The following is a 144,179-nucleotide window of genomic DNA, read 5'->3' as shown; positions in this document are numbered from 1 at the left end:
ATTTCCTCTTTTCTCGAATTTTTTTCAAAGGCTTCCTCATTCATACCACCTCACCATCGAAACCACCACCATCTCTAACAAGTCGTGAAACCTTTAAATTGTTTTTCAGATCCACGAGCTGAGAATTAATTTATTTTTTAAATAGACATTGCGAGTAATTAAACTTATTTTTTCTTTCTCTCTTTCTCTCTTTCGCGGATTAGTTTCTTCGATAGCAATTAAGTTAAGTTTCGTTTAATTAAAACAATTCATTTATTCATAAGTTTATTCATGTATGTATACTAATGATAAATTGATGTTTAATAAAAGTTTGATTTGTAATATTTAATTTGTAAATAAAATAATCAATTTTTGATATTTTAAGGTTTAATAATAAATAAAATAACTATTATAGACGTATTAATACTAATATAATAATAGACAAATATTTGTAATTATAATTTATTTTTAGAATAGAGTTAAACTTTTTGTCAAATAAATGGAAATAATAGTGCAATAATTTATTAAACCTTTTCAAATAACGATAAAACAATGCTGGTGTAATAAAAATAATCTAAAAGTCGATTGAGAAAGAAAGAAAAAAGAAAAAGATAAAACTGCAGAATTCGTATTCAAACTGCATACCCGGTTTCCTAATTTTTGATAGTAAAAAGAAACGACAAGAAAACTTGGAAATAGTGTTTTTACGAAGGAATTGTAAAAGCATAAAACGTGGTCTAGGTATAACGAACGATACATAATATAAAAAGAGAGAGAGAGAGAGAAAGATAGAAAGATATAGGAAAAAGAGTAGTGGATGGTGCGAATAACGAGGGTAAAAAAGGTTGACGATCACAGTACCGCAGTACCATGATGCCCACCATACGCTACGGTAGGTTACGGTACGGAAATATCCGGGTAAGCTTGGAAAGGTGGCAAACGTGGACATTTGACGCAGCCCAGCCCAGCCCTCCCCCCGTTCCCTCGCGTTATGGAATTTTTGTGGAACGGCCCTTTTTTAATTGATGCAATTCAAAGCAGGCATTCTGGGTGCGTCTGGTTCGCTCGTAAAACTTTTCGAGGTTCTTTCCATGACTTTTCCTAGCGCGTATCAACTCTAACTTTTCATCCTTTCCTTTTTTTTTCTTTTTTCTTTTTTTTTTTTTTTACGTTTGCCGTAGTTTTAAAGTTGTTTCTGCTGCGTTTTTGTACGGATTTTTTCTTTTTTACGATTAATTTGTTTAATTATTTGTCGAATTACTTTTTTACTTCAATATATTTTGTTTCTACCTATAATATTCTTAATAATTTATGGTATAAAAAGTAATAGAAAATATAAATTGTATTTTATTTGATTTTCATTTAAATTTGATGTATTATTTATATTTAATATAAATTGAAATATAATTATTTTTTTTTTCTCAAGCAACGTGTATAGTCCGAAATGAAATGAAAGAGAAATGGAAATGGAAATGGAAATGAAATGAAATGAAATGATGTTAAACGAATGAGATACATAAAAAGATAGGAATGGAAAAGAAGGTGCGTTTTCGATAATAACGACGAGCTTTTGCAAGTTCGTAAACGAGAGAGAAGGAGAAAAGTATTTTCCTCCTTTCCGACACTCTGGCATAATGAAAAGCTTAGCAGTTGGTTTAACTTGGGCGAGGATTAAGTTTACCTCGTTTCAAGAGTGCCGGAGAGAGCTGTGTGGAATTTCTCCTCTTATTTTTCCACCTCTTCGCCCCCGTAGCAGGGAAAAGAGCGGGCGGCAGGTATTTCTTAATTAGTAGCAAGTATCTCGTCCAACGGAGGTTGCCTTATTAATTAATATTACGAGAAAAAGGAAGATATATATATATATATAGAGAGAGAGAGAGAGAGAAAGAGAATGAGATTCCTACGGTGTCGTGATTTTCCTATCCGAGTGAATTTTAGTTATCTATTATTTAACGTATTATTTAATTTATGATTAATTATTTTTCGAATTAAATATTACCATAGCGTGCTATTGACACTTTATTCATAATTAAATTCTAAATATGAGAAATTTAAGATAAGAGATAGAAAAAGAAACAAAGTATTATATATTATATCAGAATTATTAGGAAAGCATATAATAATACATAATAATTTATCGATGAAGTTGTTAACTGCTGTAATGTAGATCAATTATATTATCAAAATTATAATATAAAGAATATTAAAACAATAACATATACGTAATAATATGAAAAAAGATATGTACGTAAATAAAAGAAAGTTTTAAAGTGTGCCTTCAGAAATGCCATTATACATGTAATAAAACAATTTCACAGAAACTCAAATAGAAAAAGATTTCAAAGGTGTTGTTGTTAAATCCAACGATGATCACCTGTAACAAAAAGAAAACTATATTAGTTATAGAATCAAGTGATATATAGTAGCCTGACATATGAATCGTCCAATTCTCAGATGCACTTTTCAAATTGAATTTTCTATTTATTTTTATCAAATCTCTATTTACTGTTTGCAATAAAATTGAATTTAAATGTGTGATTTTACATTTACAAAAAATAAAAAAATAAAAAAATACAAGTACAAGTATTAAGTAACTAGAGAATACTTTTAAACTGCATTATATAGAAAAGAGAAAATTACAAATTTAATAAAATACGATAACAGCTAAAAATCTTAAAAACAAAAAAAGGAAAAGAGAGATTACTTTAATATTCAAAAGATAAAAATTAGATTTAAAAATGTAATAAAAGGAAAATTTAAATATTTTGACTCGAACTAACTAAACACATATGCATCTTTTTGACGATTAGACACGAACTTGGTGTCTCAAGGAGATGGAATGGTCCATCATCTCCAATTACAACTAGAAATTAATGACGAGCAAAAAAGTAAAACAATAAAATATAAAATATGACTAGAGAGCCATTCTCTAAAGGTTCAAACTTGCTGTTGAACCTTTGAAAATAACTCAATAGTCTCAGTAGTTGCCCTCTTGAGCCACAATTAAGTGGGGGCCTCTTCGGCATTAAGCCTCTTCTTTCTTCATTCCCTGAAAACTGCATTTGGACATTTCCTATGTGCAAGCAAGATAAGATCTTTCATACTAATTTTGCAAATAAACTCGTATTTTGTTATGATTCTAATTCTCAATTATTACAAAATTAATTTACATTTCGCGATCACTTTTCTACCTCGTGGACCACCAATGAACTTAGAGTTCATTGACCATACACGAGAACATTTAATCGAATGTCCAAGCAGATAATAATTTCCCTCGATGACCTAATAACACTTCGCACTTTTAACGTCGAGTAATAAAATCGAATTGAAATAAATAGTGCAATAAATGTAATGCACTTTCTTGCAATACTTTTATTTCATTAATTAGTTATATTTAATTATATCACATATTTCTAGTTGTAAGAGGAAATCGCGATGGTGCGTAGTGCTAATCCTGAAATACTTAAAACTAAGTATCAAATGCATCAAAGAATTTGCGAATTTGATTCGACTCTATCTCGTTCGAGGTAAAATCGAAGTAGAAATAAATCTTTCAAATGGTTGCAAATACCTTTGAATCATGATACATAATAAAGATCACAGAATAGTCACAAAATAAATGAACAAATCAAGCATATTAGAATGAGATGATAAAATTTTGTAACAATTCTGTATAAACCAGGAGGCGGAATTTCCACTCCGGAGTGGAAGTAAGAAGTCTAATGCCTTTCCTGGATCCTACCTACTTAAAATTAAAGTTTTCACATTCATTCAGAGAAGTATGCTACCTGCCTGCCTATTATCCATATTTTTACCCATTTTAAGAAAAACCATACATACCCACCCACTCACTCCACGGTTCTCACACATACCACCAGGGTGCAAAAGCCTAAACTAGAGAGCATGCCCCGGGGCACCTCCGACACCCTAGCTCAACCACGTTTTCTAAACTTATATGCTAATGGGCATACGTACGTTTTGCTGTAATCGACTGCCAAGGCTAATGATTATTGCAAATATGACTAATTCAAAAATACTGGTATATACTAGTATATAATAGCATACTAGTAACATACAAGTATATCAAAGTTTCCACAAATAAATGCAGTAACTATACTATGCAAACGAGATTATCAAACAAATTAGAAATATTTAATATAAATATAAGAATACAGAAACGTGATATGAGGAAGTAGTGCTTTGAGTATTTAATGATGTATTAAATGAATAAAAAATATCGCGAAACGATGTACAATACACACTACCTAATACGTACACACAGGTGTAAAGTACATCGTGCAATCACTAGCACAATAACAGCCGCCAATAGGGGAAAAAACTAAAACTAAACCCACGCTAACTGTTTCTCACCCATACGTGTAACACCTGGGCACATGCATAGATGAGAACGCAGAAAGTATGGGGGGAGAAACGGGAGATTAGTATATTAGAAGCTGAAAATCCTGATCTAAAAAATATGATTAAAACATATATAAATATATCAAAAGATTTTAATAAAAATTCATCTAAGCGACTAAGGACTCTACAAGTCATTTGGTGAATAATGACTTAAACAAGCGAATGAAAAAAAAAAGTTACCCCATATGAAACAATTATAGTTTCGAGGTAAGGATGTATTAAAAGACTCTACAATGATGATGGATATTTTTTGCAAACCTCGGACGACTTTTTCATTAAATGGCTGTTCTAATTAAAGAACTGGGCTTTGAGCCGCCACTTAACTGCCAAAGTCTATCCGTCGCGAATGAGTTTGTCTTCTTGCTCATTTATTTAAAATATCACAATATTGATATATCAAAATTAATCTCGATTAGATAAACTATGTACGAAGTAATGCATGTAAGACATTTATTACATGCTTTTAACACGTAATAAAAAAGAGAGTGCATTTATTAATTGCATTATTAATTAAATGAATTTAACCGATGAGACAAGAAAACCTATCCTGAACTAATAATAAAACATACAATACAATATACAATTTTCATGAGTAACTCCTAAAAAGGAATTACTCATGTGCTCGTCAATAATTTATTTAAATAATTACAACCAGTAACTCGTGCTGATTTGGACCTTTCATCCTCGGCATGATTGAGCACTGGAGGGACTTTAAATAAAAACTCACAGTTTAAGATGTTCTGCGATGGCTCCAAAACACTCCTACTTCGTAGCAAGTATTATAGTCTGACGATGGAAGATGATACTCGATTTGCCATTGAAGAAGATCCATCGAAGATCCATCGAAGAATTCATCCAACATCTTTGGTACAAAGAGAATCCATGGTTATATCTGTAATATAAAATAGAACAAAACGATAAGTTATCTAGAATATTATCCAAAATCATATAAAATAAAATCGAATAAAATGTAAATAAAAATGAATACTTACAATGCATTTCAATGAGATGCAGCTCTATTGCACCATGGTAATGCACCTCGCGTGAATCTAACAACGCGGTATAAACGAAAATAAGAAACTATAGATGAGTTTCTTATCGCGAAACCGAAATTTTATTATACGACGAACAACACTGATTCTAACTCGCGTTTGATTTTAACTTATTACTCGCCCGATCACTGATTCTAGACTGCACTAATTCAAAGACTGCATTGCTCGCAGTCAAATGCAAGAACAAAAATTTCACTCCCGGTCACTTCACATGGGCCATTCGTGCACGATTGCAATCTGAAACTGAAATAAAAAGCAATACTATTAATATCATTACTATTACAGAAAATCATTAAAATTTTTAAGGAATTATTTAATAAAAAAATATACTCACTTTAAATCTTTATTAATGAATGCACAATTGGTCTCCTATCCTTAGGATGACGATGGCAATGCACAAATAATGACTATAAAACTGCATTACATTCAATTAATTCAATTAACACTAGATTTATGGACTGAGCAAATTTGATTCATTTCAAACTTTTTTGTTACATATATATAAAATAGAAATATTTTAAATTAATTGTAATTTAATAAAATTTAAATTTAATTAACTTTAAAGTAGAATATTTTTTTAAATTATATGATAATTTTTAATGCTGTAATGAAATATACATAAATATTAATTCCTTTCCTCTATCCACTTTTTCATTTAAACAACGTTTGTAAATTTTTAAATAATAGTGAACAAATCTAGTGTTAAACGAATTTCTAAATGAACTTAATAAATAACATGTGAATATATATACCATTCCAACGATGATCTGAAACACAAATAAAAACAATATTATATAAATCGTTGTTATATAAAAATTTCTATAGTTATTGAGAAAATGTTTAATAGAAAAATATACTCACTTTGATGGAAGCAGGATGAATGCAGGATGGGTATCCTACCCTTAGGATGACGATGAGCACAAGTTTAAACCGAATAAAAGAAACTTGCGAGTTTCTTAACCGAGCAAACGAAACTTTAACATACGACGATCAACACTGAATTTACTTGTCGACTTTTTTATATTTTATTTTAACACGATGCAACACACGAGAACCTCATTGCCTACGCGCTCGATTGCAATGATTTTCTGAAACATAACAAGAAAAAGAACAATTAATATCATTGTTGTAATAAAAATCAATTGAAATTATCATAGAAATGTTTGATAGTAAAATATACTTACTTTTAGTCTTCATTGATGATTGCAGGATGGGTATCCTACCCTTAGGATGACGATGTATAAAATAAAATTAAATAAAAAGTCTGAAAAGAGCTGAAACATACTAAAGACTATATTACAATATTTCCTGTAAATCATTTCTGAAGGCAAGGCACACATTAAAACCATTGAATATTTTTGATAGAATGGTATTCAAGTTATTAAATATTTGTGAAATTTATCAAAGTATGCAACTATTTGCCTGCTAAATTACATACAAAGTATGTAATGCTAGTAAAAATATTAATTAAAAATCTTTAAAGTTGTCTAAATAAAACAGTAATTGTATCAGCAAACTCAATAAAGAGTAACATAAAAAATAAACCAGATTTTATACCATTCTATGCAATGAAAAGCTTTTTAAACTATTAAAATCAAAACGATAACGTTAGAAATAAAATTATTAAATAATTTAATACGATTTATTTTCGTAGATGTTGTCTCGTTGAAAGATAGAAGACGAATACGAGGTACGTTACTACATAACCTTGGTAGAGGAGATCTCGGGAGTGTCGAACGTTCGGCTATTATACCTATGTTATCGGCTGTTTACGTTTTGTTGTCGGAAATTCGACGAAGAAAATTCCTCGAGAAATTCCTGGAAATAAAAATACACATTTATAATAACTTATTTGTCGAGTGTATTGTTTTCTTATTCTTCCTCTCTGTCTCTCTCACTCCTTCTCTCTCACTCTTTCTGTAGTATTTCTATATGCTTATATGCTTATATTTAAAAATAATAATGCTCACCTCGCCGTACATGGAGAAGATAAAAAAAGTTGCCACAAGGTTAAAATATTAGTGAATTCGTGTTATAACTCTTCCCATGTTAAGAAAGCTAAAAGAAAGTAAAATATGAAAACACATATAAAAATTATGCATGTAGTATGCATTTGATATATAACATTCGTTATATATCATTTAATATATAACAGGAAGGTGTACATTAAAATATTATATGAAACAATTACCTGAAATTAACGGGATAAAAAAATCCGCTGCAACACGTATACAGATGACAGAATACAAAAATTCGAAAGATTCGCCATATTGATGTGCATAAAACAGGCGCATAAGACTGGCGCGAAAATACTGCATGCGCGAAAATGATGCGCAGTAGATCTTCTTTCCACTTATATTAAAGAAAAATTTCGAAAGATTAAAAATACGATATAGAAGCATAAAAATTGTCAAAATATACTCAAAAAATCAAAATCGATCCTTTTATCCTTTATATATTGTAATAGAAAGGTGTGAACCTTACAAAATATCTTTTAATTACCTGATTTTAACGAGACGATTACACACCGATGTGTTCTCCACGAAAGACGCCATGAAACTGAAGAATTCGGACGAAAGCTTGGCTGTGATTGGCTAATTCATTTTTTTGACCATGAACAGGGTCCTAACAGCTTCTTACACGGACAGAATCTGACCTTCTTTATGACCACGCTGGTCAAACTACATATGATAATTTATTTATTAAATAAATTAAAAATCATTTCTATTTTTCTAATAAATGTACACAACACTTATAAATATTCTAAAAATAATGAATTGAATAAAGACAATGTAGACATTACGAAAACTTTGTCGTTTTGCACAAAAGAACAAAATCGTATAGAAGAGAATTGTCGATAGAAAAATATCTAATATGAAATGCAGCATATAAAAGAATAAATTCCCAAAATCTATATCGATAAAGAATCCTGACAATTGAAATACTTTCAGAGATGCATAATTGTTTTAAAAATATTAACACTAACGTTTATACACGATTCACACGAAGATCATTCTACATGATTTTCTATGCTATAAGATCCTACATTCTCTTTATTCTATTCATCATTTTTTGAATAATTATAAGCATTAAGTGTTAATTTTATTTGTAATCCAAAATAGAAACATACTTTTATAACATATCAAAATTATTTTCTATTTAATGTACCTTAAATCCTATGAAATATTTAAACCAATGTATATGCATAGAAACAATCTGAAATGTAATTATAGAATATTAGAATGATAAAATAATTGTTAAATAATTAATATAAGTGCATATTGTTATCTAATAACTTATTACATATGATCAATGTACCTTTCTCTTCAAGATTCACCTTTTAACTGAGGCATTATCCTCTATAAATATAATTTTATTTTAATGTTGTTTAGGTTATTTTCCAAATTTGCCCATGTATGCAACGTAAATAACATTCGAAATAAACAGAATTTCAGATTATAATTCTCTTATTTTTACACTTTTTTCACTCTATACAATACTTTACACACTTTGCTTGTGAACATTATAAAAATAATGAATAAAATAAGAAAAGAATACATAATAAGAACATTCTCATTGCATACGAGAAAATAATCATGTAGATGAGAAACTTTTCAAAGAAATTTGTAAAACAATTGACAATCTATCGCTTGCCAACAGTATAAAACTCCCTATTATCCATACCGATAATGTAAAAACGCGCCTTTATGATGAGGATTTATTTTTATAAGGATGGCAAGCGAAATATTGTCAATTGTTTTATTAAATTCTTTGAAAAAGTTTCTCATCTACATGATTATTTTCTCGTATGCAATGAGATAATGTTCTTATTATATATTCTTTTTTTATTTTATTCATTATTTTTATAATGTTTACAATTAAAGTGTGTAAAGTATTGTGTAGAGTGAAAAGAATGTAAAAATAAGTAAATTATAATCTGAAATTCTGTTTATTTCGAATTTTATTTGCGTTGCATACATGGGCAAAGTTGGAAAATAACCTAAACAACATTAAAATAAAAGTATTTTTATAGAGGATAATGCCTCAGTTAAAAGGTGAATCTTGAAGAGAAAGGTACATAGATCATATGTAATAAGTTATTAGATAACAATATGCACTTATAATTATTATTTAACAATTATTTTATCATTCTAATATTCTCTAATTACATTTCAGATTGTTTCTATGCATATACATTGGTTTAAATATTTCATAGGATTTAAGGTACATTAAATAGAAAATAATTGTGATATATTATAAATTTATGTTTCTTTTTTCGATTAGAAATTAAACGTACACGTTATTCATAATTATTCTAAACATAATGAATAGAATAAAGAGAATGTAGGATCTTATAGCATAGAAAATCATGTAGAATGATCTTCGTGTGAATCGTGTATAAACGTTATTGTAAATTTATTTAAAACAATTATGTATATCTGAAAGTATTTAAATTGTAAAGATTCCTTATCGATACAGATTTTGGCAATTTATTCCTTCATATGCTACATTTTATATTAGACATTTTTATATCGACAATTCTCATCTATATGATTGTATTCTTTTATGCGAAACGACAAAGTTTTCGTAATGTCTACATTGTCTTTATTCAATTCATTATTTTTAGAATATTTATAAGTGTTGTGTACATTTATTAGAAAAATAGAAATGATTTTTAATTTATTTAATAAATAAATTATCATATGTAGTTTGACCAGCGTGGTCATAAAGAAGGTCAGATTCTGTCCGTGTAAGAAGCTGTGAGGACCCTTTTCATGTTAAAAAAAATGAATTAGCCAATCACAGCCAAGCTTTTGTCCGAAATAAACAGAATTTCAGATTATAATTCTCTTATTTTTACACTCTTTTCACTCTACACAATACTTTACACACTGTAATTGTAAACATTATAAAAATAATGAATAAAATAAAAAAAGAATACATAATAAGAACATTATCTCATTGCATACGAGAAAATAATCGTGTAGATGAGAAACTTTTTCAAAGAATTTACTAAAACATTTGACAATATTTCGCTTGCCATCCTTATAAAAATAAATCCTCATCATAAAGGCGCATTTTTACGTTATCGATATGGATAATAGGGAATTTTATAATGTTGGCAAGCAATAGATACCCTCAACGATCTCGACGTAATTCATCTTCCAAATCGAAGGGATATCGAGCTCACCGACAAAACCATTCGAAGGACTGACGACGAGAACGAAGAAGAAGACGGGGACGAACGTTGCACCTAACATCTTCTGGATTTTCTTTTGCTGTTAGAATAATCATAACAAAAATTTTCTACGTGTTTTTTTTGTTTAATAGAATACACCATGATCTTTTTAAGATTCTAGTGATGGGTTTAAACGTGTCGAGTTTTTAGATTATTATCAATCAGTTTTTATTGTTCATTATTGTTAATGTATATTTGGAAAACCTTTTTTTTTAATTTTCATATTATTATAATTTGGTTGTTTAAATCATTGTTTTATTTGTTTTAAAAATTTATTTCTTAATTATTTCTTTTTAAGTATTGTTATTGTAATTCTATCATAATTAATCTAATTGTTTTATTATACGCTTTATTTATCTAAACAATTTATTTCGTATGAGATCGATATTTCAAAAAATCGATATATATCGAAGTTCGATATATCGATATTTCAAAAAATCGATATATATCGAAGTTCGATATATCGATAGTTCGATAATCGATATATCAAAGTTCGATATATCGATAGTTCGATAATCGATATATATCAAAGTTCGATATATCGATAGTTCGATAATCGATATATATCGAAGTTCGATATATCGATAATTAGATAATTCGATATATATCGAAGTTCGATATATCGATAGTTCGATAATCGATATATATCGAAGTTCGATATATCGATAGTTCGATAATCGATATATATCGAAGTTCGATATATCGATAGTTCAAAAATCGATATATATCGAAGTTCGATATATCGATAGTTCAAAAATCGATATATATCGAAGTTCGATAATCGATATATATCGAAGTTCGATATATCGATAGTTCAAAAATCGATATATATCAAAGTTCGATAATCGATATATATCGAAGTTCGATAATCGATATATATCGACGTTCGATATATCGATAGTTCAAAAATCGATATATATCGAAGCTCGATATATCGATAGTTCGATAATCGATATATATCGAAGTTCGATAAACGATATATATCGAAGTTCGATATATCGATAATTTGATAAATCGATATATATCGAAGTTCGATATATCGATAGTTCGATAATCGATATATATCGAAGTTCGATATATCGATAGTTCGATAATCGATATATATCGAAGTTCGATAATCGATATATATATCGAAATTCGATATATATCGATTTTTGAACTATCGATATATATCGAAGTTCGATATATCGATAGTTCGATAATCGATATATATCGAAGTTCGATAATCGATATATATCGAAGTTCGATATATCGATAGTTCAAAAATCGATATATATCGAAGTTTGATATATCGATAGTTCGATAATCGATATATATCGAAGTTCGATAATCGATATATATCGAAGTTCGATATATCGATAGTTCAAAAATCGATATATATCAAAGTTCGAAAATCGATATATATCGAAGTTCGATATATCAATAGTTCAAAAATCGATATATATCGAAGTTCGATATATCGATAGTTCAAAAATCGATATATATCGAAGTTCGATATATATCGATTATCGAACTATCGATATATCGAACTTCGATATATATCGATTTATCAAATTATCGATATATCGAACTTCGATATATATCGTTTATCGAACTTCGATATATATCGATTATCGAACTATCGATATATCGAGCTTCGATATATATCGATTTTTGAACTATCGATATATCGAACGTCGATATATATCGATTATCGAACTTCGATATATATCGATTATCGAACTTTGATATATATCGATTTTTGAACTATCGATATATCGAACTTCGATATATATCGATTATCGAACTTCGATATATATCGATTTTTGAACTATCGATATATCGAACTTCGATATATATCGATTTTTGAACTATCGATATATCGAACTTCGATATATATCGATTATCGAACTATCGATATATCGAACTTCGATATATATCGATTATCGAACTATCGATATATCGAACTTCGATATATATCGAATTATCTAATTATCGATATATCGAACTTCGATATATATCGATTATCGAACTATCGATATATCGAACTTTGATATATATCGATTATCGAACTATCGATATATCGAACTTTGATATATCGATTATCGAACTATCGATATATCGAACTTCGATATATATCGATTTTTTGAAATATCGATATATCGAACTTCGATATATATCGATTTTTTGAAATATCGATCTCATACGAAATAAATTGTTTAGATAAATAAAGCGTATAATAAAACAATTAGATTAATTATGATAGAATTACAATAACAATACTTAAAAAGAAATAATTAAGAAATAAATTTTTAAAACAAATAAAACAATGATTTAAACAACCAAATTATAATAATATGAAAATTAAAAAAAAAGGTTTTCCAAATATACATTAACAATAATGAACAATAAAAACTGATTGATAATAATCTAAAAACTCGACACGTTTAAACCCATCACTAGAATCTTAAAAAGATCATGGTGTATTCTATTAAACAAAAAAAACACGTAGAAAATTTTTGTTATGATTATTCTAACAGCAAAAGAAAATCCAGAAGATGTTAGGTGCAACGTTCGTCCCCGTCTTCTTCTTCGTTCTCGTCGTCAGTCCTTCGAATGGTTTTGTCGGTGAGCTCGATATCCCTTCGATTTGGAAGATGAATTACGTCGAGATCGTTGAGGTATCTATTGCTTGCCAACATTATAAAATTCCCTATTATCCATATCGATAACGTAAAAATGCGCCTTTATGATGAGGATTTATTTTTATAAGGATGGCAAGCGAAATATTGTCAAATGTTTTAGTAAATTCTTTGAAAAAGTTTCTCATCTACACGATTATTTTCTCGTATGCAATGAGATAATGTTCTTATTATGTATTCTTTTTTATTTTATTCATTATTTTTATAATGTTTACAATTACAGTGTGTAAAGTATTGTGTAGAGTGAAAAGAGTGTAAAAATAAGAGAATTATAATCTGAAATTCTGTTTATTTCGGACAAAAGCTTGGCTGTGATTGGCTAATTCATTTTTTTTAACATGAAAAGGGTCCTCACAGCTTCTTACACGGACAGAATCTGACCTTCTTTATGACCACGCTGGTCAAACTACATATGATAATTTATTTATTAAATAAATTAAAAATCATTTCTATTTTTCTAATAAATGTACACAACACTTATAAATATTCTAAAAATAATGAATTGAATAAAGACAATGTAGACATTACGAAAACTTTGTCGTTTCGCATAAAAGAATACAATCATATAGATGAGAATTGTCGATATAAAAATGTCTAATATAAAATGTAGCATATGAAGGAATAAATTGCCAAAATCTGTATCGATAAGGAATCTTTACAATTTAAATACTTTCAGATATACATAATTGTTTTAAATAAATTTACAATAACGTTTATACACGATTCACACGAAGATCATTCTACATGATTTTCTATGCTATAAGATCCTACATTCTCTTTATTCTATTCATTATGTTTAGAATAATTATGAATAACGTGTACGTTTAATTTCTAATCGAAAAAAGAAACATAAATTTATAATATATCACAATTATTTTCTATTTAATGTACCTTAAATCCTATGAAATATTTAAACCAATGTATATGCATAGAAACAATCTGAAATGTAATTAGAGAATATTAGAATGATAAAATAATTGTTAAATAATAATTATAAGTGCATATTGTTATCTAATAACTTATTACATATGATCTATGTACCTTTCTCTTCAAGATTCACCTTTTAACTGAGGCATTATCCTCTATAAAAATACTTTTATTTTAATGTTGTTTAGGTTATTTTCCAACTTTGCCCATGTATGCAACGCAAATAAAATTCGAAATAAACAGAATTTCAGATTATAATTTACTTATTTTTACATTCTTTTCACTCTACACAATACTTTACACACTTTAATTGTAAACATTATAAAAATAATGAATAAAATAAAAAAAGAATATATAATAAGAACATTATCTCATTGCATACGAGAAAATAATCATGTAGATGAGAAACTTTTTCAAAGAATTTAATAAAACAATTGACAATATTTCGCTTGCCATCCTTATAAAAATAAATCCTCATCATAAAGGCGCGTTTTTACATTATCGGTATGGATAATAGGGAGTTTTATACTGTTGGCAAGCGATAGATTGTCAATTGTTTTACAAATTTCTTTGAAAAAGTTTCTCATCTACATGATTATTTTCTCGTATGCAATGAGAATGTTCTTATTATGTATTCTTTTCTTATTTTATTCATTATTTTTATAATGTTCACAAGCAAAGTGTGTAAAGTATTGTATAGAGTGAAAAAAGTGTAAAAATAAGAGAATTATAATCTGAAATTCTGTTTATTTCGAATGTTATTTACGTTGCATACATGGGCAAATTTGGAAAATAACCTAAACAACATTAAAATAAAATTATATTTATAGAGGATAATGCCTCAGTTAAAAGGTGAATCTTGAAGAGAAAGGTACATTGATCATATGTAATAAGTTATTAGATAACAATATGCACTTATATTAATTATTTAACAATTATTTTATCATTCTAATATTCTATAATTACATTTCAGATTGTTTCTATGCATATACATTGGTTTAAATATTTCATAGGATTTAAGGTACATTAAATAGAAAATAATTTTGATATGTTATAAAAGTATGTTTCTATTTTGGATTACAAATAAAATTAACACTTAATGCTTATAATTATTCAAAAAATGATGAATAGAATAAAGAGAATGTAGGATCTTATAGCATAGAAAATCATGTAGAATGATCTTCGTGTGAATCGTGTATAAACGTTAGTGTTAATATTTTTAAAACAATTATGCATCTCTGAAAGTATTTCAATTGTCAGGATTCTTTATCGATATAGATTTTGGGAATTTATTCTTTTATATGCTGCATTTCATATTAGATATTTTTCTATCGACAATTCTCTTCTATACGATTTTGTTCTTTTGTGCAAAACGACAAAGTTTTCGTAATGTCTACATTGTCTTTATTCAATTCATTATTTTTAGAATATTTATAAGTGTTGTGTACATTTATTAGAAAAATAGAAATGATTTTTAATTTATTTAATAAATAAATTATCATATGTAGTTTGACCAGCGTGGTCATAAAGAAGGTCAGATTCTGTCCGTGTAAGAAGCTGTTAGGACCCTGTTCATGGTCAAAAAAATGAATTAGCCAATCACAGCCAAGCTTTCGTCCGAATTCTTCAGTTTCATGGCGTCTTTCGTGGAGAACACATCGGTGTGTAATCGTCTCGTTAAAATCAGGTAATTAAAAGATATTTTGTAAGGTTCACACCTTTCTATTACAATATATAAAGGATAAAAGGATCGATTTTGATTTTTTGAGTATATTTTGACAATTTTTATGCTTCTATATCGTATTTTTAATCTTTCGAAATTTTTCTTTAATATAAGTGGAAAGAAGATCTACTGCGCATCATTTTCGCGCATGCAGTATTTTCGCGCCAGTCTTATGCGCCTGTTTTATGCACATCAATATGGCGAATCTTTCGAATTTTTGTATTCTGTCATCTGTATACGTGTTGCAGCGGATTTTTTTATCCCGTTAATTTCAGGTAATTGTTTCATATAATATTTTAATGTACACCTTCCTGTTATATATTAAATGATATATAACGAATGTTATATATCAAATGCATACTACATGCATAATTTTTATATGTGTTTTCATATTTTACTTTCTTTTAGCTTTCTTAACATGGGAAGAGTTATAACACGAATTCACTAATATTTTAACCTTGTGGCAACTTTTTTTATCTTCTCCATGTACGGCGAGGTGAGCATTATTATTTTTAAATATAAGCATATAAGCATATAGAAATACTACAGAAAGAGTGAGAGAGAAGGAGTGAGAGAGACAGAGAGGAAGAATAAGAAAACAATACACTCGACAAATAAGTTATTATAAATGTGTATTTTTATTTCCAGGAATTTCTCGAGGAATTTTCTTCGTCGAATTTCCGACAACAAAACGTAAACAGCCGATAACATAGGTATAATAGCCGAACGTTCGACACTCCCGAGATCTCCTCTACCAAGGTTATGTAGTAACGTACCTCGTATTCGTCTTCTATCTTTCAACGAGACAACATCTACGAAAATAAATCGTATTAAATTATTTAATAATTTTATTTCTAACGTTATCGTTTTGATTTTAATAGTTTAAAAAGCTTTTCATTGCATAGAATGGTATAAAATCTGGTTTATTTTTTATGTTACTCTTTATTGAGTTTGCTGATACAATTACTGTTTTATTTAGACAACTTTAAAGATTTTTAATTAATATTTTTACTAGCATTACATACTTTGTATGTAATTTAGCAGGCAAATAGTTGCATACTTTGATAAATTTCACAAATATTTAATAACTTGAATACCATTCTATCAAAAATATTCAATGGTTTTAATGTGTGCCTTGCCTTCAGAAATGATTTACAGGAAATATTGTAATATAGTCTTTAGTATGTTTCAGCTCTTTTCAGACTTTTTATTTAATTTTATTTTATACATCGTCATCCTAAGGGTAGGATACCCATCCTGCAATCATCAATGAAGACTAAAAGTAAGTATATTTTACTATCAAACATTTCTATGATAATTTCAATTGATTTTTATTACAACAATGATATTAATTGTTCTTTTTCTTGTTATGTTTCAGAAAATCATTGCAATCGAGCGCGTAGGCAATGAGGTTCTCGTGTGTTGCATCGTGTTAAAATAAAATATAAAAAAGTCGACAAGTAAATTCAGTGTTGATCGTCGTATGTTAAAGTTTCGTTTGCTCGGTTAAGAAACTCGCAAGTTTCTTTTATTCGGTTTAAACTTGTGCTCATCGTCATCCTAAGGGTAGGATACCCATCCTGCATTCATCCTGCTTCCATCAAAGTGAGTATATTTTTCTATTAAACATTTTCTCAATAACTATAGAAATTTTTATATAACAACGATTTATATAATATTGTTTTTATTTGTGTTTCAGATCATCGTTGGAATGGTATATATATTCACATGTTATTTATTAAGTTCATTTAGAAATTCGTTTAACACTAGATTTGTTCACTATTATTTAAAAATTTACAAACGTTGTTTAAATGAAAAAGTGGATAGAGGAAAGGAATTAATATTTATGTATATTTCATTACAGCATTAAAAATTATCATATAATTTAAAAAAATATTCTACTTTAAAGTTAATTAAATTTAAATTTTATTAAATTACAATTAATTTAAAATATTTCTATTTTATATATATGTAACAAAAAAGTTTGAAATGAATCAAATTTGCTCAGTCCATAAATCTAGTGTTAATTGAATTAATTGAATGTAATGCAGTTTTATAGTCATTATTTGTGCATTGCCATCGTCATCCTAAGGATAGGAGACCAATTGTGCATTCATTAATAAAGATTTAAAGTGAGTATATTTTTTTATTAAATAATTCCTTAAAAATTTTAATGATTTTCTGTAATAGTAATGATATTAATAGTATTGCTTTTTATTTCAGTTTCAGATTGCAATCGTGCACGAATGGCCCATGTGAAGTGACCGGGAGTGAAATTTTTGTTCTTGCATTTGACTGCGAGCAATGCAGTCTTTGAATTAGTGCAGTCTAGAATCAGTGATCGGGCGAGTAATAAGTTAAAATCAAACGCGAGTTAGAATCAGTGTTGTTCGTCGTATAATAAAATTTCGGTTTCGCGATAAGAAACTCATCTATAGTTTCTTATTTTCGTTTATACCGCGTTGTTAGATTCACGCGAGGTGCATTACCATGGTGCAATAGAGCTGCATCTCATTGAAATGCATTGTAAGTATTCATTTTTATTTACATTTTATTCGATTTTATTTTATATGATTTTGGATAATATTCTAGATAACTTATCGTTTTGTTCTATTTTATATTACAGATATAACCATGGATTCTCTTTGTACCAAAGATGTTGGATGAATTCTTCGATGGATCTTCGATGGATCTTCTTCAATGGCAAATCGAGTATCATCTTCCATCGTCAGACTATAATACTTGCTACGAAGTAGGAGTGTTTTGGAGCCATCGCAGAACATCTTAAACTGTGAGTTTTTATTTAAAGTCCCTCCAGTGCTCAATCATGCCGAGGATGAAAGGTCCAAATCAGCACGAGTTACTGGTTGTAATTATTTAAATAAATTATTGACGAGCACATGAGTAATTCCTTTTTAGGAGTTACTCATGAAAATTGTATATTGTATTGTATGTTTTATTATTAGTTCAGGATAGGTTTTCTTGTCTCATCGGTTAAATTCATTTAATTAATAATGCAATTAATAAATGCACTCTCTTTTTTATTACGTGTTAAAAGCATGTAATAAATGTCTTACATGCATTACTTCGTACATAGTTTATCTAATCGAGATTAATTTTGATATATCAATATTGTGATATTTTAAATAAATGAGCAAGAAGACAAACTCATTCGCGACGGATAGACTTTGGCAGTTAAGTGGCGGCTCAAAGCCCAGTTCTTTAATTAGAACAGCCATTTAATGAAAAAGTCGTCCGAGGTTTGCAAAAAATATCCATCATCATTGTAGAGTCTTTTAATACATCCTTACCTCGAAACTATAATTGTTTCATATGGGGTAACTTTTTTTTTCATTCGCTTGTTTAAGTCATTATTCACCAAATGACTTGTAGAGTCCTTAGTCGCTTAGATGAATTTTTATTAAAATCTTTTGATATATTTATATATGTTTTAATCATATTTTTTAGATCAGGATTTTCAGCTTCTAATATACTAATCTCCCGTTTCTCCCCCCCATACTTTCTGCGTTCTCATCTATGCATGTGCCCAGGTGTTACACGTATGGGTGAGAAACAGTTAGCGTGGGTTTAGTTTTAGTTTTTTCCCCTATTGGCGGCTGTTATTGTGCTAGTGATTGCACGATGTACTTTACACCTGTGTGTACGTATTAGGTAGTGTGTATTGTACATCGTTTCGCGATATTTTTTATTCATTTAATACATCATTAAATACTCAAAGCACTACTTCCTCATATCACGTTTCTGTATTCTTATATTTATATTAAATATTTCTAATTTGTTTGATAATCTCGTTTGCATAGTATAGTTACTGCATTTATTTGTGGAAACTTTGATATACTTGTATGTTACTAGTATGCTATTATATACTAGTATATACCAGTATTTTTGAATTAGTCATATTTGCAATAATCATTAGCCTTGGCAGTCGATTACAGCAAAACGTACGTATGCCCATTAGCATATAAGTTTAGAAAACGTGGTTGAGCTAGGGTGTCGGAGGTGCCCCGGGGCATGCTCTCTAGTTTAGGCTTTTGCACCCTGGTGGTATGTGTGAGAACCGTGGAGTGAGTGGGTGGGTATGTATGGTTTTTCTTAAAATGGGTAAAAATATGGATAATAGGCAGGCAGGTAGCATACTTCTCTGAATGAATGTGAAAACTTTAATTTTAAGTAGGTAGGATCCAGGAAAGGCATTAGACTTCTTACTTCCACTCCGGAGTGGAAATTCCGCCTCCTGGTTTATACAGAATTGTTACAAAATTTTATCATCTCATTCTAATATGCTTGATTTGTTCATTTATTTTGTGACTATTCTGTGATCTTTATTATGTATCATGATTCAAAGGTATTTGCAACCATTTGAAAGATTTATTTCTACTTCGATTTTACCTCGAACGAGATAGAGTCGAATCAAATTCGCAAATTCTTTGATGCATTTGATACTTAGTTTTAAGTATTTCAGGATTAGCACTACGCACCATCGCGATTTCCTCTTACAACTAGAAATATGTGATATAATTAAATATAACTAATTAATGAAATAAAAGTATTGCAAGAAAGTGCATTACATTTATTGCACTATTTATTTCAATTCGATTTTATTACTCGACGTTAAAAGTGCGAAGTGTTATTAGGTCATCGAGGGAAATTATTATCTGCTTGGACATTCGATTAAATGTTCTCGTGTATGGTCAATGAACTCTAAGTTCATTGGTGGTCCACGAGGTAGAAAAGTGATCGCGAAATGTAAATTAATTTTGTAATAATTGAGAATTAGAATCATAACAAAATACGAGTTTATTTGCAAAATTAGTATGAAAGATCTTATCTTGCTTGCACATAGGAAATGTCCAAATGCAGTTTTCAGGGAATGAAGAAAGAAGAGGCTTAATGCCGAAGAGGCCCCCACTTAATTGTGGCTCAAGAGGGCAACTACTGAGACTATTGAGTTATTTTCAAAGGTTCAACAGCAAGTTTGAACCTTTAGAGAATGGCTCTCTAGTCATATTTTATATTTTATTGTTTTACTTTTTTGCTCGTCATTAATTTCTAGTTGTAATTGGAGATGATGGACCATTCCATCTCCTTGAGACACCAAGTTCGTGTCTAATCGTCAAAAAGATGCATATGTGTTTAGTTAGTTCGAGTCAAAATATTTAAATTTTCCTTTTATTACATTTTTAAATCTAATTTTTATCTTTTGAATATTAAAGTAATCTCTCTTTTCCTTTTTTTGTTTTTAAGATTTTTAGCTGTTATCGTATTTTATTAAATTTGTAATTTTCTCTTTTCTATATAATGCAGTTTAAAAGTATTCTCTAGTTACTTAATACTTGTACTTGTATTTTTTTATTTTTTTTATTTTTTGTAAATGTAAAATCACACATTTAAATTCAATTTTATTGCAAACAGTAAATAGAGATTTGATAAAAATAAATAGAAAATTCAATTTGAAAAGTGCATCTGAGAATTGGACGATTCATATGTCAGGCTACTATATATCACTTGATTCTATAACTAATATAGTTTTCTTTTTGTTACAGGTGATCATCGTTGGATTTAACAACAACACCTTTGAAATCTTTTTCTATTTGAGTTTCTGTGAAATTGTTTTATTACATGTATAATGGCATTTCTGAAGGCACACACAGAATATAAACATTCCATATATGTGTTTATATTAAAAATTTTTTTTTTAGTTATTCTAAGTTCTACGACTTATAATGTGCATGCAAATTTATCACGCATTATCAAATATCCACATACAATTTTATGTATAAATAATTTTAAAAGTTATGATTTATACTTTTGCCTTTTTTTGTCATAAGAAAACACGATTAATCGTTTCATTTTATCATAATTTATTATTAAATCTTGATTATTATTCGATGTTACAAGATCTATAGGTAATATAGTTTTGAAAAGTTTTCTTCATCGTGAATCGTTAAGTGAACGTACCGAAGATAAATTTTCACGTTAAGCCAACAAAGACACGTTGATACGTTCAACCTGTTGGGATTGCTAGAACTACCCTTTTCTCTTCTTCTTCTTCTTCTTCTTCTTCTTCTTCTTCTTCGAACTTTCTTTTCTCGGCCTATAAATTTTCCCTCGAGTTGAGTGTCGTTAAAATGAAAAGGGTTGAAAAGTATTCGAGACGTGTATTAACGATACGGAATGATAGTGACACGGACGAGTCGGCATTTTATTTAAGAAAAAAAAGAACAAGTAAATAAAAAAAAAAAAAAGAAAGAAAAAAGGAATTTTATACATTTGTGAAAAGAAAAATAGGAAGAGTAAGGACTAGGGACGGTGGTGATGGTTGTGGTGATGGGAGGGTTGATTGTAGGGAAAAAAAAGTATACTAATGCAATATTGCACAAAGCGTTTTAATAAACAGAGTTGAGCAATCAAGCCAACGGATTTAAGTAACTTTCTTGTTTTTTAACGATCCTTTTTACGTCCCGTTTAAATCATCTTATGAGAAAATATCAAGGAATTTGGGATAAAAAAGTCCACGAAAGAGAAAAGGAAACGTGAACACTAACACAAATAAAATAAAGAAGAAGAAAACATTCTTCAACAATATGAACTTATGGAAATATTTTTACGAGTTTTTACCTCTCTCATCCTATCACCAAACTTTTCTTAATAACATACATACACACACATACACATTTACGCGTATTTACGTTTAACCGTCGTAATTATCCTTTTTTTTTGCTCTCTTTATTATATATATATATATTTTTTTGTTTTCTTGTCTTGTTTTATTTTTTTTTCAAATATAATATAAATGTTATAAAATTCTTGACATCATTCTGTGAGATATTCGCTTTTGTGTGTCCAGTCGACGACTCACGAGGACGTTTTTCATTGGAATCATAGCTTTGCTTTGAAAATGTGTGTCCATCCTCTCTCTCTCTCTCTCTCTTTTTCTTTTTGAGTGTGTGCGTATGTGTGTATCTCTCACGCATACAAGGAAACACATACGAGCACATCAAGCCGGATATTATTTCAGTCGGCGCATATTTCCGCAAATGAATTTTATGAAAACAGTTTTTGTTCTTTTAATTAATCGCTCTTCCCTAGGATACGTTTCTCTCTCTCTCTCTTTCTCTCTCTCTCACCCCCCCTCCCTCCTTCCGTGCCCCCTCACACTTTTATTCTTTCTCTCTTTCTCTTTCTCTTTTTCCTTTTTATTTCTCTTTTACGTTATACCATCTCGTTTCAACTTGAAGCAACCTCGTTGCTCGTCTTTCGTCGAGTTCGCGAGGAAATATTCGGTCTTCTGCTTTTGCTATTGCTTCTACCGTCGAGTTTTTAATAACAATATTGTTTCAAAGGACACACCGTTTACTAACGAGAATGCTATCACCACCGTTCGTTGAAATCTGACATTTTGTTTCTTTTCCCATTTTATTTTTATACTCAACAATCAGACAATTCATATCATCGTGAGTAATAAAATATTGAATTTTATGGGAGAAACGTTTGAACCGATTTTTTTTTAATTATATTCGATATTCATATACACATGTATATAAATTTTTACGTATCTATAAAATTGTATAAATATTTCATTTGATTTTTATAATATGTATATAAATAAACTGTAGATCTAAATTAAATAAAATTGGAATTAAATAAAAGTATTATAAAGTGATAATTATTTTATTACTTGCAATTTTATCTAAGGGGCTTATTCTTTCGGCTAAAATTTATTTTTTAAGCTTTTCAGTAAAGAATGATTATTAATAATACTTAATAGTCCTAATAATCAAGTGAATTTATTAAAAAATAATTAAAATATTTATTTCATTAAAATGTGTATTGAATTTTATTTCAATAAATAAATTAATAGGAATTTTTGCAAGTATCTTAATAGTTATAATCGAAAGTAAATATATTATCAAAATCATATTATTAAAATTTATATACATGTTATTTTAATTTAATAAAACGAATATAATGTATCACACGTATGATCCATACGTAAGATTCGATTAGTTCGCCAATTTTGATTCTCTTCGAGTTTTGGTTTTTTTCTTTCTGCTTTTTTTCGGCCATATTATTTTCTCGTTTATTTTTTGTTGTCCTTCTCTACTTTTTATTTTTTGTATTTTTATTCGTCGATTTTCCTTTCCTTCCGTCAGAGAGTTCCGCACTCGAGTGATATACAATTTCACGCGGAAAATTCATTGGAATGCGTAGAGTATGAGGAGGTAACGTGTGACAAGGGGACGACGAATTAACGCGAAAAGCAGCAGGGTGACTCTTTGCTATTGTCGTTCTTGTTTTATTATCATTATTATCATTATCATTATTATTATTATTTTTTTGCAATTTCTTTTTCGTTTTGCTCCTCTACCATTTTTATTCCCATTTGTTGTTAAATATTTTTTTATTTTGAAATGAAATTTTGCGAAAACGAGTCAGTCTCCGTGCGCAAAAGGGCTAATTCTTCCTTTTGCAATTCGCAAATGGCTTTTGTAAATAAAAACTGCTAACGGGGTGGGAAGGGTAGGATGATGGAATGGTCGGTGGTGTATAGTGGCTGCTGGCATGGTTTTAATTAATTATTTTCTCGAATAGGTACGTCACCTTTCGTGAGATAATCCTAAAGGTTTCCCCAATAATTTACGCATCGATCGTCCGCGCATTAAATTACGATTTTCGCTTTGTGTCCCTTTGACAATACAACACTTGTTTTTTTTTCGTCAGGCAGGTTTTTTTTTCTTTTTTCTTTTTTTTTGTTTTTAACCAACGTAACGTTGCTATACCCAACGACCAATCTCATTCGTTCTTTTTAGTTTAGTTTCGTTTCGTTTCGTTTCGTCTCGTTTCGTTCGTTTGTTAAACGAGAAAGAGGTGGAAAAAATAAGCTTCTTACGAAAAAAAAATTAAATAAATAACCGTACACTCGCGTACGAGTTAAAATAACGCGTTTTCCAACCCCCCATTATCCTCAATCCTTTACCCTCTAAAGTAGTTGGCTCGTTTTTTACATGAATTACTTATACTTTCTATTTTTAAAAACAATAATGATAATAATACTGAACAAAAAATATAATGTTTCATAAAATAAGATTCGAATATAATCTGGATATTATTATCAAAATATTTCTGACACAAAGAACTATTGGTAAACTCGTTGAAATGTTGAAAATTATTCCACCGTTCTCTTGTTCAAACAACCTTTTGACATCGCCGATTCATTTTTTTTTTTAATGGGAATTATTATTTTTATTCTCTTTTTATTTGTTTTATTTTTTTATTTTTCCTACGTAAAAAAATGTTTATAACGAAAAGGGTGCTATAATCTGGTTATTATTGTAGAAATATTAAAAAAAAAAAAAAAAAAAAAAATACTAGTACATACATGGTCGTTTTCACGCAAAGTCGGCTTAATATTTTTATTATGAATTATTTTATTTCGTTTTATTTGTTTGAATTAAGATTCGAATATAATCTGGATATTATTGTAAAAATAATATTTATTTATATATAACATAAAACAAACAAAAATGCATGCAGGAAAATTTTTTGCGCTATAAATCCATCCGTTTCGATCGAGGCGTTGACAATGGGCTTATTTCTTCTTTTCTTTTTTTTTTTTTTTAAATACGCATATTTGTGCGCATTTTTTAAAAATATTCCAAATAAGGTTTCAATATGTAAAAAAAATTATTTCGATGAATCGATTAATATTTTCCACCAATACATTTTACCGTTTCGTAGATAATTATTCTAAACAAATTAAAAAAAGAAAAGAAAGAGAGAAAGCGTAAAAAAATGCAAGGGATTAAAAATTCTTTTTTGAAGGATAATAAAATATAATATCATGACGCGTGAGAGGGGTTGAAAAGAAACCAAAAAGGGGGGTTATAAGTCGTAGACGATCGTACGACTGTTCGAGGTTGGCACGAAAGGGTGAAAATAATTCACGAAAATGGTTGGGCACTTGCCCCTTCCTTCTCTCTCATTCCTTTTATCCTTACCTTTCCTCGTTTTAATCCTGTCTAACGTTACGACAAAGTCAATCTCTCTCTCTCTTTCTCTCTTTCTCTTTTAGTTTGAACATACATGGGCGTTTTGTACATACAAACAGGAGTAATTGTCGGCCAATTAAGGTGGTCGCGCAAGCAGCTACCGTTACTACGTTTTACGTATATATATATAACATACTTGGGTTTGAACGTGTTCATGGGCCACTAGAAAGAGAAGGATAATAGATAGAATGAGAAAGAGTTAGGTGTGCCGTCGTTGTTAATCGTGCTCATAAATAACATTTATTGGTGGGCCCTGGGTTCTAATTGCCAATGATTACCTTACCTACGCCACTGAGAAAAATTGCCAATTTGCATCGAATGCCTCCTTTACTCCTATTTTCTCCTTCTTTCACCCTTCACCCCTACCCATTTCAACGGAGGCTAAAACTCATTCGATCGCTTATCCTAACTCTCTTTTCATACCAACGTAAGGAGTTCACGAGAAGAATTATACACCGTGGACGATAATCGATTTTGATATCGGTCCTATTATTTCTTAAGTTTTCTTACTTTGTTAAGTAACTGCCTTGCGATTATCTACACGCGAATTATTTCTCATTTGCATTAATAGGTGATTATTTTTTCCTTTTTTTTTTTTTTTTCTTCAACACGCGTATTATTACCCTTCTTCGTAACAACTATTTTTAACGTTTTTCTTTTTTTTTTTTTTGTAATATTCATTTTATGTATTTGAATTTTTATAATATCTTATATTTATTTAATTAATATTTAAATTCTTGTGCAAAAAGGTTTAAGAATTAATAAAAAGATTAACAGGTATATAGTTAATTTATTGATTGAAGAAAATAGACATTGTCAAACTCGTATAAATTCGCGATGTTCAGTCAAATTTCGATTCGGTTGATTCAACTTTCAAATAGTTACCTTATTCCTGTGCATTTTCTTCTTCCCCTTATCATCTGTTTCTCATTCTCTAACACGCCTATTTCCGTTTCTTCGTTTTTTGGGAAACGGATGCAGAAAGAGAGGAGGAGGAGGAGGAGGAGGTGGTGTAGGTTGTGTAGAAGGAAGAAGAGATGGGTGGAGGTTCGCGTTCACACCCGAATAGAGTTGGATTTCGCTCTCCTGAATACACAATGGGATTTATTTGAAACGTGGCGTATAAAACACAAAGGACTCTGTATGATTGGTAAATTATTGAGGCAAGCAGGATTTGTCGGCCAATCACGTAGCGCCTTTAAATAATTCAAAGGAAGTTCGAAAGCAGAAAGATCCGACTTGAAATCACATAGAAGATAAAGAAAAAATGTTATCTGTAGTCGATATACATAGCTATAGAATCATTATACGTTTAGAAAAGTATGTGTTTATCTTTTTTCTTTTCCGTTTTCGTTTTTTTTTTTTTTTATATTTCTAGTGTATTATTTATAGATTATGAGATTGTTTCATGCATAGGAATGATACTTAAAGGAATAGTTTCATATTCTGAAAGGTGTATCATATTTTAAACTTATTTTCAAAGGAATATTATTTAGATATTTTATTGCATATAATTTTTTCTTTTGTATGTAGCAGCAGTTGGTGTTCAATTTATTTGACGGAAAATACACCTGATTTGCATATTTTATTTGATTGCATAATTAAATTGCTTTTTAATTTTATTAATCGTAATTTGAACAAGTGGTCCAATTGTGTTAGTCGAAAATTTGATTATCGGTTGGAAATCTCTCGCTAAGGGTAAACTATACTGGTAGTATATTTTATTAGTTACAACTTTTACTGATCGCAAATTCAACTGGTTGGAAATGTGACCTTGTCGCAAATGCCACTAATTGCAAATTTTATTGGTCCCAAAATCTCTCTCTCTCTCAATCGGTTTCGAATGAAACCATTTTCAAATCCATCTAATTGTAAATGAATAATACTATTTATAACACACCCACATACACACACAGATAAATAAATCAAGATCCGATACATTAGAATGAAATAACATATTACTATGCAATAGAAATGAAGAAAAAATAAGTATTATCTATCGTGAGATAATATTATAATATATTAATATTATATACGCGTAAAACCTTCTTCCACCTTCGTAAAAAAAAAAAAAGAAAAAGAAAGATCTATCAGAATCAAAGTAAGAATCTCCATGAATAAATAGAAGATATGCGCGAATAATTTTGTTTCGTTTTTTTCTTTTTCGATCGTAGGCGATCAAAGTAGCAAAAGAACGGTCCTTTTTCATTCCTTTTCCTTTTTTTTTCTTCTTCTTTTTAGGATATAGCTGTTATCGCGATTGGAGAAAATTTCTTCAGAGAGTACGCGCAGACAACAAATCCCCGAAGCGAGCGTATGGTGTTTGAGAGAAATAAAACATTTTCTTTCTTTCTTTCTTTCTTTTTATTTTCTTTCTCTCTTGGGCGATAGTGTACGCCCGGCAATTTTGCGGAACACGGTCCGAACTTTGCGCATAACTCAGCCTCGTTATCTGACTCGCAAATAAGGCAAAGGAAAAGTTCGCGACATCAATCCGGCCCTCTGTCGAGAGATTCGAAGTTGAAACAATGCTTAAGTCACCCTATAACGTATGAGCCCCAAGAGGGTGCCATACGAGAAAGATAGAAAGAAAGAAAGTATCAGAGTTAGAGAGAGAGAACGAGAATCGTACGTCCAAAACATTTTCAACCTCGATTCTTCTCCAACCTGTGATTCAAATTCTTCTTCGATATATCATCGTTTACTACTTTACGTTTATATTCCCTTTTTTGTTGTTTTATTTGATTTTTATTTCTCGTTAATTTGCAACGCGACGTAGGGAAACTTTATTTACGATTAATTCATTTGAGATAACGTGAATAAGATAAAATATTTACCTATGTAGGTGTACGTTGATCTCGGTCAGTCCTGAAATAAATATAATTAAAGGATTTTGTCTTGAAATTTAATTGAATAATTAATAAACAATGAAATGATTTTATTCGGTGAATGTTACATACATCAGTGTTACAATAATTCGTTCGTCTAAAATTCAACAACAAAGGGATACACCTCTCCATCATTTTTTTCTTTTTTCCTATTTTCTTTTTTTTTTTTTTTTATCGTTTAATTTTATACACATCGTTTAACATTATCCTTTCACCGGTTAATATTATGAGAAAATTCGTAATCGAAGAAGTCTCTCGAACGATCGATACACTTCGAAAAAAGCACCATTATTATCATTTATATTATCTTTCTTATTCTTTTTTTTTTTTGTTTATTTTTTTTTTTCCATAAAGATAATATTCATAACTATCTATCTACAAAACGAAATATCTCCTCTTTTCTTTCTTTATTTTTATTTATTTTTTATTGATCGATCTTATCAGTTCGTTTTTTTAAATATCGTCATAATTCGCGATCCCGTTTGTTCATTTTCATCTCAACGCAAAATGATCGATAAATGATCGATGGATCGTAACAAATCTCGCGGAATTGACTTTGGACGAGTTTTCGTTTCTTACTTTTCTCTTTGCAGTAATCACAAAAGGATTTTTTTTTATCATTATCATCATCATCTGTATTTTTTTTTATTCTCGAATCGAAGACTTGTGATTCAAGTAAAAATGCGTAAATAAAATTGACCGATAATAACGACGATAAACTACGCTCATACTCTTATTCTTGTTCTCCTCAAAATTTGATCATGTTGTACATGTTTAGAAATATATATAGTGAGTTACAGAAGTATTCGCATCCTCCCTCTTATATGTACGAATATTTCTGTGACTCACTGTATATACGTATATGCGTTTGTGCGTGTACGTGTCTTTCTGTTCGTTTTATTATTTCCGTATGTTAAGAAATGTAGGTGTTGTTTAATTGTACGCAGCAATACTAATAGTAGTAGTATTAGTAGTAGTAGTAGTAGTAGTAGTAGTAGTAGTAGTAGAAGTAGTAGTATTAGAAGTAGTAGTAGTAGTAGTAATAGTAGTAGGCGTAGGTAGACGCGTGTATATCGGCGCTTATTTCGTTTGTCATTTGGCATCGTACGGTGCTTGCGCATTGATACCATTTAAATTATTCATGGGGTTGAGAACGTTGTGAGCGCTTGATGTAGCCGGTGCTGGATATCCATTGTGGTTATGGGCTGTTTCCCCATTCGCCTGTCTCGGAGGACCTCCGCCAGATACCGTCTGAAAAATAAAAAAAAGAAAAGAAAAAAAGGATCGTACGATTATTGCCTATCGTTTCGTCTTACGTTAAGGAAAAAGAAAAAGAAATAGAAAAAAGGGAAAGGAAAAAAAAAAAAAAGAAAAAGAAAGAAAGAAAGTTGATAGGTATTATTTTTATATATTTCTTACCCATCAAAGCTGAACGATTTATTTTCCTTTTAAAATATATTTTTATTTTATTTTTTTTTTTTCGTTCAGTAGTACAACTCAATATTAGGTAGTTTCTATTTCTATAGAACCCTCTTTTTCCATTCCTTCCTACCTTTCGTCCTTTTACCTTATACTTTAACTTCTGTCTCTATTTTGAAAATCATATTAATGTAGAAAGAGAAGGATAGATGGAATAAGAAGAGGAAGATGTAGCCATGGATAGAGGTGTAAGTGTTGTTGAAAACTTTCAACTTCCTATCTTGTTCTTTCTCTTTCTCCTTTCCTATCTGTATTCTCATCGTTCAATGTCTATCTCTCTCATTCTCTTTTTAGCCGTAGAACATTTTGGAAGACTCGACGGGTCCCTTTTCTCTTAACTCCACTACGTTAAAGGTGTTAAATTATACAGGCTTAAAATTCGGCAGACCGTGCGACTGTTCTCTCCCTCTTGACGAAACAACGGATCTTCCCACGGCAGCTTGCTACTTTCTGCGTAGCTCTTCTTACTTTACGAACACACTTTACGAGTCGATCGTACCAATTTAATTACGAAGACGAATAGTAAAAAGGGTAAACAGGGGATAACCTCGCTTATTCCTTTTGTTATTTTATTTCAAATCATTCATTTTTGAAAAATAAACGAAAAAAAAGATAATCTTCTGTATATATTAAAAGTAGGTTGGTAGATATTAGAATATATTTTAGGAAGAATTTTTCCGGTCCTTGAATTCATCTTCAGAGAAAGAGGTTACGTAGTAGTAGTAGAAACGTAGAAGTAAGAGTTGAAGTAATTAACTCGTAAATAATTACGATAAAAATGACAAAGCGTCGTGAAAGAAATGCTTTATCGTTCCGTTGCCGCTTGCGCTAGCAAGGGGTGACTTTCCTCCCAGAAGGAATCCCTAAATCTTAACCGTAGCTAGTGAGAACCCTTTCCAAAAGCTTTGCTTCTTTTCTTTCTCTCTGTTCTTTAAGAACTATCTCTCTTTCTCTTTCCATCTAAACGAGTTCCGGTACGTAATTAAGAAATCTTCGTGGAAGGCGACGGAGGAGAGAGACCATCGTCCCTTTTCCTTCTATCTCCTTTTTTTCCCTATCCCTTTCTCTCTTTACTTTTAGCATGGGTTAAATTAAGTCTATGACTTATTCAAGTTTTATCTACAATTGCCAGAGGAGGAATTGCCATGGTCGTGGATTTACTGCCGACATTGTAATCAAATGGCACGCGTTTCACTATTCTCAACAATTTGAAAACTTTCTTGGATCATTTTGGTTCATGCATTCATTCATTCATTCATTCATACATTCATTCATTTATATTTCGTGTGTGTTTCCTTAGTAAATCGTGAGAGTATTCGCATCCAGAAAAATATATATTTCGTTAATTAACAAAAGTATCCTTTGTTTGAAATCAAACGGGAAAATAAGGTTAAGATAAGATGTAATAGATCGAAAGGCTCATTTGTTGTTTCCCCTTCTCAGAAAAGAGCCAAATTTTCTTTCTCTTTCTTTCATTTCGGTATATAGAAGTCTCGTTAATGGCAGGTTACACGCACGAAGTATCCTCCTCCAAATCTTTTTTCTTATATCTTTCTATCCCTCTTCTTCTTCTTCTTCTTCTTCTTTTTCTTCTTCTTTTTCTTCTATTTCTTGTATTTCTTGTTCTGGTTCAGTGTACTCTAATTCCTTTTATTCCAATTCGTCCCCGTTGATCTCTTCCTTCTACCAAAAGAAGAGAATTCTAACCCGCGAATAAGACATTAATCGCAAAAACGAAAGCAGTTTACAAACGACGATGGTAAATGCGGCCCTCCAGGGAGGGAAGGGTGGTAGGGAGGTTGGAGGGTTGCTTAGTTGCCGTTTGAGAAGGGCAAAATTCTCTCTCTTTCTCTCTCTTCTTCTCGTTTTATGAAAAGGGGAAAAAGGTAGGGGGAAGAAGTGGGAAGGTTTGCCGAGAATCGCGTGTCATTTGTCCGTTGATCTCCCGTAGCTGGGAAACAGTCCAGGTGTGTGTTGTTCTGTAACTGCTTTTGGCCATTCCTATTCTGCTACTGATATTTAGTACACTTCTTTATACTTCTTACTTCGTGCAAAAATTAACACCATCATCATCACCATCACCACCACAATCATCATCTTTTCCTAGATCAAAATTAAACTGAGAGCTATCATTATCCATTTTCTTTCATTTCAACCTTCTTGTCTACTTATTTTTTTTTTTATTTTTTTTTATTCTTGAAAGTCTAGATTTCAATTAAAATTATTTGATTAGATCCAGGAATCTCTTTTAGAATGTTAAAGTAGCTTATTATCTGGTTACACAACTGTTTATAACGTTGTTTCAAGAGAATTCATTCGCAACTAAACTCATAATCTCTCGTAAGCTTGCAAGCTGCCCTTTCCCATAAAAGAGAGAACGAGAAGGAGTGAGAACTATTACTAGTTATCTCGTGTATATAGCTATATGTACATTTAGCTAAATTTCATGTGAACAGCACGTAGAAGATGAATAAAATGTTTATTAAAAATATAAAATTATTTACAATTAATTATTAGAATTATTTTTTATTTAAATATAAATAAAATTTAATGATAAGGATATTGCTTGTCATTTTTCTTTATAATGCAAATAAGTTACTTTTGTCGCGCATTTCGTATTTTATCGATAAACCAATGAATTATTAGATAAATAAAGGTGTTACTATTATAATTTTATTCGAAATAAATAAACATTTTCCGTTAATAGAGTATATTAATTATTAATTATTACTTTGTGCATTGGATATTAATTTAATTTGAAATTATAGAACGCATATATTAGTTAATTGGATACGCTGATAGTTTACTTTGAGTATAAATGTTTGTCGTTCGTCCGCAAAACGTTAATTTACGTTTCGGTTGAATGCACTTTTTAACTTTAAGGGGTAGGACCACTCTTGCTAGAGCTTATGGAAAAATAGTCTAGTTTTGAGAATTTTCTATGGAAATACATGGTGAGTTGGTAAAGGTAGGGAATACATTTTTATGAATAATTTTTTTGCACAAGTTTAAATAGTCAAAAGTAAGTTCCCTTGTAGATAGCAATATTTTCATAAAAAAAAATTCTCAATAAAGGGTTATATTTCCGTGAATTGGATTAACCAAAAGTAATCCCTTTTTAATAAAACTTAAATAAAACTTAGTATCTAATCGTTTAGAAGTCTGGTATAGTTATCATAATATCTTATTCCCTGTACGATTTCCATGGTGCACATTGATCCTCTTAAATTCCCATGTAGCCAACGTCTTGGCATTAGCATATTATCTCACCTCTCAAAACCTCCCACCATCATTTCCACTACCACCAGTAACCACCTCTACTTTACCAGTTGGTCTCTTGGCGATTCCACCCCTTTTCCTTCTATATCTCTCTCTTTCTCTCTTTCTCTCTTTCTCTCGTTTTAAAGCAACCTTCTTATTCTCTCCCTTCTCTCTTCTTCCTCCTTTCTGATTCGCGAAGGACTTTACAGACACTCGAGAGTTTGTTTTAAAACTCAGATAATCGTTTCGAAATTTCTCCCCTTCTCTCTATCTCCTTCTTCTTCGTTTCATTCCCTTTTCTCTTTCTATTTCTTATCCTACCCTTTCCTCTTTCCTCAACAGGAGAGGAGTCTCGTCGTTCCGCATTGCGCCGGATCCCAAGGGGAAAATTAGACCGAAATAAAAGTTCTTCGAGAATTTTAAGCGCGTTACGCCTTCATCTCTTCTTCTTCTTCTTCTTTTTTTTTATTTTTTTTATTTCCTACGATCGAACTTTCTTCACAGAGATTTCAATGATTTCCTTCATCTTACCCGTCCTTCTACTCTCCGATAATTTATTTCCTCGTATTCCCATAAAAAGAAAAACGACACAAATATTATTTAAGAATACTTTACCCGATTTATTTTTTTTTTTAAAACATCATTAAACGTTTTCTGTTAGTTACTTCATTGATTGCAAAGATCGTAAGTAAGGGGGTCAAAAAATAAAAGGGATTTACGAAAAGAAGGATCCTAATTCGATTTATCGAGGGTGATGACTAAACTGTTCTTTTCTTTATCCTCTTCTTCTTCTTCAATCCCTCTTTTTAGAAAGAAAGAGAAAAAAGGATCGTGTAGAGAGTTATTCGTAAACTGTGTGGTTCTTTTTTTCTTCTTCTTGCCTCTCGCGGCATTATTTAGAACGAACGAAGCTAGAAAAAAAAAAGAAAAAGAAAAGAAAAGAAAACGGATCCTTTAGCAAGGTGCTGTTAGTATTGGTTGGTGGTGAGTGTCGGTGGCTAAGAAAGATCGAGACAGCTGGCTGTTCTCAGGCAATCAGAAAAACTACCCTTCCCCCATTTTCAACGAACGGTGTAGTAGTCTCTTTCCTCCCCCACTTTCACCCCCTCATACCCTTGCATTGGTACAGCTTAAGGAGGGTACAAACAGGGTGGCAGCTGTCTCAACGATGCTGAGAACCCTCTTCGCGGTTTTTAAGGACCTTAACGCTTTCTCTTCCCTTTCATCCCTCTCTCTTTTTTCTTTTTATCTTTTTTTTTTTTTTCGTAACTGGACTCTTTTTATATTATTAAGATCCTTTTCGTTTCTCGCGGTGATAGTCGAATATTTGATGAAGTTAACCGTTTTCCCGTTCACGAGTCATCGAACTCCTCTACCATGAAATGTCAGATGGACGATCGATCTCAAACGATTGCTTATGTCGATGGTGGGTTGATGGTATGGTTTGGTATATAACATCGAGGGTTTGTCTCGAATACTCTCACCCCTCTGCGATGATATCGAAGGTATTCACGCTCAAGGAACGAGATGTCAAGAGGGATCCGTCTAGAGGCTTAGTCTAATAGATGCGCCAAAATGACATTAGCATGCTACTCTCTCTCTCTCTCTCTCTCTCTCTTTCTCTCGCTCTCTATGCTCAACCTATCGACATTAGCTTCCTCTTTTACCTCTTATTTTCTTCTTTACACAATCATTTATAAAAATTTCTTTTTGACATTTTTTATATAATAATAATTATATATTAAATACTTCACTTCAATATAAATCTTTAGAATGACGATGATGTGTACAATTTTATTATCACGTTACTTTTTTATATACACGTTATTATCACGGTATGACAACTTTACTTAAAACTCAGTTTAAAGTTTTTCAGGTGACGTAAGAATCAACCTTACTTACTGTTGTAAAAGTGTTAAAAGTATTAAATGTATACTAATTATAAAAAAATGTCAATGTCACAAAGTTTTTATTTGATCGTTACATTTCATGTTAATTAAAACTGCACCCGTGATGTACACGTATTCATGCACACACACAGCTACGCACAGAATATACAGGGAAATTACTGACACATACATACATATATACATACTTACTTACTTACTTACTTACTTACTTACTTACTTAAGCGCGTTTAGTTTACTTGAGAACACTTACGTGGCATAGAAATAGAGTCGCAAAGGGTTAGCAACCCCGTTGTTACATGCAGCTCGTCGACAGGACGAGAAAGAGAAAGAGAAAGAGAAAGAGAGAGAGAGAGAGAGAGAGACAAGAAAGGGAAAAGGGAAAGGGAAGAAATTTGCATATTATAAGTAGTACACGTTACCGAGACTGCTGATATCATCGGCTTACAGGGACCTCGTTACTTCGTGCATGCGTATGATTCCAGTGTGTGTTAACTATTCACGACCTTCGACCTCCCTTCCGGATAATGAGAAATAAAAAAAGAATATTATTTTCTTCGATTTCATTTTTTTATTATTCATTATTCCTATATATGTAATTTTTTTGGTAATTATTTTTTCTAATATAATTAAAATAAGCTTCAAACAAAATACGAGACATTCTCCCCTTCTTTTTATATATATAAATTTTACAAATTATTATCTATAGTATTTTTTTAGTGCTTTTCTTTCTTCTAATTATTTCATTTAATTGTTTGATAATTATTAAAGAGGGTTTTAAAGCTATCGTATAATAAATTATAAATTCTATGCTAAAAAGGTGACGTCAAAGGATAAGGCGAAGATCCTTGCAAGACGAGAACTAGGATTAAGTAGATCTGATCCTCGTTGGGTCAGACACGGCGAGGTCCTTCCTACTCTGTACGCCCGAAGCTTAAGATATTGTTTTGAAGCAAGGTTGTTGCTTTAGGATAATCAAGAAGACGTAATCCTAAAAGGCTTAACGACGATGAGTCCATAATTCCGGAAGTCCTCGTTCTTCTCAACTATCTTCCATGTTTTTTTTTCATTCTTTTTTTATCTTTAAAACTTTCTTATAGTTTTTCTGTTTACTGATACAAACAATTAAAGTTATCTAATTTTTCTCACTTCAATACGAGTATAAAATAAATCATATTGCATATTTTTAACTTAGTATATGGAATACATTTTCAAAATAAATGTTTCATGTATACATAAGAATTTATATATTAATTTAACACATAGATAGTGTCTTTTGTTCGTTAATTCCAATGTAATTCCTCTCGAGAATCCTTTTAGTAAGAGAAAATTCTTTCGCACGTTCCATCTAACGTATACTCTTGTAGAAGAGGCACCGATCGTTAAGGCATGCGGCGTGGCTTGCTTAACGGTCGAGCTTAATTAATAAGGACACGCGATATCCTAAGTTAGAAGACGTTGGTAGTCAGGGTATAAAGCATAGCCGAAGCCTCGAGGGAGTCCTTTGTTGTCGAGAGGGTCAGGATGAGCGACCTGCCACTTTAACCCACCTTAAGGGATTACGTCTTCAGGAGTTTCCTTCTTGCCTATTCCTTCCTGCAGCTTCCTCTTTAGATACCTTAACTCCTTCCTACCTTTCTATTCCTTTTACCATCGTTACGTCATCGTTCACACGTCATTACTTACATCAATGGTCATCTCAGTTATTTATCTTGAAATTTTAGTTGTCATGCATTTGAAAGTTCATAATAATACTTACTTGAGGTTGAAGATGCGTGACTTGTCTTTTAATATGTGCTAGGGTATCGTTCGGTGGCGGATGTGGCATATTGGCAAAGTATACTCTTTCCTTGTAATGATACTCGCAAAGAATTTTATTCTCGTAGAGATAAAATTGATCGCCCACGCAAAATCTGCAATCAAAAAATAGTTTATCAATTTATAATCTTTTCTTAAAGTATCAAAAATATGTAAATGGTAGAATTCGTGGTGTTATTCGTTTGGAGGTGGTAGAGTCTTATCGAAACGACAGTCGCTAAGTTTTGCGAAACGGAAACTACGGTAAGGAATTTCGCCTATCAAGAAAAGAGAAAAAGAGATAGAAAGAGTTTGGAAGGGGGGAGTTGGGAGTGGGAGAAAGACTGTACAAGGTTGGCAGAGCAGTAAAGCGTGCTAATTCCGTTTAAGACCGCTTTCCGTTCTGCTCCTGCAAGGAAATTGCGAGAAAATAAAAACAAGGAGCGAAGTGGCAGCACAGACCTCCCCTCACCTATCCCTCGTCCTGCCGTTTCTTCAGTTGCACCCTCTCGTTCCACTTCGCGTTTCCGCAACTCTTCGAGCTCCTTTAGATGTAAATTTCCAGTCGATTCGCGAAGCAAAACTATACTACGAGAGTTTACTATATAGATCGGATTCCTACGATGCCGAGAAGAGCCAGTTTGAGCCAGGAAAGAAACCTTTATACAGTCTTTAACCCAAACTCACTTGCATTCCGTTTTTTTCATTTATAAACGAGATAATATAACATAAGAATTTTTATTTTTAACAAAATGTTGAATGCTAGACTAAGTTTTATGACTAACAGTTACAGGTAAAAAATAGCATAGTATTTTTTATTTTTTACGATGACGAAACCCAGGAAAGTTCGCATACTTTGTTAAAATTCGAAGTAGAAGGGACAGTAGGAGGATTTTCAAGTAATCTGGTATGGTGGTGTGTCTATATATGTATAGATATATAGTGGAGAAAGAGAACGAACCGGTACACGCGGATTTGGAGATGGCGCAGAGGTAGAAACGTGCTCGGTTTGCGATATCAGAGAAATAAGCTTTGCCACGAGGGTTATACGCATCTACCAACTGTCGCACCACCGTGTCGACGCCTCCAGTTCTGTTTTACTTCTACTACTACTACCACAACTATTACTACTACTATTACTAATACCTATACTAATACTATTCCATGGGAAAAGCCCCGTTTTAAAATCAAAGATTTCGCATTTTTCCTTTTTATTGCCGGTTTAAAAGTCAATTTTTCTCTTCTATGTTCCACACTGAATTCATCTTTCTTACACGTTTTTTTTTCCGTTTCTCGTGGTATTGTCTATCTTTATCTCGCTTTATCTTTCTGCGAGTGTCCGCAGGAGGGACGTTATGCGGAAAATGCTAAGGAGGCATGGAACGACGATCTCGTAAGGGGGCTTTGGTTGCTTTGCTTTTCGACAGCCACTGAAAGAAAAAGAAGAAGTTTAAAGATAAAAAGGGATGGAAAAAAGGAAGGAAGGAAGGAAGGAAGGAGTATGCCAAAGGGATCGAAGATCCACGAGGGACTCGAAAATCGTTTCGTCAGGATCCATATTCCGTTAAAATTCGTATCAGGTAGTTCGAACATCGGTCTTTGTAATAGCCTTACCTAAAATGTCTTACATCATACGTTCCAAAAATCAGACTTAACAAATGTTACTTTTAATCTTAAACATTATCATTTTATTTAACAATTCACGTTAGTCTTCAATCGATTTTTCATTTCATTCAAACATCTATTAAATTTCGTCGAAATTTTAATAAATTTAATCAAATAATTTGTTTGTTAAAAGTTGGTTTAGTTGATAACACAAGGGGTGCACATGTGTGTGCACGTACCAAGAGTAAAAAAAAAATACATACGAACGAACATACATATTCCGTATTCAACGGATGTGCCGGTTCCGCTTTTGAGATCCTGTTTGGGTTTTATGTCAGGATTTCTGTCGAGTGGTTTATACCAGCGCTTATGTAAATGCAGACGTGATTTTTTTCACCACCTCTAGCCGGTAGCAACGCTTGCATCAGTGTATACTAACACACACACACACATACACCTGGTACATGCATAGTACGATCTTTCAACGACTCGAGATTTCAAGCGTTTTATTCGAAAACATCATTGCAGATTTAAAAACGTCCAACAATTTTTGTTCTTTTTTTTTCTTCTAATACTTTCATATAATATACTTTTTCCCCCAGGTGTGTTACGTTCAAAGCAAACGATGAAACATTTATCATCAGGTTAGATTTTTGTTTTTTCTTTCCTTTCAAGAGTATATTCTTTCTCTTTCTTTTAATTCCATTCCCGATTCGTAGAGGAAGGTGGGAAAAGGGTAACGGGGGTTTAGTTGGAAGAAGAAAAAGATCGGAACGATCGGAACGTCGAACATGGACCGCCATAAAAAGCAATGCTCTACCGTAACGCGGTACGATAAGTACCGCGTCGCGTCGCGAACTAAAATCGATCCTCCAGGGTGGTGGTGGTCGCTCTTTCCACTCGTACACCATAAAAAAGGGAACATTAGAGAGAGAAAGGAAAGTATAAGCCCCTATTTCTCTCTTTCTGTCTTTCTTTCTTTCTTTTTTTGTGTGTGTGATACTGCGAGAAAAGAAAGAAGATAGGGAAACGTAGTGCTGATGTTGTACGGTAGTCTGATGGTTGCTTGTGGAGAACCCTTAGGGTTTTGCCATCTCTTTCTAACGTTCTTTTTTATATTACGTATATAACGGTGTTATGATTTCGCGCCTAGATATGCGAGTACTATACCAACACTGTCTGTGCTGATAAACGAACATTCTTTATTTTTCTTTCTTTCTTGTTCTCTCTCTTTTTACTTTATCATCATTGCTAAATACTTTAGACATTAGGAAGAAAGATTTTGTATATCAAATATATCGATTTTTTGATAGAATGATGATGATGATTTTAAAATACATCTATGATTCTTAAAAAAGTTAAGAAAAATTAAATCTTTAGACCAAGGGGGTCATTGGTTTCCTCAGAAGTGCTGATTTTGTACAGCACAGAGAGAGATAGGTAAATGCTAGATTTAACAGGCAGCAGCAACAGATGTAACAGAAGACAAAATGTGCAGGAATAATCTTAAGATTATTCCGAGGAAGCGTTAAACGTTTCTCCGCAATGTTATATAGTCTTTCGCTAAGTCGAGAAGGAAACCTTGGAGTTTGCCGAGAAGCAAACAGACCTCGAGAGCTTCGAGAGACTTGCAGAAAAAGGGGATGGGGGATTGAATAGGAATGGGTACGAAGTGAAATAAGAAGAAGAATAAGAAGAAGAACAGGGGATAAAGTGAAAGGAGCTTGTGGGCGAGAAACCCCAAACGGTAACACTTTGCTCGTAGTCAAGATTCTAGTTGGTTTCGTGAGCGAGTAGCAATAGGTGTTGGGTTGTTCATTCGATGGCAGTCCTAGAGAATAAATTTCCTACTTGATCAAGGCAGCACACTAGGGAAAGAGAGAAAGAGATAGGGGGGGGGGCAAGGGTTTGAAGAAGAAGAAGAAGAAGAAGAAGAAGAAGACGTTGTAGTCACGGTACTTGCTTCGCGTTCCTACTCAATTTGCATCAAACTTTAGAGAGACAAGCAAGCAGCCAGGCAGCCAGACAATTCTGCTTTTCTATTCTCTGGGAGGTTTCACCACCTGATGGTAGGTGGTAGGTGAAGGTCTCCCTCACCTCCTCCCCCTCGTCTACCCATCCCCTCACCTTTTCCCATCCTACCACCACCCATCATGTCTACCATCACCTCTACCTCATCTTTCGTTTCAAGCTGAGCCCCACTGCCGAGACTAACGCGTTTAGTAGAGACTCGATTCCCTAATCAGATCTTCCCCGACGGCAGTGTGGAGGGTTTCTAAGGTGCTGCTAAGTGTGAAGTTAATGGAGTCAAGACGCCGTTCCTCTCTTCTATCCGTAGAAGTGTACTACCAGGAATCACTCGGGATGTTGTAGGTTGTCTCTAAGTTACCGTTTATTCATTATTTATCATCGAAAGTGGTGCTTTATTTTACTTAGAAAAGATTAAATAACTAAAATGTGAGTTGCTATTTTACTCATTTTTGAAAATTATTCTTAGAGAAAAGAAAATGTAAGATAGTTAAGAGAAAATAAAATCAAATAATAATTATTTTTTCAATGAATTCTAATTGCATACGATAATAAATGTAGAATATTGATTGTAGAAAATTGTAGAAAATTATGTAGTTTATTGTAAAAGATAATTGTCATTTGATAATATCGTTTTCAATAGTTTAGGTAAGTCCATCAATAATATATATTTTGATATTTAATCGTAAGAAAAATGTGCATGCATGTATTTCGTATTTCTGTTTGTAAAGAGAACTCGACAGCGGAACATTTATCGAGTGTCCCTTGACATAAATCAATTCGTTTACCTGCGAGAGACATTACCGCTCTTTAGTCTCGATATTAATAGCGCCTTGGGTATCGATAAAGCGACGTATTCGTATCGTTCTGCTACCTCGTTATAGACTCGAATAGATAGGTAAATGCTTTATTTGTCGCCCTGGGATAGAATACTGAAAGTGTGAGAGAGATACAGTGAGAGATAGAGAGTGGAAGAGAGAGAGAGAGAGAGAGAGAGAGAGTTCCAATTTATTTATGCTTTTCCCCCAACCCTCTCTCAACCCCCGAAAACTCGCTCGCAACTTCAACTGTGAGCGACACAAATAATATATGAACGTAATCAATTCAACGTTCGGTAGTATCTACGTGAGTTTGCATCGTCATTGGCGTTAGGTAAACGAGCCACGATAATCACGAATAATCCTATCGATCAAGATCTTTTTATTATTATTATTATTATTATTATTATTATTATTATTATTATTATTATTATTATTATTATTATTATTATTATTATTATTATTATTATTATTATTATTAATACAATAACATTACAAATCTAGTATATTTTGTATATTATTTTATATTGGACTATCATCTTTCTCGTGTTTATGAATTTTACTTGATTAATATATAATAAAACGATAATTATTTTAAATTAATGTTTCCAATAATTTTGCAATAATATAGTTTCAAAAGTATTCTTTAATTTGAAATAAATCAACATTACATTTTAACAATCGAAATAAAGATCGTTTGATTTCTATATGTCTGGTAAAGCTTCTCTAACGGTTCTATCTCATTGCTTTGTTTCGATAATGACTGCTTATCTAGGCTCGTTCTACTGTTAATTAATTCAGACTTGTCACAGGGTATCAAGCAACCATAGGACGTTAATTCGATCAGGAGTGAATTCAGTCGGGTTCGACGTTGGCTGGAAGTAGGATGATGATCATGAGATGAGGGAAGGGTGAGGGAAAAGGGAGGTGGATGCTCTTTGCTAAGAGTAGCAGCAGCAGCAGCAGCAGCAGTAACAGTAGCAGTAGTAGTAGCAAGAATAGGTGAGAGGAAATGGGAGGAAGTTATAGGATGGTGGGCGGTTTATGGGGAAGGGGGAGAAACGACGTCGCGATGCCTTTGGTTTGAGGACAGATTTACGGCGCAGACAGTTGACGTTTGCTATCTAAATGTCGACCTGAGAAAGCCGACACGTCGGACGACGACAACGACGACGACGACGACGACGACGACGTCACTCGATAATACACATACCGTCTTGCTGTTCAAGAGTCACTGATATTAAACTGATGCCAGTAAGTAGAGGAAGAGGAAGAAGGTTTCCTATCTGTTCAATACTATATTTCTACCATTGTCTATTATTGTTATATTTTAACGTCTAATCGATTAAATGCTTAAAATTATCTATTTTTTTTGGGTATAAACTTGGCTGTTAATAAAATAGCACACTTTTGAGAAATATTTAGAAAATCGGTTCACGTGGATAACATTTATCTTTAAAAATGAGTCCCTGATCACGAAAATAAAGCAAAAGGTTATACCAAGAATATTCATGGCATAAAATCTTAGCAACGTATAATAAAAAATGTGAACGTTTATAAACGTCAAGTCTTCATTATATTTGTTTTTTTTTTTTATTCAAAGTAAGAACATTTATCTTTCTATTAATGTCGTCTATGGGAAATTAAGCATCGTGCATTCATAGTAAGCCATATTAATGACACAGATTATGCGGAATATTAAGACAGGGATGGATAGTGGGGTGCTTAGAGTAAGATGACTGTATTTAGAAAAGGGTTGAATTCTCCAGGACTAAACTGTAATATTTTGTGAATGCAAAAACCCAGAAAAGGAGACAGAGAGAGAAAGGAAAAATAACTTTTCACGTTGACAAACGAAACAACGATGATTTCCATTTGTCATTTCTTTCAAAGTAAATATCGTTTTTCTACCAAATTTACGTCAACGTACATACACACAGACATACATACACATTGTCATATTGCATTTCCATTAGTTATATATTTTTTTACGCGAATACGCAAACATCATGGATGAGAATATTACATTTTATTCGTGAAAATTATCGATGAAACATTGTCATCGATACCTCGTGACTACATGAATAATAATAATAATTATTATTATAATAATAATAAAAAGGAGAAAAAATAGTAGAGTTAAATCAGGAAATATTTTTATACGTCACCCCTCACATACACACATCATATACACACTCGTACACATATGGACGTATGGGGTAGGGCAGGCGAATATTTATGTTGAACGTCGAAAATGATATAACATAAATGCCTTTGCGTATGCTTTCGTACGATAGCAAAGAGAAGAGAGGAGAGAGAGTCCATCCATCCTTGGAAATCGAGTAGGTTCTCGAGATAGGAGTGAATCGATTCGTTCACTTTTTGCACAGAGAGATAGATAGAAGTAAAAGAGCAAGAAGTAGAAGAAGAAGATGAAGAAGAAGAGACGTAGAAAAGACGCAATCGCATCAAAGATTATTTCCGCCAATAAAATGAAAGTCGATGTTTCGTCCTGATTCCCTTTCCAAACTTCCCCCCTCCAGTTCTTTACTTTGCCTTTTGCCTCTCTCTTTTCCCCCTCATTCTACCAATCGTTTAAAAAAAGACAGTCAGGAGACAGAGTGAGTGAGAGTGAGAGAGTGAGTTTGGTTTAGAAAGTGGAAATGAGAGAGTAGCAAATAAGAAGGAAGAATAAGATGGAAAGGTGGGTGAATGGGTGATCGAGTGAATGAAGGGAAGAGAGAAAGGGATAGGAAGTTGGAAGAAGCTAAGAGCAAGGCCAAAGCAATAAATCTACGGTCGCCCGGAGCAGACACTTATCAGTTCTCCAGAATCACCCAGGATCCGCGACATCACGGACTGCGAGAAATGCCCGGCAGGCTCTCATCTCTTGAAATTGACTCTCTCTTTCTCTCTCTTTCTATTCTTATTCGAAGAATCTCTCATGCCAATTGCCCTCTTCCTTATTTTTTTTTCTCCTATATAATACGTAATATATATTTTGGAAAAAAAGTGTAGTTTGCAGTATTTGTTTCTATAAAATTAATAATAATATTTTTTTAGACGTTTTGTTTGGTACTTTAGATTGTATTTTATGGTAATTTGGAAAATTTTGTTAATTATTCATTTTAATTAGATTACTCCTCTTACATTTATTATTTTATATCAAAAATATTAGAAATTTATTATGTATTATTATCTATATATTATTTTAGATTCATATAGGTTGTACGTGGATATATGAGAACGATACAGCTTATCTTTTAACTGATGATTATCGGTTAACAAAGTAAGCTAGAGAATTAGGGTTGTAGTGGTTATCCTCGACAAATTAGTACCTACTATCCCACCGCTACTAGTATCCTTCTCTCTACCTTTACCTTTTCACCTTGGTGTATTATTGTATAAGTGTGTAAATGTGAATATGCGTGTGTGTAAGAGACTGCAAAGCATTCCAGGTATAGAAGGAGAGGTAAAGTAACTCGGTGAACCAACGGAACGTAAACTGGATAGGATTAAATATGACTTACCGTAGTACTTAAGTTTCCATCATTAGGTAGCCTCTAGCGATAAAAGCATAGCACCGAGCGAGCGAGCGAGCATAGGGACTCTCACTGCTAAGGCAAACTTGTTGTAGGTAGAGGCTCCTTCTCCCTTCTGTCTCCCCCCTTCTTTCCCTTCCTACCACCATCATCTATCCACCCTGTCTCTTTCTCTCGAACAGAAGATCGGCCGAACTAAGTTAGCATCGTTTCGTAACCTCCGGGCATTGTCAAGGTTTCACTGCCCAACTTTACCGTTCTTGCGATTAGACTTTAGCTTTCCTAAGATTACCTTTCAGACTTTCAATGAACTACCTGTAGTATACATATATATATATACATCGTCGATGGATTGAAAAGAACAAAATGTACACTGAAATAATGTACAATTTGTTTTGTTTTCTTTTCTTTTTGTTTCTTTTCTTTTTCTTTTTTGAATGTTGGCTATTGTGTAGACGCTAACGTGACAACGTTTCGAGGGGTGGGAGGGGGCGGCACAGAGGGGTTTTATGCTACACATTGAAATGTATCCGGGCAAGTGTGGGAGACGTTTAAAAAGCGTTGATTCAATTTTACGCTCAAAAGAGAGTACGCGAGCTGGTCCCTCAATCCATAGTCTCGACCACTGCGGATGACAGCGATACCGAGAACGCATTGTTACTGACGTTCCTGTAATTTGCCTGGGAAATTAGTAAAGCGTTTTCGATGTAATCGTTACGACACACACGTGATCTGACACACAATACACTAACTATACTAACCAAAGTATTATACTACGTAATAATATTATGAATTTCATATAGATTTTTTCCGTAGGATCTAACAGTTAGAACTTTGAGGTCTATCGATTTTGTCCTTTTATGAAATTCTTCAACGTTACTGAAAATTTACTTTTACAAATGTAAAGAGAAGAATAGGAGGCAGGGAGGGTGGATATTCCTAAGAGATTCTAGCAAAGATGTCTTAGAAGTTTCTTAGAAGCCATATACAATCCTGGAGACTACTGCAGCTATTCGAAGGATTAATCAACGAATGGGTCCCACTAGAGTTATCCTTCGGCCGCTGCCACAAACCTCTGTTAGAGGCATAATTCAAAGTTGTTCTTGGTTTACGGTTTAATTACCGAATCTTGTTTGCGAGTTTAGATAGAGAAATTTATCCGAATGAATAACTTTCTTTTAACTTCTATCATTCGATTTACTTTCCATTATTTGATTTCACGTTTATTCGTCTAATTAAATATTAACACTTTAATGGCCACTCCTCACACAGCATGTGTGTGATAGCCGGAACACATTGTCCGTTATGTTATTTATAACTTTATATATATATTTAAAATTATATAGAAAATTAAATTTGTGTTGTTTTTTGTTTTATGTTAATTTTTTTGTAAATAACAATATAGTTATTTTTAAATTAATTCTTGAAAAATATTACCAGGCCCCTGACGACGTTTGTCTGCGTACATGTGCGGCCATTAAAGTGTTAATTTAATATTTACAGTTGACATCCTTTAAAATAATGTTTAACAACAGCAATCGATTGTTGTTGGTTACTTCTCATAATTGTCATCTACAGTAAAGTTGGATAGTTTAAAATTGCTTATTGAAATGTTCATTTGAACGACCCCGGGTATTACGAAGTCGTAATTTAACATGAAAATTAGAATTCGTCTTATACATTCAGCTCTCCACTTCAGTTCAGCACTTTAGCGAGCGTTATCTCTTGGAGGGCAGCTTGTTTGACTTCCGGCGGTGTCTCCTTCTGACCGGACACACTTGATAACTGAATAATTCGGTCTACACACACACAAACACACTCACACAAACACACTCACACAAACTCATATATACATACATAGGGGAGGTTTGAAATGAGGAAGAGAAGGAAGAAGAGGGATTGAAGTGGCTCGAGTTCGAAGCACCAACGGGCTTAGCTCACCTAATCCTTTCCGTTGAGTTGCCTTTACATTAACTTAAGTCATAGCAACTTGCTCGAAAGCTGCACATTGACTCCCAACTAGACACCACTCCGGTTTAGATCAAGAAAGAGAGAGAAAGAGAGAAAAAGAATAGGTGATATCGTTATTTATGTTGGCAATTATAGGTATATATTTTCAATAAAAAAAAAGATGAAATATAATGATTATAACTTCTAGGTATAAAGAAGGTAGGGGATATTTAGATAAGTGAAAATGTTCGATTAGTAGGAATTTAGAAACGGAAGCTATTATTTAGGGTATTTCCGTTGGTCGATAATCCGAGAAAAATCATCCTCGTCATCTTTATTTCTCATCTTTTCCCATTTCGATTCGGACAAATCCATGGAAGTATGGTTCGAAGGAGAAAAGGGACTCGATCTTTAGTCGCGCGCTCTCTGGTAACGACCATATTTCTCAATAAACAATAAATCAGAGGAATAAGGTATAGGTTCGATATATTTTTGGTTGTTCTCTCTCTCTCATTCTTCAAGAATCCCATTTTGTCTTTCCTTTTCTTCCATTTACTTTAACAGAACAATCTCTTTGTCTCACTTTCTCTGTATCTCTTTCTCTGTCTTTCTTCTACTCTCTTCCACAAGCTTCCGAGTCTCCGAGCCTCCCATTAATCTATGGTTATCTACGGCGTGTGCCGGATAAGTGCGTCGGAATGAGCCATTTCACCCTTGGGACTTCGAATCCATCCTCCACCCTCGAAAAGTAGAGGAAAGCTCGTCGTCGTCCGGTTACTGCTGCTGCTAGTGCTGCTACTGCTGCTGCTGTTGTTGGAGACTACTGGCCCTTGGGCATCCTTCTACCCTTCTGATGAGCTGTGCAAAACTTCATCCTTAACGAGCTCGTAACGACGGCTCTAGACCTTTCCAGATGATAATGAAAGAATTCAACTCATTTTTCTAAACATATCACTAATCGATGCTCACTATATTTCATACTTTAATATTTTCGTGATTATTGTCATTGTTAATAGGTTGAATGTCACTTAAGTTTCACGTGTCTTGTGAAAAAAATCAATAATTACGTTGCTAGTCTTTTTATAATTAAGTAAAAAGGTTGAAAAATGAAGAAATAAGAAAGGTAAGATTTATAAGGGAAAGTCAAAATAAGACCGAACAACCGAGTGGAGTTTGAACAACCCCCGTGCAGTGAATAACGTTCGCAGGTTATCTTTTCACCTTCGACGCTCGTAAGTAAAGTGGAAAAGCCACCCCTTGTCGGGTACAACCTAACGAACTAAAGAACAATGTTACTTTATATGCGAGCCAGCGACCCTAGGTTTTTCACCCTCCACCTACCCCCTTACCTTCTTACGTTAGCAGTGACTACAACGACAACGACAACTAAGAAGAAGAAGAAGAAGAAGAAGAAGAAGGGCAGAGTCTGCCCTTATTACCGGAAAACTTAAGTGGAAGAAAATGCGTCGCGAAAGGTAGCCCAACCCAAGCACGCCCATCGGAGAAAGTTGAAATTGATGCAGTGGACGACGAGCCCTTGACTTGCTCGAGCTTACGATGAAAGCCACTCTCCTCAGTTACGATACTTTACTAAACTTTCTTACGTTCTTACCAAGTCGTTTATCGAGGCACGCGACTAAACGCCTGTCGATAGCTTCCTCCTCCTTGGTCCTTTCTTTTTTTTTTTTTCATTTTTTTATTCGTTTGTCTACTTCGTTTTTCAAAACAATTCACCCATTTTTATAACTTGTTCATTTTATTGTAGAATTTCTGTCTTTGTCAGAATTGAAATCACAGTGGTTTGGATTTATTTCAAATAAAAGTATAAGTTGTGAGATTAATCGGATTAGTTAGGGTGCTATTATGATAGCTATGAATAGGATAGGCTTCTAAAATGACGTTAGACGTGACAAGAAACATTATATACAGCAATCTAACTCCGTTTCACTAGACTAGCTTGATATCTAGTCAGCTTGCTAAAGTGAGAGAGAGAGAGAGAGAGAGAGAGAGAGAGAGAGACAGAGAAAGAGAGGAGGAACGAATGAGACCGCAGGTGTGTCTGTAACAGACATTGTGTAACTCAGAAGCCAATGTGTCACCGAGAAGATTCGAATTGCTCTCCTAGGTTACACTGTAGCCTGCCCGAAACATGTAACCAACCATTGTTTATTTAAGAAACCTAGAACTAATTAGAATCCTTCAGTTGTCTGAGATCTACCTGATTGATTTTTTTATTATTATTATTTCCAACTTATCTAATCGCAATAAACAATTTAATTTAATGTATATTTAATTAATTTCATTGTTCGGTATTTAATGTATTATTTAATCATTCAATAGTAGGAAACGAGGTATTTGTTGTATCCATGAAAATTAGTTGGAATATGATCGTTGTTTGATTAAATAAAGGAAAATCACGGTATGAGAAAATAGAGATAAATATTTAGATACAATTATTAGAGATTTTTTGCTTATCATTTATAATATGTCGGATGTCTGGTATCGCAGAAAAAGATAATGGCACTTGTAATAATAAAAAGTTAAACAAATAATGGGAATTATTTCGACGGGGGTGGGAGATATTATTTTCTTCTACCTATCATTTTCGCAAAACTGAAAATTCAAATAATTTTTATTGACAGTAAAAAGCAGGAGGATGGAAATGATAACGAAGCAACCCAACCAAGCAAGCAAGCAAGCAACGAACCAACCGGTGGGGAACATTTTAAACGACTATCATTTTATATCGTCGTCCTTTTGGACAAATATTCATGCATCGTTTCGATGCTCGAACGAACGAACGAACGAACCCAACGAACAAACGAATGGTTTGCGATCGTGACGGAGCACGCCCAGAACCGATTATAAATCGCGAAGGTCGCCGAGCGCGCGCGTCCGATAAATTGGGATTTTATTATCGTTAATAACCACCCGGAATTATTATCCGTTGATATTTACGCCGAAGCTGACCGTTCCTCGTTCGAGTCCCCGTGCTACAACGAATGCCATCCACCCTTACCCCCCTCGTCATCCCAGATTCACAACCCCCCCCAACCCTTCTATAACACGCTGCTCTATTGGAGATTTTCTCTCTCTTTCTCTCTCACGTTCACATTTTGACCGTTATTTACGCGTCGCGCGCATACGCTTTTCGCTCCTACTACTACTATAGGGGCTTTTACGAATGTTTATTGGCAAAAATTAACGGGCAATTTGTACCGGCCGGCATTGTCGCCGGTAATTATTATTTTATCAACGTTCGTGCGATCTAGAATGAAACAGCCGAGAGAGAAAGAAATGGAACGCGTTTTCCACCCCCCTCTGTTGAACTCACCCCCTATTCTTTTATCCCCTCGTTCGTCTCCTCCTGCTACCTACCTACCACCTATTTTCTATATACATATATATATATTCTCTTTCACACCGGCATCGGTCAGTGCCGATGCCACTTTTATTATTTATCGGTTTTGCATTCTGCATCGTTCTTGTATTATACACACACTCTTCCCTCCTCCTCTTCCTCCTCCTCACTCTATATATTACTCGTTTCCGTTTAGGAATTTGTTTCCTATATCATCGATTATTCAAAATACCTTTTCCTGACTGCTCGTTTAGTTTAGTTTTTAATTTTTTTTTTATTTTTGCCAAACCATCTACTTCTTTTTTTACTTATTCTCACAAATCCTCACGTTTCCATTTTTGTCTGCTTTTTTCTTTTTTATTATTTTATTTTCCTATCGTTTTGACAACGCCATTTGATTATTAGTATTATTAAACGTTTGAGTGACATTTTTATTCGTTTGCTGATTTTTTTTTTTTTTTGGGGTAATAATTTATCAGAGTTTTGTACGAGTTGTTTGATTTACATTGTTCATTTTACTTTAGGTTAATCAATTTAATGAAACATATGTTAGTATTGTATATTAAAAATAACAATTCAATAATTTATTGAATAAGTCCGGAAAAAAACACAAAGATTTATGGGTTAGAACATTTCAGGTATATTTGATTAGTCAGTTTAGAAAAACCATAAACTCTTTTGTATGTTAGAAATAATAATCAACCAAATTATATTATCGATACGATATCGATATGATTAGAGAAAGAGAGGGAAGGGTGCAGACGAGGGGATGAGAGGAATAGGGGTAGGTAGTTGGTTCATATTGGAAACTTTTGATTATAACACGATAATGATCGCAATAGTAAATCTAATAGGGCAGAGCGGGAATAGCCCGCGGGAAATTTGGGTTGCTTTCTATAACGATATTTGCAAGAGGAGGTGGTTGTTGTTGTTGTTGTTGTTTTTGTTATTATTGCTACTGTTGTGCACGGGTGCCCGAAAATTTTAGTATCGTTTTATCGTCGCTAGAACGAACAACGTCAGCCTAACGCTAAAGTCTACTGTGCTGTGCTGTGCAGTGCAGTGCAGTGCAGTGCAGTGCAGTTCAGTCCAATGCTGGTGCTGGTGCTGGTGCTGCGCGTTTATACTTGGTGTACGCGCATGTACGCGCATACGTTTCAGCGCGTTTTCGAGTCGGCTCATACTATTCCTATCTCTCTCTCCTCTCTCTGTGTGTCTCTCTCTCTCTATCTCTATCTATTTATCTATCTATACCTTTCTCTCTTTCTCGTTTGCATCGGACCAACCAACCAACGCAGCCGCTTCAGCTAATTTCGTATTTGCTCGATTAATTCCGTGCGTTTAACGGAATTTGATGTTCCGCTAATTATTCTATCGTAGCTTTGTTGTAGGTCTCATAGGATACCACCTCCTACCCAATGATAATTAATCCAAATTCTTTATTTTTTATTCTCTGGTTTTATTTTTTTTCGATCAATCTCTTCAATCTCTTTTATTTCCAACATGATTTTTGTCTTAACTTAGGAAACCAAGGAACCTATCTTATATCGTGTTATAAAAAAGTTACCTGTACTTATCTATCATTTAGCTCAGTTCTCATGTATCATAACGATACGTTATTCTTCTACGTGGTACCAAAACAAAACAAAAAGTAACTATGAAGAAAATTCAACGTCAGTAAAGACGTATACAAGTCTGGTTAGTCTGGTAGGAAGAGTTTAAAGCCATGTTTAAGCCGTACGAGGCTTAGACGCGTCTATTCTCTAGCAAGGGCCCTAAACCGGAGATTAAGCCATCACTTTGCATGAGGGCGCTTCAAAAATCCAAGGCTTATATCTAAGCGATGGGCGATGTCGACGACGACGACTACGACGGCAACTACGACGACAACTACGACGACTACGACGACTACTACTACTATTACAAGTATAACGAAGCTAGCGTCTCGCTAATGCTGCGTACCGGCCATGAATTAATTCCGACGTTCGTTCCTATCGCTCCAGCTTTTCCTATTTACGACAGCTACACTTTTTTATACACGTTTTCCTTCCCTCTCTTTTTCTCTTTCTCTTATTCTCTTTCACTCTCTCTTTCTGCGAGAGAGCCAACGCTTAATCACCAGTCCAGATAGATACGTCCAGAGTTCTGAGAAACGAATTAGCTTGAAGATTAATGCTCGACGAGATATTTATACCTAGAGTTAAATCGTTTTTTTTTTTCTTTTCTTTTTCTTTTTCTTTCTTTCTTTTTTTTAATTTCTTTTTTTGTTCTCGTTTTTCTAGGTATATATGAGAGGAACACATGAAGTATGTGGTTGAGCTCTTGAGGATTTCTTTTAAATGTTGCAAATGTTGAATGATTTCATTAGGAATTATTCAAAATTTTAATTTCTTTCTAGTTTTACTCAAGAGAGTAATAAGTAGGAAAAAGTTTGACATTTTTTTTTAGTATATATTAATAGTATATTTTTTGTTTTGTTTAGAATTGGAAGGGTTGAATGTTAGGATATGTTGAAAGGGACGTTATGGTGTACTATAAGTTACACCCAACTAAATGGTCCAGCACGTTTTCATCCGCGAACACACATACTACACATACATATGTATATACATACATACATTTGTATATCTATGCGTTTACGTGTAACATAGCCAATGATTTATGTATACCGCTAATTACCAGCATGCACTGCACTGTTTTATCCGGCGATCATAGTTTTATTAGGGCAACCTGTGCATTGCGGTATTGTCAGCGCCAAAAGCACACCGGTGGCTAACAACAACCAACACCGGCTGCAACCAAAAGCTTTACCTTTTCCCAAAATTTTGGGGGATTTTTTTTTTTCTTTATTTTTACACTTCTTTCTTGCTTTCTTTTACAAAAATATATTTTTGAAGATGTCAAATTTTGTTCAAAAATTCGTGCGAACGATTTTCTGAGATAAAAAAATTAAAATCAATGAGAGATATTATTAATTTGTATCAATAGTACTAAAGAAAAAATAGTCTTGTCACGTTGATAATGATTTAACAATATAATAAAAAAAAAAAAATAAAATAAAAAAAAATTATATTTAAAATCAAATAATTGAAATTTGGTAAAATTGTTAAATAAAATTTTGTTTGTATTTAGCGTAAACAGTATTTGTTACCATCATCGACAGAATTTATTTATTTGTATTTTTTAAACGAATGATAGAATGATAAGTTCGCGATTTGCTTGTCCTATGAATATTCATAAGTGTACGCGTTTCTATGCATTTTGGTATATACATAAATATACATACATGTATTCACGCACACACCCACAAATGAAAACGTTGATACGAGATGCGTATCGCAATCGTTCGATCGCGAATTTTCATTTATCCCCGAAAAGTGCTCGAACTCTCAACATGTATGATACCCCGCGTATATTCGTTTATTTGTATATACATATAGGTGTGTATGCGTGTGTGTGTGTGTGTGTGTTGGTTGCGTGCAGTATCGGTGAAGCGAAATCGTGTGCTTGGTAGAGCATCTTCTTCCCACCGTTATCATCGAGTACATTGTAGGGGTGGGTAGAAGTTCGTTGGGGTGGTGATAAGGGGGAAGAGAGGTAGTGGATGAAAATTTATACATCATTTTGAAGTACGGTTGAAACAATTAACGATAGATAGAAATTTATACTACATCGAGAGTCGTTTGTTTCGAGTCAAGAGGATTCCTCTCTCTCTCTCTCTCTCTCTATGTAAACGCAAGGTTCTCGAATGCTTCAAAGTTAGGTTTATAAATCGAATATACAAAATAAATTCGTGGGTACCAATTGATGATTGATCGTTTTGTTAATTTGTTTCTTTTTTTTCTTGAGAGGATATTTCAATGATTTTTGGAAAATATTTTTAAAAACGTGACTTTAATCGATTATTTTATTTCACAGAAAAAGACAGAGAGAGAGAGAGAGAGAGAAAGAGAACTAATTGGGCTGCTGCATTTTGGGGAATTACAAATAAAAATAAAAAAAAAGGAAAATAATTTAATTTGTGTTTTTAGATTCCACGCATTCGGGTATGTAAGCTGGCTTTTATCGGGCCACCTTCGTGCCGTATTGTATCGTACGTGCACCCTTTACCGAACCTGTTGCCACTTGACCGCAATGTTCAATTTGTGTCAGTTCTCGGGTTCGATGAAACTCGAACGAACGGTTTTTGGTTCGCGTTATCGCGTTTTCGTTGCCAAACTCTAAAGCAGTCACAAAATGCGAGAGAGAGAGAGAGAGAGAGAGAGAGAGAGAGTTCCATTTTACCTATGACAAAGAATAATAGTACCCAGAGTTACACGATCCTAACGCCTACGAAAATACTTTCCTGTTGTATACCTGAGAATTGGAAAGGTGTAACATTTACAGATACACACTAAAGTTTATTCAAAGATTTTAAGATTAATCTTGTATCGAAATAAGGGATACATTTTAAAAATTGATTAAATTGAATTATTAATTATTTTAATATATATTAAACGTTTCTATTCTACTAAGGGATGAAAAAGTGCAATGTTAACACTTATCACCTGAGGTAAAAATACCTTGTACTGTAATTTGTAAAAAAAATTGCATAAAATTGTAAATTATTCATTTGACGTTCAATGAGAGATGATAATAAGAAACTTTTCCATCTAATTGTAAAATACAAAGGTGTACTTTTTAACTATGCAACAAATATTATTATTCTATCGTTTACAAAAGTTTAGAGATAAAATCGTAGACAAATAAATTGTTAATAGCATTTATATTCAGGGTTGAATTACTTTACAATCCCATAATAGTTATATTAATTCTATGAACAAAATATAAATACATTTATCTCGTAAAACTATTCAATTGAATTTCTATCACATTAAATTCATCAATACATAATAGTTGCAAAGTAAAGTACTTACACGTACACGTATGTTCGTAGGTAGTTATAGACCCATGAACATGATAATAAAATTCTCTCTCTCTCTCTCTCTCTAATTCAATTTCATCATATTATTCACAAAAGCTGCGTGTCAATCGTGGGAGTAAAGTAATCGGATGCTGTGCTTTACTACGTTTATAATCAGAACGTTAAAGCTCTCGTTGTAACGATAGTCTTCGAGTATCGTTTCAGAAGAAGGGGTTAGGAAAAGGATAGAGAGACTGTTACACACACACAAATACACATATATAAGGATATATACACAACAGCAGACAGATACATAAAGAGAGACTTGGATACGCATATCGTTAGTACTACAACAGGGTGTATATCCAAAGGGAAAGGGAAAGAGAAAGAGAGGAGGAAGGGATTGAGGATGGGTGGGTGGGTGGTTGTAGATGAAGAGGAGGCAACAGGATCGTGCGTTGAGCATAGAGTAAAGGGGTTGGCCTCGTCCCAATGCAAGAGGAAGTGGAAGAGAGGAGATGACGCTGAGAAGGGGGATAAGAGGGAACGGGGGTGAGAGGGTGAGGGGGTGTTTGGTACTGGCAGGTCTATCGCCATCGGAGCCGGCAATGCGAGTCTAGGCTATCCGGTGACAAAGCAGCTTCGGCTCGTGCAACGAAGCCCACCCACCCCCGTTCACCAGCTCTGTTCACCACCCTCCTCTCTCTCTCTCTCTCTCTCTCTCTCTTCACCCTACTCTCGGATTATCACCATTGAAAATGGTGCAACTGAAACCCCTACTGTTCGGATGCAGCGGCGCTTGAACGCGATACGCGAGCCCCGCCAGGAGTCCCTGCACCGACAACCGGAAATGAATTCCTTGTTGCGTACAACCACGAATTACATCGCAGTTTACGTGTTTAGAGAAAAGATTACGAATAATCTCGTTTTTTTTTTTTTTTAACCTAAGGAGTAGTAGAAGTATGGGGGTGTGAGATTTTGTTATAGAAACAAAGTGAAATCGGATCGTTGAAGTTTTATTGTGGTGATTTGATGACTTTTTTGTTTGTTTTTAAATAAAGTTCAAGGTTCTGCAATTGTCTGATCTTCGTCTGAGGAATGTGGGTTTCGCGGGATGAAGAGTATCCTGATCGCAGTCTTAGCAAAAGGGTAAAAGTAAAGTGAACCACCCTCGGTAAGGGATAGTAACTAAATTGGTGGCAGTATATTACCGGTTGGACTGGCGCATTTAATTTGAATATAATCGTGAAAGGAGATCTCAGAAAGCTTGGAGGTACCAGCCGACGCGCGCGGGAGTGCGTGACGTTGACCGGATGTGCTCCCGGGACACCGGAAACAAAATGGCTGCACCCTCTCTCTCTCTCTCTCTCTCTTCCATTTGTGGTATCCTTGCATTAGATCCAAAAGGGTTGTACTTCAAGTTGAAGATATCATAGTTTCTAACTTATAACATTTTAATAATAATAATAATCATTATTTCTATATTTTTTTTTCTTATTTACACATAAACATAATTATTATTTATAAATGTGTATAATTATAATTGTAATTGTTTTAATATTAAAATTATGTGTAATAATATGATCTAGATATAATAATATAATATTAATAAATATAATATAATATTAAAATTAAAACTACAATATTATTATTATTATTATTATTATTATAATTAATAATAATGATTATTATTGGATAACATTTTGTAGTGTTAAAAGCACCGTACATATTTCAATGACGAAAATATATGAGCGATGTCTAGGTTTAATTGAACGTGTAACTGTAGTCACAGTTATACGGACGAGTATTTAAATTGAATATTAATCGACCGACATTCGATCAATGTTGTTTGATGTATATTTAAACATTCACAAGCATTATCATAAAGTAACGCGTTGTTAATATATCATATATCGTCCAAGTTCGTGACTATTGCTCGTATTACGAATATTCATTTCTCTGACCGCGTTTTTGGAATGTTTCAATACGCAAATTATTATCGTTTAAAACGTAATATTAACTTCTTTCCTTCTTATTCTCTTTTATTCCGGTTGTTTTATTTATTTATTTTTTTTTTTTTTCTTTAAACCTTACGATCGCGTTTACTCGGCTCGTTAAGAGAATTCAATATTAAAACCAGGCACATTTGCGTGGCATGTTGGTTCGGCACAAGGTTCAACACGGTTTTATTCGGTTTTTTTTTCCTTTCTTTTTTCGTTCAGTTCAGATCTGTTCTGTTCTGTTCTGCTCTGTTCTGTTCAGTTCTGTTCAGTTCAGTTTCAGTTTGGTCGGTTGTGTGTTTTGTTAGTGTAAGGCAAGTCGAATGATTTTCTAGTAATTACGATGCCAAGCAATGATTCGCGTGGGAATATAGCAGAGTATACCGTTCGATAAGCTCCGCGGAACAATAACAATTAAGCCGGCCGACTCGTAATGCCAAAATTTAGTATAAGCACGAACAATGCTTTGCTTGATGGTTGCCTTTAGAAAGGGAAGGAAGATTTCCACGCTTTCTCGACAATAGCCAAAGCGTACTTTCATAAACAATGGGAAAAGCTTTTGAGCTTCTTGGGTGAGAAGATCGTAAGGCGCCTTACAAACAGATATATATATATATATATACGAAACTTATACCTGTAATAAAAGAATATAATATATATATATAGAGAGAGAGAGAGAGAAAGAGAGAGAATTAGAGAATTGTTAAGGAGCTTGTTTGTTTCAAAACCAATGATACACAATACAGTACTTTATTTTAACTCGATAATTACTAATTTAATGAGTCGAAAATCGTTCCCCATTATTATATTCAAATAGTATACTCTGGTGTTTAATTATTATTCCGTTATTACGATTGTCAAATTGTTCGAAAAGTGTTTCAATTTTTGTTTGTTTGTTTCTTCAATAAATGAAATATCGTCTAACGAAAAACATTATATTAGGATTTACTTTTGCAATATAATAAAATTGTAAAATTCTACTAACATAAGTCTCGTCATTATTTTCACGATCAATTCACACGTCTACTTATTAAATCATGAAAATAATTAAATTAAAACCGTATGCGTGTGTGTATGTGCGCGTTTTGTTTAAATTCATTTTAATACGCCATCAAACGTAAACAGTCAGATCTGCCACCACATCTAAGGTTCTTCTAAATTTATATAGAAAATAATTTGAATAAATCTAAATGGGTACCTATATACGCATACATGTATGGTTTTTAGCGAAAATAAATCGATAGTTTAAAAAGATGAACGATAAATCAGTAGAGTAGGATTTTTCGTGGACGAACCATGACATCTGCTTTAATAAAAGCTCGACGTTCGCGACAGAGACTCGTTGGGGTGGCTGGGAAAAGAGGAGGAAGAGAAAGGGCGAAGGGTGGTGGGTCACGGGCAGGGGAGGGGAAGGGGTGTCAAGCGCGGCACCTACCTCTCGCCGAATCCTTTTTTTTTTGGTTTTGTTTTTGATTTTTTTTTTTACGGTTTCCGAAATATTTAACCGAACATTGAGCGCGAGGATAAAAAAAAGAAAAAAGAAAAGAAAGGAAAGGAAAAAAGAGTTCGTGAAAATCACCGTGGACGTAGTTTGACGTCATCAGAGTCGTTTTAGAAACACACAGGGTTTAACATGCAATGCCCCTGTTCGTTCTCTCGTTAATGGATAAACGGTGCTCGTTTATCGAAAAGCGTAAACGAGAAGGAAGGAATGAAAACGAAGTGACATAAAGAGAAACAACAGTTCCGAGGGGTAGGAGAGGTTTGGGGTGGTAGGAAAAGAAGAAAAAGAAAGAAAGAAGGAAAGGAGATGGAGGAGAGGATGGTGTGAAGGGTTTTAACGGGGATGGTGGACACCCTTATAAGAGTTTACGGTATAGGAGTCGCCTCAGGAGCGTATGATTAAACAACTCAGGTGTTTTATGCTCGGTTCGTGTAGATCGCGTGACCCAACGGCCACATCCGTTTCCGCCTTTACGTACACGGTCAACCCCCGTCTTCTTGGACGGGGTAACTCCCTACCCCCTACCCCTACCCCATTTTCTTAGCGATCCCTTCGTCTTAAGGGTTGCACGTTAACCATCGGGCCACGAAAGAAAGTATACTTTCGACGTATCTCCGAGCCATGATCTTACTCGCTCGATACACCTCCCACGTAATACTACGACGTCTCTCACGTTCTATTGTATTTTTCATCGAGAATCTAACAGATCTTTTACCTTATAGTCATTACAGTACAGTACTATCAATAATTTATTTAAATTTTTTTCTTTTAGTAATATAAAAAAATTTAGCAAAAACAGTTACAGCAGAAACAGATGAAGAAAAAGAAAATCTTATTTACGAATAGTAACTTGCAAATTTTCTTTTAACATCGTAAAAGTTTTTTGTGCCTCGTTAAACGACCTTTAACTTTTTATTATAGTTCTTACCGTTTTCTTTTTATTTCTATTTTCTTTGTTTCTTACGAGATCGTTTCGATTAAATGTCGCTAAACGCGTACTTCTTTCATGATTTTTTGTTTTTGTTTTTTTTGTACTTTTTCGATTATATTCGAATTTTCTTATGAAAACTCGTGTAAGTTTCTTCAAAGAAAAGAAAAATTAGGTTTGTTCGAGAATTGAGGTCATACGAGATACGTCGATGAAAGGTACGAAAGGTCAAGGAAATGCCGTAGTCTGACATTTGAAGCTACGAAATACCATCAAGCAACCCCTACACGTTGTCTTTCCTGTTCATCTTTTATTTTATTTTTTTTTCATCTAATTATTTAAAGTGTCCTCCTTCTTTGATTCGCAAAATTTGATTAAAGTAATTATCCGTGATCCAAATTTATCGTTGAATAATAATCGAGTTTCTCTGTTTGTTCCTTATCAAATTATAATATTATAATAATAATAATAATATTATTATTATCATTATTATTATTATTGCTTATCCGCGAGTAGCATTAACATTTATTCCCTATTTTTATAAATTTGTTCATTTCGTTTTTATTTTTAGAAATTGTGGGATGTTTCATAATAGAACAGTTTAAAATCGTTCCTAGCGAGTCAGGCAACATTATCGAACAATTAAATCCGTTTAATTAATCAGTCGGGTAACGCAATAACGAGCCACGCCATTCGTATATTTCGACAGGAGCAATAGCTAATTACATAATATCTAATAAACCGTAAAGCGGATATTGAGAGAGTAATACGATGATTATACGATGGAGTGTCGTTACGTTACTACTACCTTTCAAAATATGCCAACGATTTATGTATTACCTTGCCCCCTGGTCGAACATTACATATATTTTTATTTTATCCAATTATGATTATTTCATTTAGGATATAATTATAAAATAATTATCATTTTATTATAATTGTAAATTGTTTTTTATTTTTCTTTTTTTCATTCATTTATTCATTCATTTTTGTATGCTTGACTTTTTTTCCACGTTTAAGAAAAATGTTCTATCTCTCTTTTTTTTTATTTTGATATCTCAGTTACTGTCTCTTTCTACGAAGGTTCTCTTACTCTTAGTCAAACGTCGAGAGCATTCTCATCAGCACCCTCACCGAACTCGCGAGTTTTCCGAGAAATTAGTCGAGTTGATTTGCATCTGACGTGCACCTCGAGGCACCCACACGTCGCTCGCATAGTTCGAAACTCTGACTTTCCTTTCGCCAAATGTCTCGACTGTTCCGTACGAAGAGCCGTATACTATCGCGTCAATTATTCTCCACCCTGGATGAGAGGGATGGAGGATAAGGGGGGTGGGTACAAGGGACAAAGATAGATAAAGAGAGAATGGGAATTTACGAGAATCGTCACTCGGAGTTTCCCCATTTATGGGAAAGGAAAGGGGTTACTGTTTCTGTAAAATTAATATTCCACTAAAATTTTGTACTTTTTTTTTTTTTTTGATTTTACTTAAACAATTAAATTCCTGATATTTTTAAGAATTCCAAGATAATCCCAGATAATATAATTCCTGATGCACAAGAAAAATGTATAAAATTCCTCAACGAAATTGTTCATTTATTTTCATTTAAATTAAGAAGAAAAATATGTAAGAAAGACAGGGTTGCTGTTGTTTCTCGCAAATGAATATTTCTCAAAAATAAAAAATAAGTTCTTTCCCTTTTTGATTATAATTAATGAAAAAAAAAAAAAAAACAAATACAAATATGAGGAATAAAAGGGTGGCTAGATTGAAAATTCTTGAGTTGTTAAATACCGCGTAGCAGCTAAACCACGAGAGAGATGTTGCTGACTTTCATCCCGATTATCTTCACTCGGTAGATACCAGAAAGGTGTGGAGGAGGTGTTCCGAAGACGTAAGTCTCGGCACGAAGAAGAACTTTCGGCTTAACTCGCTTGTTGTGAATAAGTAAGCGAAGTGTTGCAAAGTCCTGGGAGAAGTTTTCCAAGAGTAGTAGTAGTAGTAGTAGTAGTAGTAGTAGTAATAGTAGTAGTAGTAGTAGTAGCAATACCACCCAAGAGAAAGGAAGTGAGGTGAGGTGAGGTGAGGTGAGGTAAGGTGGTGGCAGCCCGCGCCCTTTCAAACGCGAGTTTGCCTCTACTCGAATTAAATTGTTATACGGATGAGCTGCCACGAGTGAAGAGACGACGTTTTCTTCCTAACGCGTGAATCTTTCATTATCTGTTATCTTCTAGCAGCACTCTAGCCAAATAATTCTAAATAAAATGAATAAATCTTACTTGTGATCGCATTCCTGACAGGAAAAACATTCCAGATGATAAACGTTCGTTCTTGCTCTCATGACCATTTCGAAAGCCGGTATGACTTTGTTACATGCCGCACAGTAACCGGTGTTCCCAAAAAGCCTGGACAAAATAAATAAAAAGATAATTATTATGATTATTTTCAATCGAAAGATAAAATAACTTACATTAGAGCAAAGAAAATATTAATTTGAACGGTAATACCACCGAGTTATAATAGGAGGAATAACCTGGTGAAGGATAAAAATCATGGTAACCCGGGATCGTAACGAGTGCCAATAAAAGCTCATGGGGGACATAGTTGGAGAGAGTATGTCGTCTTCAAATATTGGGCCATTAATAAAGGGCACGATGGGTGTTGTTTCGATAGAGGCAGACGGTTGCGGCGGCACCTGCCTGCTTTCCCTCGGGAGTTGTCGGCGGGGGTTTAATCTCAACGCACAAGGCTTTATTTGCTTCGCTTGTTTAGACGACCAAAAGGAGGATGAGTAGGAGGAGGAGGAGGACGAGGAGGAGGAGGAGAATGTGGATGTGGATGGTGTATTCAATAAAGGGAAACTCATCTGTAAAATTCGATTTGTTTTTCCACCTCCGGCTATTCCTTTCAGAGTTTTCTTCTTCTTCTTCTTTTTCTTTTCTTTTCTTTCCTTTTCTTTTCTTTTTTGTTGGCTTTGTTTACTTTTATACGCAACGATAAGAATGAGAAGATATCGATAGGCTTATATATTTCAGTTTATATTATCTTACCTCAGATAATCTCTTTTGCAGAGAATTAGATTGGCTTTTGTGTATAGCGTCGAACCAACTTCCCCCAATCTGCAATCGCAGCAACCACATTTCAAACAGTCCTCGTGCCAGTATAAGTCCAACGCTTTCAATAAATATCTAAAACAATTACGGATACATTAAGTATTATTATATGTAATTAGGTCGTCCTGAAAATTTCCATTTCTAACCTTTCGGTGATAGTTTTCCCACATCCAGCGCATTCCTGTTGAGTCGCACCGTTTTTACTGCCAGGTTCGTTTTTGCTCACGTCCATCATCATTTTTTCTAATCTCCGATGTTGTCACCTCGGAGATTCACTAGACTGTAAAATAAAAACATAAGACAATAATTTAGATAAGATAATCTTTATCAAATCGTATTCTTGAATACAATATGACAATCAAATGAGTTGAAAATAAACGGTTTGGTATAAAATCGTATGTTCAGTTTGCTTAGCTTTTAAACAAGTTTCACCGGCCGGCATCTGGCACTATAGAAACGCGTCGGCTTGTCTATGAGTAATTAGAGTTACGGCTCGAGAATTTAACCGCGTGGTTTGGTACCATCTGTGTCCGAGCTGTGTGTGCTGGGTGGGTGGCTTGGTTTAGCTCTGCTTCTCTCTCTCTCTCTCTTTCTTTCTATTTCTCTGACGATGCGGTCAGAGTTTAGAATCGAATTAGTTTGACCCTCCCTCCAAAGCAGTCACCAATTCTCCAACGACTGAACATTTTATTCGGAATTTTAGAACTGAAACCTTATCTTCGACAAACATCATGACGATCTTTTGCAATTCACTTGTTTTATAATTATTTTATATTTATTTATTTTTTTTTTTTTAATTATTATATCGTCTATTCGTGATCGGTCAGCAACGTGTTTTTTTTGCCATGAAATCGATAATAGATAAGATTTCTGAAGGAATGGATTATTGAAATCGAGTATTCCGGTAAATATTTACAAGTAAATTGCTGCTATGAACAAAGTTTATGCGGTTTCAATATGTCCTTTCCCTCACCACCCAGTCCCACTACTTCCCTTTTATAGCCTGGACACAATATTGCAAGGACGTTGTTAATATCTTCCATGCGGTCGCGACTTCGAAACAAATATTAATACTTAGGAGAATACCTTTGATCGGGTTTCATATTTATTTCAAAACTTTCCAATAAATGTTGCCTATCTATATTTAGTCAATGGGTTAAGGACCTAATCGTAGGAGGTCTTGGATAAAACTATCTATCTAACAAAAATTAGTTAGGGTATATTTCTTAAATGTGAGTGAAGATCTAATATAACAGGGTTATATAAATGTTCCTATCGAAGGATTATTAATCTGACGAAATTTAATAGGGGGAAACGTTTTAGTGCATTAAAACGTAGAGAAAGAGAGGGAGAGAGAGAGAGAGAGAGAGGGAGCCAGCACCCCGTCAGTCGCGAATTGTGCCGACAACAACGCGTTTGGATTACCGTTGTTCCATTATCGTTGAAACGAGAGCAACTTCGGTTACGAGAATCACAACGAGGCGAGTTAATTAATCGAGTTGAATCGATTATACGCTTTACTCCCCCTATTTCCCCCCCCCCCCGACTCTCTCTCTGAAACTCTCCGCACCTCCGCCTTCTATCAACCAACCTACCCCCGAAACTCCCACCCCGTGCATACACCTCTTCTTCTATACCGGCTACCGATAAATTGAGTTCGTTATAAATAATCGTACAATAATTATTATTCGTAAGCGTGCTGCAAGCCCTACTACTACTACTACTACTACTACTACTACTATTACTACTACTACCACCTATGAAAGAGGAGGAGGGTAATGATTAATGGAATAACTAACCAGCGTACGGGGGTAGGTAAATTATGCAAACTATTAAATCCGCTCGCGCACAAAGTTTCCCCACATAATAATTGCGTGACGAATGTTTCACCGTTAAAATCCATAAGTTCGCCACTCTCTTCTCTTTCTGTTTTCCTTCTCTTTTTCTATACACCATATCATCGTATACGGAATTCTATCTTATCGCTGGTTATTACGTTTACGCGCGGGAATTTTCTTCACGGTCGGTAGTGGTGCGTTGTTGTTATTATTATTGTTATTGTTATTCGTCTTGAATTAAAATCCGTGTTAAAATACACTTTTACACTTTTCACACGCGATCCTTTAAACCAATGAAAAAAAAAAAAAAAAAAAAAAAAAAACAGGATCGAAATGTTAAATTTTGACTCTACTATCGTCGAATTTGATACGATTGAACGAACTGTAAAAAGATAAAAATTGTGTTGTTCACCATGGTTTTTATTTCTTTATTTTTTTTTTTTTTTTTCGTTTGTTCTGATCGAATTGATACGTTTTTATTCGTTCGCATCAGATAAAACAAAACAAAACAAAACAAAACAAAAAATATAAAAAGACATAAAAAATAAGAGCAGAGGAAAAAAAAATTTGAAGTAAACTGAGCAATTAGAAATATAAATAACACGTCAGTCTAATGTTTTGAATTGGTCATAATTTCCTTTGAATGAGACCTCGTACTTTGTACTACGTAGTTTAAACGGAAGTAAGTTGAATTACATATGCCGGTATGGCAAAACGAAAATTCCTGTGGACTCCGACCTGGATTCCAAAGAAGACCTCAGGAAACCTTCGACAACCCTGGCTGCCTGGCTGGCTGCCTGGGTGGCTGCTTGGGTGGCTGCCTGGCCAGTCGATTTCCACTTTGTTTTGCAATTTGCGTGAAGGTACTAGTCTCCTCCTAGCTCTCCTTCCACCCTTTCCTTGTTTTCTCCCCTTTCTCACTCTCTTCTATACCACCAGGAAAGTACCACTGAGGAGGGCTTGAAAAACCGGGCATTGTTGTGGCTCCCTCAAAGCTTTGTTTCAAACGTTACCGTGCCGGAACTTCGAAACCCTCTTACGAGGGTGACAATGTGAACTAGTACAAGAGAGAAATGCAGTAAAGACGAACCGAACAACTACCAAGTTCATTCTTTTAACTACGAAACGCAACATCTCTTTTTCTTTCTTTTCTTTTTGAAAAATTTCGAAGTCGAAAAGATTTCAGCTTTTTTTTTCGAATTAAATGATTCGACTAGGGTTTAACCCTTTTCGGACGTATTTAATTTGAACATGGGTGTCGCAGTGGTCGGAATTTATTTATTATGTAAAATACATATTATGTCAAAATACATATAAATTATTGTTAAATAGAATTGTTAAGAAAGATAATAGTATTTCCAATTAAATGACTTTTCTTTTAAGTACAATATGTTGATGAGAGTGTTTCCACGTTGAAGGTAATTACTTTAGCTGCAGGTTGTATACACTCGGTAAATCATGTTTGATAATTTCATAGGACTGCTGCACGAGTCAAAGGCAACTCGTACGAGGAGTATGTACATCGAATTTCCTAATTGGTGTTTATCCTGGACTAGCTTGTAAAAAGGCAAAACGTGTATGTGCATCATATACATATGTATTAGCTATATTTAACGTGGTCAAAAGGTTAACGGAGCAGAGGAAGAGGCAGCAGAATGCTTCGTTGGAACGTAACTGAGCAAAAAAAAAATAAAAAAAAATAAAAAGAAAGAGAGAGAGAGAGAGAGAGAGAGAGACAGGGAGTTCATAACGAGAGACACGTTTCTTTCGAAAGTAGCTCGCATCGTTGACGATTTGTTCGTCAGGTACGTGATTGGATCATCCACGGACGGTGATCTTCAAAGCAACGATAATTCGATTATCCGTTACACGTTCGACAACCGCTAACTCGGCTGTTGTAAACTGGACCTGCTTGAAAAGGCATCCCTTTAACCCCTCACATCCACATCTCCAACTCCCCCCGTGTCTCTGTCATTATTTTCTCCTCCCTCTTCCTGTGTGTCAAGTTCGTTTTCCTTTGTCAAATTTTCTCTCACGCTCATGGGAATATGCTAACCTGTCACTTCTAAGAACAACTTTGAAGGCTGTTTAAGAATGTCTGTTGGTTTTAAATATTCTCTAAGCGTTTTTACTTTTCTACAGAAAAACAAAAAGAATTCATTTTTTTTTTGTTATTTCTTACCTATTCATACTTAAAATTATTGATTAGATCATTCGTCTACTTTTTAAATACAACAAAAGTGCCATTTTAAATTGGTATTTCAATAAAAGAATTCTTATTAATAATACTTCTGTAAAATTAGCTAGTAGACCATTCCTATTAATTACCTTATTCGGATTTCTTCGTTCGAACTTTTAAGTAGAACCAACGTGTTCCTCCCCAAAAAAAAGAAAAAAAAAAAGAAGATTTGAAACGGAATAAAGGTATTTAGGGTATAAAGAAGGTAAAAGAAGTTGGAGTGGTGTGGTCCGTTATCGACTTGGCTGGGCAGTCTCTCGATGCAGTTCTCAAGGCTCCGCCCTTGCTGCATTCGCGACAGCCTCTCGGTGCCACCCACGAGATCGTCGAACGAACAGGAGTACCACACCTCTTCTTCTTCTCTCTCATTCTCGCATACAGAATCTGTCCCTCTCTCTCCTCTCTCTCTTCTTCTTCTTCTCCTTCTCCTTCTTCAACAGCATCGTATCGACCACCCCTCTTCTCTGCACACGCTTTCCCTCGAGCATCCCCCGTCATGAAAACGCACGTTATCGCGTTTACATCGAACGAATCTCCGTGAAAAGTTTTCTCTCCGTTGCACGAGTTTCCTACCGAACTGAACTGAACTGAACTGAACGAATGAACAAACGAATGAGCTAGCCAGGCCCCTTTTGTCTTGAACAACGGTGCTGCAATACACCGCACCGTTGTCGTTTCTCTTACTTTTATAGGAAGAGAAAAAGAGTGTGAGAGGGAGAGAGAGAGAGAGAGAGTCCGGTGAGTCGGTCCATTAATTAGGCGGGCCACATTAAGCCAAGCATTAATATACTCCGTTGGTTGTTTTGTTTTATCCCGCAGGAAGGACGTAACCTTTCCCGGATGCTGAGAAAGATAGAAAGAAAGAGAGAGAGAGAGAGAGAAAAGCTAAAGGAATAGTATAGAGTGTAGTAGTAAGGGGGTTTGGGGTACCCTGATGATGGTGGTGTAGCTTCGCCGCGGGGTGGCCCGCAAATTATTTTGCCTGCCTTATCCCAAGGGACTGTTTAAATTCTGTAAATCGTCTCTCTTTCTCTTTCTCTCTCTCTCTCTCTCTCTCTTGATCCTTTTTCTCTTTTATTCTCTTTACAACGCTATGGCTACTTTAGAGAAATTAAGGAGATAACGACGTTATTCTTGGTATAGCAAAGAGAGGTGGCAACTGAATATATCTTTTGAAATAGTGTTTGAATTTTTTAATAAATCATCTATCATTCTCTTCAGAGCTTTTTTATAAGTACAGGTAGCCATCCTACAACACGGCATCCTGTAACACGGTTTCCTTTCAAAAAAAACCTTTATACAACACTGTAATTCTACAGCCGTGGCGAGATTTGCCGTCTTAAAGATACATGACCTAAAAATAACAAAAATGTGATGCAACAAGGCATTTTTTAGGAACCAATCTACTGTGTTATAGGAGGATTATCTGTATTCTTATATCAGCTACAGTTGTGTTAACTTTATTAGCAGGAAAATAAATAGGAAGATCAGATCATTTTTATTCGTCTTTGTTAGAGAATAATCAAAAGTGAACATAAATTGATGCTACCGTTGGCTATATCTCGGGCTAAGCTTCGGTGAATCTCGAAGAGCGCGAAGATTTACGTTTTCTCCTTGATACTCTGGCAAATCGGCTTACGAGCTACGTTCGAAATACTCTGCAGTAGTAACAGCAGCAGCAATAGCAGCAACAGCAGCACCAACGGAAGTAGCACATAGGTAAAAGTGTGTGAGAGAGATAGAAGCTCGTAATTTAACGGGCGAAAGGAATATTTCCCACGGAATAAATCTCGCGTAACAGCGCCAGTGAAATCCTCGTTTACCCGGTATTCAACCCTTGCTAATGGGGGTAATTTAAGGGATGTTTTAAGCGCCCTCGGGCCACACGTGAGCCGCACAAAAAGTTCTCCACGTATTACGAGCACAGGCCGCTGTAATCGCGCATTAGCATTCCGAACGAGCCGAACGCTTAAAACTCACGCTTCTCTACTCTCTCTCTCTCTCTCTCTCTCTCTCTCTCTCTCTCTCTCTATCTCATTTTTTCTATTTGTCATTCTATTTCATTCTCTTTCTCTCTCTCTTTGTTTTGGTGAGAATGACAAAGTGGATGAAGAAACGTACGTTGTTTGAGAGATACCTTTCTGAAAGTGGAAGGTTTTGTTGCATGTTGTGTTACATTTCGTTATAATGCGTTACATACATTGTTTGTTAGATTGTCCTATTTTTTTGGTAATAGTAATTATTAGAATCTAACATAAATTATTCTAAAATTTGTAATAAATTAAAAAAACATACTTAAACGTCGTTGTAGCACATTAAAGAAAATTCTAGCATGTGTTGCAATACGGAAAGCATACTATAGTCAATGCTAGGTCCTAAAGGGTTAACAAAAAAATGCTTTAAATCTCGAGTGAGATAGAATAAGAACGAGTAGGAAAGAGAGAGAGAGAGAGAGAGAGAGAGAGAGAGAGAGAGAGAGAGCAGAGTTTAACGAGTTCTTTCGCGCCGATAAACGCGAGCTGCCGTGTACTTTCTTTCCCTTTCTCTTCAGTCCGTTGGTAGGCTTTGGCGGAGGGTTAATGAAATTCTAGTCAGGTCGTGGAATTCTTTCGTCAGGTGGCGATGCCACACTGGGGTCACTTTACCCTCGACTTCCTGACTCCCTTTCCTCTCTCTCTCTCTCTCTATATATATATACATATCTTTTTCTTTCTTTTTCTTTTAAAGGGACCACTATCTGACTCCGTCGTCGTCTATGTCTGTCTATGTCGTTGTTCCTTTCCTTGTAGCTGGGCTACTACAATAGGAGTAGGTATGAGAGTTCGTTGGTAGTATGAGAGTCAAGAGAAGGATGAGGAGGAGTTAAAGGGAGGGGTGGGTCATGGGGAGGGGGAGGAAGAGGGTTCTCGTGGTTGAAATGGGGTGGTGGTGCGCAGCAGTCAGATTACGTTAAGCTATGCCCGTACGTGCTCGCATGGAAGTTCCACCCCCGAACGAACCTTGCCACCAACTCGGGCCTGGCAAAATGTATTTATTGTTGTTTGTCCAACGTTCTGTATACGACCACCATGGGAGGAGAGTAGGATGGAAACTAGAAGAGAGAGAGATACCGTTCGCAAAAGCAGGATGTCCTGCTGCTTGCTTGCTTGCTTGCTGGCTCGGGGATTTTGCTCGGGAGAGTTGAATAAAAAAAAAGAATAAAGTAAAAAGAACAAAAATATTGTCCAGGCGAGAAAAGGAACCACGACAACGACGACGACGACGACGACGAGCATAAATTTAAGTGACGGCTAGAGCACCTATCCACCTAACGCCTTCTCCTATCTCTCGGAGAACACCCCTTGTATATTTTTCATTTTGGTCCTTTTTCTTCTTCTTCTATCTTTTTTGTTGATTTCAATACGTAAATATACCTACCTATCCAAATGTCATACTAAATCAATCTTTTCGTTGTACCAAGAACACGTTCGTATCGTCTTTCTTCCTTGTTTAAGCAAGAAAAAGAGAGAGAGAGAGAGAAGAGGGGGAAAAAATCATGGATAACATTTGTAGATTCGTACGTTTGGTGGGGGAGGGGTGGGTATGGGCGACAAAAGGGGTCGTAACTACTTCGGAAACTTTTATCTTGCCAGGATTAATGGATGGATTAAAGTATTTGCGGCAGGATACGGGCTGATTGGGGTAAATCGTGCTGGGATTAGAACTTGATTGGCTAATTTGTAAGTGTCCCTGGCAGCGTACCACCGGCGAGTTAACGATCGATCGAAAGCTCTCTCTCTCTCTCTCTCTCTCTTTCTCTCTCTCTTGGTCTAATTCTCTATCTGTTGTCTTCTACAATCGATGATCCTAGATAAACTAGGAGAATTTGGAAAACCGTTTGAAAATATCGTTTTATCTTTCGTGTGTTTCTTTTTTTTTTTTTAATTATTTTTTGTAAGCTCGATTTATTCTATCAAGAGACAAATAGATATTCTGTTTGAAAAGGGACGACACAAGCATGAAACATCAAAGTCAAGAATGAGAGAGAGCCATTAAGATTGTGCAAAGCAACCGAGACGAGGTCATTCACGGATCGTTCACCGTTCCTAAGAGAGAACTATCTCTGGAGTTAGTTGGCCGAAGGAACTTAATGTGCGGGTTGCTGACCACCGGACTGATTTACATCCTATCGTCCCACCTTCCTTTACCTTTTCTAGGAAAACCGAAAGGGCACCGAAGGGAAAGCCTTGCGGTTCTACAATGTACGTGGTTCCTACCGGTTTCTCTCTCTCTCTCTCTCTCTCTTGTTTGTTCCATAGATCACATCAAACGTTTCTTGATCAAACTAAATGTTCTTACTTTCTTTTTTATTTTTACTGTTTAACTCATTGACTGCATCTGACATATTTAGAGCGTCTTGTCATGCATGTCAAGGTTTTATTTTAAAGAATACATGAAATTTGAGAAAATTTAATAATATTTAGTTACTTTTATAATATTGTAATGGTATTTATAATAATTAATTATTATATATGTTCTTTACTTTAATATAAATTTTGTATTCAGTTTTGGTACACACATTTACTACGTACGAGATATCTCGTAGTTGGTAGTCAATGGGTTAAACATTTGTTGCAACTAAACAAATATATCATTGGTAAGGTAGAGATTTGTAAGGGAAAAATTGGAATAATATTTAATGGAAAATGGAAACACACAGAGTGAGAAAGTTCGAGTATGGTGTCGACCCTCGTATAGTTGTTTAACAGCTGATCGATGTTTGGAAATATTTCGAAACTGAAGTTGAAGCGTCCAGACGTTCGATGCGGCCCTTCCGTCGTCACGGGCTTCCTGTCTCCTTACAATTCGCAGACAGTTTCTAGCAGAGTAGCAACAACAGTAGTACCAGAACACGCAACTGTATATACCAGGGGACACAAAACGTGGACCCATCTCTTCCTCTCTCTCTCTTTCTCTCTCTCTCTCTCTCTCGCTTCTCGTGATGATGGACTCGCAAAAGATAAGGGGCCATTCATGACAAAGACAAAACGTCGCGTTGCTCGCGTCCCTTTGCTTTACTCGTCGTTTCTCTCCCACCCACACTTTACTCGCTCCACACAGTGGTACGATCGTTCGTTTACCACCACCACCACCACCACCCCCGTTCGAGGAGACAATGAGAGTGGAAACTTTTATTATTAATGTTTCGCGGGCAAGATAACGAACGTGCCCGCTCGCTTTTTCCTAAAAGCCACCACCAACCAACCTCCTCCTACTTCTCTTCTCTCCCTCATGCTCTCTCTTTTTCTCTTTCCTTGTGTATTTTCTTTCCCATCATTTCCCCCCCCCCTCCCCACCCCCCGTACACGAATTTTATCCTAATCGTTTTTAATCGTGAAACATTATTTCAAAGTAGAAAACAAACGAAAAAATGTATCGCAAGTATCATAAAGTATCAATTTGTTTCTATTTTTCGTGAAGTTAAATAATTAATTGAAAATCATTTTCCCGATGCGTATTTTGTATTATAGTTTGTATTTGAAAATGGTGGTTTTGAAAAAGATTGAAGAACAACATGAACAACAAGAACAACTGCAACACACCCAGAAGGTTTCTATTAAAACGTTCGCGATTCTCTGTGAAGCATGCTCTTACGCGCGGAGTAATTCGACGCTCGGAGTTCCGTGAGCGATTTTAATAATGATTTAATTAGCATTCCTATGAGCCGGCATAAATCAAACGAGAGCCCCGCGTGCTTCGAGGTAGACCGAGATCGAGCATCGGGGAAACTCAGTGCGTGAGAGAGAAAGAGAGAAAGAGAGATGGAGATAGAGAGGAAAACGCCCTAAAGAATGTTTATTAATCGCTTCACCTGCCCGTTTGCTGCCTTCCAACAACTCCTTTTTTCTCTCTCTCTCTCTCTCTCTCTCTCTCTCTTTCTCTTTCTCTTTTTATTTCTTTTTTTTTTTTATTTTCCTTTTTACCTTTCCGCTTGGAAATTTTGACGTTTAATTAAAGGTCACTGTCTTTATCTTCATTCATTTTATTTCGCTTTATTTTCATTTTCAATTTTAATTTTGCTGTTTAAGATAGTTGTTGTGCAGAATGTTACTAAACTAGTAGTTTGATTATTAGTTTTTTTCATCGATTCAATTATTTTATATTTTATTTTTTTTTGTTTTTGTTTTGATAAATATTAAATAGTTAGATCGTTTGTAGATTTAGTTTCAGGAACAATTATCAAATTTGTTCATATTAGTTATCGTCGGAATTTAAAGGCTTTAAAACCATTATCCAAAATCCCAGATGTCTCATATTGGTTAATTATTCTATTTATTTTAAACGCTTATTTGCAGATATATGTATATATAAAGAAAATATATTTCCTTTTATATATATATATTCTCCAGTTAATTTTCCGACGGACTCGTGAGTTAGACGATTCATTCAAGGTGGTTTCACAAGCTCGACCGAGTAGCAAGATGAAGGTACTGACTCTCTAGGAAACATATTCTCGAACGTTGCTTGAGTTCAGAGAAAAGGGAGGGTGAATTTGGGAGATGATGTTACTAACAACGTAAATAAGGAAGAAGCGGTTTATATACTGTCTAGCACAATGAATATTCTACGGAAACTCAGCATCCTAAAATTAGATATCAACAAATTCCAAACTATCCAAGATTCACTGTAAATGTGTAGGTAATAATTGACACAATCAAATAGAGTGAGTCAAAAAAAAAAAAAAAAATTAAAGCAATGCATTTTACAATTTAGACTTTATTACAATTATTTATATTGTAAAATAAATACTATAAGTAATATTTCAATACGTATAAACTTTGAACAGTTTGAAATAAATAAAATCCTATTATGTATTAATAGTATAAATTTTGATCGATTGGGTTCGCATTGAGTTATCATAGGTGTATAGTTGTTTAGAAAAGTTATCCATGAGAAAAAGTATGAGACGTCTTCTGTCTCCGTCCTAAAATATATATATGACGTTAAACGTCGAAGAAGAATCTCTCAACCGATAGGAAAAGTCCCCGTTGTTCGAGTGGCAGGAGCTTTTCTTCTTTCTTTTATATTTCGAGGAGTTTGATTATTGACCAAACGCGAGCACGCGAAGAGTGCACCTCGTTCGCGAAGGCGAACACTTAATCCGAGTGGTACTCGGTTAAACCTAGTGACAGGAAACGTCAGGGTGCTGCCGCACCACGTGATATATCGCTATTCGCGAGAAGTACTTTCAATGTTCGAGGGTTCAAGAGCTGAAGTCTGTATGAGAATCTATATATATATATATATATATATATATATATGTGCGTCTATGTATTATATACATATATATATGTACATCTATATATACACGTAGACATTGAACCTTTGCCGAGCAGGCTGTCACGAAAGAAAGGTCTGAACCCAACAGAAGCTTGTCCGATACTTGTTGATTCTTTTCAGAAGAACCCTATCGACAAGATCAAAATCATCATCATTTTTACCCAATTTATCCGAGGATTCTTGTTCTATTGATAGACACATTCAATCTATTTCGAACTATTAGGTCTACAGGAAAGTTCTGTCCGTTTTTAGAATGACTTTTATAGGTCTACATAAACTAATTGATTTTAAACTACAAAATGTATTGTGACACTTGTAACCACCATTACTATTGTTAAAAATCTTTGCTGACGATAACAAAAAAAAACAGAAAAAAAAATCATTTCTTTTCAATTACGAATTCTAAACAAAAATCGTTAATCTCATAGCATTAGAATAATCCAATACGTGACGTATATATCCACATATCCTAATTCGATGATACCAGTGGAGATCTGGTGCGTTAATTAGTCATGCGATAGAACCGTCGATACACTCGATCGACCAAGCAGGATTTCTACCTCTGCTTGTATGCGAATTCATGGCTATTGAGACGAATGGAAGGGCTAGAGATAGATAGATAGTATTTGTATGTGTGTGTGTGTGTGTGTGTGTGTGTGTGTGTGTGTGTGTGTGTGTGTGTGTAGGTAGGTGAGTGAGAGAGATAGTCTGGGACGCAACCGATAGTGGCAAATGTTCGTCGCTGACGTAACGTCGAGCGTGCGCTTAATACGGTAATTATGCGGCCGTTTATAGCCCGGACACAACCGAGATCCTTCTGCCAAGTCAGCCTTTGCTTAGGACCTAAACGATTCACCACTATCATCATCACTCCCCTCTTCCCCGTCCTTTCTCTATCCCTCTCCTCTACATCTTCCTATTCAACACATTCACCTAATCTTTATCGACGTAATCTCGTGGACTCGTATCTCACGATTCTTAACGTTAAAGTATCAATCGTATCAAAGCTTCTATCCACGTTTATGGTGTTTTATGTATTTCATTTTTTGTTTGTTTTGTTTTGTGTGTGTGTGTGTGTGTGTTTTTTTTAGGATTTATTTTCTTTTCGATCCATGAAATATATGATGCATATTTAACGCGTTAGAGGTACCTGATGTCTGTCTCTGTGTGTATGTGTGTGTGTTTGTGTATATATATATCGTTTGAAACGACCGATCATATAGGTAGCCGATAATCCACGCGTGAGCTTTACCAAATCTCGAAAATCTCGATATGGAAGGAAGAGTGGAAGGGAAATATTTGTGAGAGAGAGAGAGAGAGGATGGTAGACGAGGTCCGACCCGATCGAGATCGAAATGAAAAAAATAAAGGAAGAAAAAGCAAAAATATAAAAGAGAGAGAGAGAGAGAAAGAAGAGGAAGGTCAACGGAGTTATTGTTTTCGTGATGAATGCACATAAAATAATGAAAACCTCGAGAATAGAGTGAGAGAGAAAGGAGAAGAGTAAGAGGGGTAGAAGGGGTGGGGAGTTGGGGGTGGTTCAGAAAGAGAGAGAGAGAGAGAAAAAAATATATCGCACGTAATACGAGCGACAGCGCCATAGGGGTCCGCGCACTTCGCGTTTCTCCGAAAGGAAAGTATTGTCCATCTAAAGGTTAACATTTGGACAACCCTTAGGACTAAATAATATCAGTCAACGATACTTCGGATTTATCGCAAGTTTAACATTACACAGAAGTTGGAAACGGCGCTAGGGATTCTGCCGGATATTTATACGGTTTGGATGCACGCACGAGGATCACTCTAATGGTTTTATTATACTGATACCCATGGGATTTCTTGCTGCACGCATTCACGCCGACGTTTCGTGAAAACAGAAAAAGAGAGAGAGAGAGCGAGAGAGAGTGTGAGAAAGGTGCGACATACTCGTGTGCCATCGTCTCCTCGGAATTCGCAACTACGAATCCCTCGCGACGCGACGGGAGAAAACGTGCAAAGCTTTTGCTGCCGTTATTTTGGTTTTTTTTTTCTTTCCTTTGGAAGAACAAACACATACGTAAAGGTAAATGTTGATTCAAGCAGAACTTCTTCTTCTTCTTCTTCTTCTTCTTACTTAGATTTAACATCTACTTTGGTCTCTGTTTTTTTTTTTTTTTTTTCAAGTAAAAACTTCTTTAGAATAGGGGTAATTTGAAAAAAAAAAGCGAACCATTTGTTTCTTATTTTAATTTACGAGTGTACGAAAAATTCAATCAACGATTCAATAGGTTCAATCAAACGATTAAACTTAATAAAGAAAGTATTCTTATCGTCTGTTAAAATACCGTCTATAGATCAAAATAACATTTTTCTACTTGCCAAAAGAACCTCCTTTTCTTTCTTTTTTATTTTCAATGCTTGAGAGAAATACACAAGGTCAGATACTTTAAGGGGGGTTGAGAAGAATACCAGGAGTCGATGAAGGTTCTGAAAGGCGGCGGTTCCGGCACATCTTTCCTATCGAGAAAAACGATTTATCATCCAGCCCGTTCCATAGGAATATTGAATACGACAAGATAATCTCTCGACGCCCTTCTTTGCCCCTTCTAGCAGCAGCAGAAGTAGCAGCAGCAGAAGTAGCAGCAGCAGTAACAGCAGCACCTCTTCGACCACAAACCCAGCGAGTTCGATCTGTACGTTACTAGTGATGATAGTGTGGTGGTGGTGGTAGAGGTGATGGTGGTGGTGCTGCTGCTGTTGCCATAGTCCACAAAAGCACCCCCGTAACCCCCTCGACAGGCTTTTCCATAGAATGAGAGAGAGAGAGAGAGAGAGAGAGAGAATGGTGGGTAACGGTTGTGCTTAATGTACCGCACGGGCCGATAAGCCGTTATACCTTGGTGACGTAACCTCTAGTTTTTGCCTGGCAAAATGGGCCCCAGACTCCTCCTCCTCCTCTTCCTCCTCCTCCTCTATCCATTTTCTGTCTATCTGACTCTCTCTCTTTTGACGATGTACTTTGAACGACGATGACAGCTTCTTCTTATCAGCTAACCAAGCTCATTTAATATCAAACATTGTGATTGGGTCTTCATCTATCACTCATATTCCATAAATTCTCTCTAGAAAGGTATATATATAGTAATCCAGATTAATAACGTCCGTTTGCAATCGGTATAATTAGGATCGATAATTTATCAGTCTTATCGCTATGAAACCATCAGTTAGTATTTCTTAGTGGTATATATATATATATATATATATGTATATATATATATTCTCAAGGACACATAAGTTGGAGAGATACCACTTGAGATCTCGCGACTTAATTATGCTGAGTTTCCTAGCGTGGATTCAAGCAGTTATGCTAATCCAACCTTATTAATAAGAGGAGGACTATAGAGAGAGGGTATAGCTAGGTGGGATAACTTAAGAGAAAGATCGTTGGGTTGAGATCGGCGTAGGAAACTGTTAGTCCTAACCCCTTCGTTAAGTCCTTCGATCCGTTTCAGTAGCCTCCCCTTTTCCACCCCCTTGGTCTCTGATGATGGTCCATATACACCCTTTACCTCTTGCCGAGTACGCTAAGTAAGCGAGATTTCTCATATAATCGTTTTATCCCTCGTTTACTTTCGGAGACCTCGACGAGACTTTCAAGAGAAAGTAGGAACTTTCTCTCTCTCTCTCTCTCTCTCTCTCTCTCTCTCTCTATCTCTTTTGTATATTCGAAAATTAACGGAAGAATGCTCGCGATTAATTAAGACAGACAGCTTTCTGTCTCATTTTACTGAACTCTAAGACACAACAGTTTTCTCGTCGACATTTTCTCCTTTATCTTTAAAACAAATTTTTATTATATTATATACTAGGATACTTCATTATTATTATTATTATTATATTTGTCCAATAAGTTTGAGTTTGTGAGAAATGGGAGATAGGGGGGAAAAAATAGTGATCGTCGATCGCTTTGTGGTTGGAATCCACTAGTTGGACAAAGGTGCCGTCAACGTTTTTGACGGCAGAACGTCGGCTTTGAATAACCTCGAGCGACACCGATGTCCGAATATGAGTGGATCGTTATTGACAAATAGAGAAAGAGATAAAGGAGGGATTGAGTTTATTGAGAATTTCGGAATTTTTACCGATCACGTCTAAACTTAAAAATTATAGAATAATTTATATCAAATGCTATGACAAAATATTTGTAAATATGTTCAAAGAAAACATACTAAATATATAAAAAGGAAAGAGGAAGAAAGTGTATGCCTTTTTAAAGAAAGAGCGAAAAGTCGAGGGTTGTACGAAAAGGGTGGACTTGCATGAAAGTGTTCAGAAGGAGAGAAGAAGGGTAGGTAGGGGGGGGTGTTAGTTTCCGTAGCATTGACGGGTCACAATACAAGCTCCGATATCATTGACACCTCCCCTAATTTTCTCTCTCTCTCTCTCTCTCTCTCTCGCGCGCGCGCTTTATGCAACAACCCTTAGGCACAATCTCCATCGTTATGGGATTCCAAGAGGAAAATGTAGCCAAGGCGAGAAATCTTATTCTCAACTTCTTCCGGACACCCTGTGACGTTTTCTTACAAATCTTAAAAAGTATTCTCGTGTTAGACCTAGGTACTTTCTTTTTTTTTCTATTTTACCTAAAAGTGTCGTCAACCATTGTAACAAATACACACATGTTTGTAAATAAAAATTTGCGTTGAGATTTTCAGACAAATATTTTTAAACTCTTCTAAATTTCACTATCCACGCCGATTATATCAAACATCCACTAAATACTTTAAACCTGTTAATAATCTTAAGAAAATTAAATAAAAGTATTTTGATCCTTGCAATGTTTCAATTTTTGTAAATAAGAATAATGAAATATGATTGAAAATTTGTTAATTATTTAGTTGTTTAGAAAAGAACAGAATCTTGATAGTCATGGTAAGATCTTAAAGCGTGGATTGTCGAAGCGAAACGGCGTTTTGTCCCTGACTGAAATAGCTTTAATGGATCGTTGGTTAGCCCTAAGCATAGCGATGTCCCATTGTCGGCTTGAAAATCATAGTGGATAGGGGGAAAGGGCATGAATTCGTCGTGTAAAATCTATTATCGGTTCGCTTATCGTTGCATTGCCAGTGTACAATGGATAATATCGGTGTTAACCGTCCTCGAACGAGCGGTGAGTTAGCGGCAGCACGTCGATTGGTGACGTCACTATCAGTCGTTTCCGGCTCAGCAAGCAGACAGCAAGCGGGTAATCGAGTAAGCGAGCGAATCAAGCTGCTGCTGGTACAATACACACAAACCCCATACCCCTTTCTATCATACTAAAATATTTTTCCTCTGCTTGCATATGCAACTTTCATGAACAACTTTAATGTGCGTGCAATCCAGAACTTCATTCCAACAAACAAAAATAAAAAAATTTCATGTAGGTAGATCACACGTGCTAGAAGAGAAACCTTCAAAAAACTAAGTTTAGAGAGAATGAGACGACTGCAGAATATCAGGAGTAGGGTAATTGTAGGGTTTATTTGTTATAATATTATTATTATATTATTGTTATCACATTCAAAAATTATTATACGTTTTATTGAAAACATATATAAATAGATAACATATTACACAGTAAGCAAGTTTTCAATTCAAAGAAATGAGACGAGTTGTTTCTGGTAACTAAAAAATCCATGGTAACTAAACACCTCTGTTAGTGTAGTAAAAACCTCACTACTCTTCGGAAAAAACCTCACTACTTTTCGGAAAAAACCTCACTACTTTTCGGAAAAAACCTCACTACTTTTCGGAAAAAACCTCACTACTTTTCGGAAAAAACCTCACTACTTTTCGGAAAAAACCTCATTACTTTTCAGAAAAGTTGTTTGTGGAATTCGAAATACTTGTCAGAAAGTGATGTTTTTTCCGAAAAGTAGTGAGGTTTTTTCCGATAAGTCCGTAGGGTCTTTCCTATAAGTCCGTAGGGTCTTTCCGATAATTCCGTAGGGTCTTTCCGATAAGTCCGTAGGGTCTTTCCGATAAGTCCGTAGGGTCTTTCCGATAAGTCCGTAGGGTCTTTCCGATAAGTCCGTAGGGTCTTTCCGATAAGTCCGTAGGGTCTTTCCGATAAGTCCGTAGGGTCTTTCCGATAAGTCCGTAGGGTCTTAGCATAGCATAAAGAGGAGACCGAGAATAGGATAAACTGTATAGCTTTATTCCGTCTCTTTCTCTCGCTGGCTCAATCCTATATGTTTGTCTTTTTTTTTCATTATTTAGTATAGCAGCCGTTTCATAGCTCCGTTTCATTGCTCCGTTTCCTGACCGACTGCGTTTGTTTACTTTTCAGATCACTCCCATTCTAAAGAAGTTTTCACTTCAATAAAACAAGTGGTATTCGTCAAAGTTTCTAAGTAACCACTTAAGAACAAACTTAAAAAAAAACCATATCTAACGTACGTATGACGCAAATAAATTTACTTAATATTTTAACAGTTGTATAAATTCGAGAGGGATGAAGAGGGAAGGATTTTGAGGGGAGACGATTGACAAAAGTTGTTTCTAAAAGATGATGTATCTGTTCTCGAGGTTTGAAGTTTCTCTCCCCTGTTTTTGTTGCTAACACCCCGACACGCGTTCGACATTTATTTCCCGGAGTTTGTTTCTCTCTTTCTCACACTAGCTGAGTGTATCGCTTCGGTGACACTGGGCCACGACGATAACGATGATCGTTTGGTGATCGTACCGAGATAAACCTAGCACAGAGAATGAACGAACGAACGAACGAACGAACCAACCAAACCAAGCCAACCAACCATCCAACGAGAGTGAGAGAGAGAGAAGACCTATAGATGGATAAGCGTGATAGAGTTAGAAGAGGTTGGGTGGGGGTTAGGGGGTGGAAAGAGAGATAGACACTCCATGGACAGACGCAGTTTAGCGATAGGCGAGAACGGAAAACGCGTACTACGGGGAGGAGGGAGGCTTGTGACCGAAATCCGGCTAATGGTTTCACTGAATCAAACCGGACCGGTCTGCCGGCCAACGTTTAACGGAGCAAACAGACAGAAAATGGAGCGCAACCGCATATAAAGAGTCGATGATAACGAAATGATATATGACTCGAAGCGAGAATATAACGGAGAGCCCAGCCGACCACCCAAAACCCCAGCTACACCTCTCACTCTTTCTCTCTTCCTCTCGTTTGCTAGCTTCGTTGGGTCTACTTTATCTATCTATCTCTTTTTCTCTCTGGTGTGATTGATCGGCCTGCAGATACCATGCGATACTCGCTTCCAGGATTAAGTGAATGCCCTGATACTTAATAATTCTTCAATCCTGCAGGAAGAATACAAGCTGTTCCCTCTTTTGTTAACACGTCACGAATAATGGAGAAAGAAATATCAAAAAGAGAGACAGAGAGAAGTTATTTACGAATCAGAAAGCACATATATAAATCGAGGTTTAGTTTGGTATCCAAAGTTTTTGGGGAAACCAAATTTTTTGAACAGAAAGACGTATTTTCTTTTTGGAGGAAACTTATTATGCGATTGGAAGAAAATAAGGGCGGGTGGGGTTTAATGAGAAAGGTAAGAAGAGAAATTTTGTTCTTACATTGAAAACTCATTTTCAGTTAAATGATCTTGGGAAAGGTAACGATCGGAAAATTGGAGAAAATTTCTTATCCGCTCGCAGACTGGTACTATCATGCTGAACGTAAATCAGTTTTTAAGTACACTTATTACTACTACTACTACTACTAATAATAATAATAATAATCGTTCTTTTACCTGATATTCGACGAAGCGTAACTTAATAATTATCTTTCGGAAGATAATGGTTAGGATAATTCGATATTATCTTTCCAGGTAATAAAGAGAAAGAAAGAAAAAGTCATCGATTCGATTAGGTTAATATGTCGTAAAATGCAGACAAGCGTGACACGTAAAGTATTTTATCTTTTATCTTAGGTGTAAAAGTTATCATCGTAGTATTTAAAATTTGTCCCTTTATGATAGGAACAAAAAATTATCGAAATATTCGTATTCGGTTGTTTATAAAAATTGAACAAATTTGCTCTTGTTTTTTTTTTTTTTTTTTTTCGTTTGACGAACATTATTTTTTATTTTTTTTTTTTATTTCTTTTTACCTAAAAAAAAAAAAGGAAAATATTTGTCAACTTTCATTGTACGAATCGTATTATAATTTACAAAAAAAAAACTGAGCCAATATTGTTATTGTATTGCATTGTATAGAATTTTTGTGTAGGGATTACGGTATAATACGACTTGTGTGTGTTCGATTTTAAAATCACGCGAAACGATATAGTAAAAAAAAAAAAAAAAAAAATTACAATAGAGCTATTGCATACGTGTGTGTATATAGATTTGGTATCGTGAGGAAGGTCGTTAAACGATTCTAGTGCACGATGGTTAAGTAAATGTAGGCGCGGTAAGTTAATTCCCGTGGTATTACTTACTTCGAAGTAGGCCGTTAACAGTAAATAATACTGCAACTATTACCGCCAAATGGCGCTCTTACCGAAGAAATATGGCACTCGTACAAATCGCACTTAAGAATCCACCCCTTCTTCTTCTTCTTCTTCTTCTCGTGCAATCGTGTGCGACCAACTAAGAAGAAAAGGAAGAAAAAGAAGAAGAAGAAGAAGAAGAAGAAGGAAAGAGGGTTTCTCTGTATAACAGTTACGTCAACACTCCTTCCTCTTTTCTATCCCTCCCCCACTTGAATTCCTCTTCTTCCTTCTCATTCACCATCCCTAATATACTCTCCCACTATTTTGGTCAATGTGTCGTTTTCAGAGGATCGGTATCGACTAACTCTACTTTATCTCAACTAAATTGCAACTTCCATGTGTTTCGAAGAACATTATTGTAATATTTTCATACGTTAATGATCATTATGATTAACCTTTTACGTTCCACTATAGTGGCTTTCACGGATGTTATCTTTTAGATGTACAAGTGGAAAACGATTCGTGTATTATTTAACATACGTAATAGCCGGACATGAGGTTTAGGATTCCTTCAATTATTCAATTCTCTCGTTCGTTAGGTCGGTTTAAATGAAGATTTAGACTACGTCCGGAGCTTTACCTAGGTTGTTGCACTTCGTAATCTATAGTCAGTCCTGACCAGTTGTGTTGAATTTTACAACAACCATATTTTGTAAAACGATTCTTCCCTCTCGTTAAACATTTGATCCAACTCTGATCCAATGAAATTTCAATTGCCACTTATTTGTAATTATAAAATAAAATAAAATAAAATAAAATAAAATTCTGTCATAATTATTTCTTTGTCTTCAATATTAACGAAGAACAAACGAATATAATCATTTTAATTAATAGAATTATAAATTAGGATAGAAATAGACGAGAGAGAAAAGGGCTCGACTAGGGAGAGAGACTTTAACGCTCATTCGTTCTCGTGTGGTTCCGAGCTTTGAATAATAAACGAGAAGAAACTCATTGCGAAAAATAAGCTGCAAGGGAAGGTATATATATATATATATATAAAAATAAAAAAATAAAAAAAAAAGATCGGATTGGAGACTCGTCTTTCCGTTTATTCCTTTACTTTTATTTATTTATTCTGGCTTTTTTTTCTATTTTTTTTTTTTTTTTTTTCGTTGTATCCGGAACTTTAGCCGGAAACGAGAAGAGAACGGAGACGCTAGCTCATTTGCGATTCGGTAGGGACTTCCGTCGCGTCGAGTACACACAGTCTTCGTTAAAATATTCACCTGACTTTTTTTCTTTATCCTTTTTTTCTTCTTCTTGTTTTTTTATTTTTTTTTGAATTTATTTTTTTTTTTTTATACCCATCATCTCTTCCTTACGTAAAATACGTTTTACATTGTATTAAGTATTTGTAATATTTGTTGACAATGTGTTGTGTGTGTGTGGCCCAAAGAGTTAAATAAAATAATTTATTTCATGTTTAACAATTTTAATGACCGCACGTGTAGGGCAGTCAAACGTTGTCAGGGGCCCAGTAATATTTTTCAAAAATTAATTTAAAAAAAAAAAAAAAAAAAAAAGTATGAACGACCATTAAAGTGTTTAATATGAACAAACAGTCGATCGTAGAATAAAATTTGAATGAATAATTTTCTCGCGTTATAAACGGTGTAAAGTAAACAAAAAGCCGATGATCTCAAACAAACACCTATCTTCTTCCTGTTCCTTCTTCTTCCTTTGATGTTTTCTAATGTGCGTTGCTCATTTAACGCACGGATGCCTCGGTAAGCAAAATCATCCGCTATTTGTAAAGCTTGGAACAGAGAGAAAGAGAGAAAGAACTTCAACAAAGATTTTCCATGGCGGACTGAATTTGCTCGTTACTCGGTTAGTCATGCGTAAACATATTTTTGTGGTTGTGTGGTCTCTCACGCGCATTAAAATAAAAAAAAAGAGAAAGAGAGACAGAGAGAGAGAGAGAGACATATCCACAAACAAAATTTTGTAAAACGAAAATACAGAATTACCTAAGAACACACACGTTACAATTTATCAATTTATTCCTATACGAATCAAGGATTATTGATTAAAAGTATTGATTAAAAGCTAAAGGGTTCAAGATAATTTAAGCAAAATTATTTATTTATTTATCTTCAAATGGTTCCATTTATCAAAATGGTTTCCAATGAATTTCGAAACTAACTGAACTTGTGTGATCTTAATGAAATTATTTTTATTATTTTTTTTTTGTGCGGCCTTTTTTATTTTCATCCCGCGTTAAATTTAAAATGAAATTCGAGATTGAGGACAACGCGGAAGATAAGTCGTTCAAATGAAATGACCTTAATGATTTTTCCAATATGAATAGATTTTCTTATAGCAGGCTAGAGGTAGACGAGAGAGAGAGAGAGGGATGATTTAACTAGAAGTTAATCTAATTGTGTCGATTAAAAATCGCGAGTTAAAGATAGCCAAGGGGTTGCGTCTCACGGAAAAGGGCGAGTGAGTAGAGTGGACCGTCGAGCTATAAACGAGTTTCACTGTTGCAAGGATAGAACCACCCTCTCAGCTTCGGTTGACCAAATTTCTCGAGCAGATAATTGCTCGGGGCTCTGATAGTACTCGAAAATCGAATAAGAACGTCCTAGGGTTGTTCACTTGGAAATAACATTGACATTTTTATTCGTAGTTCTATTAAAATTTATTCAACGCTTTGATAAACACGTTGTAGATTTTGTTTTAAGTAAAATATATCTTAATAATAATAAAAGAAAACATATTTAGTTACATATATGCGATTAATATTATTCGTAAAGTTTCAAATTGGAGTTGGTTAGCATAAAATGTAAAATAAGCTCTGGCTATAGCATAAATTGTATTCCCATTAGGAGAGTACAGCTTGGTGGTTGGTAGACATTGTACTACTACCACTACCATAATAACCAACACCGAGACTGCTTGCATTTGAATACAGCCGGATTAAAAATTAAATATTACTAGGGAAAAAGGTAGAAGGAGAGTTAACTAAGAGCCGGGCGATTAGAGTCGAGTATTCTGGAATGAAAAATCATACGAATATTAATGCAGTAGAAATATAAATGTTGTTTCAACGTTATTCGATAATCTTGTTTCAAAAATTCTTCCTCCAATTAGTTGAATAAAATTCTAGTCAAAATGATAATAAAAGTATCGTAAAGTTTGTTTAAATGTATCCTTTGAATGTCAAACAATTATCGATTATAGTTAGCACGAAGTAAACTGTAAATGGTTTGATCGTGATTTGATTTGCTAACGTTGTAGCATGATCTCGCAAGCACGTTTGCGTTACCGTTCGTCCCATAACCATTTCTCGTGATATATTCTAGTTGATCGAGGCAACAAACGGACTCCTGTAATTCAGAGTACATACGATACCAATACGATATAATAGAGGTATGGTAAGTTAGGCCCGCACACTAACCATAACCAAGCAAGAAAAACACAACAAGATGGTTTATAAAGTCGCGTAAGAAGAATCTTGTTAGGAATAAACGCTTAACCAGACGACATCCGTCATAATAATACGGTAGACAAGCATGGAAGTATATAAAAGGGCTGCTCGTAACTTCTCGTTTGCGAACCTTTTTGTTTTGTGATATTGCCTAGCCCCTAGGTAAGACCACCTTAGTTTTTTTTCTTCTTTTTTTCTTATATGCTTTTTTTTCTTATTCTCCTTTAACTCGAATCCAAGATCGTTCCGAGCAAACTGCCTTTATGTCTCGTTGGAAGATTCATTCCTACATCATCTAAGTTTATGGTCTATGAAAAAAAAAAGAAGGATGATTTTCGAGAAGTAACTTTAACGAGGAAATATAGATCAAGCTGATATTCTTTAAATTATGTCGTATTGTGTTGGTTGTTTTATGATATTTCCTTATACATATATATACATATATATATAAATATGCATGTATATACGTTCGATCACTTTAATATACGAGTTCCTTTAGTTTTAATTGGAAAACGAGAAGTGTGAACCGTAGGAGGAAGAAGAAGAAGAAGAAGAAGAAGAACGGAACGGATACTAATTTTCCAGGGACTCCGACTGTATTTACACCAACTGTAAGACAGACAAATGCGTTCTGGTCAGTCTAGGGAGGCTTGGATCAAGAGAATAAGAGAGAGAGAGAGAATGAGAGAGAGATTTACAAGTTTAGTTAGCAGCGATCACACCCCCGGGACACGTTGCTCGATGGGGGTGGACCGGACTTCGATATGAAACTCACGAGAGGGCACTCTAGTAGTCTACGTTTCAGTTCTCTTTTACTTTAACTAGTATTCGTTGACGACGACGACGACGACAACTCTTCTTATTACCTATCGTACAATTTTATTCTTAAGAAGAATGATCACAGAATTATTTTGCTTCAAATACTGATTAATGATTGATAATTTATAGACGAGTAATATAATTGGTTACGTGTTAGAAGGGAGAACAAAAAAAAAAGTCCCTTTTTACGTAGGACGTCCTAACAAATCTCTTCTACTTCCTAACCGTTACGAATAGCGTGCCGTTAGAGTGTCATTTTTTTCCTCGTTTATGAATGACCAGCGGTAGTAACAGCGGATAAGCCCAGTGCCCAGGATATATCGTAGCAGTAGCAGTAGCAGTAGCAGCAGCAGCTCGAAAACCCCCCAACCACCACCTCCTCCTATCCTTTCCCTATCCTCCCATGGCATTTGTTTGAATTATTTTATATCCCTACGATTTTTTATTATCAGTATCTTCCACGTGTACTACGGATTCGTTGCTTGATATGAATTGTCTAATAAATATTATTTATTTTTGTCAAATATTTTTCTATTACTATTCCAACTTTAAAATGAATTCTCTATGACAATATCATTAAATGAATTGAGCTTTGTAAAAATATTTGTGAACAGTTACTGATGAAAGAATATTCAAATGAAAGATGAAGAAAAGTAATAGTAATAGAAATGAAATTGGTGTTGGTTCGTTCTCTGTTGAAAAGCATCGAGAGGCAGACATCGTCGAGGTTGCTCGGTTGGTTTCTCCTAGTAGAAACGATGCCCAACCTCCCCCACCTCCTTCCCCCTTCTCGTTTGGCGGTCCAAAACCGCGTCGCATAATGGGAAAATTTGCGTAAACGGCGGGGTCATTAAGCGCTCCCTCTTGCGTGCGAATGTGCGTGTGGTGGTCGCCGATGTGGAGACGGGGCTATAACTCGCGGTAATACCAACCTAACCGTGTACCCATGATTATAACGCTACCAATTAGTCAAGCCGGCTTAGGATGGCAGCTCTGCCCCAGGACAACCGTTTCTACCTACGTGCGTGTAACCTATACGCTTTACCATCTATATATATGTATGCATGTATTTGCTTCTTCGCACACCAACACAATTCCTCTCAAATCTCTACGAACCCATAATCGTCTTTTCTGTATTTCTCCGTTACAACAAGATTTTTCTTGTTTTGAATTTGACTCGTGTTTATATTAATCAAATTACTTGGATGATGGTTGTCTTGACAATTGTTAATGCAAATTTTTCTATTTCAAGTGTATTTTATTGGCATCTTATTTTATTATTTATAATTTACACGTATGGGAAAACTCATAAGATTGTTTAGATTGTAATGTACATTTTGTAGAAACGAGATAGTGAAGAATTCCTAAGGGTAGTTTCTACAAAAGGGTTGAATCGGCATTCGGCAATGCGTCGTCTACGTCCACAAGTGGCAAGTTTAGTAATTATTTAGCTAAATTGCTAGACGGTTGTACGCGACACGACTCTGTGCAACATGTGTTTCAAACTGGCGAAAAATTGTTGAATTAATGACTCGACCATTAATTACGTTTATGAGTCCAAATTGTTCTCGGGGTTGTCGTTGAATTTATGTAAATGGAATTTACGAATCTAAGTGACAAAGAAGAAGAAGAAGAAGAAGAAGAAGAAGAAGAAGAAGAAGAAGATGTTAAACGTATTGATAATAAAAATAGACAATAATACAAAATAAGGGGACCTTCTACTCTGCAATTTAAAAAAATTTATTTATTTTTTTTTTTATCATTTTTCGAATGTATATATATGTAGAAATATTGTGTTAAAATTTCAAAAAGATCCGATGTCTCTAACTACATTTTTGGTGCCTGAACGTAACTACCTCGGACCGCTTTCCTGAGCGTTCGGCGCGCACGGACGACTCTTATCTTGTTCAATCCCTTTCTCTTTCAATGTTTATTCAAGCAGTTTTTTTTATTGTAATCTGTATAATCCTTCGTATTGTCAGGTATATTTTTCGGGGGATCAGACATAGAGAAATATATAACTGTCTGAAAATGATGATATATAGATTATTAAATTATGATGATGTTAATGGGCTAATAATTTGAATAAAACGTGGCCCATTGCTGGGCCCATTAATCGGCCAATGATCAACTACCATTAATGGGCCGATAATAACTGCCGGTAATGGGCCGATAATAAATGCCGGTAATGGGCCGATAATAAATGCCGGTACTGGGCCGATAATAAATGCCGGTAATGGGCCGATAATAAATGCCGGTAATGGGCCGATAATAAATGCCGGTAATGGGCCGATAATAAATGCCGGTAATGGGCCGATAATAAATGCCGGTAATGGGCCGATAATAAATGCCGGTAATGGGCCGATAATAACTAAAGTTTTAAGGTGTTTTTTTATACTACTGTTTTTGCAATAAAAAATCAATTAAAATGAAAAAATAAAAATTCATTTATATAGTTTAAGACTCAATTTAACAAACCCAACAACTTTTAGATCGATATCTTTTATAGTTTTCTTGGAAAAAAATTCGCGAAAATAGCCTTTTTTTTAGGTGCTCAGAGTAGAAGGTCCCCTTAATTTAAAAATCTAACCGAGAGGATTCATTTTTTTTTTTACGTAAGCTTAAACGATAATAATTCTACAGACCTTATCGTAAAAATCTTAAACGAGATGTATAAAAATAGAAGATTGAATGAATTATTTAAACATTTTAAAAATAATCCCGATATTTTTATCGTCAGCACAGTTTAGTAATGTTCCCCTTTTTTAATGGGTCAAAATTAATTTATTCAATTTATAGAATTTATTTAAATTTTAATAACAAACCAGGGAATGATCTTAAAATAAATATTCGTAGTATTCTATATAAAATGAATCCATGTTGAACATTTTATAGTGAATGTATTATAATAAATATTGTTAAATTATAATTAAACTTATGATTCCTTAAAAATTCGTCTTCGCAAATTTTATTTGCGGAGTTTAAATAGTAAAAGAAATACTACCATTATACCTGTAATTCTATCAATTTCTTTTTGTTGAAAAATTTATTACATTTTTCCTTTTCTTTTATTTTTCTTTTTTTTCTTTTCTTTTTTTTATGTATGAAGTAAATCGATTTATCAATTGAGAATGTGTCAATTCTATTGGAAACGTATCGTGAGTTTTAATCGGTCGGCGTAAATTGAAAATCACTTGGGGGTGGGGTTCGGACCAATCGCGAACTTGTCAGGATGCGTAGATTCTCAACGTAGGGGTTGTTCCTCAGTGCGTTTGTTTTTCCGCTTTCCACCCTTCTCGAGCTTCGCCTCTTCTCGTTGTTGGCCTCGGGCAAGACGTACGTATACGTAGCACACACGCACACATGTCTATATTCCGTTACGGCGTATGAAGGGGAGGGTGGGTGGGTGGGTGGTGGGGGCGGTAGTTAGGTATCAGCTGTTTAATTAATTCTACGTCTCGTACAAATGAAACGTAGAAATATAATACGCGATCTGACGGTTTGTGCAACGTTAAAACGGAAGTCCTGGTATAGTAGTGGTAATGGTGCTGATGGTGATGGTGGTGATGGTGATGGTCTGCTTTTTAAAATGCATCGCGAAAACCCTTCGAGCGTCGACAACGCGCCAGTTACGTTGCACGAATCCGATGTTTTCCTTTTACTTCCAACGATTTTATTTCTTTCTCTCTCTCTCTCTCTCTCTACTCTCTCATTCATTCGTTGGTTCGTTGGTTAGTTCGTTGGTTTCTTTTTATAGTCGTCCAATCCATCCATATGTCCAAGCTCCACCACGTCGATCTCCTTTTTACCGACCCCCTATCTCGAAGCTCTTTTTTTGCTAACTATTTTGCTTTTCAAAACTTTGTTGAAAGCTTTTGGCGAATCGAAAGAAAAAAAGAAAGATTCGTCGATCCTGACGACGACGACGACGACGACGACGACGAGGAGAAATATATTTTTCATTTCCATTGTATTGTTTCATTTTATTTTAACTTTTATCGTTTATGAACGACATATTATCAATTTATGAATTGACGATGTAAGACCAACAAAATTCAGTCAATGAACGAGTCTACGAAAAGTACAGGTCAATGTTCATTAATCATTGACAAATTTCTTCGTAGACTTCATCGAACTTTTTTTAAAAATCAATCACATGATATTTTTTTTTCTGTTCATATTCACAAATATACTAGAGATGAATTCAGGATCTCCGGCAAGAAATGTTGTCTGATGTTTGACCAATCCAAAATTATTAGGTTTTATCGTACAATTAATTTTTATAACTAATTGCCATGATTATTTTTGACTTTCCTATCAGCTTGATGATTGTATTACAATGATACGATTACATTTACTTATAAATATTAAACTGACCATAAACAATCAACATAAAAACGTCGAGTAACAGTCGAGACGTATAATTTAAAAAAAACAAAACGAATTGCCCGATAAGAAGAGTAGAAACGGAGAAGGTTAATTTATGCGATCAGTGCCAACCAAAAAAGGGATGCAGAGAAACATAAAAAAAAAAAAAGAATGAAAGGAAAAGAAAGGAAGGGAAAGAAAAGGAAGTAAAGAAAAAGAAAAAAAGAAAAAGATAAATTAAATTTAGTATGCCATTTCGTTAGAACGTGGACGAGTCGTGTCCTTCCTTCCTTCCTTCCTATTTTTTTTTTCTTTTCACACAGATTTTCCTCTTCCCTCTTGCAGTCACTCTCTCTCTTTGTCTCTTTTTATCGCAGGATACCCAGAAAAAGAAAAAAAGAAAGAGATAGTTTAGCTTTCGATCCTTCCAATCGTACTTTCCCTTCGGCCACCAATTTCCTTTTATCTCCGTTTACCTCGGACCAACACGTACTATGGATTGCATTTTTAATTCAGATTCGTTGGATTGGTTGGTGCTGCTTGCTCTACGAGACCACACACGGGTAACCACCGATTACATTTTCCTTTTTTTCTTTGTCCTTTCCTATCCTTTTTCTTCTTCTTCTTCGTCTCTCGTTTGAAACGGTAAGGTGGAATCCGCAATAGCCATTGCTAACGTTACCCGTTTGTTGTTGTTATTATTATTATTATTATTATTGTTGCATCCCTTTTCGAGAGACTAATCTATTCGTCCACCCTTTGAATTGATAGCCTTCTCCTGACTACTCCTGTTTGCTTGAATATCTGCTGTTTGTATTCTGAATGATCGTGTTAGATGATACATGATCAAGGTAAATGGTTCATGTTGTGTGACAATATTTCATGTTAGATTGTGTCAATAATTATTTCACCTATCTAACACGAATATTAGGATATTTGTTTTTATATTGTAAGAACACCCCCATTCCACTTATTTGTAAATACTTGCAATAAACAAATTAACGATACTATATTGTAATGTAAAATATAAATAGTAATAGTTGATGGTCTATTAAAGAATTTGTTTTCTCAACAATGATTAGCTGATAAAGTATGAAATTTGGCCTAAACGATTGGTCGAACTCGCGAAACGACCTGCTGCAGTTTGCATAGCTCTTGTTTTGGTTCGTTCGTTAGTTTGTTCGTTCATTCGTTCGTTCGTTCGTTCGTTCGTTCGTTCGTTCGTTCGTTCGTTCGTTCGTTCGTTCGTTCGTTCGTTCGTTCGTTCGTTCGTTCGTTCGTAGAATATCCGCGGGCTATGCGAACGAATATATATCGCGATACACACCGGCTTTATTAGTGCACGGCTATAAATCAGCGAACGGATCTATTTTGAACCGTTCCATGATTTTCGTGCCAGCTAAAGCGGATATAAATTTGCGGTCGGGATTGTGATATCGCGAACGATCCGATTTGGCAGGGAGTTTCGCGCGAGATAAAAGTCCCTACCCTACCCCCCCCCCCCTTAACGTTTTCAAGTGCCAACGAGAATATTGTTATCCGTAAGAAATTTTCTGCAATAACCCTTCCCCCCTCCCCCGCCTCCCCTTTCCCCCCTTAATTCTCAATTAATTTTAATAATATAAGTGTAGTATAGTATATTAAAACAATATTGAAATAATACAAACAATTGGCCCACATTTAAAGTTATAATATTAATTACCGTGCGTTGATATTTTAATTTACCCCATTTCATTTTCATCCACTTTAATCTCAATCTTATTCAAAAATAAATCATAATAACAATTATGATATTTTAATGAAAGAATAAGCAAGCCTAACAACAACAAACAAACAAAACTTACAGATTTAAATAAAAAAAAATAAAAAGAAAAAAATAAAAAAAAAAGAAGAAGAAAATACTGCAGTAGAAAAAAAAAATTGATTTATTAAAAGCAAAAAAAGAGAATAAAAAAATAAAAAAAAAGAAAAATATGAAATCTCAGTGTCAGAATCCGTGCTTGTGTCTGGTGTGTGTGTGTGTGTGGTGTGTGTGTGTATGAAGGGTAGTAGGGAGAGGATATGTGAAAAAGCTGTAAAATAGGCAAAAGGTTTCTATTCATTGACGTTTTTCGATGGGGTAGTACGACACGTCCGGCACAGAAATTAGCGTTACCAGTCCGACGTTGGTTAACGATGGAGGGGTTGCTCGCGTTCGCGAGGGTGACCAAGCGGATGGCTTCCATATACGTATATCGACGGGTTCGCATCGATTATATGCTCGATTAATTCGCGAGCTACCACCCTCTGCGTCGAGTTTGGTTCGCTCGGTGTTCAGCTCTCTCACTCTCTCTCTCTCTCTCTACTCTCTCTCTCTCTCTCTCTCTCACTCGTGGATTTGCCACACACGATCGATCCGAATGTCTTGCAAACTGAGCTCTCACCAATTCCCCATTTACTTACACCTTCCCAATCTTCTCTTTAAATTCCTCTCATTATACTATAACTAAATATTATTCCTACTGCAAACTCTCTCTCTCTCTCTCTCTCTGATGTTATTTTATAATTGTCATATTATAATTATTTCAAACATTTATATTAACTCAATTGGTACGTCAAAATAAATCTACATTTTGTTAAATTAAATGACGGCATTTATTATCATTTGTTGGTTTTTTTTTTTTTGCGATACTTGTTCTACGGGGGAAGGAGGGAGAGGGAGGGATTGATATTTCTGTTATTTGATATGCGTTATGATTTATATTTGAATATGGGAAATGTGAATATTTGAGGAATATTAAAACTGTCCTTAACTGTCACTGTAAATTTGGAATATTAAAAAAAATATGTGATAAATCCATTTTACCTATCGTGACATTTAACCTATTTTCTATCTATATATATATATATCTCATACGTTTCTTTCCGCGACTAGGGAAATTATAAGTAATACGTGAGACGTTGAAAAAGACGTTCATATGTGGATACAATTCGATCATATTGAATAATTAATCAAATGGATTAAAAATAAAATAAACTCGATGAAAGTTGACGCGTTCTGTTCGCGGTAGTCAGAGTTTAGTTTGATCGATTCTCTCGTTATGCCAAATGAAAATAAATTAAATCTAAATAAATTATTTCTATTTCATTTTTCAAATATAACGTGTATCAAATGATAAGAATAATTTAATAAAGTTCTCTGTTATTTATAAAAGAAGATTAGAATAGGTAAATATCACGAAGCAATTAAGGTAAATATTCGGAATAGATGGATCGATCAATTGAGGATCAATGAGAAACGTTTGCGATTGGTGGTGGTAGGCATCTAGTAGTAGATAGGGGTAGGTAGGTAGGTAGGTAGGTAGGTAGGTAGATAGGTAGGTAGGTAGGTAGATAGGTAGGTAGGTAGGTAGGTAGGTAGGTGGTAGGAAGGAGAAATCTGATGTTCCTACCGATGGTCGATGTATGCCGGCTATTCCGAAGGGCAGTAGCCAGTTCCGGGTGCCGTGCGTTACACGAAGGGATGGATTTGGATTTGAAGGGTGGCTGCCAGGTCGGCGAAGGACGCCGGGTGCGCGAGGTGCCGTGGAGGGTTGGCTAAGGGGGTGGATCGGAGGTTGGTTGAGCAATTAGCGAGCCGTCAGTGGCACAGTGGCTGACAGGGGCCATACAACTACCTACCTACTACCTACCTACCAACCTTCCTACTACTACCACCACCCCACAGTTACACCCTCTCTCCCTCTTTCCCGTTGCGTTCCAGAAACGCACGCCTTGTTCCGCAGGATCTGACTCGACTCTCTGGCTCGAAGGATCGCTTCGCGTTACCCATAATTAGAATGTTCAGCAGCTACGGTTATGCCATTACTACTCGTTATTATCGGCTCTTCAAAAGCGCTTTGCCGTCAATCCAAAGCCCACCAGCCGATTCAAGCCCCGTTCAAGGCCCTTCATGCGACCAACGTTACTAATACGAACGCATACATAAAGCGAGCTTTGCTTCATTGCTCTCTCTCTCTCTCTCTCTCTCTCTTTGACTGTGTATCGAAGTTCTCTTCAATTGGACGGCTGATCAGTTAGAGGGACTTTCTACTTACACGTAGTCCTGTCAAATCTTTAGACAGACGTTCTCAATCTTTTCATTTAATATTCTTTTCTTTCTTTATTTCTTTCTTTCTTTGTTTCTTTCTCTTTTGTTCTAGTATTACTTTTCATTCTTTTCATGAAACGCACGCTAACGTCAAACAGTTACTTTAGGTGAAAAGGAAAAAGAAAGAATGAATGAAACCAATCGATATCATTTTCAGTGATTCAAGTAAGCTTCCTTTGGTACTTGCATCGTTTAATTTAACTTTGTTCTCGATAGGAAAATCTCCGATGACAGTACGGTATCGTGTTTATTTTATAAAGTTCTGTGTCTCGTGACACCAGGAAATTCGATTCGCGGGAATTTAAATTTGCGGATGAGGACAATAACAAGTTTCTATTTCACGACATTTGATTATTCTCTTAGCAAGTAGTTATCCACTTAATGGCTTTTATTATCGATTTAACGTACAATCCTTTTGTCTATTATATTATTCTAGAATAAGTTAAATTAAAATATTTTTTTTTTCTGTTTGTTTTCATTTCCAAATATGAAATCATCTTTCGAGTGATTTCCCACGTATCCTATCACCTACGTTTTTTTCCTATCTGGGTAACGAGAACGGACAGAATAGAAAACAAATCCAGGAATATATCTGTTCTCGTTATTAAAACGATTCGAATAAGAGAGATAGAGTAGTGTTTGTGTCTATGTGTGTGCAATATTCAACAATAGGGAAAGGTATCGATCGACGTTCAATATTATTTTCGACGCGAAGTAATTTAGGGTGAGTGAGTTGAGATTTCTACGTTTATAAGGGTGTATAAGGGTGCGCTTTTGTAGCTAGCACCTATCGCTTGGAAACTGGTCAAGGGGTAGCAAATGCAATTACAATTTTAATTTCCATGCTATTAATTAATACTTTCTTTCTTTTTTTCAGTGTAATAATAATAATAATAATAATAATAATGGTAATGATAATGATAATGTAATAGTCAAAATAGTTAAACGAATTAAGTAAATTATGATGATCAACGTAATACCAAGGGGGGCATCCTATCGTTCAAAGTATCGGATTGGTCGATAATGGTGTAGAAAGAGTGAGAGAGAGTAGAAATCGAATGAAATCAACGGAAAATGTAGAAACGGTCGAATGGTTTTGTGTTAGAATGATAGTGTAATGGTGGTGGTGGTGGTGGTGGTGGTGGTGATGGTGGTAGTCGGCATCGGTGGTCTCTACTACACAACCAGAGGGAATAATTAAGTTATCGTTTTATCTCCGTATCCGAGTTTCCACATATCGAGTCGAAAATCCGCGTAAACGTTTCACAGAATCGGTGGCCCAGCACGGAAGCCCGGGCCGGCCCTAGTGACGATTCCCTCTGTCTCTCGTTTATTCCCTATCTCTTTCTATTTCTTTCTCTGTCACTCTCTTGATAACCTCATCCCTCAGCCACCCACGCTCACTCACCTCGTCATCATCTCGTTCTCTTTTTGCCATCGCGATCGTTCGACGTCACGGCGAGCCGCGCGTTTCGGTCAATTTGTGGCCGAGTTGGACGGACACTCGCGATTCAATTATATCGACAACGAAGTTTGCTCGGATGAAATGCCGAAAGGCTGAAAATCAATTCGAGAGGAGGGGTGGTGGAGGAGGAGGAGGAGAAGGGAAGGTAGTGAGGGGAACAGGTGGAGGAGCCAGGGGGTGCGATCGTTTTAATGGGGACACGCACCACGTGCCGTGGCCATTACATACACCCTCTTTCTCTTTCTCTCTCTCTCTCACACTCTTTTCGGCCCGGTTTCCACCCTCAAAGCGATTCCGCAGCCGTTGCCACGCGGTACTTATGTGTACAGACCGTTCTAAAAGTAATAGCTAAGTGAGTAAATACACTTTACTTCATCCTAATTTAGGATTCAGAGTAATCAATTTCGATGCTATGCTATGACACAAGAGAAAATAAACGAAGAAGATGAAGAAGAAAAAGAATAGGATTGTAGGTACAGGAAATCAACTGACACAGTAAGTGTGCAATAGGAAGGAAAGAGAGAGAGAGAGGAGAGAGAGAGATAGAGAGAGAGTACTATTGCTTGTATTTTGTGGTTAAACGATCACGGAGTCGCGGGCTAGCGGCTAGCCATCCAACGACCCTAATTGATCGCGGTGCCGGGCACGCAACGTCAAAGAGAGAGGTACCCCGTTTGAATCCGCTTTTACGGTGCGACCATGTTAGCGCGGCCGTTGTGGCTTCCTGCCTGGGCAGTAACGGCTTCATATTTCCACGCTGGAAACAAGAACGGGCCGATCGAAAAGCCGTGAGTGCGGCCATCAGCTCCGACCAAAAAAGAGAGAGAAGGGGTAGCGGTGTGCGAGCTAACATTTAACTCGATCTCTTGTTCTCTCTCTCTCTCTCTCTCTCTCTATGCGTTTTCGAGAGCTTATCGATCGATAGATATAATGTTGGTGGTGGTGGTGGTGGAACGCGTGCTACGTTTAGATCGGATTATCCATCATCAATCGGCACGTAATCGAACTCTTTTAGCCCCTTTCTCCGGATGTTTAATAACACGGGCCAGCTGGTTCGCACGTGGTGTGACGCCAACAACGTTGACGACGACGACGACGACGACTACGACGACGATGATGACGTGGACGTGGACGTGGACGTGAAGGCGAGTAAAAGGAAAATACTGGTAGTAGTGATGATGGTGTATATAACCTGGTGAAGGGGTTCAACGAAGCAGCAGGAGAAGGGAAGTTGCATATGAGCGATTGCCACGCACTTACGCATACACGCACTCACTTACGCAGACATACGGGCTTGTAACGCCGGCCGTGGCGGCGGCATTTACGTTAATTAAATTTCCCCAAGCGCGTAGGACCGATCCTCCACCTCTTCTTCCTCATTCCTACTCCTCATACTCTTCACTTTCAGTTGTACCATATATAGATTCTCTATGCTGCTGGCCTCCCCAGCATCAATCATTGCTCGCACCAACCTCGCTGTGCTACCCCTTTCGAACCCTCATACTTTCTCCTTCTTTTTCTCTTTACAGAATGAGGAGTACGCCACGGAGGATCAGAGAGTCATCAGAGAGAGAGAGAGGGAGAGAAGGACTGTTTAAAATTGCCATACCCTCAGCAATCAGCTACGAGACCGAGCTCTACCGACCGATTCCGCCAACCAACACCTTCCACGTGTCTGCTCGTGACGTCTGTCGCTCAAAAGCTACCAACCCCCAACCCCCTTTTCCCTTTACCTCCTACCACTACCACCATACCGTTTCTTTCACGTTTTTTTATTTGCTCAATTTCCTCTCTCTCTCTCTCTCTCTCCCCTTCTTTTTTGGGGCTACGAAATTCGAGTTAACTGTACTCGCTTAACTTGCTGCTACTCCTGCTGCTAACCACCCACTACCGAATATTACAGGCTGTCGTTCGGTGCTACTATTTTCAGATAAAAGGATCCAACCGATTGAGAGAAGAGGCGTGATTGGACCAGAATCATCCCACTCCTCCTACCCTTTTCTCTAAAACCCCTCGAAATCTAGCGCCCTCCCTGAACCTTTTTTTTTCTTTTTTTTTTTTTTTTAAACCTCATAGCACCAGCATGCGTTCTCTCAAATTTTTGCGAAAGCAATTGAAAGCTTTGTCGCATTTACGCAGGATGAATAAACGTTCCTTTTTTTTTTTATGAAACCCTCTTCCACCTTCTTGAGAGAAGAATTGATCACAAGCGACGTTATTTCGAATAAATGATTGAAGGATATTTTTCTTTTCTTCATTTCTTTCTCGATGGACTCTCGCGAGTTCACTTTCGCAATCTCGTAATCGACTTTGCGAAACAATTCTATAATCCCTTAAACCTAATTAGGAGAGAGCGAACGATCCCTTAGCTCTCTTCTTATTTCCCAACCCCCGCCATTGGTTTCTCCTCCAAGTCGAACTCGACTTTAACTCCAAGCTACAAACAAGAACAATATCTTCCTTCGTGGAAACGGCCAACTTCGTTAACTCCACCCTCTTCTTCCAAAAGAATAAAAGAGAGAGAGAGAGAAAGAGAAAAGTATAGGAGAGTTAGAACAGACAGTGTTCTCGTTGTTAAAAACAGTCGTTGAAGAAACGAAAGGAAAACAAGGATCTTTTTCTTTTCCTCTTCTTATTCCGTTACTAATTCTTCTCCTTCTTCTTCTTCTTTACTCTTCTACGAGTATCGCCAGAGGCCGGCGGCCAATGTAATCGCTTGTAAAAATGTAATAAAGGATCAAAGCTCTATTTCTGTAAAAAGAGAAAACGGATATCGTGACAATTCTATCAGGAGGAAAACAATTCGATGTCGTTCAACGTTTCTTTTCTACCCCCATTCCTGTTCTTAGTCAACAATTTCTTTTTCCTTCATTTCTTTTCTCAAAGCTCCTACCATTTGATATTACTTGAAGGACACTGAATAAGTCTGTCTCTTTCTCTCGTCTGGCATTTTCTTCTTTTACATCTCAAGAGAAAAAGAGAGAGAGAGAGAGAGAGAGAAAAAAGAAACAGACATAGTTGGGTGTCCAGGAAAGTATGAATTCAGGTATGCGAGATATTATGTGTGCGTTTATGTATGTGAGTATGTGCAAAAGCGTTTTGTTGGTATCTTCTTACGACAAGGACACTGAGAAATTGAAAACTCTCGAAGAGACCCTTCACGGAGAAAGGGAACAACAGCGTGTCTTCAAAAAAAAAAAAAAGAAAAAAAAAGGAGCTCGGCCAACTGGAATATTTCATATTTTCCTATCAAAGGTAGTGTAGCGCTTTGTGTGCAGTTTATATTAAATCATTGCAAGACTATGACGGTATCTGTCGATAGGACCTAGACAAGATTCTTTGTCCTGTCCTATCTACATTTTCCTATCAACCAAGTATCGTGACCATCTATTTTATTTTATATAGTTTATTTTTTTGAATAATTATGACAACAAATAGAGATGTTAAGTTAAATTGGGATTATATATTAGTTAATTAATTTGTATTGTTTTAACGCAGTAGTTATTTCTCTGTAATTTTAAAATAAATTTAAATGATACATTTATATAATATTTAATATGAACATGTGATAATAAATTATGTATTACTTTTACGTAATTTTGGATAAAATAATGATCGTCAAGTTAATTAATCTTTAATTGGATTTTAATTTCGTCTGATTAATCTCAATAGATGGGAAATAGTTATCAACTAAGCGATAAAACGTTGCATATGTGATTGGTGGTGACGATAGTTTCTAGTGCAGGTCGAATGCAAGTGGAGTGCAATCAGGGGCCGATTTATCGTATCACTTTATCACCGATTCGGTATTCCGAACGAAATGCTGTAACGTCGAGCGAAATAATCGCGGTACGATGTTAATGGCCCGATAATTGGAATTTATAAACTCACTTTTTCGCCTATCATCATCCCCCACCGGGGTCCTCCACCTACTGATGCTGCTGCTGCTGTTGCTGCTGTTGCTACATGGGGATCACCACTACCAGCAACAGCAGCAGCAACAGCAGCAGCAGCAGCAAGCCCCTCATTTTCTAATTTCGATGATATTACCGATAATTTCATTTATTGGCCCAAAACGGCCGCTAGAACTGTTCAACGAGCATGTTATATTTGCATCATTACGTTACCAAACTTTATAGCCTTCATTCGAGCAAACGTATTACACAATTTTTAACAATTTTGTAAAGATAGAAAAAGAGATTTACATATATATATATATATATATTCCTTTTGTTTTATCTAAAGTCATTTTGCTGATAAACCTTTTTTTTTTATTCAGATAACAGAGACCAAGTCCGTGATTTGTTATTCTCAATTCAGTCGGATAACAATCCTTCTCTTTCGCGATATACATATTACTCTAGAATACAATCGTGCGAGAGAAAATATAACGGAAATCAACTCGAACGAAGTCGCTTGGAATTAATGAATGAAATCAAATCAGTCCCGTTTGTTGATTCGCCATTGATGGCTCACCGGTGGTGGTGGTGGTTCGAGAAGAGGAAAGAGCTGCTGATGGTTGCTGTGAGTGAGTGAGTGAGTGAGTGAGTGAGTGAGTGAGTGATAGATAGATAGAAAAGGGGGGTTGAACGGGGGAACGAGGAATAGTAGTGGTAGTGGCGATGAAGGGTTGGAAACGAAGAGGGGTCCGTCCGTCCGTTGGAAATTCCGGTCGATATGATGCACACACCCGGATCCCGACAGCGTTATTACGTCGAGTGCTATTAAGACTTCCAATTAGTTCGATGTACCGGCGTGCAAGCTCTCGGTACGTTTCGTTCGGTAAAATCGCCGGAAAATCGGCCGATCATTTGTAATTTCACCAATAGGGGAATATGCGTGTGTATATAGATATATATGGACCAACCATCGATGGAGAATCCGTCACTCTCTTTTTCAGATTTTATTTTTCTTTTTTCTATTTCTTTTTCTTTCATTCTTTCAATATTTTTTTGTTTGTTTTTCCATATTTGGTATATCTGCTGCATATATCTATTTATTTTTCCAATATTTATTCAATCCGTAGAATCAAATAAGGCACTTTTTCTTTGTATCGTCAAAGTGGCCACTTTTCATTTTTTTTTCTTTCGTTCAAAATAGATTTTAACGGGGTTTTTGAATTAAAAAAAAAAAAAAAAAAAAAGAAGAAGAAGAAAAAAAAACAGGAGCGAATTTAAAATATACGAATTCACGCGTATGTAAAGTTTGATCGATTATAAAATTAACAATAAATGTACGAGTAGTCAAATGATCGGTTTTTCTTTTTATCATTTTTTATTGAAATATTCGATTATTATTCGAAGGCTATTGGTTTTTATTCGTTTCATTTTATGGTTATTACTATTATAAATATTTTGTTAATATTTATTATTTAACTTATCGTTAATAGCAGGGAATCGCGTGATATTGTTGATGGTACGTATTACCACAATCACAGTTTTCCTGAAAAGCTAAAACAAGTGGCATCAAATTTAAATATTTTATTTTTCGTTTGTCCGTTCAATTTTTGTTGTTTCCCATCGAACATCGTATTATTTTTAAATATACCCCAATCGTTTGACCAATTAACCGTTGATGGATGTCAATTGTCATCAGAATAATATTACCAAAAGAACAAAACGTTCTGTCACACTATTCAACCTTCTTTCATTCGTACTTTTAGCATAGAAAGAAAATAAAAGTTAAACTTATCCGTGAATCGTAAGGAAAAGAAAGATCGTATCGAGGAATAGGAAGGAAGGCGTCGTTGTGGTTGTCTGTCGTTGTTGTCGCGAAAGCATCGAAGCATGATGGCGTCCGTGTCAGAAGGCAACACATCGATAATGTCCGTTTACTCCCGTAGGAATCTATTCGAGAAGCTTATCTCATTTATTACCATGCCTTCACTCTACCTCCTCTAACCCCCAACCAACCAACCAACCAACCAACCCACCTTCCACCATTTTGCTTTCGTTCGACGTTTATTTTATAACCTCAATGATTCCACGGTTTGAGTTCAGATAACGGACGAAACTAACGTCTTTGTTTTTGTCGCGACATCTTATAGACCACCCTTCAAACCACCCTTCAAACCACCCCACCCCTATCACTTCTTCTCATCCATTCTACGATCAGCCATGAAACGATGGCCGAAGGGAAAATAGCTTTAGATAAGCTTCGTACTTTCTGATTCTACTTTTATCGATCACAACGTTCAAGATTTTCTTTTTTATTTTATTGTATTTCTTCAAGATACTAATTGAATTTTACATATGAAGTATTTCAATCGCGATAAAGAAACAATTTCAATTTCAATTTGGATGAAAGCATAGATGAAAATATGACGTGTCTCAAAGATAAAACAAAGTTGCAAGTGGTTGAAAAAAAAAAAAAAAAAAAAGATTATTTTTAATAAACCTTAATAAAGTTTAATAAGATAAAAACGACCATAACAATGGTATTCGTTTCGAAGATGAAAATTAAAGATCATTTGATATTATTATTCCTAGAAAAGAAAAAAGGGTTTTGCAAAGGTAAGAGAATAATAGGTGGTTGTTGTTGTTGTAATATCGAGGACGAAGTAAAGCGAAAGCAAGCAAGCACACCGTCGGGAAGAGAAGAAGAAGAGACACTGTTGGATAGATAAGGCGTGGGCATAAACGTCCGCAGATAAGGGTAGTTTGCACCCCCGTTGTGGACAGTTAGCCTTAAACGAGAGACCAAGAAGAAGAGACGAGAGACGTTTTCGGGTTGGTCGAGAGGATTGGTAGGAAGCATGGTATGTGTTAAGGGCTTTTGTCGAAGAACCCTTCTTCCCCTTCTTCTTTCCATTTCATCTTGTCGCAACTGATTCTCCCTCTTGGAAAATCAGTTTCGTTTTGCTAGTCTTTTCTTCTCTTTTCTTTTTTCCTCGTACCACAAATTTGGTTTTCATCTTATTTACCCTATCCTCCCTTTTTCGTCTTATTATTATTATTATTTATTTTCTACCATATTGTTCGGATGATATCTTTTAGAAAAGTGATTCTTATACTACGCCATTTATTTAAGATTCCAGTTAACCAATTAACTATGACGCTGTTCAAACAAAATTCCATCTATTTTTGATTGATTATACACTGCAATTACAAAAAAAAAGTTTCCAAAAATTTTGGGCACCATATGTTTTTGACTTTACAGTAACTCAGTTAACTGGTTAAGGAATAAAATAACAAGTAAAAAAAAAAAAAAAAGTAAAACGTGGGAAATAACATAGAGAGTGGGGAAAGAATCGCAAAGTAATTTTTCAGAAAGAAAACGTGGTTGGTAAAACGGCGAGGAGAAAAATTCCGTCGTGGCGTTCCTAAATTCCGCTTATCTAACGGGTTTCGACAGTAATGTGCCGGCGTATTATGTAGAACCGAGCTGGCAGAGCCATCCCTTTTATGTGGGAGAGAAGGCAGGCAGTGGTGAGCACGAGCACGAGAACCAGCGCTGCCGTTTAGCGTCAGATAGCGGAAACGTATGAGGGACGGGGCAAAGTCGTGTCCTTATCTTAAGGGTAGCTACTCAATAGCTAGGCTACACCGAAATTCTCTCTCTTTCCCCCCTACCTTTTCTCTTTCTATTCTAACTATACCTTTCCGACAACCCTGTCTTCTCAATAAATCTATTTCAAACAATGTTGCATCTGAAACTTTAAAATTTATCATTTTGTCAAATATTGTTTATCATTGAATTAAGAAAATTTGTTAGATAGAAATCTTTCAAAGCCATATATGATGTTATATCGAGAAATTACGATCAAGTATGGTATATTTCGAAACACCTTGCGTATCGAGAAACACGCGCATAATTTAATACATAAGTCTGCTGCGGTATAAGAGAAACAGTAGAATGAGAGAGAGAGAGAGAGAGAGGAAGTTCTATGGGGCGTTCAGGGTTACTTATACTTCAGCGAGAAGAGGAAGAGGAGCTGCTGTGTGTGTGTGTTTATGTGTAATGTGCAGGAGTGCCTCAGGGTAGGTGCTTGCGGTAAATCTAATAACGTTGTAATGCTGTTACCGCCCGACAACTCCTTTCCCTCTCTCTTATCACGCTTTCTCTGTCTCTCTGCTACTCTCAAAGTTGTCCCGTAAGTTTCTCCTATGTGTGCCTGTTGGCTTCGACTACCGTGCTAGGAATTCCTAACGTTTGTGTACTATTTCAGTTGGAGCACGGATGCGCGACCTGGGACCACCTAGTGCATGTGTACGCAACTGTGTTTGCTAAGAAAAAGAAACCCCTCGCCGATACACCTTCAAACAATCTTTCATAGCACGATCGATATTTATTATCTTGAGCAATATTTATCGGGTTGCATGCAATTTACTTTACTCTTCTATTTTTAGACTAGTTTTAAACACCAATCGGTTGTATTAAAATGGTCAAAATCAAACTCTAGTTACTTAGTTGAATTCAAAGTACTACCACAAATTACTTTGTTAATTCTTTCTAGAAAAAGTTAAATGCTACAAACTAACAGAAACGGAAGTGGGATTATCACTTTACCATAATTTCATGATTATTACACAATACGTGTGTTATTTTATCGCAAATGAAACGTCTTGCCGATGGTGTTGGGCAACAGGTAGCAGCAGCAACGGCAGCAACAGCAGCAACAGCAGAATAGCGGAGACCTCCTAACAGATCGATCGCAGCGATAAAAGAACGGCTCTGCTCGAAATTTGGGTTCCTCTTTTCCATACCGAACCTCTTCCCTATTTCGTTCTCCACAAATTTGACACGATTCAACCTCACCCTTCCCACCCCACCCTTCTTTCTCTCTGTCTCCGTCTGTTTTAGTACTCTGTCGTTCCAGCACGTCGCACGTTGTTAGAGCCTCGTAGATATATGTCACGAGCCAAGGTAAGCTCTCACAGTCACCCGAGGGTGTTCTGCAAACTATGCTCGCGAAAAGTTCAACACAACTTCATAACATCAGTGTTTCGAGGGTGAATCGAGGAGGGAAAAGGAACAGAAGAGAGGAGAGTGCTGGAGGGAACGGGAAGGGAGGTAAATTTGTTCTAGCGTGAGCTTACATGGGTTTCGTTAAGTACATAGGTGTTTGGGGGTAGTTAGCTGTATCTACCCGGGCCCGTGTGGAATGTTACCTACCTCGTAAGTACATATAACTTGAGACGTCCTATCGTGTACCACCCTCTCCCCCTCTCATAGGATAAGAACTTGCCCCTCGGCTTACCCCATGTGCATCGATCTTTACGTATTACCCTAAACCTTTTCAAAATCAAATTTCTAATCCAGAATAATAGGGAAAATTGTTGACAAAAAATATAGCTGAAACAATGTTATGTATCATTACAGACTATTTTATTTTTACAGCTATCAGTTCTTGATATTTTTGTCTGGTGTTCCGTGATATTCATTTGATTCAAATGGGATAAAAAAAAACCATAGTGTCCTTCGTTCTCTCGTACCTACTACTTTTCTCCCTATTCCTCTATTTTCCGAAGCCACCAGGCATACTCTTCCTCCTCCTCCTCCTCCTCCTCCTCCTCATCTATCTCGTTATTCTCGCTGTTGGTAGTAGCTACTAGCGAAGATAAAAATCAGTAATTAGCCGGGACCATTATGGCGGCTGTTTGAAAAATTAGCGAGTACCGGGGTAACCGCCCCCTCTGGGCATAATCCCGCATTGGTTGGGGCGTCTCGTACCCAGTGCTTTTCGTTCAAACGCCTACACCAACCTGTCTCTGATTTATACGGGTTTGCTATTAATTACCATTTGACTGTCCTAACTCTACCATGTGAATACCACCAGTGTATACTTGCTTTACTTCATACGAAATTTCAATATCATCTTCGAATTCGAATCAATTATTTTGATTTAATGTAAAAAAGTATGACGAGAACGTTTGATTTAATAAAATATTATAAATAGAAACTTGTGGCCAATAATAGTTAAAAAATAAAGGATAATGAGTGTTGAGCGTTTTGATTTTCTCATGCGAATTTCTAAATTGAAGAAAATATTAAAAGTATTAAAATCTTATGCAAAATGAGATATTGAGTTTTTAAAATTAATAAATTGGACCCACTGGATAATAAAAAGAGCTCTGTAGGATACTCGACTGTAATTATTTTGTAAAGGTCATTGTTTTCGGTGCAAAAAAGATTAAACTAAATTCGGAATACATAAAAATGTATAAAAATGAGGAAGATTATTTGTATCGTAAGCTGGAACAATTGAACCAATGCAAATCTGGTCTGAAAATTTGACTGGACTCGTTTCCGGTAGGGTCCACGTGCCCCGTTTTATATTTTACACGTATAGGAAAAGAATTCGAGCGACTGCGCGCCCTAGCCGAAAATTCCGGACGGATTTTCCGTCGGTCGGTTCTGTTGTTTCGGTCGCCGGCTAACCCAGCCTCAGCGGACTGCAACGCAATTAAATTAAATGCTTCGGATTAATTGTTCGAAAGCAGTTAAATTAGTTGCGTTTGTTTTGCCCGATTTTTGCGCAATCTCGCTGCGGAATGTGCGAGACGCGCGCACCGAGGGAATTTCGTTACCCCGTTACAACACACTCCCCCTTCCCCGGTTGGTTCCTCTCTTTCTCACTCTTCCGCATCTCGCGATATTACGTATAAAAGCATTTGCGAACTAACGCGTTGGTTGTTCCTGCCCGATGAAAATACATTTGCAATTGGTAATTCGCACTTTCTTTTAAATTGTCTATCCAACCCAATGAAATTCGACTTTCATTCTAATGATCACACTATATACACATATTACTAATAAATCTAGTGAATCCTACTAAAAATGATTACTTATATTTTTGTAGCACACTATTATCAAGCTCTTGGAATTAATATCTATGTGAAATACTTGATAGATATTGAATCTTTGTTGAAAAAACTTTGAATAATCCTATAAGTAAATTGATTGGAAGTCAAGAAGAAAGGTCTTGGAATACGCCTAGAATTGTCGAGGTCGTCCAATCTGGAAGAGCCGCATCCAGTAGCCAATAGGAGGTTAAGGGTAACCGGAGAGGCAATACTCTCTAGGTGGGCGCATCCTGCATATTCGGCGCCGACGCCGAGCCACGACTAGGAGTGCACCGACTCTTGAGTCGCATTGCTCGGATTCTATCTGGATGTTTGATATGCATCTATGAGGAAGCCTCGCTAATCTCGCTCGGTTGGTACTCTAGGCTACCTCGAGAATTGCACGAGTTAACGTGTACACGCTAGACATGGTTAGACTGGCATCCAGCCGCAACCTCTCGACCTCATCGCGAGCCACACGGCTTTCCAACTCCTCCCACTACCACCCTCATTTCGTCTCCGCCCCTCTCCACCTTCATTTCTCCAGACATTCGAGGCATAACAGACTCGGAGATATGCATCATTAGCTTACTTGGATACCTCCCCACAATCTGCATCCAACCCCATATGAATAAACCCACTATAGTGGTGCGTAGTGAAACAAAATAAAATATAAAATTAGTAAATATCGTTCGCAAAAAATATAAACATCCCCCTGCCTTAAAAAATGAATTACTTAAAAGGAACGAACTTTTTTTTTAAATTCACGACGCAAGAGAAATATATGCAATCCTACTGGACATAGACGAAGGAGTCGAGGGAAGGGTTTAAAGTTGGGCTTTAAAAAAAGAAAAACAAAAAAATAAAGAAAGAAAATGAAAGAAAAGGTTCGAGTAAAAGGTGGACGTCGCGAATAGAACGATACGCGTTGTGCGGTCGTTCGTTCAGCCGCATTCCCGGCGCCGAAATTGCATACCTTCGCTTACGAGTATCCAAGGTATATATATATATAAATATATACGTATATATATATATACGTTCACGTAGAACACGTAGGTGGAAACAAACGAATAGGGTTGTCGAGTATCGTAGAGTGAACAGGAGAAAGAGAATCAGAGAGAGAGAGAGAGAGAGAGAAAGATAGAAATAGATAGAGAGGAATCCTAGCCGGGTGTGTACGGAAAGAGGGAAACAGAGGGTTTTGAGGGGAGGGAGAGGTGGGTTCGAGGGTGGTTCGAGGGTGGATGTAGTGGATCGCTCGGACGTCCGACGCCGAGGGTTTGGGAACCGTAATCGCTTTGGCCCCTCTACCAACCCTCCCACCCCCACACCACAGCTCGCTCGCTATTTATTGCCCGCACTTGGCCGGTTCACAACATAAATATGTTACACCTATGGCCACACCTATGCCCGCTTGCCATCCAAAATTCTTCCTCTCTCTCTCTCTCTCTCTCTTTCTCTCTTTAACTCTAACTCTGCGGAATAAACGGACCGTGCAAAGATTCGTTCGCCGATCGTGGAAGGGTTTAAACGGTCAGGGGGTTTCCTCTTTTCTACGATTGTATTTCTTTTTCTTTTTTTTTTTTTTTTATTTACTTTTTCTTTTTTCTTCTTTTTTTTTCTGAAGAATGTTTTTTATTTCTTTTTTATTTTTTATTTTTTTTTTTGTTATTATTGAGACAAATTGAATCATTTTATTAGCAATTATTTACTTAATTATTTTTAGAATGTTAATTCATATCTGTGATTGTAAAAGTTTCATAGAAAAGGGGGATGAGGATAACGTTAGTTTGAATTTGACGAAGTTTTACCATTTACGATAGGGACGCATTATGGAGTTATCAAATTTCAGATGAAATTAGACAATTTATATTCCAAGAGAGAGAGAGAGAGAGAGAGAGAGAAAGATAATATCTCGAGTATTGTTCAATAGATTTATATTTAAAATGATATTAAAGAAAATTGAAAGAAAGATAATTGTACCATCATTTAGGAATTGTAATATTGTAATGAGAATAAGAGAAAATGTATTAGAATTTATTTTATAAAAAGAAAATCCTAATGAAATATACGTTAATATTAATCTACACAACCCTTTTATTCAACAAACAATGTTTATAAATAATTAAAAAATAATCAACAAAACATTCGTATAAATGTAATGTTAAGGTAATTTAAAATAGATCGAAAATATTTAACAAAACATGATGGTCTATAATAAAACGATCAACTCTCTTTAGCAATATGGAAAGAATTGTTATAAAAATAAAAAAGCTAAGGCGTATCTCGTTCGAGAGGAGCTTTTAAAGATCCATGATTGCGTGTTCGAGTTTAGCGAGATAAAAGAAGGACCAACTGTTGAATATCGTTCTCTCCCCCATGATGAGCGAAGCGACACGAGCGGAGGAAACACTTCGTATCGATCGTTTGAGTTACGCGGTCTCTCAACGAACACACGAGAGTACAATTTCGACAGTCGTCGTTGTCGTCTTCCATCGACAACACGTGTGTGTGTGTGTGTGTGTTGTTTTACGTTTTTTATTTATCACCAAAATAACATACGAAATTGTAATAGTGATTTAAGTGTTTAATAGTAATTAATGATTCATAAAAAAAAAAAACTCACGTCTCATTTGTCGAGTTTGAAGTACACCGCAACCAACACCTCCACCACCACCACAACCACCATCAAACGTGGATTGTTTGAATATTCTTTTTTTTTTTTATTATTATTATAATTATCTTCACCCTTGTGATGAATAAGCAAAAAAAAATATATCAAAACCGTGCTTGCTTGTCTCTTCTTGTTAAACTTTGTTGTTCCAAATAAACGAGTGACAAAAGAAATAAATAAAAAATAATAATTATATAATATAACTACAACTAATTGACGTATTAAAAAAAAAAAACAAACAAAAAATAGAAAAAAATTGTATCAATCACCTATGTATAATCGTTTATTATTGTATTTGGATAAATAGATAACAAATCGCGCGCGTGTGATTTCGATGAAATTCGCGTGTCGTGTCCTTTCGAAATAAGCTTTCGTAAGGTTGAATAAGGTTGAACGTAAGCGGTCTAGGGCCGCCGCGAGCGTGCACGTGCAACTCGGACGCGTGGCACGTGGTGTTTGCCGGAGTGGCTCGACTCCAAAACCGCTGAGCAGAGCTTGCAAGCTCTCGTACTTTCATTGGCCGATGGGTGGAAACTGCGCATGGTTGCGGGTGTGGCCAGAGCTTAAGGGGCGGAATAAGCTCCTACTGGCGATAGGACACCCTAGAATAGGGGTGTTACGTCTTTAGGGGTGGTTACGATTCGACGCTCTACCTACCCCACCGTAATAACACTGGACTTCTCTCGCTACACGAGCTTTTTCCTTAAGCTTTCAACTTCACTGCGGCTCCAACTTCGAACTTCACAAAACTGAGATAGAGAGAGAGAGAGAGAGAGAGGGAGAGAGAAAGACATCTATATATCTTCATTTCTACTTGGACGATTTCCTGCAATTAGACCAAAACTTCAAATTTAAAGTCCTGGAAGAACATTTATAACTAAGTTTTATTAAACCTTATCGTTCCGTCATCAAATAAAGCAAATATTTCATTTCCAAAACGAAATATTTCAAATAAGATAGAAAATGTGGGGGGGGGGGGGGTTCTCATTACCTAAATATTAAAATGTGTACAATTAAAACCCACAAATATACAAAATAAAATAAAAATATAATCGGAAAAAAAGAATTCACGAGATGATCATTAAAAAAAATTCATTTATATATAAGAATCATCCCTAAAACCGAAATGTTTGAAAGATAAGAAAATTATAGATCTTGAAGAAATTGGTAAACGTAAAGCGTCATAATTACTTTTCCATTTTTGTAGCAACAGGTGGAGAGCCAGGGTTGCGATAGGTCGGTGTGGTAACCTGAAAAAAAAAGGAAAAAAAAAAGAAAAAAAAAAGAGAGAAGAGGAGACATACGAATGAAGCAGCAGCAGCAGCAGCAGCAGCAGCAGGTCGCGAGCAGCAAAATTTCCCTCAAAATCACGAGCACTCTGGTATTTCGTTGTAGGTCCTGAAAACATAGTGAACGTGAGAGAGAGAGAGAGAGAGAGAGAGAAAGGGGTTGGAAAGGGAGGGAGTAGATGTGGAACGTGGTATACGCACAAACCGTTTAACAAATCGGGACCAGCTCGTCAATGTTTGACGAGGTCGCATGTCGATGGTAAAACGAAAGTCTAATCACGGCTTGGTCGATAAATAAATCGTACTAGCTAAACAGCCAAAGTCAGTTAGAACGAGAGGTGGTTTGACCAAAACGTGGGGGGTGGTAGATAGGTAGGTAGCTAGGTAGGTAGGTAGGTAGGTAGGTAGAATCGATGGGGATGCAGCGGGGTGGACTTTCCATCACGTATTTACACGGTATGCCTACTGATTGGCGCACTCGCGTACGCCCGTTTTAATGATTTACCCTTGGAGAATGGCATTTGCGCTATAACGGCGTGACGTAATTTATTATCGATTATCGTTCGCGCCGAATAAACATCGCTTTAATTATTCACGGGATCGAGTGCACGCCGCACTCGGGCTTTCGCGATTCGCTTCGACGATACGAGTTTTGATGATTTTTTCTTTTTTTTTTTCTTGTCATTTGTTTATGTTGATTTTTTTTTCAAATCCCAGCGCCGAAGCGTCAATCGATCGAAACGTGTCCAAGAAGAAAATGATTATTTTGTTTCATCGATTAAGGATAAAAGATAATTGCAAATACCTATCGCGTCATGCAAAGTAATACAATTTTCTAAGAATAACCTAGACAAAGAAATAATAAACTAAGATAGAATGAAATTATCTCGTAATAACGAGATCTAATTTGGATAGTAAGGAAGATCGAAGGAGGATCGAAATATTGATATCCCAAAAGAAGGATAATTTGTTCTACCTTTGGTTTCCCTTTAATCGGATGATCGCGAGACAACGAGATCGTCTCTATTTCCATTGCTAGACGAGAAAAGATGAATATTTAAATATGATCTTCGTCTTTGCTCCGTAGCCAATTATATGACACGTTGATTATTGATTAATTGCAATTATGGCCTCCTCCTTTTCCGATGCTTTACGTAAAGATTGATATATTATAAATAGAAAAGGGAGAAGGATATAGAAATGGAGATGGAATGGTGGTAGCTTTCCAAATGGGTTTAACGATCGTTTTGTTTAATAAATTCCCAATGACGGACGTACCGGGGACGGATGAGAATCCGCCTCGCGAGTTCGCGCGCTAGTAGTCCGCTCGCGAGCCATGAGCGACGTGTCATTTATCGTATATAACGGTTGAACATTTATGCGCGCTCTCGTGTCGCATAATTGCAATTAGAATGGAATTCATTTACATCGACCGACATTCGATTTGTTCCAAAGGGGTTGGAAAGCTTCGATTTACATGCGCTCTCGCATATTCGACGACTACACACTATCGGCACGGACGGCAGTCTGGATTTATTTCGATGAACGTCAATCCCGTGGCCGTGCTGCGATGTAAATGAGATTAGATTAGCCTATGTCATATAACAATACCCGAACCCCTCGTCCACGATTTTACTCGTTGCGGTTTTAGGATAACACCCTTCCCCCTATTTCACGATTTATTGTACTTTCAATATCTTTGCTTTCAGGCTTTTCTTCTCTTTCTTTGATAATTCGCGTGTTACGAGTGAACAACAAATCGTAGATATGGGTTTATGGTTGGACCATCTATAACAGTTATGTCAAGCCCGTATATGAGTATTACGACGCTAACAAATTTGATTTAGATGAACAAATGTTTGACCGATCGTGAACATAAAGAAGCCTTTGTAAGCCTGAACTTAAACAAAATTCGAATATTATAGAATGGTCTGTGTTAGCATAACACCTGCTAATAAATAGATTTTTAGATATAAATAATTGTACGAAATGCTTCAATATTATTTCGACTCAAATTTTAATTCAAAAATAACTAAACGATATATATATATATATTATAGTACAGCGACGATATTCGAAAATAGAAATGAATTTTATTTCCATTTCTTTTACACGCGCACACGTACGTGGCACACGTATACCTATACATAGGTGGTAACAAGTGAGCGAGAGGTAAACGGAATCACGTTGGCTCGAATTCGACGTTATCCGAGACGATCCTCCGCGGTTCGAGTTCGAAGCGAAATTTCATTTTGATTTTTCGGGAAAACGACGGACTCGCAACGTTCGCGATAGCACACCAACAGTGCGATGCGCTGGGATTAAAAGCTAATACGAGCGATCCAATTTAATTGAGCGATTAACAGCTAAATAGCCCGCTTGGTCTCTCCTCTCTCTCTCTCTCTCTTTCATATGTGTATATATAAACCTATAGACCACTTACACACACACACACACGCTTTTCCCCAATTTCAGCGTTTCCCCAAACATGGTCGCGCGCTACCTAGAGCAAATCGTCCGTGGTGGCGTCCAACTCGTTGGAAAATATAATTCAAAGATATTTATGGCTGGATTACCGCCGGAATTGGGTATCTAATATACATGACCGCTTCTGCGGTTTGGCTGGACACGAAATGTCCATCGTCCGTATTAAACTTACTACTATAATAATTTATTCTTCGATACTTGAAAATAATTGTATTCAATAGCAAAATCATCGTCTTCAGTTTATCTTACGAATAACGATTTTTTATAGAAATTCATTCGCGTTTATCTATCCTATTAAAGATGAAAGAATTGTCGAATGTTCGTTTGGAACTCATAGAGACAACAGTTTCTCCGCTATCTCTACGAAGGATTAGCCGCAATTGATAGCCACGTTGGTAGAGGGACGTACGCAAATCCGGCTTTACACGCGAGGGTAAGGGGGTGATGGCGGGAGGCAAGAGTGTTGTCCCGAAGTATCTGAGCCGGTTTCGTTTTAATTGTCATCTGAAATAGAAAAGCTTATCAAAAATATCCACGAACTCGTTATAATATTATAGATTATGAATAATCATTTATTTTCAGACAAACGTTATAGTACTTTTAAGAAATAATTTGTCCTACGTAATTTCTCGTACACATAATTGTTCACATTGAAAGCTCAAAATAAAGATTATTTTGTAAGAAACTACGTAACGTCTACAGTATTCCTCCATATAGTTAAACTTTAACAAAGTACGCAGTAGTATTTTGAAGTTTGACGACGAAGGATCGGGTGATACGTGTCAAAGGTAGAATTAATTGGAAGCAGCCGGTGTGTGTGCGGGTTCTTTCTCTCTCTCATAGGCTCTGGTATCTCCAGTAAGGGTAATTTTGATTCGGAGTTAGCGTAAGAGGTGGTTGGGTAGTGTCCAGTGTCCTGCAGTGTCGTCCGGTGGTTAGTGCCGAGCCAGATGTCGCCGTGAGCGTGACGTCACTGGTTAACTACCCCTTTCCTCCTCCTCCTCCTCATCCTCCTCCTCCTAGCCGTAAGCTCCGACAGAATCGGCACGGTCCAGCAGTAGCATCGTCGTCAGCACCACTACCATTGCCATAACCATCAGTATCACTACCACTAGCCTATACTAATACTACCACCAGTACCACCATCAGTGTCACCGTCACCCACCCACGCCAACGGATACGATATACGAGGATGATTCTGATTAATTACCGATAGTTACGCAAGCTGACGCCACTCCGTCGACAACCCTCGTATGCTCCCTCCCCTTCCCTTCCTATCTCTCATTCTCTCTCTCTCTCTCTCTCTCTCTCTGTCTCTCTCTCTCTTGGTTGGCAGACCAGTTTTGTCCAGAGAAAACTCTCGGTGGAAACTTTACATCGGTGGTTTTTAAATCGTAAATAATTGCCCGTTACGCTTCGACCGGTTTTTTAATCGACGCTTCGTCACACTCCTCCCCACCTACTACCACGAAAAGCTAGACTTTTTTTTTCAACCTAGAAATGATAGGAAGGAGAGAACGAAAAAAAAAGAAATTGATTTATAACGATCGATATACCCCCCTTTTTCTTCCTAACTAATATAATTTAAAATAAAATGATATTTTTCAGGGTGAAAAATACATACATTGAAATGCATACATATATATGTATATAGGGTAGGAATTAATAGTGAAAATCAATGATCATCCCGTTTTGGAATGTAAGAGGATGAAGGGGTTGAAGGGAATGCTGCAGAGAATGAGAGAGTATCATCGATTTAGGGTAATAATCGAAAGAACTATCGAGAGTCCCTTTGTTCCTCGGGATCGCTTCTCGCACGGGCGCTTATCGATTCAACGGGATAGGGGGATGACGCGAGGAGGAAAGGTTGACGGGTTGGGGAGGAAGGGTGGGAGGGAGGGAGGGTTTAATTCGTCGGAGAGATTCGGCAGTGTGAGTTCTCGCGTGGATCGCTGAGGGTAGGGTGCGGAAGGACTGTTATTTGAGAAGGGATGGAAAACGCGTGCGAGCAAAAGCAGCGCAGCTCAACTCAGTACAGCGCAGCGCAGTAAAATCCAGCGCAGAAGCAGCAGCAGCAGCAGGCAGTTTGATGGTGTGGACCCGTAACGTTCGCGAGGTGCATCGGGTCGCGGCCGATCGGACCGCCAATATTTGGCAATTACGAAATATGAGTTTACATTTAATAATTGCGGTAAACACCGGCGAACGTACGCGTACGCGCGCTTGGTGTCCAAGTACCAAGGGGGTGAGAGGAGAACAACGAGATACGGTCGAGGGATGATTTTCGATTTACCCTCCACTATGCGCATTATTCCACGATGCGGCGCCCGATAAGCTTCCCTTTCTTCCTGCCCACCCCTCCTCTCTCTCTTTCTCTCTCTCTCTCTCTCTCTTTAGTTTTGTTTTTTCATCAATTTTTCTACTAGCTTATTTTAGAAATCTTTGTATATTTTTGTTTGCATTCTTTATAATTCTCTTTTCTAGATCGACAAAAATATTAATTAATTGTTTGGTATAACATGTGTGTGTGTGCGTGTGTATATATATATATAAGTATGTAAATAACAGACTTTTAGCAAATTCGTTGACGGTTAATTAAAATTGAAAATTACACTTGTTTCTTAATTAGTTATTTTACTGATCTACGTATGCTGAAAGTAATAATTACAAGCGTTTCAATCGAGTATTTTCGTTTTAAATTTTCCTTTTTGTAATTGTTTTAATTTGTTGTTGTTGTTGATTTTTTTTTCTTCCATTGTGCATACGTGACGCGTTTGAACGGTATACAGGATAAAAAAAAAAAAAGAAAAAAAAATTTGGTCGAGTCACGATTAAGGGATGACGCGTTATAAACGATAGGGCTCTTGTCAACGGCACGCTTTCGAGATGCGCATCGGATGCTTCCCTTTCTGATGTTCGTAGATGAGCCGTGCAACCCCTGTCCCCTCCAGTCATTGTTTCTCCATACATTCACCCTCTACCCACACACATACACACATTTATATACTTGTGTACTCAAACGAACGAAACGCGTACGACCAACCCCGTTTCGTTTCGTTTCGTTTCGTTTCGTGTCTACTCTCACAAAGCATTGGCCACAATTCGCCTAACCACTTGAAACCAACCGACATGTTGTAGTAAAAGTAGGGAGAGAGAAAGAGATGAACACGCGAGCGCAATTACCCGACATAATCGAGTCTCTATCATTTAGGTGTGTATGTGCGTCTACACGTATGGATTTATGCGTATTTGTGTGTTCCTCTTAATAACCCCCATCCACCTTTACTCGTTTCATCTCCCACACGCACACAATTTTTCTCCCCCACCCTCTCTCTCTCTTTCTTTTTTTTTTCTTCTTTCTTTCTCGTATGTTATTATATGCAGTAATTAATTTGATTTTCATATTAAATTCGTTACATCAAAAACCGACGTATCTTTTTTTTTTTTTTTTTATCCTTCAAAGTTATTCGACAATGTTGCCTAAAGGAAGAACAAATTCATTAATTTACAGATTTTTCGAAGATTTACGATTAATAAATAAATACTAAATTTGTGTTTTTTAAAAAAGCACCGAATTATTTGATATATATATATATATATATATATGCTTAAGCATACGGATAAGATGAACAACAAGGGAAGAAAATAAATAAAAAATTGTCGAGTTTTGAATGATATTTCAATTGAATTTTGAGATATGATACTTTGATATGTTTACATTGAAGACATTCCAATGTTCAGATTTCAATGTTGTTGTTATTGTCGATAAAAGAACATTTGTCCTGTTTAACGCGAAAACAAGAAAACTTGTCGTTGTTTCATTACAAATTTACGTCGTATTTAAATAACATTCGTTAGTACATCGAAACAGAGTAAAAGAGAGAAACGAAAAAAGAAAAGAGTATGCGGCAAATTGATTCGCTGGATAAACCAATCGATCAGAAAAATATTGAAAAAGAGAAAGAGAAAGAGATGAAGTTATTCACGGCTCGCGTCACTGGCATAGCACGCGTGTCGGAATAAAGTTTCGGTCAACATTTCGTTTTGAATTTAATTCCCATTGTGTTTTCTCGCGCAAATCGTGCCTTTTATTATTGCACCGTACCTGTTCGTGTTCCCCTTCCCCTCCCCTTTCGCCTCTCAATCAACCCTTCGATCCTCTCTCTCTCTCTCTCTCTCTCTGGTTTTGCCACGCTGGCTCTCGGTGCCCTGTACTTTGATTTAAATAAGTAATCGGAGAAGCTATTTCGCGAATAAATCGACTCGACAAATACCAATAATAATACATTGAATTATATCGAAAATCGCGATATATCGTTCCCAATGAAACATGGACCGACTGACTCGTCGTACACACAGACACACACACACACACACACACATGCGTTACATTACACTTACGTAAAAGAAAAACGCGTAGGAAAATAACGTTTGTCAACAAAAAAATGTGTCGATATAGAAATGGTATTTTAAACAAAAAGAAATAAACACAGCCATTGACTTTATTTTTTTTTTTTTAACAAACTCGTACGACCTGTTTGTTTCTTTCTTTCTTTCTTTTTTCTCGACGTACTCGATGTGTTATTGAAAGACGTCGAATAAAAGTAATAATAATGTGTTTATTATTATTTTTTTTTTTTTTCAGGTGAATAATATTCGTTCGAAATAGGAAAAAGGATGAAGATGAGACGAGGAATAGAGACGGAAAAGTAAATGAAATAGAAAGAGAGAGAGAGAGAGAGAGAAAGAGAAAGACATACTATTAATGACGATGTGATCGATATTAGCAAATATTTCCCGCGGGATGTTTACCGAGGTCGGCAGAATCGATAGGAGCGTGTACTTGCTAGAGTAACGTGTTATCGTCGCTGACATTTATTCAAATGTAATATCTTGTCTGCCGACGAAGATTACCTGTTCGGGAAATGCGTCCCAACGGGTACGCCGCGACTTTCTTCTTTTCTACTCTTTTCCATCTCTCTCTTACTAACTAAACGCAACAGTACCACGTTGAAGGATACACAGTCCTGGATCTCGTCCTAAGCCACGTGGGCTCTCTTCTTCCACTCCTCCACCCTTCTCCCTTCATTTTTTTCCTCCTACCCTCTATAACGTGTACAGTAGTATTTATTTTTTTCGATTAATAACAACTTTCTTCGTATTCAATCTCGCTTTAAGAATAAATCGATCCTCTTCTTCTTCCTATCATCTGTTTTTTATTTTCCAAATCATTTTTTTTTTCTTTTTTCCCCACCTTCGAGTGGCAAATAAATATTACACATCTTACGACATATTATTATTATTAACAATGACGTATAATATATTATAACGTCTAATTGATATATTCGTTCAGTTAAATATAATATTAATTGTCGATATTGAAACGTGACAAACATTTGTGTTCGCGTGAAATATCACGAAATATTCGGACGTTGTTGATGCGATATCATCGATAAGCTGATGTAAAAGAGAACTACGAAAAGGTATAAATGTATTATTAAAAAACTGTTAAAGGTAGAGATCGAATAGAGTGATGGGAAGGGGGGTGACGGAAGGGAAAGAAAGAAAGGTGGGTAAGTAGAGAAGAGGAAAAAATAGCTCGAAGGAAGAATAGGGGAGGGGAGGGGAGGGGGGAGGGGGAGGGGGTCAATGTTCCGAGAAGGTAGTTGGGAAACTTTTCAAAGTACTCTCAGAGCACAAGCTGTTTCTCGACTAGTAGGATTTCCCGCCTTTTTTTTTTCTTTTCTTTTCTTTTCTTTTTTTGTCCAATTTCTTAAAGAGCCGCGACAATTTATGTGAGGCGTGTTCATAAAGTACCACACTCACCCTTATCCACGATCCCCCATCGTTTTCTTTTTCCACGATTCTCTTTCTCTCTCTTTCTTTCTCTCTCTCTCTCTTTTTTTTTAAGTTTTGTACGCAACGTGTAGTAGTAGTAGTAGATATAGACTTTTTAAAAAAGTAACTTCTCGGTAAGATCGTATTTCTCGATACTTATTAGCTTTTCGCGACACGACTTTTTCGCGTACGTGCCCTTCTATGGTATGTATCTTGAAAGACGCGATAAACTTTTCTAATATACAGTGTACCTCACCTCCTCCTTCACCTCCTTCACCTCCTCCTCCTCCTCCTCCATCTACTCACGGCAAACGATTTTCACGATCGAGAGCAATCGTAAATTAATCTCTTTCCAACGAGGTTGATAGTAACATGGTCTTTCCTCCTATTTTTTTTTTTTTTTTTTTAATGCTTTTCTCTATATGAAATTTTTTACTTCTTGTTTGTTTGTTTGTTTGTTTGTTTTTTTTGTTAATTATTATCAGTCCCTTTTTTATATTTTTATTTTTATTTTTATTTTTTTTTTAAAAGCAACTCATTTCAAAAGCTTTTTTGTTTTCAATCAAGGATAGGATATTGCCATGACGAATAGGAGATGGAGAATGAGTAGTAGTATTGGACACGAAAAAATGTACAACACATCAGGAATAATAACGTCGTGCAAGAGCAACGACGTGATCGTATGTGGATACTTTAGGAAATTGATCAGGGGGGGGTAGTAAGGGGGTGACTAGATGGTTAATGCTTTCTCCGCGACGTGGCAGCACCCGTGCCTCGTAAGAACGGAATACGTTTACGTCAGATTTTTCTCTTCGTCTCATCTAACTTCTTTACTTATCTTTTTTTTATATATAACAACAAACAAATTTTTATATTTAAAAAAAAGAAAAACAGAACAAAATTTCTACTGAAACATCTCACATAACACGATAAGTTTTGAAATCTTTCAGCGATAGTTTCGTCAAATATTTCCCCAACAAAAAAATCTTTCAGAAACCTTGTTGCAGGGGGAGGGGGGAGCGGCATCATTCTAAAATAATTTGTTAAAGCTTTTCAAGAAATGTTTTAGAAAGTTTTTAGATAGTTTTTATGTTATGTGGGATTACATGCACAGTTGTGTGTAGCATTGTTAATAAACAATTTTTGTTCAAATTAAGAAAAGAGAAAAGAACAAAACATATTTGAAAATGTTAAACAACAACAGTGTTTTGCTGTTTGATAATTTACAAAAGGAATAAATTTATGAAGCATCAATATATTTGTCCATTTAAGTGTTAAGTATAGTAATATTCTTCTAGGTATCCCTAGAAAAGGATGAATGAAATGGATCGAAAGGATGATTGTAATATGAACAATGCTAAACTACTGTTGTGCAAAGCATCTTCCTGTCCCTTTCTCTCTCTCTCTCTCTCTCTCTCTCTCTCTTTCTCTCTCATATACACATAAACACGCATACACATACACACATACACAAACATACTTGAACTGGTAACTATAACACGGTAAATCTCTGAAATGCTGAGCAGATGAGGACGTTAAACGGCGATAGTGATTCGTAAAACAGGACTGGACTCTCTCTCTCTCTCCCTCGCGAAATTCCTGAATTAACAAATTCGATTTAGAGAGAGCTTTCAGAGAGAAGAGGATGGAAGAGGAGGAGGTGGAGGAGGAGAAATGGGTGGGGGAGTGAACGGGCTTTCCGCGAGTCCTCGACGGACGGAAAATATCCTCGAGGTAATTACGTGGTGAATCGGAAGAGAGAGAGAGAAAGAGAAAGAGAGAAAGAGAGAGAGACTCAGCTTCAGCTCGCAGCGTTAATGAATCTCCATAGATTAATCCAATTAAAGGGAAGGATGGTCCGCTTATTGCGAAACTCAGTAGCGTCGATTCAAATAAGAGCTTTTATGCATGCATACATACATTAATGCATTCATATGGACGTACAGATCGTTCTCAGTAAACACATTGTGCGTGTAGAAGAAGAATATGCGTGAAGTATAAAGAAAAGAATTAAAATGAAAGAAAAGAATAGAAAAGAAAAGAAAAAAAGAAAAAAAAAAAAAAGAAAGGAAGGTGAAGAAACGGGTTTGAAGTGGGCAGCAACGAGTTATCCTAAAGGTGGTTACCCTTCCAATAATCGCTTGGAATAGGGAATACGACGATTTGCTTAAAAAGATTCAACAGATTACAATTAATTCGGGAAGCTAACGAGCCTAGAACAAACCACCCCCTATTCCCGAACTTCACTTCCACCTCTACTTCCTCCTTTTCCTCCTCCTTCTCAAGCGTGTTGCGGATTTCGTTAAAAATTTATGAGAAAGTCTTGTCTCGATCGATATTTTATTCTTCTTTCTTTCTTTATTTACTTGTTCTTTTTCTCTTTTATTAGTTATAACCGATATCTTGTATCCCTTTTTTTCTTCCCTCTCTCCCACCCTTATTTCTTCGTTCTATGGTATGTTTTTTTGAATACTACTATGCTGGAGGAAGTATAATACCACGTATCGACGTAACGACGTCGTTGATAGCTACCTACATGTTACGATAGATAAAAAAAAGAAAAAGAAAGTAAGTAAAAGGAAAATAGAAAGAAAGAAAGAAAGAAAGAAAGAAAGGAAAGGAAGCAAGGAAGGAAGAAAGGGCCAAAGCGTATCTAAGTAATACTCGAAAGAGTGAGTGAGATAGGTATGTGTATACGTGTGTAGCTAGGAAGACTAGCGGCACTTATACTTACGGTTCAAACGAACAAGGTTGCTACCGGTTTGCAAAGAAGGGTTTCGCTCTCTCTCTCTCTCTCTCTCTCTCTCTTTCTTTCTCTCACTCTCTTTACTACTTTCTTCCTTTCCAATTAAAATTCAACGCCCGTCGGACGGCCCGTGTAATTGGCCGAGATCTCTTTAAGCGAGAAAATTAACCAGAAGGGGTTGTGTCGAGGTTGGCGAAGGTTTAACCGGCTGCCGTAGGAGTAGAAAGAGGGTGGAAGAGTAACGGGGGGAGGGAGTAGGGGTGATTTGAAAGTAGAAAGACGGAGAAAGGAGAGTCCATTCTGCCCCTATTTTCCTTCCACTTCTCTCTTCCACCTTTCTCCTCCTCCTCCTCCTCCTCCTTCTCTTCCTCCTTTCAGTCCCATCACCGAGTAACGTCAACCCCCCTCCTCTCTCGAGGGCAAAAATCCTGCCAATAAATAAATTTAAATACATGAATATCTAAAACTGGCGGGCCCCTTTCCGACGAATCTGATCGTGGCTTTGCGCTCCTCAACGGATAGCGAACGATGCTTCTTTCTATATGTTTATGTATATACATATATATGTGTGTGTGTGTATGGGTGTATATACGTGTATCAAAACCTACGCGATCCTCGTATTCTCTCTTTTTCGGTCTGCCGTTAAGCCGATAATGTTTTTGAGAATGTCGTCTGTTTCCGTCCGAGAACGAACGGAAGGTTTGACTGTACCATCATCATCCTAGGGCTTTTTCAGCCCTTTTACGAGCTGTCCGAGAACGAGGCTATCGTTTAACGCCTATTTTCTTTCTTACGTTTCGACAGGCTGATTCTTTGGAAAGTGAATACTCGACGAAGTAGTATATGTCAATGTACGGTCAAACGTACTCGGACATTATTTTTATAGTTTTTAATAAAATGATCATTTAATAAATAAATTAGAAAATTATTTGTGTTTGAAATAAATATAGCAGAATCACAGAGTGTAGTCAGACATAAATAAAATTTCGTATTCGTAATTTTAAGTAAATCAAGTCGTACTCAACAAAAGTGTACGAATTTGATTCGTAAAACAATAGGAATCGATCGTTGGAATTTTAGTAATTAGATTCGTAGCACACAACGTATCATCGATAGAAATATCCCGGAACTAATTAAACGCTTTAAAGTATAAGGGGTAATAAAAATAAAGAAGAAGGGATGTTACTTCTTTGATTGGATTCGCAAAAGGAAAGTAGGGGGAAGCCTAGGATTCAGGGTAGGGATGGTTGAATCGTTACATGCAGCAGGTAGTAGTAAAAGTAGATATAATAACGACGGTATGAGAATGATAGGTTGACGTCGAAGGTAACGTAAGCTTGACGTTCCCACACACACACACACATACATATCATCGAGTCGAGTCGAGAGTGAATCGTCGACGAGCTCTGAACGCGGCCCGTCAATGACGTCACGAGGATTCTCTCATTGCGCTTCCATGCCGATCCGAGTCCTCCTCACTTGTTCCCCTCCGGGCGGACGACATAAAACCATGTAATTAGCTATACAGCCCTTGTCCGTATTGCTCTGTCAGTGGTGCGGAGCACTTTAACGTTAGCGATGCAAGAGAGGGAAAAGGGTGAGGGTGAAAGCAGGACGAAAGCATGCCGACTGGTTGGTTAGTTGGGTGGGGTGCCGCTTTCCTCTGGATAGTAGCCGACACAAGGGGTAAGAGGGGGGCTACCTTCTGTGAGGAGGTAAAGGTGGGGCTTCTGCTACTGCTGTAGGAAAAGCTGCAAGAGGAAGAAGAGAGAGAGGAGAGGAGAGCAGTGGAGAGGAGAGGAGGGAGCTCTATGAAGTACCCGCTAATTAATACCCCTAATTGCACCGACCCCAGCCTATAGCGAGCTACGCCAGGGCCGTACGAACCTACTACTACTACTACTACTACTACTACTACTACTACTACTACTATTACCACTATTATTATTACCAATGCTCGTGTCGTATGAGATTCACTTGAGTTTTCCTCAATCTTTCTTTTCTCTTCTTTTCTCGTGGATGAACTCTTTGATTTCGTTTTCTTACCACAAGAAAGCGTCCCTCTTATAGAATTTATATAAGATATAGTCTTTTAATAATTATTGATCAATCGAAATTATTGAGTAAAATGTGATTAATCTCTAAGTTAAAAATAATAATAATATTCTTTGTTTTTTTTGTTTTTTTTCGATTGAAAGAATTTTGACGAGCGAGTTTAAAGCATTCGCGCTACAAGTGCCGCCGCGTGCGTCCCGAAGGCTTGTACCGTAAAGTCGACACAAGCCTTCGAGTTTAAATCGTCGTAAGTACGGCTTGTAAAAGGTACGCGAAGAGTCATCTCGAACCCTTCCTTCCTTCTCTCTCTCTCTCTCTCTCTCTCTCTCTCTCTTTCATATCGACACGAACGTTAAGTTATGACGCTATCCTCGCAACATGTCGCCGGGTCTTGTTCGACAAACTTTTCAATGCCGATATATATTTTCCTCGGGGCACCCTTTTATGAGCTGTTGAGCCAGTCTTTCGCAAAAGAGTGAAAGAGAGTGAGAAAAAGAAAGAGAAAGAGAGAGAGAGAGAGAGAGACTATCAGCCAGCTCTGTAAGCCGATTCGATCGTATCGATTTCTTTTCTTGCCACTTGCCTTGCCTTCCTGCTGCACGCGTCGTACTTTTTCTCATTCCTTTTCTTTCTTTATTCTACCTTGTCTCATCTCTCTGTCCTTGTCTCCCTCACTTACTCCTCGTAAATCTTTCCAACGATGGAAATAAGAAAGGTAGAAAGGGGAGAAGAGAGACGACGTCCGCTTGAAAAGAAATTATCCGCACTAGAAACTGAATAGCCGTTTAACCGGAATCCCGATAAAATCTCTAACGACGATTATTATCTAAAACGGCTAAACGCGAAACTCCAGCTAAATCTGACTCAATATCCATCTATCCATCTATCTTTATTATTTAACAATTTTTTATTGATAACTTAAAAAAGCAATTGAATATAAGGTAATTCCACAAGTAGTTTGGTTCGTCGTTTGTTATGAATTTTTCGTAACGAACGACAGGAATAAATGATTTTAGAGGTATGATATAGAGGAATAGAGGAAGTCAAAAGGAAGATTTGGTTGTCGCGAGTTAGGTAGCATCGGCGCGCGCAAATTGCCGCGAGGTAACGCATTATGGGACAGTTAACGAGTGCGGTTAACCAGCTCGCCGGAAAACTGTGGTGTCACCCTCTAATATATACGTCCCCATTTTCCGTTCTACTCTCTGTGTCTGAGCATATGTTGCCAGAATACCTACTACTACTACTACTACTACTACTAATACTACTACTATTACTATTGCTATACTACTACTATTGTTTTTTTTTTTTTTTTTTTTTTTTTTTACCAAGGTCTTTCTGTTTAGTATCCATTATCAAATTCTATTTTCTTTTGCTATTTTGAACACTAGAGATAACCAACCTATGGTTATAAAATATGACGATTAGAAACCAATGTAATTGAATCAAATTTAATCTTCTTTTTTAACATACAAAATGGCTGTACCATGTAGTAGTCATGTGTATGTTTCCCGTGTGTATCTCTCTGTGTGTGTGTATGTGTGTGTATGTAATGCATATAGCATAAACGAGAACGACGAACGTATACAGACAAAATAATCAAACAAATGCGGTTAACAACGCGTTCGTTAGTTATCGTTTGCCAAATAACGAGGAGTATCGTATGAATGATTGTACCTGCCACTTTAATTGAACTCGGATTCATTTTCAAGTGTTTCGATAATAGAATTCGATTCTGCTGCGAGATAAATGGTTTGCGTTAAACCATGGCTTTGTAACAGAAATATCAGGAAAAAAGATTATAAAATGTCATATTTTATTCAACATTGTTCCCTCTCTCTCTCTCTCTCTTCCTCTTTCAATATTTTTTGTTATTATTATGAGTATTCTTGTTTTAATCTAACTTTTATGTGAAAAGTATGGAAAAAAGAAATGAAAAAAAAAAGAAAAAAAATAAAATAAAAAAAAAAATAAAAAAAAAAACAAGGAAACATTTAAAACGATTGAAGAGTATCGAGGAATACGTTTGTATAAAACTATTCGATTGAAAGCCTGCGAGAGATTTTTCTCCTCATAAAATGCGGAGATTCATTGGGAACAAGAAAAGAAAAAAAGAAAAAAAAATCTACGTTCCTTTGTTTTCTCGATAAAGTTAAAATACGTTTGGAAAGATCACCCTGTATATGAATACACGTTGTATATGAATTACATATATATATAAATGTTTATAACTATGTGTAGGTTAGATTCATACACATGCATATTATTATACATCACATCATCTTCTATGTATATAATATTACAAACACACATCTATAGATATATATATACATAAGTGTGTGTATACGTTCATAAACACATAGGTGGTTGTCAGACATAATGGTGTAGGTGTATTTCATTGTACAAAGTCGCGTGAGCGGCGCAAGTTAATTAAGAGCCTCTAATGAACCAGCCGCACCGCAAACGACGGCAGCCCGACGCTGGCGTCTCGATCGATTAATTAAAAATCTTGCACGGCGGCGCCGCGACGCTTTGCAAGCTCCGCGAGCTTTACCTCTCTTCGTTTTGTTTGAGACAAACGAGATGGGCTATAAAACTCTACCCATTTCTCTCTCTCTCTCTCTCTCTCTCGTACTCATAAGTTATCATTATTTTCTAATTATTAACATTTTCATTTAGTTATTAATCACCGAGTTTACTCGAATTATAGAGAAAATAGAATTTTTTTTTTTTCTTATAAATGTTCAGATACATAGAATATATATTTGGAAACAATTCACAATATGCTGGATTATCGATAATGTTCGTTCTTATTTCCTATTAATTGCAACACACATTCGTATTGGATTATCCTATTTGGTGTAACAATTAATTCGGTGCCACGATAATTAAATTCATTAATAAATAACAAAATCTTCTCTTGCAAAATTATTTTCATTCATTCTTATTATAATAAAAGTCATCGATTAATAATGGGAAAAAAAAATTATTTTCGTATTTCTAACAAGACATTATTATATTGCTACGTAAATAAATATTAAATTTAATAAGAAAGGAACAGAACAAAAAAAAAAAAAAGAAAAAACCGAATTAATTGCTGAAGCTAATATTTTTTTTCTTTTTTTTTTCAGTAATCCCCGGTTGCAACGAGATTTTACACTGTACGATATAATGAAAAAAAAAAAGAAGGGAAAAACAGTAGAACGAACGAACGAACGAACGAACGAACGAACGAACGTACGTACGAACGAAGGGCGCGACCTATTCCTTACGATCGATCCTAACTTTTATTTCATTATTTTCATTATCCTACCGCGAGTATTTTCTCCACGATTCCCTCGTTTTCGCAGTTAGCTGGTTGGATATAACTACTACTGGTATTGGTGGTGATGGTGGTGTTGGTGTTGGTGGTGGTGTTGGTGGTGCTGCTTCTTCTTCTTCTTTCCCCCTTTCCCTAGGCAAGGGAGGAAAAGGGGGCCAATTTTACGAGATTAACTTTTATTACGATAGGTGTAATTAATTTCGAAACAGACCAACCTCCACCTCCGACCTCCTCGTGGATTCTCTTTTCCAAACGATAGCCAATTGTATTATTCCAAGTTATATTTCCTATGTATAAAAAGAGTGAGAAAGAGAGAAAGAGAATGGGGTGCAGGTTGGTATTCCTTTTTCTTGACTTACCAATTCGTATTACGAAATAAAAAAAATATAAAACCAAAAAGAAGAAGAAGAAGAAGAAGAATAAAAGGCTATTAAAAAATATCGAGTAATTGAAAATGTTCTCTCTCTCTCTCTCTCTCTCTCTCTCTCTCGAGAACTATCGATCTTTAACTTTCGAGTAATAAGGGAAAAGGTTTTTTCTTTTTTAGTTATTATTATATTTTTCTCGGTTGCGTGATTTTTTTTCTTCTCTTTCTTTCTTTCTTTCTTTCTTTCTTTCCGACAAAACGAAACGAACGAGCTAAGCAAGTAAATCGTAAAGAGTATCTCTCTCTCTCTCTTTCTTTACGGGTGGGGTTTTGTAATAGTAGTCGTACTAGTAGTCGTACTAGTATTATACTAGTAACAGAACCGACGCAAAAGTTTGTCCTGGGGAGTTTTATTAGCCGATCGTCGGTAGTTAAGTCTGTAAACTATTACGTTTTTACGTTCACTTTTATCGTGGCAATCCGCGAAGCCTTACTCGCATAACTCTCAAATATCCAACCAATGCTGAGATTACGCCAGGATATACATACATGCCAACATACATGCCTACATACATACCTATATACGTTCATGTACATTAGATATATCCATGTATCACTCTATATAGACCTATCTATCTATCTATCTATCTATCTAATACATGTGTGCATTTCAGATTACACGATATAGATCCTTAAATCATATCCTTGGCAATAGGAACGAGGACATTCTCACGCGATTCCTCCTCGATAGATAGTAAATCGAATATGTCGTCAATAATTTTTCTTAAATTCTAAATAAGACAGTCAAAAGAAAAGTAATAGACAAAATGTAATGAAAGACACGTAATATTATATTGTAACACGTTTTTAAACATCTGATTATTATTTTTTTTTTGTTTGACATTGAAAAATGTACGAACAATGTTTCTCAACAGATGAAGAAAAAAAAAGAAAAAAAAAAGAAAAGGTAGAATAAGGAAACGAGTGAAAAAATAATAATTATGCAATTTTAAAGAAAGAACATCATGGATGAGTAGAAACAAGAGGAACAAGAGGAAAGATTCGGGGGGTAGGAGAAAGGAGTGTAAATAAGAGAAGGAAAAGGACGTTTTAGATATAGGCGTATATAAGGTAAGGCAAATGAAACGAGGTAAATAGTCCGAATACCGTCTCTATACTAATTAGTTATATAAAGGCTTGCCTACAGGCTCGTGGCTCGAAAGGCTTATACCGTTAATTAACATACCGAGCAAGGGTGCCAGGCGTGGCAGCAGAGTAACTGGGGCTGCTATATTCCTCTAACATCGCTATGAGAGGAAACGAAGGAAACTGCTGGAACATTATCAGGACAACTTTGTCGTACTTGTTACGACTCCTTTTCGCCAGGATCGAGAATAAGAATCTTTCGAATTGAAGGGTTCTTTCTCTCTCTCCCTCCCTCTCTCTCTCTTCCCCTATTCTCATTCTTATCATTCTATTCTTGTCTTTTTTACTTTCCCTTTTTACAGGTTTCGAGTTACTTATACTTATCCAATACTAACTAAGCAGGTTTTGTGTATTTTTATCGTCTCTTTGTTAGAATTACAGAAAGTTTTTCTAATATACCAATATTTAATATCATAAATACCATTACCATTTATTAATACCAATAATACCATAATATAAATAATAGTATGTATAATATACACAATATAATATAATATGATATTGTGAATATAGTATGTAAAAATTGATCAACAATTATAAAGTTAATTCTGTAGTATCTTCGTAACGTTCGAGAACAACTATAGAACGGTCAAGTCGTAGAAACACACATATATATCGTTGACCCTTCGGAAAATCGGAACAATGCGAATAATACGATAGTTCGTGGTGTTAGATCTCGAAGAAGAGACTACGCATCGTGGCCAGTTAAAGCGAGTTCTGTCAAGTTACCAGTACCTCCTAGACAACTACAGACAATGACAGAAAGTGAAAGCAAGTTGAGAGATGTAAAGGATACGAAAAGGGGATTCAAAGGTTTATTAGTCGTCAAACTAGATTCTCTCTTTCTCTCTATCTCTATCTAACTCACATATTTGTATGTTCTATGTCTGAAGAAACGTCGCCGGTTCAGACGATCCTATCTCACGAAGTCACAAGTCAAGTCATCTTTAAGTCCTTCTCCTAGGAGCACTGGCTCATTCATCGCGGAAACCGCGTTATGCGTCGTAAAGACGATTTCAAATGCGGTCGTTAGAAATTCGATTCAGAAGAGAAATAAAAACACCATAATATCAAAATGTCAATTTTGATAATCAACGGTTTAGTCATTTTGAAAAAAAAAAAAATAACAAGTTCCCGTCAAATTATGAACCCTTTCGTTACGATCACCAATTAATATAATCGTCATCGTGTTTTTCTATATTTCACTATTATCTTGTTTACTTGTTATACTTGTCGACCGCAACCAACGAACACCCTTAAAAAGTTTTAATCGTGTACGAGTAAAAGTAAACGCCACCGATCCTTGGGTTAAAGTTGCTTTTCTCTCGGTTCCTTTTTGCGATGGTTTGAGGACAAATCCGTTTAAAGCCGTTCGTAGCCGTCTTTATCCGAAAAATAAGGCTGTAAATTGTGCGATATTTTCGGGAGTGAGGTGAGGGGGTTGGGGGTTGGGAGTGTTTGAGAAAGGGATTTTTTTTTATTTCCCGGCGCTCGTACGTCATACCCTCGCACATATCCTGGGAGAACAAAACGAGCTAAAGGATATTTACGAGCGGGCTATCAGAAGTTTCGCTTTTACCTACTGAGCGAGCTTTCGAAAAATCGTTTTACTTGTTTTATATTTCTGTTTTTTTCTTTTTTTCTTTGTTTTTGCAACTTACGAAAAGGACATTCGAAAATAATCCTCTCATAGAAATATGAGAAAGAAAACGTTGGGAAAGATGAAAACAAAAGTAGAAGAAGAAGGAGGAGGTGGAGGAGGAAGGAAAGTTTTACAGTGTATCATGATGACAGTGTGTTATCTCTAGCAAAGGATCATTGCACCCCTGCGAGCCTCTTCGGTGCAGTAAACGGTACTTCCAAGGGGTTCTAGCCCTTCCTTCTTCCGTTCTCGTAAGCTATACTCATGCCAGTGGTTCCGGTATAACGAAGGAGGACACTGTAGTCTCCAACTAACACACTATCGAATTCTCCTAACTCGTATTCTCAACACATATACAAAAAGCACTAACACTCACATATAGTATCTCTCTTATTCTCTTTAGTTGTCCTAGCAGGACGAGAGAGGTTTGTCTCTCATTGTTATCCAACAACCCCTGCGAGAGACACCAGCTCGTCTACTTCTGTATCTGACGTTTATGGCACTGTCGCGAGTTAAGATCTCGTTAGCAGCCTCGGAACTTCCGAAAGCGTGGCCTGAAGTATGTAAAAAGGATCTCTTCCCTCTTTTTATGACCGAAGTAGTAGAATTACGTCATGGTTCTTCTATCCCACAACAGTTTAACTTTCTTTTTCTTTTTCCTTTTTCTTAATTCTATTTTTTTTTCTATCTCTGTGTTCACAATACTGTGACGTCCCGCAACGATTCTCTTATCTAAATCTTTCTATATTGAATCAACATGTTCATTATTTTTGACCACGTCACAATACGTACTATCTCTCTTACTATACATTTAAACATTAACATTATCGACGTTGCTAAGTAACAACCCATAGGATTTAACCAGTGCTAAGTTATTATACAAGCCGTTACGCTAATGTTACGAACCATGGGAAGTGGAGGAGCCCCCATCCCCATGCGTAATTCCGTACGCGACTAACGTTCCGGCTGCCAATGTGCTGTTTGCCGCACCTGAACCTCGTCGACTAAAATTGACGACATAATCCGCCATAATTCAGGATTACCGGTGGAAGAGCTTGGATAACACCGGTAGGCACGTTTCGAGACGACGATGCCTATGACCTTTGTGCTCAGGGTACCCTCTCGGAAGAATGCATCTCTCATGTTGCTGCTAGTTTCGTTCATCAACTTTTTCCAAACATGACGAAACTCGTAATAAATGTCGTCACTCTCGCGGTGGGTGGGTGGGTGGTGGGTCCGATGGTTTTTTGGAAAATGGCCCGAGTAAAAAATTTGTCAAGATCATCGCGATCAGCAACGATCGGTTCTTTCAGGTTCGTGGCCAGCACCGCGTAGAAGAAAAATTGTTGGCAACCGAAAAAAAAAAAATGTTATATGCACGGCAGGTTTTTTTTGGACGAAAAGAAGGGGGTGTGGGGTGGGGGTTAAAAGGGAGGAAAATGATGTGTGTCCCGGTGGACGTTTCCGTCCAGGTATCTCGGGGAATCACGCGTCCCCGGCAATGCCGCCAACGCTGAAAATATAAATCCGCTAAAATATCGAGAGATTAGCGTTTGGACACGTCGGCCGATAGCCTGTCGAGGCTCAGACCCCAAAGCCATGCTTTCTCTCTCTCTCTCTCTCTCTCTCTCTCTCTCTAACTCTCTCCAGCCCGATCACCCCACTATCAACCACCCTCGATACCACTCACTCCTCTAACACATATATATGCTAACGTATATGGTGCGTGCAACCCTTTCGAAAAGAGAGAACTGGGAAGAGGGTTTCGTTCTAGCACCATTTTTTCTCGTAACAATAATTTGTCGTTATCAAATAACGACGGTACTCTCTTTCTCTCTTTTCCTCTCGTATACGTGGTTACCGTGCATCGGTAGGCGGTGAAGTTCTGGCGGCTTTACCGGGGCGCCAATAAATGCTAGGGAAATAAAATTTTACTGCCGAATAATATCTCTGTAACAAAAACGGAAAGAACGAGAAAGAAAGATATCGGTGCTATTGAATTCCATAGACCGTTTCGTATATATATATATATTTATATGTACCTACTACCATTTTTCTTTTGTTTTTTCTTTTTTATTACATACTGGATTGAACCATCTAAACTTCGAAAAAAAAACCACTTTCATATAACTCTTGTTAGATCCACAAAAATATATTCACTTATTCGAAACACACTCACTTTTAACGATACCCAATGGTAAATTATTTACTATTATAGTTACGCGATAGAATTATTTATTTATAATTTTAAAAAAATATCATGTGAGCAGATCACACGTGTTATAAGTGAAACCTCCGAAAAACTAAGTTTTGAGAGAAAGAGACGACTGCAGAATATCAGGTGTAGGATAATTAGAGGGTTGTTTTTTTTTATAAAATTATTAATATTATATTGGGAACACTTTCAAAAATAAATTTACGTTTTATTAACATATAATACATAACATATTACACAGTAGGCAAGTTCTCAATTCAAAAATAATTATTATATACATTAATATAGAGATCTTGAAAGGTTAAAAAAAAAAAAAAAAAAAAAAAAACAAAAGAAAACGATGAGAAACTATCTCGATAAAATAAGGTTGAGGATTAACACTGTAGAAGAGAAGAGAGAAAAATCCACGCAGTTGGTTCTTCTTTCCACGCTCGATAGCTCGGGCGCAGGATCAAGATCTTTTGCGTGAAAGAAGGAGAAAAGGTTTGGTTGAGAAGGATAGGGAATGGAACGTGATGGAAGACGAGTAGAGTAGAGGGTCGGTCGGGGTTTGGAAGGTGGGATTGTTGCCGTTGTAACTTCTCCCCCGCCTCCCCCGATCTAAGGGAGAAAGCTCTTTTACTCTCCCTCTCGTTATGTACGGCGGTGGGCCAAGTCTACCGCAGAGAATAATGTTAATGAAATACAGATAGCATCTCTATACAAGAACCCTTCGAGAATAAGAGAGAGAGAGAGAGAGAGAAAGAGAGGGAGAGTGAAATAGAGATAGATACCACGAAGAAGAGGACGAAGTATTGTCCGTTCAACTTTGTTGAGAGCTTTCTGTGCTTTGAACTTTGGCGCGATCCAGGACCACCATCTCACCCTCTATTTTTTCTTTTCTTTTACTTTTATTTCTTTTTTCTATTTGACCAAGGAAAAACAACGTTCGCCTAAACTCGCAATGTATCAATGTTCGATGATTTAATAATTTTTTTTTGAATAAACTCCAGCGCAATTGACGAAAAAATGTCGGCTGCACGTGTAACTTGACGACAAAGTATAATCGCATGCCAAGTGTTACAAAGGTGACGACCGGTAAGTGTTAAATATTGATCGTTATAAAGACAATAAAAGAAATAGATCTTCAACCGCAGAGTAATATTATCCATACTTACTCTATCGAATAGAGTCCGAGAAAAAGAATGGGAAGAGGGGAGAAAAAAAAGAAGCATGCGATCGACGCCAAAGAAAAGAAAAGAAGAAAAAAACAGGGAAAAAGAGAAAGATCAAGCTCGTCTTCGCCGAGTGTTTTTAAAAGAGAAGAAGAGAGGGGAGGTTACAAAGATAGAGAGAAAGAGAGAGAGAGAGAGAGAGAAGCGAGCTGACTCACTGACTGATTTTTTCAAAAGCAGACTAATTAAGGAGCGCCTGACAAAACGTTAATTAAAGCACTCGAAAACCGAGTGCCATTAAAAGAGGAAGGAAGGAAGGAAGGAAGGAAGGAAGAAACAGAGGAGGGAGGGTGGTAGGGGAGGAATTACAAGCGCAGTTGCTGCGGTGGCGAGATGCCGTGGGGGTGGAAGAGGCTGTCTCTCTCTCCCGACTCTTCTATGAGCCATAGAAGGAAGGAAGGTGGGGAAGAGGTGAGGGTGGAGGGCTTAAAAGTTGGAGCGCGTTCGTGCCAGTGGGGTATGGCTTACTCTCTACCGGGCGAAAGCAGCCAGCAGGCAATTCCTAACGGCTGGAAAGATATGCAAATGCGCGAAAGGGAGAGCACTGCTAATGCCTGCCTGCCTGCTTGCCTTGCCTTGCCTTGCCTTGCCTACCTGAGCCGTGCCGGCACGCAATAATCATTAAAAACTAAAACGTATACTCTCTCTCTCTCTCTCATTCTCATTTGACTTTCTTCCTTGGATATCGTCGGAAAGGAAGAGAGTCCTCCGGTATGAATCTAAATACTTTTGATTTTCGGCTTAGTGTTTAGATAAAGTTTGATTTTATCTTCTACGCGTTAAATATACAACTAAAATGATTTGGCAAAAATAAAAAATAAGTCTCTACACGTATCCTATTTTCATCGAGGAAATATTTATCCAACCGCGCACGCTCAATTACCACATACATACCTGCGCACGCAGGAAAGGGTAGAACCTAACGCATTGAGAAATAGAGAGAGAGAGAGAGAGAGAGAGAGAGAAAGATCATTAGCGAGAGACGAAACGGATTTTCAGGGTTCGCGGAACACGCGAACGCGCGACGCCCGGGCATTAAAACGGCAGGCAGGCAGGCAAGCAAGCAAGCAGGCAAGCAAGCAGGCCGTCGTCCGGACTTCCCGGGAGAACTTCATTTAAGAGTCCTTGTTTATAAACTGAAACAGGACGCGGCAGAATATAATTCCGCTTCTAATTACCCGGAGTGCTTTGCTTCTTTCACGGAAAGCGAGGAGCGCCGGGGCTGGCTAACCGCGCTGAGAAAATTTCGTCCATCGGGGTAACCGGCCGTGCCCGATCGAATCATCGGCCAGCATGGACGATTGTTACACGGTCAGGTTCATAAGTAAAAACCTAATAAATAGCCGGAAGAGAACGACGAACGACGGAGAGAGGAGGGGATAGGGGAGGGGAGGATGAAGAGTCGCGAGCGGGCAAACGAACCTGCGAACGAGCCTGCGAACGGGACCAAGACTTCTCTGATAATTAAGTCCCTCGATAAGAAAAGGACAGAGCTCTTTCTCTCTCTCTCTCTCTCTCTATTTCTTTCCTTCTTTTATTCTTTCTTTCTTTCTTTCTCTCTCTCTTTTCTTTCTACGTCGGTACATCCTTGCATCCTCGAGATGGCTAATTAATTTAATTACCGCCTCCACCAGATTTTACCCACCTCCTCACTTCTTCCCTCTCTCTCTCTCTCTCTCTCTCTCTCTCTCTTTTTATCCCTACTTTTTATCCCTACTTTGATTCTTTTCTCCTCCTATCGCACCCTCGTCGAAGAAGACGAATCCGATTCGCGATCACGTTAATGGTGCTCGCGGATTTATTTATTTCCACTTCCTCCTCGTTAAAAGTCAACGAGTCAAAGAGAGAGATAGAGAGAAATTTGACTTGCGGCCAATGAATCGAGGTTTGAAAGCACATCGACGAGGAGGACTTTTCTTGGAGCTCTTTTTTAAACGTAATTATTTTTTCCCCTCCAGCCCCCTTTCTTTCTCTCTTTCCTTTTTAGATACGTGCACATATACGTATACATATACATATACACATACATGGATACAAATCTTGTGTTCGTGCTGTTGGGGATAATTTCGCAAATAATTTAATCTCCTCCTATCGTGAATTTCTTTTAGACGTAACGTCGACATAACGCGTTATCGTTTAACTCCCAATAAACTTAGGAAGAACGAGCAAGAGCTTTTGGCCAGAGTTACGTTAAAAGAAGGATGGTGAACATGCGACATCGGGCCGAATACGAGCCGAATGCGAGCGAATGAACGAACGTGTACGAGCCGTTACGGGCGGCCAATGCCAGGACCGGGCCCCGTTAAATTTAACGTTTATCGCCGATAGCTACCATAAAATTTAATTAATCTAAAAGTGATTATGAGCAAAAGCATGGCTGTACCCGGGCAGAACGCTGATTCTATCAGCGCGACGATCGGACCATAAGCCTCTCTGGATGCCTGGCTATAACCCTTCAAGTCCATTTTACTTCACTCCGCGGACCTGACATAGCAACCAGACCAACCAACCAACCAGACAGCCAGCCAGTGGCAGTAACACTTTCATCGGTCCACTATCATCACCCTCGAGGCCTATATTATTATACTTCGGACACAGTCTAACTCTTTCATTCAAATTTATAAATTCTTTTCTTTTACTCTTCTTTTTTTTTTTTTTGGTTCTACTTTAAAATCACTGACGGTTGGATGATGAATCAAAAAATTCAGACAAACATCCATTCAATTTTACACATAACTAACTGTGCCTTAAAAAAAATCGACATTTTCATACATATATATTCATAAACACTCTGGTTGATCCAACCAATAGATAGGAAGTTATTTTAGATAGTAGTTTTTATTAACTTTTATCTTAAATATCAGAAGCCGCATAATCTGCTTCTTTAAGCTAACCGATTATTATAGGTATATATCGAAATCGTGAAAGTTTGGTAAATCTTGAGGGACGAAAGGTATATTCGGTGCTTACTTCGCTTCCCTCATATTAATTCGGCAACTATCTTTATCTCTCTGAGCCATAGTAGGCTCATTGGGTAGCAGCAAAGTGGCGTGGCGCCGTGTTACGTCTCTATCGCTTAGTCCCAAGGGTGGCGTCAAGGCATTCCCTTTAACGACGACCAATCGAGTCGTAAGATAGGCGATCATCTTACCGATTACGCTTTCGCGACTCGATTTTCGGTTTAACTTGTATGATATCAATGTATCGTCATGCATACCAAATTTTCTTATCGATTTATAAACATTAATCTGTAATGATTGTTATTTTACAATACGAGTTGATTGATAGACATTAAAATGTGACCAACATAATACGACACAAAGTTGTTTTTCTTTTTATTTCTTTAATTGAGACATAAATTTAACGTTAGATTTAAAACAGGTATTATACATAGATAGAAAGAATAATAAAGATTAGAGTAATGAAAAGAAAGAGAGAGAGAGAATGTAAGGAAAGTTAAAGAAATCGGTGGCACGTATCGAACGTTAAAATTAACGGGGCAATAAGAAAGTATCGTAAGGGAGTAAAGAGAAAACTGCGCACGCAGGTAATTTTCCACGTATGTACTGGTCAACAACGTCAGTAGGGTTGGCAGGACTTTTAAGACGCGTTATGGGTCTTCTTACGAGCTAAGGTCGTAATCAAATACTTAAAACTCCGACGCAGCTGTGGAACGGCTAAAAAGAAGAGAAGAGAAGAGAAGAAAAAAAAAAGATGTTAGAAAATAGTAAGGAGTAACTTACTCAACAGAACCGTGAAAAATCGCGCCCTTTTTTTCGAGGGTTCCCTATGGACGATCGTAAAAGTCTTTCTCTCTTTCTCTCTCTCTCTCTCTCTCTCTCTCTCTCTTTCTCATTCTTCTCTTCTTCCTCAAACCCCCCTTTTTTCCGCTCACTCACCATTCTATATACCGTGCTTTTTTTTTCTTCTTCTTCTTCTTCTTCTTTTTCACTCTTAAATAGTCGACTGGAAAATCTTTTCGCAGTGTCTCGTTCTTTATATAACGAAATACTCAACCAACCGAAATACTTAACACAGACCTACTACCTGTATAAATTTTACCACGTTAAAAGTAGGAAGGAGAGAATAAATGATATCCCGATTTTCTTGCAAGGATTTCGTTTAGTCGCTATTAATCGAATCGCGAAAAGGACGTGAAAGAACACATTGCTACCAATCTCGAGAAGAAGGAGGAGAAGGAGAAGGAGAAGAAGAAAAGAAGAAAAAAAGGGGGAGAAGAAGAAGAAGAAGAAGAAGGGTGAGGTGTGGATCTGTTAAGAAAAAGTTGGAGCGACCGTTAAGATCGTAATACGGCAGTAATGCCCGTACTTAGCGGAGTATAAATAAGCGTTAAATCCGTGCTTAGGAGCTTTAATCTGTATTTTTCTCGAGATGCTTGCTGGAATACATTATCAGTAAGTATAAGAGAGAAAGAAAGACTTTATCGCGGTTGGTGATAATGCTTAAACCGAAAGGTCTAATATACTTGAACACAAAGCTTTTCTTTCTAAAAAAAAAAAAAAAAAAAAAACAAAAGGGGTTTGTGGTATTATTGTGTCAACCGTTCATTCCTTACCATCCCTTTGTTCTAAAATACACGGAAATGTGTTGGTAAAATCGGATATAACTTATCGATGATTACTATGACGTTTGTTAAACCACAAATTGGAAATCGTCGGAATTCGATCTGATCTTTTTGGCAAGGTCGACTTTTCCTCCTTTTGAACGGGTGCTCGTACAAATGAATGTTACGACTTTTATTAGCCATTGACTGCTCGTTTCGTGGTAGTTTGTTCTTATCCATTTAGGTTTCCAACCCTCATCCTAAACTCAGAGAAGAAGAAGAGGAAGAAGAAGAAGAAGAAGAAGAAAAAGTAATTGGGTGTTACAAGAGACGATTGGATTTACTAAGACATAGGACTATCAAGTATAGTTTTCGTGTGATAACTTTTCTCTTCACTTTATTTTAACTTTTTTTTTTGTGCTTTTTTTTTTAACTTTAGTATTCTGGTCGCTAACGACTCGTCGTCACCGAAGCAAAGGATTGTTAACTGCTTCTGGGTTTGAATTCTCCCAATGGATGTTACAACACTGCCGTTTCCATGTGGATAGTGAAAGCTTCCAGGAGGATGGGCGAGAGGGTGGAAAAGGCCAACGTCGAGGGAAAATTGCTAAGCAATTCGGAACAATGTCTTGTTAGAAGACGAGTTTACTTTGAGATAATCGTTGAGAAGACTCAACCCCAATCGTTTAGATTTTCTCACGCGTGACTAAATTTTGTTTCTTTCTTACGTAATTACGCATTCCAAATATTTCTTAAATCTCTTCATTATTTTTCGTTATATATTCCTCCACCCCCATCCCCCCCTTCGTTTTTCAACAAACTATTTTTATACAATAATAACAATCAAGAAAATCGAATGACAATGCAAAGGAGTTTCTCTCGCATTTCCAGTCAATTCTTCGATTCCATTAATGCGTATCGTTTGCTACGTTAGCTTGTATTCCCCAAGGTAATATTCTCAGTTCAGTTTTCTCTTTCTCTTTCTCATCCCATTTCTACGAGTCCGTGTGACTTGAAACTTCTTCACAGGATGGGATGGGAATGGAACGGGGTTGATAGGGTGAATGTAGAAGAAAAGGTTTCAAGGAGGAGGAAGAAGAAGAGTATGAGAGCTTAAAGTGGTAGTAGGTATCCGCAGGAATAGTTACAAGCAAACTAAATGAACACCCTGCCGACTATTATATGAGAGTAGTTGCTGTTGCTACTTCGTGGAAGCAACTAACTCGACCCTAATGCCCTGCTTATGCCCGATTATTGTCCTCTCCTCGAGTTCAGAGCCAGGACCATTACGAATCCCCGATTCTAACAACAACCACAAAGTATCTTCGTTAACGTGCAAAATCTCTACCGGGTGTAGAGTTAAATCTAAAGAAAAATAATCATAAATAATCATAATTATAATGTTGCAATGATATATTGTTTCATTCATTTGTGAATTGAATGTAATATATTAGAAACGTTTGCGGACAATTTGACAAGCCCTAAAGTGCAGATACAAAAAAAAAACGAATCGTAAGTAATATCTCTTTCACAAGCTTGTTTTTCTTTACTTACGTTATAAGTCTCTGACAATGTAAAGAAAATCAAACGATGGTCATTTGTGGGTAAGCCTTTTCACTAGAATCGGAGATGTATTATTGGTCCTATCGTAGGGAATCCCTTTGTTGTACGCTATCAGCAATTTCTTTTGGATAGGACCAAAGAAATATCGTATCTTCTTTTTTTCTTTGTTTTTTTTTGATCCGACAATTGTTCGCAATATAATTATTATTATCATCATCATCAATCCAATTATTTATTATATAATCATTGTCGAAGATTATTTTGTGATATTTGTATATTTAAAAAAAAAAAAAAAAAGGAGATTGTGAACATTTGAAGCAAACTCGATAACACAAATCAGGTTTTAAATAATCAAAGAACCTCGATAGGAGAAAATCAGTCGTGTGAATTCAATTTAAACGACACGTTAAACGTTTATGACACACAACGGGTAATGTGGTCAGAGTTAACAATAAATCTGGAAAGGACTTTTATCGGAAAGTTGATAAAAGCCGAAAAGGGTATCATCGAAAGTTTGGGGGAGAGATTATAAAAGAGGGGAGAAGAGGGTAGAAGGAGAAAGAGAAATGTTGGTAAATGACCATTAATAGAACGCAAAGTCCGACGGTCATGCGCCAATCAGTTGTAGTGACAGTCGCCAGGAAGAAACAAGTATTTCCCATCAGTGTGCATTCGACATGCAAGAACCGATACCCATATCTACGAGACTAGGATAAACTTATCACTGATAATCTATCTTACGTGTTTTTCCTATTTCTATCTCTTCGATCTCTTAAAACATTATATTTGAAATAATTCATTCTTTATATAACAGACATTTTTCTTAAACCTTTTTTAAACTGTCTCAAGATTTTTATTTTCTTTTATTATTTATCTTTACCATTGGCTAAATAAAATAATCGATACAAATTTAACGACCTGTCAAGTAAATGTTTTATTATATATATATATATATATATATATATATATATATTTATCATATTTAACATATAAGTATGTGACGTGTGTTGAAAAGAATGTTTAACAAAATCAATATCACTTCTTAAGGCTATAAATAAGAAAAAAAAGGGATTTGATTATGTTTAAAAATATATAAATTAGATTATTTAAGAACAGGAAGAATAATAAAGTTTGTTAAATGAAGAAGAAGGTTAATTTCAAAAAAAAAAAAAACGTATCTATTCTTGAAAATCTCGTATAAAATTTCAATAAATCGAATAAAGAGTTTTAAAAGAACAAAAAAAGGTGTTAGAATTTAGTAGAAATAATTTGATAACGTAACGACGTTGTCCATACATAAACTTGATGCTCCCTTTAGACCCTATTATTTTCTATCTTCGTATACGAGCGGAAGCCCTTTTCCGCATGTCTACGCACGCGCGAAATACCATCGGTGACATCGTAAAGAGAGCGAGAGGGATGGAAGGTAGATTTTTTCCGCGCCTCGATATGATTAATACCCTCGCGATACGAAGGGGGGTGGTGTTGATGGTGGTGGTGGTGGTGGTGGTGGTGGTAAAGAGGAAAAGCTCCAAACGATAAAGAGCGGAAGGGGTGAAAACGAGAGTGTGTAAGAGAAGGATGGGGAGATAGGTCGAAACATGGGAAAGAGAAAGTCTGCTACTCAAAAACGGGAGATTACACAAATGTGTGTATGTATATGTGTAATAGTTTGAGGGTTTGCGTCATGCGAAAGAGAGAAGAGTAGAAGAAGAAGAAGAAAAGAGGAGATGAACACAGATGGAAAGAGGTGAAGGTTTTTTGGTGGGGAGAGGTGAGTAAGAAAGAGAACGTGTCGAGAAAGGGAACAGTTATGGCATTGGGGGTGTCAGTATTAGTAATGGTGGTGGTGGTGGTGGTGGTGGTCGCTCGTCGTACACCAAATCCCCGTCAACCGCATTCAATTACGATGTTATCGCGAATACAGATGACGGTTATTTCCTTCGGTACACCCTATACATAACGACGGCCGCGTACAACTCCTGCGTGGGCAAAGTTAAGGCCGTATAATGGCGTGCCGGCCGGCCGTGTGATTGTTTTAGGATGTGAACACCGACGATGTTTCGGGATAAAGCGGGATCCGATTTCGACGAACCCAGTCTATCCTATCCTATCCTATCCTATCCAATCCTATCCGTTCGTTTGTTTCAATTCTTGTGGATTGAAAGTTTTCAAAAAAAATGATTGAAATCGACAGTTTTTTTTTTCTTTTTTTCTTTATTATTTGTTTGTTCCATTTTATTTTCTATTTGTTTTTTTTTTTTTTTTTTGATCGATTACTTGGCATTGGTTTGAACGACGTCACCCGTTACAGCGATGTAACAAAATGCACCTTCCTCGGTAGTCGGTTGTTCCATGATAAAGGAATCTGCTTCTTGATTAAATGGTGACGTCAGTGGATACTTTTTCGCTGCTCGCCTATAATTTGACATCATCCAATTATATTTGGATACTTCTATTTTATTCACCTATCAATCGAGTGGTCATTTTTCCTACCTTGCTGCTTCTGGTAAAGAATCGAGATATTTCATTGGCGGATAATCTTGAAAAGGTCCGGCTATTCGCAAATCTCGCACATATCTTGACAAATGTTTACAAATGAATGATGATAATAAAGAATTGTAGAAAATGAAACGATAATAAATAGATAATAACTGAAACAAAAAAAAACAATGAAAATTACCCGTAAAGGGCGTAAGCGTAATCGTTCCTAAGTCCCTTCATTTTGCTACATTTGTTGCAACTCAATCGGCAAAGTGTTTGAATCCAAGCAGTGACTATGGTTCTCGCATTGGGGGATGGTATAGATGCTGCATATGGTCTGATTTGATAAAGTAAGAACCAAAATTCCTAAATAATAGGAAAATTGTTATTTTTAAGTAGTAAATATCGATGAATAGTCAGACTTCAATGAGACAATTCTTTTACA

At 36.0% G+C, this 144,179-nt stretch overlaps 2 protein-coding genes and 1 long non-coding RNA gene across 3 annotated transcripts in view; 1 reads left to right on the top strand and 2 right to left on the bottom strand.

Moving 5' to 3' along the window:
- Positions 1-29,007: 29,007 nt before the first annotated feature.
- On the bottom strand, positions 29,008-111,660 carry LOC107072908 (LIM domain only protein 3). Its single transcript, XM_015333222.2, has 6 exons — positions 110,695-111,660; positions 63,323-63,456; positions 63,114-63,251; positions 62,343-62,468; positions 37,385-37,538; positions 29,008-30,229 (listed from the first exon to the last, which is right to left on the bottom strand). Exons 2-6 carry the CDS (start codon positions 63,412-63,414, stop codon positions 30,071-30,073), a joined length of 669 nt encoding a protein of 222 aa, XP_015188708.1. The 5' UTR covers positions 63,415-63,456; positions 110,695-111,660; the 3' UTR covers positions 29,008-30,070.
- Positions 67,345-76,730, top strand: LOC149030571 (uncharacterized). Its single transcript, XR_016178646.1, has 2 exons — positions 67,345-68,172; positions 68,404-76,730. It is a non-coding gene; the product is annotated as an uncharacterized LOC149030571 (long non-coding RNA).
- Positions 111,661-142,198: 30,538 nt separating the features above from the next.
- Positions 142,199-144,179, bottom strand: part of LOC107072910 (uncharacterized) — an 8,769-nt gene continuing 6,788 nt past the window's right edge. Inside the window, exons 4-7 of the mRNA XM_015333225.2 lie at position 144,179; positions 143,934-144,100; positions 143,747-143,830; positions 142,199-143,668 (exon numbers count right to left, since the gene is read on the bottom strand). The exon at position 144,179 is cut by the window's right edge and continues 74 nt beyond it. Of these exons, the coding sequence (XP_015188711.1) occupies positions 143,527-143,668; positions 143,747-143,830; positions 143,934-144,100; position 144,179 (394 nt within the window). The 3' untranslated portion in view covers positions 142,199-143,526. The remainder of the gene's footprint in view (positions 143,669-143,746; positions 143,831-143,933; positions 144,101-144,178) is intronic.

This window comes from Polistes dominula, unplaced genomic scaffold, assembly GCF_049000335.1.
Source record: "Polistes dominula isolate Pdom_NZ unplaced genomic scaffold, Pdom_raw_medaka contig_11, whole genome shotgun sequence".
Classification (NCBI taxonomy): Eukaryota; Metazoa; Arthropoda; class Insecta; order Hymenoptera; family Vespidae; genus Polistes; species Polistes dominula.
The sequence above is the reverse complement of the archived record's forward strand: the minus strand, read 5'-3'. Positions and strand labels throughout refer to the sequence as shown.

Coding starts and splice junctions, on each gene's coding strand:
- LOC107072908 (XM_015333222.2), bottom strand. CDS start 63,414: ATGATGATGGACGTGAGCAAAAACGAACCTGGCAGTAAAAACGGTGCG. Junction 63,252..63,322: donor GGGAAAACTATCACCGAAAG/GTTAGAAATGGA, acceptor TAATTGTTTTAG/ATATTTATTGAAAGCGTTGG. Junction 62,469..63,113: donor TGCAAAAGAGATTATCTGAG/GTAAGATAATAT, acceptor TATTTTGTCCAG/GCTTTTTGGGAACACCGGTT.